Source organism: Ammospiza caudacuta, chromosome 1 (genome assembly GCF_027887145.1).
Source record: "Ammospiza caudacuta isolate bAmmCau1 chromosome 1, bAmmCau1.pri, whole genome shotgun sequence".
In the NCBI taxonomy this organism is placed as follows: Eukaryota; Metazoa; Chordata; class Aves; order Passeriformes; family Passerellidae; genus Ammospiza; species Ammospiza caudacuta.
This window is the reverse complement of record NC_080593.1, coordinates 73,587,409-73,731,587: the sequence shown is the minus strand read 5'-3', so window position 1 is coordinate 73,731,587 and position 144,179 is coordinate 73,587,409. Positions and strand designations below refer to the sequence as shown.

Sequence of the window (144,179 nt, the reverse complement as noted above, 5' to 3'; positions counted from 1 at the left end):
GGGTGGGCTGAGAGATATGTGAAAGCAGTTCAAGGTGCATGAGGTGCTTCTTATTCCCCCCACCTTGATAAAACCCTTTTGTGATGCCTCACTGAGAAGCAGATGTACATGCCAGGGATGTCAAGATTTCCCATCAGCTGGACCAGACTGGGCTCTAAGAATGCTCGCCTGCTGGGATGTCAAGCACTGTGCTCCCATCCCTGCTCTGGAGGGAGATGACTCAGCTTCCATAGTTACAGAACTAAGCCAGGGCTCAGGAAAACTCTTTTCATCTCTCAGCTCTGCTGCATGTGTTCTATGTGACTTTAGTCAGATCCCTGAGGTTGCATGTACATCACAAGTAAGTCAGGTGTGTCACATATGTGTCAGATGTGTGTCACATGTGTCACATGTATGTCACAGGATAACTAGGCTGGCACTGCCTGCAGCTGACACCCTCGGTGTGCACACAGTGAGTAGCCCAGCACCAGAAGCGATGCAGTCACATAGTGCTCAGTGAAATTACCAGCCTGGTTCTTAGCCAGCTTGGAAATCCCTGCATTCTGCTACGCTGATCCATAGAGATATGTCTGCCCTTCTCTAATGGGTGATTAAGCTGGTACCATTTATTATACTCATTAATATTGCCAAGCTGCGTACCCTCCTATGAGTCCCTCAATTCAGCTGCCTTCTAACTTTACCCAGTTTAACCTGTTTGGCAGAAATTTTACTTGCCCATTATCTGTGCAGTTATTTATATCTTTTTCTGCAAGATTTCAGGCAATGCTTTTCAGTCATTTCCAAGAAAAGAAGCTAAAGAGAAAATACATTATGCTCTTCATGACAATCCTTTCCTTGGAATTCTCTCCTGAAATTGAGCATTTGAATTGAAATTGGCAAAGACCAGAAATTTGTCTTGGGAGAAAAAGGAATAAATCAGGGTTGTGCCTATGTGAAAATTAATCCAAATGTGGCCAGGTTAAAAGCCTTTGAATAACTGGTGCTCGTGCATATCTACAATAGGCTTCTTTGATTTTAGCAGCTGAATTCCCCAAAGAATCCTCACAGGATGTGCTGGAGATTTTCACAACTTCTGTTTTCGAAGGAAGCATTGCCTGTACTACTAAGCAGAGAACAAGGGAGTGTGTTCAAGCCAAGGGTCACAGGTATGGTTTCCCTCTGTAATGACTGCTTTGATTCAGATGCACACGATTGTCTTTCCTGTGCTGTTGGTGCCCCTACTGCTGGCATCCAGGCAGCCTGGGGAATATAGCTGCCCTATCAGAAGACATGGGAAAAAGGAGAGAAAGGAGACAGATCCCACACAGAGTTGGTATAGAATGCCAGGGGATACAGAAGTGAAGAAAGAGACCAGGAAAAGATTAAATAGGGGAAGGACTTTATGGTGAGTGGTACAAAGGACACCTATTTGCATATGGTATTACCATGTTCATTTTATAAACACAGAACTGATATAAATGCTAATCCCACATAGAGAAAGTTTCAATCCTGACACTTCTTAAGGTTCAAAACCCATGGGTTTAATTAAAAAAAAAAGTACCATTTTGTGTATGCATTGTCCCAAATTTATCTAAAAAATAACTAAACAATAGAAAAGACAATAAAACATACACAGACATAACTTTCATTTTCTGAACCCTTCCTGAAACACATGCAGGTCATCAGCATAGTTGAAGGCTTTCCTGCCAGCACACAGATTTTGCACTGAGCTAATGGAGTGGCTGCTTGCATTAATAGATTGCTGTCCTCCTTGCGGGCACATGCTGAAGGGGGATACAACACCCCATTGTGGCAGATGGTTCCAGGCAGAGCAGTGACATTCCCTGATACAGGGGGCAATGACATTCCCAGATCTCTGATACAGGGAACAGGATATCTGCTCAGATCTGTTCATGAGCTACCTCGCTCAGAAAGGGAGCGTGCCGATGCAGCTCAGACACATCAACTACTATTCGTAACCTTGGGGTTTTTTCTCATTAAACCAGTCCACAGAAGCCTGATCTTGCCTCTTCCTTGTCCCTGGCTCCTAGGGCAGCCATGACTGGGCTCTCATGCCCCCTTCAACCTGCTTGCCCACCAAGTCTTCATGTCACTGGATGCACAGCCTCTAATTTCTAGACCCAGAGCCCTTGCTCCTCCTGTGCTATATCCAGCATCCCCATTCCCAGTCTATTCACTGTTCTTCATCACCCAGCACCACATGTGCTCTCCATGAGGCCTGCCATCTCTATCCCTTTTGTCTTATTCTGGTAAATCACCTGTTTCCCTCACTCTCTCAGTTAGATCTGTCTTCCTTTCTGTCTCACCTTATCTCAGCCCCACAGGATCTCTGTCCTCCCCTCCCAACCCATGTAGTTTTGTCTTCCTCCCACATGCTCAGGTCTTGTTCACTATCCCCAGTCATCACTCCTTTGTAGCAAGAATGGACTTTAATGTCCTGCCATAAAGATGGTGATGTCATGCCTGACAAAAAGGCTAAAATACCCTGAGGGAACTTCAAAACTCAGAAACTTTGAGCGTCCTAAAACTTCTTTAGCACAGTCTAAACAAAAGGTCTCTAACAAAAGTTCCTTTCTCCAAAAGAGTATCTTCAAAGCCATGTCGATGCTACAAAAATTTTGCCTCTTGTTAAAAGACAATAAACAGAAATCAATGCGATGTTCAGCCACTGTTGCTAAATGACAGACAGGGGATGGGGTTGGTCAACCCTAAAATCAACTAATGTCATCCGACACACATTCACTAAAAGCAACTGCAAATAGAGTTGAAGAACGTAAGATAAACTGTACTGAAGTCAATATGAAAAACAAGCTACTAGTCCCCCACTTTAAATGCCCTTTGAATTTCCTATGTCAAGGAGCTTGAAATCCAGACATTTATGTATGGCTGATCCATTCAGTGAACTGCAATAGTTATTAACTCGGTGTGATTCATGTAATTCATGTAATTTAGCTGACCAGTCATCATTTAGCACCATCATAAAACTGCAAATAGCAGTATATTAAAAACATCAACAACAAAACAAACAAACAAAAAAACCCAACAAAAAAGCCCTTCTATTCAAGGGCTGGATATAAAACTGCAGCTGGAAAATTATAATCTAGCCACAAAAAAATCTTTTCACAAAAGAAAAAAAAAATCACTAAATATGCAATTTCTTACAAATGAGTCACTCAGATCCATTATTAATTGGACTAACTTTGGCTACTTAGTGGTTTTGATTGCTTTTGATATTGTTTATTTTATGATGGTTTAATTATTGTTGTTTATTTATTACAGTAATTGCATTTTAATTGTCTTTGGAACAGCACCCTGACTGTCTTGGCAGGGAGTCACTAAATAAATAAAAGCATTATTATTATAAACATAATTGATGGTAATAGTTTTCCACTGTTATTGTTATAAATAAAGTAATGCATAAAGAAAATATATATATATATAGTCTGTAAGATAGAAACAGTAATCAGAACCTCAAGGTTATATATACAACTCTGCCACTGATTATATCTGTGACTTTGAAAAGTCACTTAGACTCTCTCTTATCTCAATTTATTCATCTGTGAAAGGATTATCATAACACTGTTGAATCTCCCAGGATTAGCGTAAGAATTAGCTAATGTCTTTAAAGCATTTTGATCTCCTCAAATGAAAACTGAAAAAAAGCCTTAATCTTTAGATTATTAATGGTAGAACAGAAAAACTGGTATAATCTACTAAACTGGAAAGTTACTCTAGTATTAATATTTTTAATCTATAATTGGTGCATTTGTACTGTCCATACACTTAAAAGTAAATCATTCTACTACTAGCTACTAGTAAGGCAAGAATTCATTCCAGAAAGAAAACAAAAATGGCTTCCAAAGTTTCCAAGCTAAGAAAAAGCTTGGAAAAAGAGGAAAGCAGTTAGTTCTTTGTGGTACATTGTTGTACGTAGTATGCTTCCTCCTCTCTATTTCCATATCCAGACTATTTTCTTAAAAAAAAGAAAAAAAAAGAATAAAAGAACACTACAAAAACCTAACAATCCAAAAACATGCAGCACTTTTTTTCTTAGGATACCCAAAGACAAAAGTTGTTCATGAGGATTCACAGAAGCAGAATGCAAAAATAATACCTAAAAAAAAAAGAGAGCAAAAAATGCTGCACACTGTAATTCAGAGAACAATTCAAGCTGTAAAATCAGAATCACCCCAAAAATTATAGGAAAAGAAAACTTAGACAAGTTGAGCAGGAGAAGGACATGTAAAGATTTTATCGAAATGTTTTTTATGTTTCAAATATTTGGATTTCATTTAAACTTAGTAACATTCTAGGCTTTGAATCATTACGCTGGACTTTCACTGAATTAACTGGCTTCTGGTTTTTTTTTGTCAAGTAGCTTGTCAGAAACTGCTGCAATTAGTGAAAGTAGCAGAAACAAACACTTGACTACCTACTTGCTGGGTCCCTAGCCTGAGGTGACCTATCTACTCCTCTTTCTCCATATTCCCACCCAAATTCTTACATGCCTTTTTACTGTTGTAATTAAAAGAGAGTTCTGCATAAAATGCAATAAAAGCTCAAACAAAATGTATTCACTTTTGCTATGAAAATGTTTGCTTGACCTCACTGAGATTCATTTACCTTCTCACTATAGAGGGCTATACCCTGAGATGTGATTGTCCATGAGGGCTTTTTTTTGGTCCAGAAAATGCTGACCTGTCTTTCACAGCTGCATGGTTTGAGTTATCCTCCCCCAACAATCTTTGCCTTGCCTTGCTTCACTCGCACACATCAATACTGATGCCTGTTGACAGTCAAATCCCTGTTCATACTCCTATTAATTAAAAATTTATACAGCTGATAATTTGTTAACATTGAGAATATTGCAGCTATTATTAATGATATTTGGCTTCCCATCCTTTTCTTCCTCCAGTGCTATTTGAAATGTTATTGATGACTGTAACAGGACATCATCAAAACACTTACCAAATGAAATTCTGGTTTTTAGTAGACTGTCTTACTTGTGGCAAAAATCTACCTAAAATCTATAAAGAATAAATTCACACTTAGACTGTGAACAAGAAATAAATACTTTACACATATAGCATTTCCAATGCAAGGATTTAATGTTATTTATGCTTCATATCGGGACACCTGTGTTTGGCAGATATCACAATCACAATCGATTTTGTGCAGCGAGCTTAGTCACTGTAAGATCATGACAACATTTTTAGAGAGGGCTCAGAACACCTCAGGTGAGCCAGATAAGCCTTATATGCCAGAAGTGCCAAGCCCTAGGTATCAGTCAGGGTCAATCAAAACTGCAGTACCAAAGCACCTGTGAAAGTCAGACCCCAGATTATTTAAGCTGGGCGTTCAAAAACCCAGGGACCCAAAATCAATGACAGTTTTCAGCAACTTGCCTGAGGTAATGGAGCAAAACCCTGGCAGAGCTAGGAGTGAATCCCTGTCCCTGCTGCTCGAATTGCTGCTGCAGCTACTGTGACATCTTCTCTCCTAAGAAAAGCCATGCTTAATGTGTCAAGCTTATCCACCAAACCCAGTGTCAGAGCACTCGGCACACACAGGCAGAGGGATCTCACCTCACCTGATCCCTGCATTTGACTCCTATTAATGCTCAATAAGAACTTAAGGGTGTTAGAATTCAGGGCCGGCCAAAGGATGTGCTGCATGCGGCTGCCCAGGGTCCCATGATCCCCTTGGTTTCTGTCTGTCAGCATCCTTTCTGGACAGCATCCATGGACCCCTGGTTCACCTGAATTGAAAAACTCAGTTCTCCAAGATCCTACAGTCACAGCATCCTCATCAGTTTTCTTAATGATTTCGTGGTGAGAGTACACTTATTTTCCAGTCAGTAGATAGTTTGTAACCACATTTCAATATGAGCTGCTGAAACCTCACACCCTCAAAAAATGGGCCTCCCTATCACATAATCAACCCCTTTTTCAAGCCCTCCTTCCATCTCAGCTGCATACCTAAGTCTGCCCAGGTCTCTTCTCAGTCTATAGACAACTAGAGAATTTTGCAGGGTAAGTTAAAGCATAAATTTGCAGTACATCGACCTCCTTTCTCCACATTCTTAAACTTATGATTAATGCATTGTGTTTTATACTTTCTCTTCTTTCACAGAAGGATGAAATACCTCAGGTTACTTTACAATTACCATGGCACAAGGGTATACATGCAAAAATGTTACCATGGAGCTGCTGAAACACTGCAAATTCACAGCTTCACTTCCTCTGTAGAAACTTATTTGGGTGCCTCTACCCACAGCTTATTTGCACAAGTTCTCAGAGAGACCTGAGTCTGGCACCAAGAGAATCAAACCTCCCTGCTTATTATGGGGAATGGGAGTTGCATATGTTGGAGTCTGTGGGGCTCCTCTTGTCTGTGAATAGCTGCCATTAACATTTATGGGGGGTATGCATATTGAGGAAAGAAGAGAATGGGCACCCACTGAGAAGAGAGCAGACTCCAGCAATTCTATTCTTATCACATTGTGTGCTTTAGTCTTCACTAATCTCAGCAAAGTATCCTCATGCAAGTCTTCTGAAATTTTTTTTTTCTTTTTATCTCTATGGAAATTGTATTTTTTTAAATAAGAAAGGTGACGAACGGTTAGCTTATGCTCCAGTAAATCCAGGGAGTGAAATTATCTCATTTAAATATCTATTCAAGTCTCAAAACAAATATCAAAGTTCAGACTTTGCAGATTCATTCTTTGCCAGAGTAAGTAGGAAACTCTCCTTTATACCTGTTCAGGCTACTTTGGGGTCTGCTTATTTTCTCATATATATACCTGTGTTGTCTTGTAAACATTTTAACCTGTCAAATGAAGGTCTCTTCCTTTGTCATGGGGCCAGGAGACTTTCACAATATGAGCTGTTTCTCAAAACCTCTGCAGCACTACAGCCAACAGCAGAGTTTCACCACAGGGAGGATAAGCGCAGGCCAGGCAGTGACAGGATTTTTACTCTTGCCTGCTCTGAGCAAGATTAAAATGCCAGCAGCTAGTCCCAGTTAGCCCCTCTAACTGTTGTTATCACCAAGAGAGGTGAATCAGTGCTGTGCAAACGCTGGGAAATCTAATGAAAAATGTTAGTGCCAGCAGAAGCACAGAGGCTTAACTGAAGTGCTGATAGAGAATACTTTGGACAGCAAGAAGTGATAGTTGCATACAGAGAGAAAAAGCCTTCAGAGCTTGCCTTTTCTTCTTCAAAAGCATGCATGAGAATTTTCATTTAGCTAAGATTTAAATTAAGGTTTTGATTTTTAAAAGTTTTACAGTTCTTTCTAGTCTGCAACCAAGGAAAGCTGGTGTGACTACATCAATATCAAAAGAAGAAGCAAATAGTTTCTTCTCTCTACTTCACATTCACAAATGATGAAAAAACCCTGCCTGAACCAGAACAGACTTTTCCCCCTTTAATTCAGAAATCCCATGTTCCTTTCCTATAATACCAACTATCAAACGAAAAAACATTTAGTGTCTCCTCAGATTTAGGTGACATTTGAATTCTTACAAACTTGGGAAACAGTAAATGTGCAAGATTACTGTTTGCTAGAAATCAGTCATCTTCCTATGAAGTTACACCAGAAAGTCTCAGCACCGCAGAACAAGTTGCACTCAATGCAGGACAAAGGATAAGTTTGGACTTCAGCCATTCTTCTTGTATAATCTTCTCCCAAAATAAATAACTAAAAATGAGGTCTGGGAGATTACTGAAAGTGACAGAGATCCAACATAGAAGGACAATATCAGGTTGTCATTTTTCTGGCCCCTTGGAAGAAGCCTTCAGGAGAAGATGCAGGAGAGCATTCCCTGCCAAAGAACAGCCTCAAAGAGATAATTTTGAGCAATGGATTACAACTCAAATACACAGAGTTTGCTTAGGTGGCTAATTTAATGAGAAGACATCCAAGCACACAGAAGTGTTTGTGGTGATGCAGGTACTGCAAGGTATTGTGGATTAAGTTAACTACACTTGTGTGTAGAGTCATTAAATCTTATTCATTCTTCAGAGATCCTTCCTGCCTACCAGACAGTGCTATGGAAATGAGAATGAAAAGCTCTTATGGCACAGCACTACCCTGCTTGGCAGAACAGGTGATGATGCCTAAAGCTATGACTGAGCAAAACAGAACTAAGGTTTGGAAGGAACATTTGGTAGAGTCTCCTCATTAGCAATATTTAGTCTCTTGACAGAGTTGAGTGATAAATATATTTTCCTTTACTTTAGAATGTTAATTGTATCATAAACCAGAGAATTTCAGTGGTATAGGTGAAAATTCATAACTGCTAGATCCCTGACCTGCTGTCCCCTCTAGATGAGGAAAAGCCCAAAATGGGTCTTTGTATCCAGTTAATAGGAATATTGCAACAAATTAGGGATATAAACAACTAGATTAAGCAACTTGCTCCAGCCTGTGATAAACAATGATTTTGTGTCACTAGAAGTGTTCTCTATTGTCCTGGTGTCTGGGTTCTGTTGCCTGTTCTCTTTTTATGAGTGCTGTCAATGGCTGCTGTAGTCTTGCAAACCAACCAGGTGCCTGTGCCAAATGACACCAACTTTCCTCCACATGTCTCATTTCAAAACACAGACTTTTTCCCCAACCTACTACGGTCCTGACAAATGCTTTTCTTTATGAAGTTCCCACAAGGATGGTAGGTTACTGCATCTTCTCATTTCTGTACTATGAAGTTTAGCACGCAGAGCAGCGCAAAACTGGCATGTCACTGGACAGCTCCAGGACCTTTTCTCAGCAGCCAGGGCCTTAACCAGTAAGCAGCAAACAGACGTTGCCATGCAGAAGGAACTGTAATTAGACCCAAAACAGACTGGCAACACTGACAGAGACAGATGACCTTGAGATGGATAGGTGATCAATAGATAGATAGACTGGTTCTTTTGTTTTTCAATCATTATTGATAGTACATCTTAAATTGATTCATCATTCTGTAAATCTTCAACTCTTTTAGAACAAAAGCATTATGGAAGTTTAATTTATCTTTTTTTCTTTTTTTTTTTTTAACTAACACATACACTAAGCAGCAACTGAAAGGCAGGAAAAATCAAATCCAGAGCAAACTATTTGTACTCAAATGTTTGTAATTAAGCATGATAACCACTTACAGAAATACCTGGAATAGCTCCTGATTCACTCTCATATCAGAGGTTCCCTAATCAAACTGAAACAACTAAACACTGCTACAGAAAATAAGCAAGATCACAGCATTTGCTAATGAGTCTCAAAAATGAATTTCACTGCATGAAAATCTTCATTGGAGGAAGAAAGCCTGTGTTCCCTGAATCTTTAGGGTCATTTCCATTTGCATTCAACTGGAGAGAAGTCCTTTGTTCTTTTCTTCCTTCTCACATCCTCTACAACTCAACACTTTTTTTTCCCCTCTCTCCCTCTGTGAGTTGGTGTTTTGTATCAATGTGCTACACTAACTTCTAAAAATACATCCGAATAAGGCCCTTTGTGCTGAAGTAGCTTAAATCTACTTCAATTATTATCTACTTTTTCTATGTTGCTCTGATTACCATGAATATAAATTTGGAGATGTATGATTTCTGGAAAATTATATGGCAGAAGATGCAACAGCATAATTCTGAAGCACACACCAGGGTAATGTGTTACGTTATGAATAATACCACTTAAACATTTGTAAAACGTAAAGCTTTTCCAAGCTCTTGTCCTTCCCCAGAGACTTGAACTTTTGTTGAACAAGCTGTTCAAAGCTCACAACACTGAGGAAATCCTACCCCAACAACAGAGTGACAGTGACTTTTTGTTGTTTTTGTTATCTTTATTAATAAATCACTGTTTCAGGTTGCCAGTTGCTTGGTCTTCCTGCAACAAAAAAAACCCAGCAGTATCCATTTGACCTACTTGTCCCTAACCCAGCAATGTTTGGAGCAAGATGAAATCTGATGATAATGAACTTTTCTTGAAAAAGGAATTGCAAACTATGTCCCAGACCCTGCAATCAATTATTCATGTGAGCAACTTTGAACTCAGCAGGAGCACCCACAGGCATAAACCTTCTTACAGGGGAACAGTTGGCAGGATCAAGACCTACCTCAGGAGGAAGACACACAACACAACATTTGAACCCTTTGTGACTCTTTATTTTATTATTTTTTCTCCTTTTTGTCCTTGTTATTGTTCAATTTCATTTGCTAGTGTATTTCCCACTTCCAGCTGGGAGTAGAAGTGAAGATGCCAAAATAAAAAGACAAAAGCTGTTGTTATGCTCAGCTGGAAGAGAAAGTCCTAGAAATCTCTCTCTCAAAAAAAAAAAATAAAATTAGGCATAGAGATTTTCAGACTAATTTTCAACTCCCCAAAGGCACCATGATGGTTCAAAGAAATTTTGTAAAATTTGTAATGGAAAGCAAAGGAAGAAAGGCAAGTTACTGGTGTGTTGTAATTGTCCTGCCCAACTTCCCTCACCATAATCTTTCTTCATCAAGACAATGTTAACAATCCCTACCCAGATGATGCTGCAGAGCCCTCTAGATGCAGAAAGACCCCAGGTCCACAAGCCATGTAACCCTCAGGCCTACAGCAAGAGAAAAGACATCTCTTATGATCCTCCTCCCAAAGAAAAGGGGCTCCCTGGGCAGAGAAGGTGTCACCCGTATAAAAACCCTCTTCTTTAAAACAAGCACTTATTTGAGCAAGTCTTTGAGCTCAACAAACTCAGAGAAGGAATGAGATGACTGGTGGTTGACGAAACAAAGCTTAAATGCATAAGAGCTATCTTTGTAGACCCGAATCTCTACCACACAAATGCAGAAACTTGGACTTAAGGAGTAAATTACTGAGTCAGAGGAATTAATGTCTCACTTCCAGGTAAAAGCTGGTAAGAGGAAAAAAAACTCTTTAAAAGAAGAAAAAAGAAATTAAGACTTTCTAGGACAAAGTTATAAAACAAATGAGGAACAGATAATGTTAGGATTGTTGGTGTTCCTGAGGAGTAGCAAGCATAAGACATCTCAAGCTTGAAGGCCCTGAAGTAGACATTGCAATTAATGTCACAGAGGGGGAAGCAGGAGAGCATCAGTGAGCTTCTGCAAGGTGATTAATCTAGGGTAGCTAACATACTGAAGTGCATGACAAGTGTATACCAATTTCTCAGAAGAGCTGGAATATATGGTAAACTAGAAAGGGAAGACATATTCCTGTACAGAGTTGTTCCAAGAGTGTGAAAAGCAAATACACACTATTCATGGCACTAGCCACATGTTTTTACAAGCCATGAAATGCCTCATGAAACAACTAAGTACTCTATTCAAGCTGTGTGATAGCCACTAACAGTTTCCAGTATTCAGCTCTGTCAGAATCCTCTGCTAAACAAAATCTGTTCTTCATGCTGCTGTTGGGTAAATAAGCAAGAGGATCCCAGCTGAGATTAAGGTATTTAGGTGTTTTGCATTGTGTGAGACTACAGCCAGAATACTGTCCTGTTCAAATGTCCACACCACAGGGGGATGACACTAAATTGACAAAGGCTATGAGAAGAGCTGCTTGGATGTTTATATTCACTGAATCACATGCCCTAGAGTGACATGCCTTAGCCTTATGACAAGGGGATACAGGTATGATTTGATCAGAAACGGGGGAGAAGCAGAAGAAAAGTCAAAGTCTGAAAGTCAGAGCTAGACAAAATTCAAGCCAGCCATAAGGCAGAATTTTTTAACAGTAAGGATAATTAACTACCAGAGTGTTAGAAATACTGGAGTGGAATTTCCATCACTGGAAATGCCTCGGAGTAAGGGTGGGATGTCTTTTTTTTTTCTGACAAGCTCAGATGATAAGTCAATTAGGAATTTCCTGTGGCCTGCATGATTACTGAGGTCAGAAGAAGTGGCTGACAGTGTTTCTTCTGGCCGTGCATTTTGCAAGCTGAACACAAGAAAATATTCTCCTGCAAAAGTCCTCAGTGTATAGCTGAATGCCATCTGGGTAACTCTGGGTTTGTTTTCCTTTCATCCATTGTTTTCCTTTCATCTGCTGAGCATGTCCTAAAGACTGCCAGTGGTTAGGCTTTATATGGTGCTTAACAGCAGCATTCCCATCATGTCCCAATTATCAGAGCTTTAGAAAATATGAAGGAGATCAGTTATTCCCACCAGCATACAGAAGCTTTGAAAAGAAGAATACTCAACTGTACATTATTCTCATTTTGGTTCTTATGCTGGATTGAAGTAAAAAGAAATGCTCCAAATCACCCTGCATCTTTGGTGCTGTGGTATCAACAGGTGTCTTTGGGATCACAAATTGTTGCTTTGCCAGGGAGAAATTAATTAAAAAATTAGTTCGAACATTTACGGGTCTATATGAGCCAAACAGAGCCATAGACAGTTCCTGACAAGCAAAGCCTTTGGACATGAGGAGGCTTACTCATTCCACTAGCAGCTGGAAAACCTCTCCATTCTGGGGGCTCAGTTCAACTTCTGAGAAGAGATGGAAGTCTCTTCAGAAAGAAGAGATTCTAACATATCACTCGTTAACTGAAATTGCAAATGATGCAGCAATGAAGATAATTTCTGAACCATACTTCAAGAACAGTATTGTGACTATCTCTTATTTGGGAGGTGAGTCTCCCAGGCAGTCACGGAAGCCAAGGTCCTGATGGTTGTGGCCTCTGTGACTTTAAGCACTGATGAATGAGGGACTATTGAAATAAATAATTTTTCCTCCTTGACAACAGTAGTATTCTAAGATATTGCAAATGCTTACATGACAGAAATATAGCATACTCTCCAGTAGCATGAGAAAAAATCTTCATAAAGGCTAATAAAATGTTGGCATCTGTATGTGAAACATTTAAATTTATACCAAGATCATGCCAAAACAGTATGAAGAGAAAACTGTGAATCAAATGACGTAATAGCTTAGAAAAAGTGCTAGAAAATTAATAAATTACATTTCATTTTGGCATAACCAAAAATTTTAGAAAGCATAAAAAAGCAGATAGATAAACTCATAGTATAAGGTAACTTAGTATATGTATACATAGTATAAGATAACTATAGATAGATAACTCACAGACTAAAACAAAAACCTATGTTCAGCTTTAAATCCTTCATGACTATCCATATAAAAAGCCTGGAAAGAATACCTGAGAGCATGACTGCATTTCACAGAAATAGACCTAGCTGTGAGAAAAATGGTAAGTCCCAAAGCAGCAATGGCTTTCCAGTGGAGTTTTATTCAAACTCTAACTAAATAACCCCCAGGCTCTCCAATGAGCTCAATGAGGCCAAAAGAGCAGTATCTCACCTCTGACTGAGCAAGAGGTAACATGATGTGTTACTCAGGCTAAGGAAGCAATCCTGCTGACTCTGCATGCTGGAAGCCCATTTCATTGATAAATTATGACGGGATCATTCTTGCCAGAGCCTTCGTCGTCAGTTGGAAGAAGTTACGACTCAAATTATTCACGTAAATCAGGTCAGATTCATTTCATGTCAGCTTTGGACACACCACCCCAGGCCATTCATTGAAACAAGTACCATTTCACAGCACTCACAAGAGCCTTTGGGAGCCTTTTTGCTAGATTCTTTCCTTAGATTTGGCTGGGATGTCCCCATAATTTCTTAATGGCCTACAGTTTGGTGACCAGTGTTGATTAGAGTGGATTAGGCTGCTTCACACCCACTCCTCCTGCCTGTGTGCCTCCTTGCCTCTTTATGAAGGCAGGACCACTCCATCCCAATGGCTGAGTCAGCACTGGTACCACTAAAATGAGCAGCTGTGGGGATTGGAGAGCACAATGTAGGGGTAAAACTGACCATATAAAATGACAGCAGCAACAGACTGCTTATTTGGACCCAGCACAGACTCAATTCTTGAGCTCAGAAAGCTCAGTGCCCAAACTGTTGAACAGTTTGGCTTCTCGCCTGGATATGGGATTAAAAACAAAAAGACATTGGTGGGATTTCCAATAGCTGTTTTGACTGCCAGGTGAATTTATATATCTAGGAATTACGATTTCTGGAAATTTAAAACAAATGCTTCAGTTATCATACCAATCACAAATAAATGAGCTCTATCTCCATAAAATTTCATAAAATCCTGCTTCAGTGAAATTGTTGCCCAGACAGATCACATGCAAACAACTCCATTACTATGCTCCACAAACCACACAAAGCAAAGCAGCTTTTTCTATTATAGTGTGATACTATTTTCAAATCTGTTTTCCAAGTGCTTCTGCTGTTTGTGTGGATATTCATCCCTCCAAGAGCTTGTTCTTAGCATGACTTTTGAACTCATTGGCCAGATTTAGACAAGCTGAACAAAAGGGCAGAGGCTGTAACAGTTAAATTCCTGTGAGTTTGATGAAAAGAGATGACAGGGTAAGAAGATCTTACTACTGAATGGATCACTGAAAGGCTGTGACCTATACATAAGATACAATTCTCCAACCTCAAATCACCCACTTCTAAGACAGAAGGCTTGCCTCCAAGGCTCATAGGCTACCTTCCTTCTAGAAGAGAGAAATGTTCATATATCTACTTTAAAGAGACTGTACCAGCTGAGAATCAGTAGCCAAGACTCCCGGATTTGAGGGAGCATTATGATGCCTTTGTAACTAGTTCAAAACGTAGCCTTCTGAACTACTCTTAATAAAACAAAAAAAGTCCTTGAAAGCAAAAGCTTTGGAATTTTGTAGATGCCAAACATTATGGTGAGTGTTGGGCCCTGACACTGCTCACTGCATGGCAAGCACTTGGTCCGCTGAAGTCCTTCCCATTGGCATTTGCAGATCTCCAGGTATGGCTTGACATTGCAGCTTCACCCATGGCTTCAGCACAGTGTGGAGACTTAATCAAGTTTCCACCCAATTAGTGTGACTATCAGGCACAATAAACACAGCAACACAGAGGTCAGGGTGGGTTATTCACCCACACTGAATTGACTCCAACCCACACTAGTCCTTGCATGATAACTTTTCAGATGTAGTCAGTGCAGCAGAAGCAGTAGACTAGAAGTCCTGAATAAAGTCTAAATATAAACCCACATGCTTTCATTCTCTCTCTCTCTCTCTCATCCATTATCTCTAATCCCAGAGTTTGGCAATACTGAGATGCACGACTGCAGCACACACACCTCCACATGGGCCAACCTGCATAATGAGCTAGCATAACCTCGAAAGGCTTCAGAAAAGCATGCTTCCCACCTGTCTGGGATTGGAATAGTTTGCCTCAGGTAGCAACACTCTGTATTAAACATATCTTAAAAAACTCAAAAACACCTGCAGCAGCACTTCAGAGACAGCAATGTGCACTCTAACCTCCAGTGTCACTGCCAGATTATCCACTGCATCCTTCTATCTCTGTCACCTGTTCTTTTTCCCTTTCGCTTTCAACTGCTAACTGCTTCTGCATTTGAAATCACTGGGAGCATTGAGAATCCACACACTGTGTGAATGCATTTCACTCTTTCTCCTTTCTAATGTATAATATTTTGGTACCCAAAATGTGCTTGTTTTGGAGTACTTGAACACATAATGTAGGGGGAAAAGCACAAAAACAGAAAGGAAAATGGTCCTTGGCTAAAAGTCCAGCAGTTTGTGAATGACTGCAAACTGACAGGCATGAAGTAGAACAGTTTGCTTGGAATAATTTCACAGAATCACACAATGGGTCAAGTTGGAAGCAACCACACTGGGTCACCTGGTCCAACCTCTCTGCTTAAGCAGGGTCATCCTAGAGCATATAGCACAGAATTGTGTCAGGGTGTTTCTTCAATATCTCCCATGAGGGAGACACCAAAACACCTCTGGGCAATCTGTTCAGTGCGCAGTCACCTGCTCAGGAAAGAAGTTCTGCCTCGTGTTCAGGTGGAACTTTCTGTACATCAGTTTCTGCCCATTGACCCTTCACCTGTTGCACAGCACTGCCGAGAAGAGCCTGGACACCCTCCCTTAGATACTGATAGACACTGATGAGATTTCTTCTCGCTTTTACCTTCTCAAGACTGAACAGGCTCAGTTCTCTCAGGCTTCCTTTGTAAGAGAGAGGGTCCAGTTCCTTAATCACCTTTTTTGCCCTCCTCTGGACCCACACCGGGAGCTCCCTGTCTCTCTTGTGCTGAGGAGGCCAGAACTGGACACACCAGGGCTGAGCAGAGGGGCAGCATCACCTCTCTTAATCTGCTGGCAACAATGCTCTTCCTAATGTACCGCAGGATGCCTTTGTCCTTCTTGGCCACAAGGACACACTGGTGGCTCATGGACAGCTCGTTGTCCACCAGGAGCCTCAGGTCACTCTCTGCAGAGCTGCTCCCCATCAGGTCAGATCATGCTGGTCCATGGGGTTATCCTCCTCCAGGGGCAGGACCCTGCCTCTGTTGAATTTCAGAAGGTTCCACTCTGCCCATCTCTCCAACCTGTCGAGGTCCCTCTGAGGGGCTGCACAGCCCTCTGGGATTGGCCTACTCCTCCCAGCCTTGTGCCATCAGTGAATTTGCTTATCTGGAAGCAGTTTCTCTCATTAGAGGAGGGCTTGTATCACACCTATGAAATGTCCTTCAATTTTCTTCTTTTCTTCTGTTTTCTTTCCCATACTACTGTAGTTCATGGAAGAGTTTGTTTTAAATACCTCTAGTGTGACAAAAGGGGAGAGAATCCATATGAGCAAGACATTTCAGGGTGCACTACCTACATCTTTAACTGAAGAACTCCCTCTAAAATCAAAATGCTCTGTAGACTTTAAACCTAATTTTGATTAGAACATAAACTAAGACAAAATAACATACAGGAAATCTTGTGTAAATTTTATCCTGTCAAGGGACAGTTACCAAAATAAATAGTTCCATGGCAGAAGTGCTGCATGTCTTCAGTGAGTCCCACCTCAGAGCACAATATGAACTTTTTCTGATGAAGTTACAGTGAACTGAGAAAACTCATAATACCTCTTAAGTGCTCAGATATTATGATATTACCCATGCAAATAATTAAATAGATAGATGAATTTTCTTTTTCGCAATTGAGATCCCTGTTTAGCTCACAATTCTTTTTTACTTCAGTCAATAACTTTTAAACCACTTCGCTTTTAGTATTCTCTTATCCTGAAAATTTCCAATTAAATTTATGGTTGGAAATTATAGAGCTTTATATAAAAAAAGATTGTATTGTTCAGCTCACTCTACAGTATAATTCAACTGGCAGCCTACAGCCTGATTCCTCGGAGATTCTTGGACAGGGGAACAGGGGAAGTGTTTCTCAATTTCCTGTGAATAGGCAAAAGCAGAAAGATAATGGCATCTGCTGGAGTACTCTGCACGGCACTTTTTGGGCAGATGCCACTCCTGCCACAGAGGCATTGCTCGTTCATTTTCCTACTGTGGAGCTGCACTGTCAGCTGGGAAGGGACCTGGGTAACCTTGCTGCCACTCCACCCTCTGCAGGAGTATGTAAAACTGCATATTCTCAACAATAAATATTGTTGTCTAAATGTGCAACTTCACCCTTTGTTCACACACCTTGACTACTGGTAATGGCCTAAACTGGAACTAATCCCCATGGAACTGGAGAAGTCTTGACATGTGTTTAAACTTTGTTGCAGAGTTGGAATGCTCTTGATTTGAATGCAGTGGCAGGGGAGGAGTGAAAACAGAGCCGTCCTGGCAAATTACAGAAACTTCTCTTAGGTGATTGTCTTTCAGGAGCAACATTTTGGAATAGGTTACTTTGCATAATTACAGATTGCTAATGCCTGGTTAAATCGGAGAATAACCAAATCAAAGAATTACAGAATGATAGAATGGTTGAGGCTGGAAAGGATCTCTGGAGGTCTAAGCCTCCTGCTTAGGCAGGATCACCTGGAGACAGCTGTACAGGGCCACATCCACAATACTCCTGTTGTGGTGTCACAAGCACTAAATAAAGAGGAAGGATCACATCCCTCTACACGCTGGCAATACTTTGCTGAACGTAGCCCAGGATAACCTTAGCCTTCTTAGCTACTAGGGCATGTTGCTGGATCAGGTTCAACTTGGCCTTCAACAGAACCTCCAGGTCTTTCTCTGCAAAGCTGCCTGCCAGCTGGGTGGCACACAGTGTACATTGGTGCATGGGTTTGTTTCTCCCCAGGTCCAGGATTTTAAACTTCCCCTTGTTGAACTTTCTGAGATTTCTGTCAGCCCGTTTCTCCAGCCTGTCACGGTCCCTCTGACTGGCAGCATGACCCTCTGACCTGTCAGCCACTCTTGCACTCATTCATACCAATACCAGAAAAACACATTGGTACACTTGAATTGTCTTTTAATTCACAGGTGGAGATGAAAAAAAGCAAAGTGAAACACTATACAGGTAGACTCTATTGAGCATATTATGGATAAGAGTCAAAAATGAGATTGGTAATGACTGATGCAAGTGATAATCTTTCAAACTATAATAAAAATTGCTAATAAAGGAAGGAGAGTGACTATTTAAAAAGCAGGATAGGGTTTGGGCTATGTTTTCTTGTTTGGTCTTTTTAATTTTTTTTTTTGTTTGTTTGTTTTGTTTTTTTTAGATTTAAAGACATCTATATAATATCAGTAGGAATTAATGGATACATAGAAGGGAGATGGATTTGCACCTTATTAGTGAGTCCATTCCAGAGAATGCACATATTTCTGCAAACAGAATATGGTAAGGTAATATGGAAAGACAGACAGAAAAGGATTTTGTTCTTCACTACAAAGTAATCATGATGAGCTTTTGTTTTCTGTGATTACAAAGCCAATAACACAAAAAAAGTGCCTTGTAGCTCAAGAACACCTTGGTGACAGCAATACATTATGCATGGATAGGTGGCAATGTATCTACCATGCATATAGTAGCAGAGGACAAAGCACTAATAATGAGAGATAAAGAAAGTTTGTCTACTTCCCAACTTTGTAGTCATCCAAGTAAACAATTACAAAACATCACATTTGTGTGTTTCAGCTTTTGTCTGCTCCACACCATATCTTTCATCCCACTTCTTGGACAACTTAGTGTTTGAAAATGAAGTCTAAAAACTCAATGAGTTTCTCATGATTAAAGGACCATAAGGATCCAACTTCAAAGCTTCATGCAGACAAAATAAACGGAGTTACTGTGTGAGGCAACTGCCACCATGCTGGGCTTATGATTCTGGCAGCTACTTGCAATATTAAGGAGCAGGAAACAGGATGACAGAGGCCTTTCTCTACATACCAGACAGATACTTCGAGCCTTTTGTTAACATTCAGAAGAGTTTCTCTGTGGTCTCAGAGGAGAGAACAAACAAGAATAGTATAATTTCTGTTGCAACTACATCAGTTGATGATGATGACAGGGAAACAGGAAAGGAAGAGTGACCTTACCTCCTCTGCCTTCTGCTCATGAGCAGTACAAAGGCCTGGAAAGGCAGAGGGAAGCATAACATGAGAAATTCACATAACTACAGTCAGATCTAAAGAAAAAAAGAGGTATCTTTTTAGCCTGTGTTCCATCAGGCAAACTTTTATTAAGTACTATTCATATGCTCTGTATCTGGATCATAGTATGCTAAACCACATCAGCAAATATGAATACATTTATTATTCCAATTAGTTTCTGTACTCCCCTGGAAGATATTAATTTGAGATCTAATGAAAAAAATGGGATAAACAATTCTTTTGTTGAAAGGATGATGAACAAGACTGGTACAAAGTTGATTAAAATAAGTAGAAATTGCTGCTTTCTAATCTGGGATTTTGGCTGATTCAGTGGGACATTGAACACCCATTTTACAGTCTTTTTAGCCCCAAGCAGGAGACATGAGAGAGAAAATCCCCAGCAGGGGGTAATGTAATGTGACCTCATGGGTTATCATATAGAGATGATAACAGAGGATTTTGATCATGACAGGGCACCCTGCAAATGTACTAGTTGGCTAGGATTTGGTAAAAATTTTATGTGTGTGGCTTTTTTGGTTACAGAAATGCCAATATTTTATGGAGTTGCTATTGCAATACTAGAGGGAGAATTGTATATTTACCTGATCCCTCTAATATAAGAACCATTCACAAAATAAAAGGGGAAAAAATACTGCCTGGAATCCTGTCAATATTTTAAAGGAAGAAAAAAGAGTTTACCACCCAAATGCCACTGAAAAGTACAAGCAGTTTAGCATCTGAGTCTTAATGTTGTCTAAATCTGATGAGGCTAAATGTTTATGTGCAGTTACATGCTCTTTTAATTGAAGAGAAACTGGAAGAGTCATAGATGAGCCTGAATCACAAATTAAATACCACAGGGCTAATTTGCTCCATCTAGAGCTTTTGTTTTAGTGTAAACAAACATCTTTTAGCCTGCTCTATTTTAAGATGAAGACTGTACACTGAGAAGTGGCTGTTCCTATGATACCTCTGGGAGTAGTGCTGCAAAATATACACCATATTCTTCAACTCTGACACGGAGGGATTGCCAGAGAGCTCAGAGTGGCTGGGTCAGTGCAGCTACCCGCTCTGCCTCTCACTTCTCACTGCAGCCTTGCTCTCCCTGATGAGCCACAGCAACTGTTTATCTGACTGCTCTGTAAACCAGATCACTCAAATGCTTGGGGTTAAAAGTTACCCTGAGAAGTTACAGCAAAATAACTTCAGTGACCGAGCTCACTGGTTCAGCTCTCATCGAGCTGTGTCAGCAGAGCTGGAGGAGTTGGGATGGTGATCTGCAATGCAGTCTTCAGCATTTCCCAAGCATCCTTCCCAAAAGTAATTACACCCTCCTCAGCCTCTGCAGCCCTAGGAGCTGGATGCCTCTTACCAAAAATCCCAAAAATAGCAAAGGCTGTGCTTTGGCAATATAGTACATTTGGCTTCAGAGTTCATCACAGATCGTGGATGTAATGTATTAACTCACTCTGCCAGTGGTGACAGGTGAATTTTTACCAGTTGGCTGTATCAGCAGTTGTCTGTTGCCCTATAGCCAGCATGCAGCCACGGTACCAAGACATCATCATTCATTACTGTGAATCTATGCTCTGTTCAACAACCAAAGAAAAAGCAACTGTGAACCGGTTCTTGATCCAGGCCAGATGTCTGTTTTGCAGCAACCCAGCCCCCAGATCCACTGCTCGGGAGTGTGGAATTACAGGCTGGGCAGGCTGGGGTGAAGGCGGCCTCACTCGTCCCCTGCGCCTCACGCCTGGCTTGCCCCAGCTCTGTGCCAGCAGGATGGGCCCACGCAAGGAGGCCCAGCAGCTTTCACCTGATATCACACCAGCTCGGCCACAGGAGCTCTCAGTGCTGCTACGGCAATGGATACATCGTCGTGCAAGCTTGGGAAATTATTTTCATCCAGCTCTAACAGTGTTTTCCTTTAAAAATTTGCCCGCTGTGTAAGAGAGTGAAAGCAGTGATGGATTGCTTTCTACCTGGCAGCTGACACAGTTGGCGAAGGCCAACTGGAAAGGCCTTCTTGAGGAGGGAGAGCTGATGTGCCATTCCAAAAGCCGTACTGGAGGGGGAACTTTTCCATAAAAGGTAATGCTGCAGCTCGGAAATTTTGCAGGGAGATGTTGCAGTGTGTCTAGGGCAGCTTCTGCGACAATCAGTTCCCAGTTCCAAACCAACCCTGGTAACAACACTGCTAAAGTTCTGATGACTGGCTCAGAAATAACAGGGACCCTCTCCAAGGCTCTTTGGTCATCTTGGGACACAAAATATACTTTGATGAGACTACTTTGCACTTTCAGAAGCAGTATTCACCTCCTTAACAGATATGGAGCTTTTGTATGTGTCACTTTTCATTTCAAGATTTTGGATCCCTGAATAAAGCTCACCTGTCTTTTCACTATAATATTTCAGATTTTTTTTTTTCCTGTTGATTATGCCCCTACTCCTTGCAGATTTCAGAGAGACAGGTTTTCTCTTGCAAACTACCCAAGAAAAGAAATGGAAATATCTTGTCAATCCCAAACCAAGCCAGCATAAGCTAGTAAGTGCAAAAAGGACAGAAAGAACCATAATATTCTGTAGATGAAATGCATGGGTAAGAAAGGATTCTGTGTGTCCTCTTGCCTCCTTACGTGCATTAGAGATTCATTGCAGCCTTTAATTGCTGGTGCGGGTGGATAAAATAGAAGGTTTGAAGAAGAGAACTAAGGAAAAAATAATGGAAACCTGACCAGTGACAGGAGCTGATTACTGTTGGCAGACTCTATAGGTTTCAAATTCATGCTGTGACTTAGGAAATAAGGCCTGGCTGGGATGCATTTTTCTGGAATATCCCTAAGGAATATCTATCAGTGATTCATCTAAGCAGCCACTGGATATCATTACCACTCTACCAAAAATGAGGATAAAATAACAATCTGGAAGAAATGAAAGAAACAAGTGCCCCAGATTTTCTCTCCAGCTGTAGTAAAGAGATCACAAGGGTGGGTAAAGAAAGGAGGGGGGAAAGAGGAAAGGGCTGAACTTTTCATCTGCATGTCCTCAGTTTGCCTTTAAGCTGTGCACATCTAGTTTACTCTTGTCAGAAGCTACCACCACCGTACTTTGTAGCTCTAAAAGAAAGAGATAATTGCCTTTTTTTCCAGTCACATGCTTACTAATACAGAACTTTATTTCTTTTTCCCCAGCCCTACACAGTAGGACCTCCATCATTCAAAATAGCATAAGCTTTGCTAGAGATGTTAATGCACCATCCAGAGCAAATACAATGCACAGGCTTTGACAGGTTCACATTTTGAAGTCCCTTTTGAACTCACAGTTTCTCTCTTTTTTGTCAGATGAACAGTGGCCAATTATAAATTATGGCTCTTTCCAAAGGCCCCATCCTAACAGCTCCTATGAGTTATGTTCCTACTGGGTGTCTGCTACATTAGGCTGATTTTATGTGTCCAGATAGTTGTTGGGCATTTTCCTTGCTGTGGTGGTTAGCTAATGTATAACTAATCTTATGGGAGAAAATAGAAGGGGAAATTAATTCTAGTAATAAAAAGCCTTATAAACATTTTTTTTTAAGGACATGCCAAGAAACCTATTTTTATCCATAGCATCAGATACTCAGCTGGACCTCGAACAACAGTTCACTAATTTACGTCAGATGCCCCATAGGGTCTCTTTGATTTGCAAGTTTAAATAGAAGACTGTTATTGAAATCAGTGTTCTTATATATAATATATAGCTGATCCAAAGAGAATGTAAATATCTACCACAAACCAAATTCACCCCAGATTCTCTGAACCTTTTAGGAATTAACTGCAAAAATTACACTTTGGAGCTTTTAAAACAAGAGATAATTGCTTCTTTTTTCTGTCATGGGTTTACTAACACAGAACTTTAGATTCTCCCAATCCTCCACAGTGGGACTTCCATAAGTCAAAGTAATGTAAACTGTGTGAAAGATGCTAATGTTAAGCACTACAAAAATATTCAAATAGGCTATACAGTATTTCAAGTGTGAAACAAAGCCTGTGGGTTCAGGAAATATTTCCTCACCCAATTCAAGGAGAACATATAAACAGGATTTTTTAACTCTTCAGAGTCTGTAGTGGAGCTTTACTGTAGTGCTAGTCCCTATAGTACCTTGAGCCCTGACTCAACAAAGATGTAAGTGAACACTCCAGATTTGGGTGGACTACTCTGGTGCCCTAAGTTTAGTCTGTTTCTATTAACTTGCAGAGCTGCAACCTAGGTCAATAAACTAGGATTTCCATTTCCAACAAGAATCCCAAAGCAGCTACTGTCTTCCCCTGCATTTTTATGGAGTCCTTGCTAGAATACTTATTTTCATTCAACTATGAGATGGTCTTTTCCTACAAGACTCCACAAGCATCACTCTAATTCCTGTTAAAATACTTCCTACCTTAAGAGAAGGCCATATGAATAAAAGGTTAGAAGGAGGATCTAATAGAGGATGTTTAGTTTTTTCCTTTTCAGTGTAGTACCTATTAATGGGATCTAGGTGTGTCCCACAGCATTGCAGTTCTGGAAATAGCTGCAGGAAAAGGAGACAGTGAAATGCAGAAGGCAGTGTGTTAATTCTCTTGTGAATTACTATCACAGTTTGCTACTAACTGAGAATGTAAATAAAATAGGTCCTGAAAATACATTATTTCCTAGTGAGGACTATTCTCATTAAATGCAAAATAAAAGGCTCCTCCTGCATCTCTTTCTGAGGCAAGAATACTTCTCTTCATTCAAGGAAAAATGGCCTAAAATCATATTAACACCAGGCTGGGTAGCCAGGTGCATTATGCAGTTTCAATATTTCCTTTGCATTTCATAGCAACCATTAGTGAGCTGCCTCATCCTTAGGGACTTTACTTCTAATGTCACACATAGTTGTGCAACTCCATTTGAAGGGAGCCATAAAATATTCTGCTAAGAGTTTGGCTCCTGGTTTCTACAAGTTCCTTCAAAGTGCCAGGGCTTGAGGATGCAGGATACAGGATGACTGGGCAACCATGTAACCCTGGAGGATTAGGATGAGGGGTTACAAGTTACCAGCATGGAAGCAGATGAGGTGGAATTATTTTAAATTTTGCAGCCTTCTAAGAAAAGTATATGTATTTATAAACACTGCATGGACATTTTTACACTTTCAGCTTCAATCACACTATTATTTGATATTCAGACATCCACTTAAATCCAAAATACCCCTGCCTTCTTATGATGCAAACTGAGATTAATGCCTGTCTCCTACAGTAACATGTGTTACAGTCACAAGAGATAGGGACAAAAAAGTTATGAAAATGTCCTGGTCACTGGACTTCATAAACTAGAATCACAAAGTTTGCCTGGTGACTTCAAAGAAAGGCAGAAGGAGCTGCAATTTCCACTCTTCAGATGAAGACTTTTGTGACAAACCAGATGAGAGGAATTCCAAAAAGAAAGAGTGGGAGAAAAAACGCCTATTGTAGGGAACAATAAAATAGCCCATGTGAAATGTCATAAAAAGAAATTTGCTAGGCCCTTGCCTTCAGTCAAACATCAGAAACAGCAAATTGTGTTCTTAGATAAAGAAAATAGCATACAAAGAACCCACAAAGATGTGGTGCCAAGGGTGTTTGTTTCTTGTGGGATGACAATATCAGTTGTTAAGTAGAAAGGCAGCAGTAGATCCAGTGATTAGCTCAAGTGAATGCTAATACAAAACTCTAGGTCCCTTCAAATTCTGTATATAGCTAGAGAACAATCTTTCACAAGTGTCCTGGGGATTTTTCATCATTTTTATTACTATGCAGCTACACAACTTCTCCTGAAAAGGGAATGTATCTCTTAATGTGTAATATAACACTACATTTTTTCCAGTGACACAGTCTTTAAGAAATTTCCCCCAACCACCACTCTCCTGCACATACACAAAGGTGCAGTAGTTCACAATCCACTCAAATTTACCACTTCAACAGGTGACCCAAATGGTCCAAAGTAAAAAATTAACTTTGTCAAGAATCATTTCTAACCATATTGATTTCTGTGCCCAGGTTACAGCACATCCCATTGATGGTTTTGATGACAAAACTGGAGAGAGGTGAGCAGGGGCAGAGGCAGGAATGATGAGCCCACAGGTAGAGAAAGGGGAAATGACTTAAACTGCTTTGTCAAGAAAAATGCAATGTGCATTTGCAGCCTTAGTGAAAGGAAGGTTTGTGGGTGAGTGGGTGTGTTGCAGAATTCAGTGCTAGTAAAACCCCACAGGTCACTGCAGCCACGCAAGGAACATCCTTGGGATTATATGAATCAAAAAGGGGAGGAGATGGAGGAAAGCAAAGCACCACTTTTTAGAAAACTACTCAAAAATTATCTGCTATTCATAATGTAAACCACCCAGCCGAATAGACAGAAAAGTCTCTATGTGTCAACACTGTTATCAGGCAAGATGAAGATTTGGGCTAAATCCTAATCCTGAGAAGGTGGAACTGATCAGCCTGGGGGAAAAGAGTGACCTGTGGTTCTCAGCAATACTTATCTGAGAAATGAGAAAGATACACCTGGATTGAAACCTTTGGTAGGGACCAGCCATGACAGGCACTCTGAATAAGAGGATAAAATACTGTTTTGAGCTAGAGCAGAGTAGTAGCCAGGTTTGAATTTTATCTCCAGATCTAAACTGACCTACGGGATGAATCTGAACTCACTTCATCTCTTCATTTTCCTTTTTAGCATTTGCCTTTAATGTCTATTTAGGTGACAAATCCTTTGGGCCAGGAAATCTGCAATGGATGTGTATATGTGTGCACTACCGAAAAATACACTGTGATTTTGACGTAATAATTATCTGCATGACATTTTAGTGCTTTTTCTCCCGTTATACTAGGTACTGTGCAAGCTGAGGTAGAAAAGACAGTTATTTCTCAAGAGGTTATTAAAATACAAAGTATGTTCATGTCAGACTCACAAGCAAGTTATTACTACATCAGCTGAGGCATAGTACCTGTTCGTAGAGGTACTCTTAGTCAGGAACACATGGAAGATAATTCTTTTTAGCCCAGTCCACAGTGAAAAGGGATTGACAAAATCAAATTACATGGTGTTTTCTACCATCTGACAGTACATACAGACAGTCACTGTGGCTCAGGCAGTGAGAAGTAACTGGTTAAACCATGGTAAATTACACAGAATCTCTGAGCCCTTAGAGAAGAGAGAATGATGGATACAAACAGACAGGGGACTGGTAAGAACGTTAGATTCACACAAATAAATAATAAGTTCCTTGGCCAAACTGCGGCTTTGTGACAACAAATGCAATAATGTAGAAGAGTTCTGCAGTCTGCACAATAAATTAAGGGATATTTTTTACAGAAAATTAAGTATTTCTTGAAAAATGTTTATATGTATCTTGTAAAATATTCCCAAAGCATCCAAAACTTTGACCGATGTGGAAAAATGCATTGCCTTCTAATTTTGCTTCAACAACATAGCATGTGGAAAAAGGCAGTATCTCCAGATTCTGACAGTGTCCATGACTAACAGCTCCTACAACAGCAGCACCAGATTATTGCTGATAACCTTTTGTATCAGTTCCAGGAAAGCTATCAAGAGTCTGACTGCAGCTCGATGATGTTCAGTGAAATTTGGTCATGAACTGATTCTATTGTATAATGGTTATTCAGCTAGAGGGACAGAATCTGATTTTTCATGTGCTGCCATCCCTTGCACGTAGATGTGTGCTGGCTTCTCATTTATCCTAACGATGTAAGCTTTCATTTTTAAAGACCATACCAGTTGAGGTTTAGTTGATCTCCATGGTGTTTTGCATGGAAGAAGTCTCTGTCCTTTCAGGCCTTTTCTAAGGCAAGTTGAAGGGCTGGTTGCTTGCAGGAATGCTGATTAGTGCAATTATAACTTCATGTACCTGTTGAGGCAATGGAACTCTCCAGGCATTAGCTGCTATTTACCCATCTTATTTGTTACACTGACATTTTTATGCTTCGGTCAGGAATGATCAATCCGACATACTGGGAATGCAAAAGGTGAAGGATGCTGTTGTATCACTTTTAAGAGCAGAGTTTCTTGGTTGCTTGCCATGAGTGAGGGGTGAACCCTGAAACATAAAGGTTTGGTTCAGCTGAAGCTATTTAAACTATCTGTATGTGAAACTTACCTGCCACCCTTCAGCTCGTTACTTTCACTACAAAATAGTGTAATTACTGATTCCACAAGCAACACAACAACAGCTGTTCTTGTGATATTTTAATACCACTGGAATTAGGAGAGCTAAGAAATCCAGAGGTATATGACAGTTTTGAAAATATCTGTTTCAGTATGAGTTTATTCCAAAATGAAATTGGTTTTGCCATCCCTAGGCAAAAAAAGGCATGGACTAAACACTGAAGAAAAAAATGGTGAGGGGCCATGATGGTCAGGTTTATGCAACTCAGAAGTAAAGCTATTCCTTAAAGAAAATCTGTGTTTATTTGAAACAGTACCCAGAGAATGATAGGAATAGCTACCATTCTGGAAAATCAAATTTCCAGATTGGTTTTGAAAATAAATTTTCATCTTCACCCTTGACAAAAAGACAGAAGTTCCAGTTAGCTCAGAGGAACTGCACAATTAACGAATAAATACAACTACTTCAAGGATAAACCAAAAATGCTATTACTACTTTCTAATTACTACCATTCCCATACTATCACCACTGAAATGGGGAAAGACAGGCACTCAAGAAACCATAAAACTGCAAGAATTTGCAGTATCAGGTTCCCTACTTGGGAAGCAGCTGAGAGGTTCAGACAGCAAGCTAAGAAAAAACAGGCAGATTTTATAATGTTTCCACAAAATCAGCAAGCTCTGATTCACATTTTGCTTCTTTGTTCTTTTGTATCTCTCAGTGGGAATCTTTTTCACCCTAAAATATCTATGGAGTAGGCAGAAATGGAGTAGTTCCTTCCTCATGTGGCTTATGAAGGAACCAATCAAACCATCTGCTGCTTTTCTTCATCACTTCTAGAAGGGGCTAAAACATGTAACTAACTCAAATTAGAACAAGGCATTCAGATTCATTGGAATAATCTCCTCCTACAATTTTGGGGGCCTCACTGGAAGAAGGACATTGACAAAGAACAAAATATTCCGAAATTGAGAACAAATGTGCTATGCAATGCTGCATGCAATCACTGGGATCCTTTGGGCAAACCATTACTCTGCCAGTGGCCAAGCAGATCAGGATGAATTGACATAAAATGGGAAAGTGGTTTGTGCTATCCTGTTTCTTAGGTATCTGGAACAAACTAGGACTAGGAAGACACCAGGGCTGCTTCAGTGCTGTGAGAAGCACATCTTGCTTGAAGAATGGCAAAATGTGACATTATCTCAACCCTTACAATTGCCTGGATAATCCTTGATCACTGCATATATATCTACAGGACTAGGCTTAAACACTTGAAAGATGTGTAATTCAAGCTTGAGAAAGCAAGGCTCCCCACCCCTAGGAAAAAAAAATAAAGCAGAAAAGAGGGAAGAAACATTTTCTTAGACTGAGGTTTCCCCTTTATAAATTCAGAATAAGGTCCCTCTTTATTTTTGGAAAAGTCGGGGCAAACTCTGAAGTGTGGAGTTAGACATTCAGATTGTTTTGTAGATACTACAGCTTGTAGTGAACCATAAGTGGCTGTTTACTCTTCAAATCCCAGACATCTTCTATTGTTTGGAACTAGCATTTCATCTAAATAGCTTAGAGAATATTGCCACATATTCCTAGTTCACACTGCTGCATCTCCTTTTTGCGCTGGTGATGGAGACCCGTGGACATTATGGTCACAGTCAGAAGGGTTTGGATATTCCACAGAGGCTGCAGAGGCAGAAGTTGCCACCTGAAGTCTTTGTTCTGGCTAATTCTTGCCAGTCCATGGGCAGGAAGGCTTGCTTAAGAGAACAGCCACAGCCTAGACAGGCATTGAGACAGTACGTTTTACCTTGAGTACTCATTCTGATTTCCACATACAAGATTGGTTCAAGAGCTGCAAACAATGTTTGTCTCCTTTCCAGTCTTGGAGTTCTTAGACTCATGAACACTCAGTTCTTCTTTGAACCGTCCTATATTCTCCACCTCACAACAGGGAAGTTGTTTTCAGCCAATCTTGATCAATTTTCACAATCCTAGCTGAGCCTTTCACTCAGCTAATGTATCAGGCATACAGGACTCTTCACTGGCTAATGATGTGATCTAATCTGCTAATTCTATTATCATTATAGCTGTCAATAGAAGAGGGCTAAGGAAGAAAAGCATCATCCTGAAAATATCTCTCAAAAATGAAAGAAGTTTTCTTCACACAGCTATGGACTTCAAATTGTGAACCACAAATTTATATAATTGATTCGAAGATAAATATCTTACGCACATGTTATGGAGAACACAACAGTTCCTGCACTAACTTTTCCTTTTTAACAAAAATACAGAAGACCTTCTTGGATATTATTAATTTCGCTCTGTCTGAGAAAATAAAAATTAAATTAAATTAAAATAAAATAATAAAAGCAGCCTTACCAAGGCTAATCAGAATATGACGCATCTAGGAATGAATAACGCCCAAGGAGACCTCAGGGTTAGAGTGGGCAGTGAATCGACAATGCAATATGGCAGGGAACAAGAAAGCCTGCAAATGTGGTCTGTCATAAAGAGAGATAGACTGTGTCCAGAAAGGTCCCGTGGGAATGCTCTGCAAATATTCACTCGGTTCCTGACCTGTCATTGCTGAAAAAAAAAAAAAGAAAATAATGAGGGAACCAGGGGAAGTTCAAAGAGCAACCAGAATGATCTCCAGGCTGGAAAAACTCAGCCATGGAAAGACTAAAATAGCCAGATGGTGACAGTGGTACCTAAGTGGGTTTTCAGGGTGATTTGCTTGAGTTCACAAATGTATGCAAAGCAGAATGCAGCTTCTTTACACTGCTTTGGCTTTTGCAGTATCATACAGAGTCCTTAAAATAATTAATTTTGCCAACACAGTGGCTGTGGGAAATAGCTTGAAGGCTTTCTTAAGGAGCCTGTTGTCCACAAAAATCAGACTTGTTACCTGGTGTGCAACAAGCCAATAATTATACACTCAAGAGAGACATTGATTATTTATTTCACAGTTGCACAAGCCTGGGTGCTTGGTGGTATTCCATAAACCAAGCACACCAGCTATCAAATTTTCACTATTTGTACATTTCAGCAAACAAAGGAGTTAGTGTTCATTGGTGACGAGTTACATAGTTCTCTATTAGTTACTATCCTATCTTCTATTAGTTAATGATTCTCTTGCTTCTCATGCTAATTAATCTTTATGCTCAATCTTTCTCTTGAGTTGTTGGGTTTCTTGGGTCGATGATCCATGAGTCGGCGGTCATGATCTCTCCCTGCCAGAATTACCTTTTACCCAGCTGGAGCTGATTTCAGCACAATTGTTGAGTTATCTTTATTAGTTTCTTCCTTACCTTGGGAGTTCTGCCAGTTGTCCTTGTGGCCGGCAAATTCTGCATTCTTTGTGTCCACTAATGGAACATCCTTCCTCCCAAGCTCTGGTAACCTTCCCTTGGTGCAAGATCGCTGAAGCATGTCAGGCCCTAACCCTTAACAAGGCAATTCTACCAACAAGTAATTTGTTTTTCTAACACTTGGACATCACTTAGAGCATGATTGTTAGCTGTGTTTCATGGATTAAATCTCCCTTCTTGTTGACTAGTCTTGAAAGTACACGAAGATCAAATATTAAAGAACATCTTTCCTTAAAAATTTTTACATATTCCACATTTTACAACAAGCCCAGCACCAGTTTCAGCTGTGCTGTGAAGATGGTGCTGCAGCACTGAGCACAAGCAGCAAGATTGCTACCTGAATTCTTGGTGCTCAGGGTATTTAAATTAAACTAAAAGCCTTGAAATAGTCCAAAAACAGGACATAAAGATGGCTTAGAGCCAGCACAGACCCATCCTTAAGATACACAGCATGAAAAAATTGTGAAAGGTGGATAGGAGCAAGGGAAGAAAAAAGGAAGAGAAAAATGAAGAAAAACAGGATGACTTTAGATTTACTGGCAGAGAAAAAAAATCATAAAGGTCAAACCTAAGACAGTGGAGATGCGAGAGGCAAATGGCAGAAAGCTTCAGTTCTTGCAACATTTCCCATGAATCTTAAGGGGACACCATGCAGCTGAATTGGAGTGGACTCTTGTCAGGTAAATAATAAACCGGCTGGCAATTTCCATCTTGTAATTTAAAATATAGATTAAGTAAATGCAAAGCCTTATTTCAGACTCTATTTAGGCGTTTGGGGGTTGTGGGGGGGAGAGACTGTACAAAAAGCATATGTGCAGAGGGCTCCACGAGTCCCGCAAGCAAAAGCTGAGATTTCAGTTTGTTCTGCATTAAGATTAGTCATAACCTCCTGAGTGGGGAGCCCTCAGGGGAGAGAGGGACCAAGCGAAGGCAGGCACCTGGAAAATCCCCCTCCGCTGCTTTCCATTCACATAGAAACCGGCACATGCGACCACGAAGTGTCATCTCCATCAATAATTCACCGAAATATCTTGGTTCATCAAGTCCAGGAACTTCCTGGGAAGTGTGGGAAAAGACCAGCGGGGCATCTCAGATGTCGAGAGAAGGACTTAAGACCAGCTCGGAGGATGAGAAGCCGCACAGCACAAACACACAGTTCACAACAGAGGAGCGTGCCTCTGCCTCCTCTTTATCCCCTCTCCCCCGATTTTATTCCGCTTTAGCTATCGCTACCAAACGATTGGGAAGAAGCTGGCTGCTCTCCACCTCAAGCACAGAGCGGCTCTCGGGGGGGAAGGGGGGCTCGCTGGCACAACCCTCCCCCTCTGCCCTCCCACCGCATTCAGTTGCAAATCCCTGCCCGCCCGGAGGAATCGGCTCCGCGCCCGCTCCGCGCCCCCCCGGCCCCAGTGCGGCAGCCCCGGCAGCCGCAGCGCCGGCGCCAGGGGTGCGGGTGCGCGTATGTGCGGGTGTGTGTGCGCGCCTGCCAGGGAGCCCAGCCGAGAGGGAGGAGTTTAGCTTTTCTCTTTTTTTTTTTTTTTTTTTCTTCCCTCCCCCTCCTCCTTTCCTTTTTTTTTTTTTTTTTTTTTTTTTTTTTTTTTTTTTTTATTAATCAGGAGCAGTGAATGGAAACCAATCAGATAGAGAGCCCCCTCGGCTCGGGCTGCCTGCATGCCGGAGTTAAAAAGTGCTGCTGGCCGAGCGGGAGCCCTAGTGCGAGGCGGGGAAGCTGAGCGGCGGGAGAAGGGGCCGGGGAGCTGCGCCGACCCGGGCGAGGCTCGGCCGCGTCGTCCCTGCGTGCCGGTAAGGAGATGCGGCTCTGCACCTCTGGAGGGGCAAGTTCTGGCTCTCACCAACGAGCCGCCTTCTGCTCTTTTTTTTTTTTTTTTTTTTCCCTTTCTTTCTTATTATTTCTGCGGTGCTTATTGGGAATGCTAATTAGGGGGGGTGACGAGGAGGGGGACAGCACTTATTTTGCAAAGTTGGCAGCTGTCTTGCTCTTGCGGAGGGCTCTGGCCCCGCCGCCGCGCCGGGGTCACCCCCCCGGGGCTCCGCGCCCTGCCCGATGCTCAGGGGCGTGCGGGGACCGCGTTTGCTGGCGCTGCCAGTGAAGCGAAGGGATGCGGCGTTTTCCTGGGGATTGTCATCGCCGGCAAGACACTTCGGGCGAGGAGAGGTGGTGAGAGCGGGAGAAGGGGTCGTGTGTGCTTGGAAGAGAATAACAGTAATAATTAGTAATAACAACAGCAAAAGGATGAGTAACTAGAACATAATAATATTTAAAGTCTGTCTCTGTTTCTTGATACTGCCTAGTTGCTTTGAAATGAATACAGGGCAAAGCCCTTCGAATCATGAGCGAAATCCGAGGCAAAGTGCAGAACTGAATGTAGAGCACAGTTGAATTGAGGCGCTCCCTCAGTGAAAAGAAGGGGGCAGAGCGAGCAGATCGGGGGACGTTACAGGAATTGACAAATGTGAAGTCTTTTATTTGATAAAAGAACGGGTTGAGGAGTGCTGGAGGAGGTGGAAGTAAGAGGGTAGGCGTATAGGCATTTTTACAGGAAAGAAGTTGGGAAATTGCGGAAAGCGAGCGCTGAATTGGTGGTGTAGTAAATGTTTCTAAGGAGCTGGTAACATACTTTCTGTGTCAGCTAGGTTGAACTATTTATGTATTCATATGTAAGTAACACCTACTTACATGCACGCACAGGGAATACAGTTTGCATACTACATCTGTGTATTCTTATGCAGAAGGTCGAGTCAAGAGATAAGCAATAGCAGTAGAGGTCAGTGGCTGTGGAAAAGAATCCTGTCACTGCTGCAATAAAATCCATATTTTACGGAGAGTTAAATGCAGCACTTTTTAAGTGCAAGTGGATGGTCACCTAAGTAACTCCTGATGACATTCAAGGTTCGAGAAGTTTAACGACCAAAATTACTCCTAGCACGATGGCACAGCTACTACTTTTATACAAATTGAGAAGATAGGGCACCTTTTCCCTTTTACTTGTGTGTGTTTTGGGATTTTAAAGTTCTGTTAGCTGTGCATGAGAGATTGAGTAGCACAGATTACTTACAGAGTGTAAGGTCAGTCCTTTCTCCACATTTACTGTTCTTCTAGCACAGCTGGAATAAAAGTACAGTTCTTGTCTGTTCAGGAATCTCTGAGGATGGACCGTACATCCTACATGTGTACCTCATGAGCTACATGGATGAACATTTATGCAAGGAGAACATTTCAATCAAGAGCAAGGTTATTTCCACTCCCTTTTGTCATAGGACCGTGTGTAGTAGCATTCTGGAAATGACATAATTCCAAGGGAATAAAATTGCTTGATCGTGCAGACCTCTTTGGTTTTAATCAAAATAGACATAACTCTCCCAGTCAAGATAAAGGCTTATCTCCTGTATTTGCTGGGCTGAAATCTCTATTATGCAGACAGTTCTTTACAAAAGTACTTGCATGTTACTTAAAACATTCCATAAAATTGATTAACATCTGTTCCTGAGCAATATAATGCTATGGGTAATGGTGCATCCCTGTTCATTTCTTTTTTTTCTAATTCCTGTTTAAAGGCAATAAGTTTGCATGTCACAGGAGAGTCGGGTAGAGCTCGGAGGCTTGTGATCAAGATTAAGTAGATTCCTTTATCATGGATATATACAGTTTTAAAGGCCTGGCAGCAATGACACAATTGGATAGCTCCTTTAAAGAGCCCAAACATGCTAATAAAGCCTGCAAAGCTGAATCTCTTTTTCCTCTTCTCTCAGATGTTATCTGACACAGCACCAGTAAATATATAATCCCATGCTTCTGGCTTTCAGCTGCACCATAATCTTTCTGGACATATTTCTGGTGGTTTGCAGTTGACTTTTGAGCTGAGGGAGGGAAGAGGAAAGCAGCCAGTCTTTTCAGAATAACGTAATCAGAGCAGTAATATTTTTTTTTTTTTTCCCCTGGAAAATGGCATTGATTCAGTCCTGTTGTAGCTCTCTGCAATTATCCTTTGCAGCCATTTAAGTAACTGGGGTCCCCGAAGGGACTTATTAGTCTCTCTAGATATTTTAATTTTCACACCAGTTCACAGCTCTTGCGTATCTCCATGCCAGCACTCTAAAGATTATATTTATAGACACAGTGATCATTTTCTAACCAAGTTGTTCAGCTAGAAATGTGCATCTTAACTTCTGACTCTTCTCTCCCTTCATTCCTCCCTTCTTCCCTTGCGCAGCTCTTCCATGCAAGCAGTAACCTGCCACTCAAGGCAGCCTTCCCTTTCATAAAGTTTGCATTTTGCCATCTGCTGTTTCAATAATATTTAGTTGAGAGACTTCCTTCAAAGCAAAACATACACATGTTAAGAAGTGTGGGGTTTTTTCCCACGGCTTTCTGCAGAAGATCTCTAAACTAAAGTGAACTTGATAGAAGTTATGAATGTGCCTGTGTTCTCACCAGCTGAGATCCTTCTCTAAATGAGCCACCCTCTTCTCAAGGGCATACTGGATTCCTCTGGGCAGGAGCCTCCCTCCAGTCCACTGTCACCTCGAGTGTGCTGCATCATTTTTGCTTTGACTGAAGAAGTTTTCAGCAAGCTGATATGCTGCTCATTAATGGACTACTGCCGTATTTTGGGGTTTGGAAGGAACCACTGTTGGGTTTTCTGGTGGTTGCCTATGTGCTGTGTAGGGGTCAAGCAACATTTATCTCTTGTTAAATGAAATGATGGTCACTGTCGTATGCTTAACTGAACTTTTCAGTGTGTCGCCTTCCCTTTGTTGACTACTTTTAAATTCTGTTACCTTTCTAGTGCAATCTTGCAGCATTATGGCTCAAGATGTGCAGGAAATTACTTATGGATCTTGGAAATGGTGGCTAATTACTAAAATAAAAGGTAGCTGAAATCTATAAAAAAGAGTGGGTAGAATGCATTTGAAGCAGCAGGCCCCACTGTGATGGTGCCTCATCTTACATAATGGTTACAATTCCTCTAGTGGCTCTGCTGCAATTATACCAGAATGAAGTAGAATTGGTTTTCAGTATCTTTTGATTATCATAAGCATGTGGGAAAGGCTTTGCCTTGGAAGCTGGGTGTTAAGGAGACTTTCTCATTAACCCCTTGAAGACCTAGTTAGCTGCAGTAACTGTTCCTGTGTCTTCAAAGGCTTTGCATCATTTGGGGTTTACTTCGTTTTTCCTTTTTCTTTTCCTTATATAATTTCTTGGGTTTATAGCTCTTAGAAACAGGGCTGATAAACTCAGTTGTGGTTATCCTGACTGCCATGGTGGGGCCAAATTCAGGATCTTTTCAATGTGAGTCTTTAAAGTGAGTCTCCCATCATGTGCGCAGAATGAAGAGTTCTGTGGCACACAGATCAAATCTCTTCTGCTGACTCTATGCAGAATTCAGTTTGCAGTATAAACACCGTTCTCAAGTTTAAATGTGTTCTGGTTGAGATAAAAATCCAGTAGCAGCTGGTTTGCTCATGCTGCATGCTTAGTCATGGCAGACCTTTCCAAGGGGTCTGAAAAAACTATGCTGTGTGAGGAGAAAGGTATGGCATCTTGCCTTGTTTCATTTGGGATGGGGAGAGATGAACGTTTAGTTTTAAATGCAGCTTTTAGTTGTCTTTATTGCTTAACAAAAGGTAGAGGGTAGATTATTAGTCCCCGTTTTAAAAACACCCTTGAAGAATGCATAATTAATACAAAACATCAGCAGAAAAATCATCCTCTCTGGGTTGTGCTGTGAGTGTTGCTGCAGTGGAATTAGGTGGGGAAAGTGGTGGATAAAAGCATTTTTAAAGTTTGACTGTGAGTACTTCATATCCAGTTGTGCTTTCTATGCCATAAATCTCAGCCTAAGAATCTCTTTTTGGTTCTTCCCCAATGACTAGCTGGTATGTGTTGGGAGTCCATCCAGGTTCAGTCCTAAGCTTCTCTAGGGCACTGCTGTGTGTCCTGATCCTGATCACCCATCATCAACTTCCCCATCCCATTTCAGGCAGGTTTATCCCTCTTTGTATCCCTGACCATCTCCCTATTCCAGATGGGGCTGGCTGCTACCATTGTATTCCACTTTATTTTCCTGTTGTGCATTTGGCACTGAAAGGCCCAAACAAAGACTGTAAATATTTGAGTTTTGTTTGTTTGTTAGCAAGAGCATTCCCAGAAGAAAATAGGATAACTGAATTTCAGGAGTGTTTATAGAGTGGTGTGAATTAATGTTATTGGTCGGTACATCCAGTCTTGTGGAGCTGCCTGCTCCTTGAGTATTTTTCTCTCTCAAAACAAAACAGAGAGGATAGTTTCTTCTGGAGCTGCAACCCTCTGAGCACATGGAGGATCAGTGCTGATGGGGAAGGGTGAGGGAAGCCTGTGAGCCCTGTCAGGATGAAAAACACTCAACTGGCATGGTGTCCTTTCTGAGTCTGGATGTTGGATCTCCAGAAAAAATCTTTAAGCAAAGAAGTGATTGCTTAACTGTGATGGTGCCAGAGCACTTGATAACACCATGCCGAAACATCCAAGATAGAGTGATACTGCATTATCTTTCTTCACACCCAGCCACAAGACACCTCTCCATACCCTCCTCTGCACCAGGCACGTAGACAAAAAGTGCATATACATTTCCATCTGGTCTCATTCGAGAACACTGCCAGCCTTGCTATGCTTTAAGTAACCTGTTCAATAATGGCTTTATTCTGGCATTGTGGGCAAATAATTTATGGGTTAATTAGCCTGTCTTGTCAGGATATGCATATATATTTATATATAGTCAGAAAATTCTAGCCAGAATATGACTGTTGGATTTCATTTGCAACATAAATACCCATCATAGCCCCTCAGCTCTTCCCCAGTGACACACCACAATGCACAGAAGAGAGCACTTTATGAATGAGATCCGTCCTGTACTAACTGGGTACCGTAATTCCTCTCAGCTAAACTAATTTCATTATCATGCTGTAATGTTTACAGCTGCCTCTGAGATAATAGGTGGTGTATCTTTCCAGCATTCCTGCTTCTGCATCTAATCAGAGTCAGAGCAGGAGGACCTAGGAGAAGGGTCAGCAGGAATTGAAAATTAGCACAAAAATTAAACACCAGTCAAGTTTCCCCAGGTACTGCAGGTTCATGCCTGTCTGGTGGAAAGCAGAGCTGCCTGTTCCCTCATTACAATTGTCAACTAATTGCTTCTATAAGCACAAAGGCTGCTTAATCAACACGATCATTACCATGTAGCTCTGCTTTGTTGTGAAGGTAACACCAAACTCAAAGAGAATACTTGCCTCTGATGGTAACTCCACTTAGCATTGAAGGTCATGGTGATCCAGACTTGCGTGAGAGGCCCTGGAGTGGTGGGAGAAGCACTTGTTCCCGAGGGCCCCAGCTGGGGTGCTGGCACTGCAGCACTGGGGCCATCCTTGGTACTGACAGGCTCACTCCAGGGAAAACTCTCTCTCAGAAAGATGTCTCCTCCTCCCTCATCCTCTTAGATCCAATACCGCAGCAAAAATAATTAAAAACATGGTTCCTTTTAGTTTTGCCCTGAGGACTCAGGTGAAATCTGTTTCCTCACTGAATTGATTCACTTTGAGTGCCTGATGATTTGTAACTTTAGGGTGTCATTAGTCTGGCAATCATTGTTTGACATAAGTATCTTTGTGGACAAAAAGAACATTATATAGCTTATTGTAGTCTGCCAAACTCCCCCCAAGAACCCACAGATACTCTGTGCATATTTGGGAGTCTCACTTCAAGTAAGGGACAAGGTGTAGTTCATTGACGTGAGGCCTTCACTCAAAAGCTGTTCAAGTATTCCAGAATTCCACATTTTCACCACATGGCCCCACTGTGAGGCTGGCCTGTATAATTGGCTGTGTTTTACAGTGGGGGAAGCGAATCACCACGAAGGTGAGTGACTTGCCCAAGGTCACAGGAGGAGATCATAACACAGCAGGGATGCTGAACCAGGCTCTTCTAGCAAGTACAGCTTGCAGTCAACCCGCCTGCCTCTCTCCTGCTCTCTTCAGCTGCTGTAGCTGATCAAAGAATGGATGGGGGGAAAAAGTCAGATTTGGCTCTCTTTTTTTCATCCAAAAGAAAGCCAATTATTTTTCTCAAGGACTCCTTGCATCTGCTTTGACACTCTCTCCCCAAAGGATTTTCTGGTTATTTTTCGCTTGTTTGTTCAGCCATGTTTTCTGTGGTGGGGAAGGGGGGGAAGCTGAGTAGCTCCAGAGCTGTCTGAGACAAGGCTGGGTATCTTATTCCCAGGAGAAAGTAATCTGAGCTGTCCCCAAGCAAGGTGGCAATGACCTTACTCTCTGCATTGGCTGAGTTGGACTGGCCACAGAGTTTCTTTACCATTCCCTGCCTCATACATTCCCACCTACTTATGCCTGTGGGAGAGAAGGGGATAAAAAAGAAATCTCATAAAAGGCTGCCTATTCTGCATGCTGCTCCCTGTGGTTTGGGGCAGCCAGAGGTCATACCACACTATCTCTTGTTCATGTCCATGCCTGCATGAATTCATTTCAAAGCACCCCTGCTTTGTAAATATCTAAGGAGTAGTATTCCTAGCACATAGATATGAAGGTGAGTCAAAGGGAAGCTACTTGAATGAGGACATGGTGTACACCAATACCCCTGACACGGGTATTGATCTTAGTGTAAATAAAATAGAGGGAGAAGTAGAAAAAGACACATAAAAAAGACACATTAAATTTAAAAGTTATGTGGCCAGTTTAGATCGAAGCAGTACCAGGTCCTGAGCTCTGTGCCACCTACTATGACCTAATGCTTTTGGAGCTGGCCTGACAAACTGATCAAGCTCTACAAGAATTCAAGAGAGCCTATTTCCTCACTTTCATAGTGTGAAGAGTGCCCTGGCAGATCACAGAGCAGGAATATATAGAGGTAGAATCTCTTTCAGGGAGCAAATTTCTTTTGTGAAATTGGTGCTCAATTTAGCTGTCAGGGCTGAAAGGGAAAAAGATGCAGAAGCAACTCTTAAGTCCACCAGCCACATCCCTTTAAGCAATTCATGCTGTGCCAACCAGTTTTATAAAACCCTGTATTTCATCTAAACTCCATTTAAGTCTAAATAGTATGAATGCTCTGCTATGGTATTTCCCTTCTCACTGCCGATAATTACCGAGTTATTTCTGCCATAAACAAAGCATGCTCTTCTCTCTGACTTATCATACCTGGTCCCAGAGCAGCTTGCTTTTAAAAGTACCAATAAACTGCACTGAAGTCTACAAGGTTGTTTGAATATTTGAGTATTCTTCTGGATCAAGACGTCAGGGTTTGTAATTAGGTGTTTACAACTTTGCAATTACTTTCATAGTGACCACAACACAACTGCCAAATGTTTGTATAATTTGTATCCCTAAATAATAGACTATACTAAATGGGGATGGAAAGAAAACCTGTGTAAGGAATAACCACCATTGGCATCCCATTGATGCCAACAAATGATCCCTGGATCATCTGTGCAGCATGGAGAAGGATTCTCTGCAGTCTCTGTCAGCTCCCATCAGCAGTTGCAGGGGGCATAGAGAGGACTGGACTGAGATTTTCACTTCCTGGCTGTTTCTGCTGGCATGTAATGGGAACATCCTTCCTTTGTGCAAGTGTCACTGCGTATTGCATCTCTAAAACCAATTCTTAGCTCAGAATCTTCCTCCTGGTGCCTGTGTCTTCAGGTCATCTGCACTTAAGAGGAAGCAGAGCATAAGCATCTGAAAAAAAAAAGCTGGCCCAGTGTATCATATTTATTAATATTTACAGCCATCAGCACAATTCTGCAGAAAATCTAATCTCAAGCAGCTTTGAAATTCAGTGCTTTTCAGAGCAGTGTTTCCCATCAGAAACAGAAGTGTGCACTCTGATTTATAGGAAGGATTTCTGTTCCTCTTGGAAAAAAAAACAAACACAACAAAACAACACAAGAGGCTCCCACTTTTCTCAGCACATAATTTATATTGCTATTAAATGAAATGCATTACCATATTGTAACATTGTAAGGGTCTCTTTTGCAGGATTTCTGAAGCAGCTTCTCATTAATCCACCGTAGTTCATTTGTCAGATATCTCAAAGCTACTTGATAGTGGAGTTACTTTAATGTGTGACAGAGTTTTCCTTGGCAGCAGGTTGTAATTTCAACCAGGCTGGTAAATGTGAGGTCAGAGGCTTGTTGCTGCAAATCTAGAAGGTTAAAATATGCTGCACATCTTTCTTCCCTGTTGCAATAACATCCTGAGTCCTGGATGAGTAAAAGTAAATACTAGAATTATTCAGAACAAGTTTCATCCTCTTGGAATGGTCACTTAATATTGTGTGTTTTGTGTCTATTGCAGAAGTATTTGTATTCATCAAGCTGGCATTAAAGCAAGCCTCTGTGTGATGCAGACACCTGGGGCTCAGATTTAGTTTCGAGCCCTGACCCAAGCAGGAGCAGGTATCTGTTACGTCTCGGAGGCTGTGGGTCTCTGTGGAGGGAGCTGCTGGAGCTGGGGTGGTGCCTGGGGGGTCGCAGTGTTAACAACAAACATCCTGGCATGGGCAAGCAGGAATCCCAGCACTAGGAGCAGCCAGGAAACTTACTTCTGAAGGTTGAGCTGAGCAAGGCAAATGGAAAGACTGGCACGTATGAGCAGCTGCAGCTTCAGTCAGTGTTTGACTGGGGCCAGATTGGTGCAATCCGAAACACCAGAGGTCTTTTGCTAAATTCCACAGTTAGTGTGCTTTGCTGCTGGTGCCGTAAATTACCAGATTATGGCAGCAGCAGCAGTTTCCAACTCTAGGAATGGTGGGGTCAACATAAGCAGGAGATATTCAACCAGGTGGTGTTCAAGTCCTGTTTTTCACATCCTTCCACCTTTGGGAGTCTCCAAAGGTGACATGGTGCAATGTTTGATACTTTTTTATATACACTACTGCTGGTAGTGCAGGACTCAAGCTCACTGAAGCTTTATTTCCAGGATATGTTGCCTAAAGGTTAATGAGGACATTCATTTCAGATACCACTCAGCTTCCTGTGTTCTCCTTCCTTTACAGATTTCTCTTCTTCCATGGGAATGTTATATACTTTTCTGTTGTTTTATAAGATACTAATTCTTTGCTCAGTCCTGTGCATGTTCTAATCACAGAACGTTTTAGGTTAGAAAAAACCACTAAGATCACTAAGTCCAAGAGTTAACCCAGCACCATCAAGTCTATCACTAAACCTGTCTCTAAGTGCCATGTTTCCTCAGGAAGGACAAGGCACACCAGGAAGCCAAAAGTTCAAAAGACTTCAGTGTGTTGGAAGTACGTGTTTGTTGTCGCATTGTGGGTTCATCATGAGACTGGATGAGCTCGCTCTTGCGATTGCTGTTTTACCATTGACTCCAAGATGCCCAAAACAAAGCAGAGACCAATCAGAATTCATCTGCAAACTGGGATAGGATGAATTATCACAGAATATTCTGAGCTGGAAGGGATCCATAAGGATCTTGAAGTCCAGCTCTTAAGTGGATGGCCTATACAGGGATTGAACTCACAACCATGGCATTATTAACACCATGCTCAAACCAAATAATTGAACCAAGCCATTAGAAATAAGTTGCTAATGCAAGCAAGATTAACTTGATATGCTGCCTGAAATGAGATGTTAGAGATGATAGGGAGGAGAGAAAACTTTTAATTTAGATGGAAACAGGACTGATTAATTAAGCAGTAACGAACAGGGAACCTTGCCTTGAATTGATATGAGGCTTGCAGTGCTAATTTAACACAGAATACAGCTTCCAATTTGTTATTAAATTAAAATGGCTTTTAAAATTGTTTACTTTTTTTTTCCCTTTTCTTTTTCTGTGTGGCAAAATGATTATTCTGGCTAGTTAGAGAAACCAATCAGAGCAGCAGAAAGTGTAAGTTGAAAGAGGAAAGATTGTTCTGTTGTGTAATTAAGAAATATACACTAATATCCATGACATCATGAATAAGCACTTCAAAGTAGTAAGTATGCTCTGTATTGCATATTAAATGAAACAATCAGTATGCTAACAAGCTGCTCTGGACATACACTAAAAAAGACATCACAGTTCAGGAAATGATTGTTTCTTATTTTTTACTCTAAGGATCTGCTCACCTGACTGACAAATAGCATTAAGAAATAATGAGAAAGAAGCATTCTTCCTTTTCGTCCTTTCCTCTTTTCTTGGAATTTTCAAAGCAGTTTTAATTTTGAAGACTTTGTGGTTACTCCACACAAAGGAGCTTTTTCTACCCCAATCAAATTATATGGTGGAAGTGTGAGAGATTGTATGTGATAGACAAATCCTATGGAACAAGAGGGAAAACAACCTTGTAGCGACATTGCTTTTTTTAGTCTCAAACAAAATACACTCTTGACAGGAATGATTCCTTGTAATTTATTGTAGGATAGCTCAACAGTAGCAATTTGTCATGCGTAGTTATGTAATTTGATGGGTTCATTTCTTAAATGAATTATGGATTATGGATTACCTCTGTATATCAACAACAGAGCTGTATCTTTTATGTAAATATTCCCTCAACTTTTTCTTCTTCTTCCAATCCATTTTCCGTCATACAGAGATGACTTTTTTCCATCTAATCTTTCAACTAATAAGGTGTTTAATAATTTAGCAACCTAAAAAATGAGCATATTTCAAAGGAGTTGGTATCAATGGTAGTGTAAGAGCCTCAGGCTACAAAAAAGTGGATGAGGTTACCAAAGTTTTAGAGTCAGGATCCCAACTGTCTTTCTGCTTCAGGCAGCTATTTTATTAAAGTTGGTATTAAACAACACTGCCTAAGGTCTGATTAACAATTTATGACTTCCTAAGAAGGATTAACAGAGGCCTATCATTTTTATATTTAAATCTTGATTTGTATCTAAGAGAAATCATACCCAGGTTTATATTTTCATTATTTATTATTTTTAATATCATTATTATTATTTCTGCCTCTGAAATGTTACTTTTGTGAACATTCCAGGCACCAGTTTGTTGTGCTGATCTGTTGGTACCTCATCCCCACACATGTCAGAGGGATAACTTGCTTCTTGCATCCTGGGATGGGCTTGATCCTGCAAAGCGATGGCTTTTGTCTCATGCTGGGCTCAGTTGCTCTTCACTGTCCCTGAAGTCCATTGGGACAGGGTGATCTGCAGTTGGCAGTCAGGCTGAGATCTGCAAGACCAGGAGCTGAATGTTGTCCAGCTAACATTACTTTGGCTCGCCTGACATACCTTCCCGGAGGGGAATTTTCCTGTTTGACATTCACTTTGTGCAACCAGTAGCAACTCCATCCCAGTGTCTCAGTTTTTTATAAGACTCACAGTCCTGCTTATGAGGCTGCTTCTGGGCCACCTCTGCTAGGAGAGGAGCAGAGGGTTATTCTGCTGCTATGTTCTGGGATGCAACAGAGCAGGAGCTCTCTTGTTGCTCTCTGCTCTTACAGAGGCAGCCCAGAAAGAAGCATGCTACCAGGTGGGAAAGGGGTGAGGAGCAGATACCTAAATCTGCTGGCCAAACTTTGCTCACTTTCCTGTACAGGTAATCAGGCCAAAGACATGCAGCTTAGTGGAGCAGAGTGGAATTTATTCTACTTCTGGCCAAGATGCTTTTTTATTATTTTTATTTTAATGTTCAAATAGAAAGCAGTAACAATGGCCTGTTCTGTTACCTCTTTTCAAACTGTCTTAATTCCCTCATTGACTGTCTTTTCCAAGTTCAGCTGCTTTAGAAAATTATGTGGCCTTTTTTTTTCCCTTGTGTATTTCCATTTCTGATACTCTTCAGTGAATTTAACACTCATTTCGCCAAGGGCTGGATGTGGTGGTCATAGCATGTAGAGCTAAGGGAAAAGATTATCAGCTAGGGGCTATGAGCTCCACTGGCTCACAGCAAGGGAGATGGTATTTTGGTTTTCCTGAGCTTCTCTAGTCATAAGACACTAAAAGGTTCTGAAGAAATGTTGATATTTAAGGATCTTCTTTACTTTATTAGAACTCTCAGCATATCCGTGGTTTTCCTTATGACCAATAGCATGGTTTTTGTCTCAGTCTTAAGGGCTCTTAAGTTTTAAAATACTAGAGCCATAATCTGAAAACTGCTGGTTCTTCAGAGCAAAAACAAGCATTACTACATTCAGAGAAAGATTTCTCATTTTCCTGGCTTCTCAGGATGTGCTAAACTGAATTTAAGTTTTAGGGCTGCATTCACATTTCAATAATCTGCTGTTAGAAAGACTCCAAGAACTGCAGTCAGAATATTTTCTTGTGACACTTGCCTTCGGCCTGTGCTTGTGGGTCATTACTGACAGAGGGATTTAAACAAATACTCAAAAGATTGTGCTGAATCAGGGAGCAGTACCTGAGAGGAATAAGCCCCTTAGATGCTGGATTAACAACACTCAAGGTTTCTAGCTTATTCTTCAGTTCTGGCTAAAATTTTATCCAGTCATATTCTCAGTCAAAAGAGGACAAACGAATATTATTCCATTGACTTCCAAGGAGCTGTAATGATAAATATGAGCTGAGAAACCAGACCAAGGAAGCAGAAGAAAATGCATGAATAAATTATCAACAGTGGACATGCCCAGGAACTTAGAGCAGTCAGCTCCCCCCACTTTCTCTTCTCTCTCTCCTATTAAAAAATCCTCAGCCACATATCCGGAGAGCAGGAGCAATATCATGGGACTTCTGTGGCCAGAGACACAGAAATCAACTGTGCAAGTGGATAGTTTATACTTAATCTGTGTGGTGAATTAGTTATCAAATATATTCTACAGCAACACATATTTATTTGTATGACATTAATGTCCATGGGTCCTAATTGTGGGAAACAGTGCTTTAACCTAATAGAGTCCCAGCTGGAAAATATGTTCAGAGAAATCAGTCTTAGCTGCAGGATTATTTGACCAAAATATGGCTAACTTCACAGGAAATCATATTAGAAGAGAGTGGTTAAATGAGTTCTACCTTATAATAGATGTGTAAGTTAAACATGTCAGCTACACTTTTGTCCAATTAAAGCATATTTATTAAAAAAGATGGCTGAACACCTGCAGTATTGTGATTCATTCTGTAGCCACTGAAATGGTTTTAAAGTCTTCTGTGCACAGAATTTGCAGGTGAGGTCTGTGATTTTTCACTCACAAAAATGGCTCCCTGGTTCCCTTGAATGAATCAGAAATAGAAAAAAAAACCAACACAAAAACAGACTGTAAGACAGACACAAGAATGTCTTATGTGTAGGAACAGCATGGTATCAGGCATAACACAGAATGTCACAGTTCTTTAAAGAAAATAACAGAAAGAAGTAAGAAATAAAAAGTGAGGTACAGAATGTTTGCTGGGAGTCACAGGAGACCATACTATGTGACTTCCATTGTCTTCAGGATAAATTTTGCTCTGAGAACGACATATCTTTCCTCTGTATTTGTGGGTAGGATTGTTGCCAGGAAAATGACCTCTTCTCTGAGCTTTAATTTTCATTTTATTCCTATTCTGTGACTACACTCTTGGAACTACATAAGCGGTTCAACCTTGGTCAATAGCTACTTTGTTGTTATCCCAGGTTGCTTTCTGCAGCAAGGTTAACAGAGTTTGGAGGGAAAGGTTGTCTGTGTCATCACAGTTTGCAGATACGGGTATGGTATATCCGTCAAAAGAACTACTAGATGAAAACAGTCTGTCAGCACCTGGTTTGTAAACATCTCTCAACATCTGCTTTTGGATGCTCCTTATGAGTTGATTTCCACCACACAACAGTGCTCTAAAATGTTCTCATGTGGACATCAGCTTGCAGCGGTGTGTCAGCTAGCCGGAATCCAAACATAAAGCCAAGTACCTTCCCATTTTGAAAGTTTTGCAAATGGTCTCATCTTGACACGACTGAATAAGGGAAATATATAAAGTTGTGATCTCCTAACATCTGCTCCTGTCTTATTTTCTGAATCTCTTCAGAATGAGCAGACACCCAACCCTGCATTCACACTGCCAGCTTTAAATGGGTTACTGGTATTCTGCACTTTGCTGCTTGAGTCTTTCTGCAGCTTCAACCCAGCTCTGAAATGTGTCCCTCCAGGTTAGCTTGCATAAACATAAAGCCCCAAATTAGCATTGCAAGCAACCATTGCCCTCAAAAACCAGAAGTTTTTCTGTGCTCAATGCATATTTGCCATCTGCTAATGCATTAAAAAAAGAAAAAAAATATCTCGGCCAAGTCCTTAATTTGGAGTAAATCCATGTCTAACTCTAGTAACTTTAAGGAACTGTCATTGCCTTTACCAGCTAGAGAACAGGCCTCTGTGACTGCAAAGTAGATTATGCTTTGGAGCATTTGTGCTATGTATTGTTTCTGCCTGCCTGAAAGAATGCCAAAAAGACAGAATACGTTTTCACAGAGGCAGTTTTTTGGTTGTTGTCCTCTCTGCAGAATGAGGTGTGTGCCTATACAGTGCAAGTCTTCTGTACTGCTTGGCTCTAGGCACAGCTCACATACCTATGTGATATAAATACTCAGCTTTGCTTTCTCAGCTCTAACCCTTCCCATGCAAAGTCAGAAGCGTGGACACTGTGCCAAAAATAGGATGCTGAATCCTAGTTCTTTGCAGAAATGATCTCTTTAAAAGCCACAAGCAAAGAGGGAAAATGATCTGCAACCATCTCACACCGTAAAGGATATTTTGGTTTTTCTTCTATCAGGGGAAAAAGCCACAAATAAAATAAAAGATTGTAATTATAACAGTTCTTGTAGACACAGGAATGAACATTTTACCCAGAGTCCTGCTCAGGACAAGTACTGTGTGACTGTCTGGCTTGTCCTATACCATTACTGTTCAGGCCACTGGCACTGGAAAAAAAATACAAAATGTCAACACAAGAAATGTAGAAGGGTAAGAATTCTTAGAGGAAATGATTGTATTTTACATCTAAAATTCTGTCTATCTTTAAAAAGAAAAAGAGGGACTCCTAGAATTCCCCCCCCCCCCCCACAGTATGAAGGATTGATAAATCACTCTGGGAGAGTGATATTTTTGGACAGAATAAAATACTCTCCAAAAGTTTTTAAATAGTGCTACCTGGACAAGGTAGTTCAGTAAGAGTGTTTTAAAGGGCCTCACAAGAAATTGTGCATCTTATTTCACAGCTTGCCCTCGCTTGCCTGTCTCTTTCAATAAAGTGTTACTCTGCCATTGAGGTACCTGGCTTGCTGGCTGGTGTCACACATCTTTCAGTACATTGATACCAGTGTAGTTGTTATTCCTCAGGGGATTGGCAAGCAAAAGGATGTTTGAAAGCCCTCTACCTTCAAGGCCGCTACTCCAACCCTATCTAGAGCAGATGCCAGCAGTCAGAAGCACCATTAGTACCACCTAATGGCTCTTCACAGGACTGTGTAAGCAAAACAAGTATTTTATTCCCTTTCATACAGAAAAAAAAAGATAAATAGTAGTGGGTTGTACTAATAGCATCATCTGTTGAGAACTTCAGTAGCGCTGGCCCATGAACCAGAAGCAGAAGTGGCGTGGAGGATGGCACTGCCAAGTGATATTTAGGCTCCTGGGTGAGGTGGGCTGAATAAACTCTCGTTGCTGCTGTTCATCCATTATCTGTTCTGTGGACAAATAAACCTTCAAGCTCTGACAGTGTCTATACTGCAGAAGCATTGCACCAATAAAAAAATTTTAAAGGGAAAAAGAAAAAGGACATTCTGAGATAGCTGATTTATCATGGGAAAATGTCCTGTACTTTTGGGCCCCTGAGTTGCTCAAAGAGCCTGTGGCCTGTGTTTTCTCATATCTGCAGAGAACTACAGGGAAGTCTCTAATCTCAGGGTGGAATTCACTTGTCTCACATTCTAGTCATACAGTGAAAGACCTGCAGTATATAAATATGTACCTGATGTATTTAGGCTACATTCTTAAATCTGAGTGTAGAACTTTGAGTCGTGATATCTCCTCTGATGGAGGAGGAACAGGAAAGGAGCACAAAAAATACAGTTTTGCAACCACCCATTAGAGACCACTTTTTAAAGAAGGAATTGGATAACTTGAGGCTTGAGTGTCAGTGCCCTTCCTTTCATGAGTGAGCTCATGCTGAGTTCAATTTTTTTTCCCTAAAGTGCATTTTATCACTGCCTTTTAAGGTCTTTATACCCCAGAGCAGATCACTTGCAAGTTTACAATGGAAAATTATTTCATGAAGCTGGTGATGACTCACTGGAATAGGTATTTGCAGACCTGGACACTGGGGTTTGAAGATTGTCTGAGTGCACAAGCTTTTTAGATATGCACCCCAACAGAAGCACAGGCATATACAAAAAAAGACTATGGCATGTAATTGTAAGTAGAACTGATTTTTGCCCTCACACAAATAGATGTATATGCATCTAGAATGCATGTATCTGTTCTTCCTACACAGACATCTTTTTCTTCCACTTAAATCCAAGTCAGATCTATAACTCAGCCTTAAGTTTCAGTTAATCAGACAAGCACATCAGTATTCTTCCAAGGAAAAAGAAAAGCCAAACCCAATGAAATTTATAAAAGGACATGATCCTGTTTTCTGTCATTTAGATTGTCTGGCCAAATGACAGAACCTACAATCACTCTTAGTTAAATTGAATTATTGGTCCCCCACTCTCCACCAGGAGATCCTGGTGACATTTTCAGTGGACTTCTATGAGTTTGCAAGGCTGAGATTTTAACTCATAGATTTTAAGGAAATTGTCAGCTTATGTGACTAGAATTAATGAATATTTAATATTTTAGGGTTTGGGTGGTGTTTGTTTCTTCTGAAAATTTGTTGTGTATATCACTCCTTGTCTACTCTTAGAATTTATTTCCTTAAAGCTCTGACCTGTTAAGGTAAGAATGTTATTAAACATGGATTTTACTAAAAAAGTTAAATCCTTAGCTCATGCATGTGAAGGCCTTGAAAACATGAAGCCTACCAAAGGAAAAAAATATAAAAGAACAGTCTCAAGATATTTTTAAGTCAGCTCAGCTTACGATTAATTTGGAGACTTGGGGTTCGCAATATAGTAAATTTAATCAAAAACTTTTATAATTTCTTGCTAACTAGTTGCTTATTACCAGCGAACTGAACTTATAGCTTTCTGGAGCTAAGCATATTTCAGGACTCCACTTTTCCATTCCTGTGGTCTCACTGGTTCACCCATGTGCAGCCTGGCCAAAGACACGTGGATGCCTTGGTCACAAGTAGCTAAATAAAACAGAAATGTATTAAGTAAAGGTGAATGATAATGACTGTAACACTTAACACTTGCACGTTCCTCTGTGTCCAAGTGCTTCATAAGCAGGAACTAATTACCATACATTCAGTAATAATGGTATGTTCAAAGAGTTGTTAAACTGTGCTCTTCTTGAAATAAACTGCTGTGCTGGGAAAGGAAATCACTAAATTACAAGATAGAAGGCAGCATCTTTAGGATAATCCCTCTGTAACCTCATGCACCCAGGTCCCTCCCATGAGATGGCACACATCCACATTTTCCCACTAACACCTGCTTGGGAGAGGTTTGTACCTTGCCTTTGTTGCCTTTGCTTCAGCTTTGTTGGTGCAAGGGGGCTGCAGGGCTACAGGAACTTCTGCCTTTGTCTGTTTGTGATAGGACACAGAAACAGCACTGAGAAAACATTTTTTAATGGCCATGGCTTTAAAGAAAGCTGACAAACCCCTAAAGCATTTTCAGTTACATACTGCAGAGCAAGACAAAAAAAAAAATCTCTTGCTGCTCTGCTGTACTGCTGTAGCAGAGTCATCCTGTGTTTTCTCCTTGAAGTATGTGATGTCACCAAAAATTGATTACTTGGGTAAAAAGAAATAGGATTGCAGGGAAAAAACAGATTTGTTATATTAACCTGATTATAGCTTCAGGTAATAGATAACCTCGTGCTTTATTTTGTGGGGAAAAAAGATAGCTTTTCTAAACACCTAAAAAATTACACATTTTTAATGAAGTATTTAGAAACAAAGTAAAAAGCATCCTCCTTTTTGCTTTGTTTTGGGTTTTTTGTTGTTTTTGTTTGTTTGTTTTGCATTTGCTTACTTGTAAGAAACCTTCAAGGGACAATTCACATTTTAATATAATATTTTTTTAACTTTAGCCAGTAAGCCTTTCCAGAAAGGCTCTGCATGAGAGAGGTGGTGGCAGATGCTTTCTAAGAGGTAACTAAATGGTGCATGTTGGCTTTCTCAGTACTGAACTCCAGGCTGTGAAGCTGCCCTGGAGCTGCTCCTTGGGGGTGCCAGGACACGGTGATGCAATTGCTGTGGCCCCTCAGGGAACTAAGGCATTTTGGATAAGAGGGATCCTAGAAAGTGTTAGGCATTAAACGAACTTTGGAAATGAACAGGAGTTTCTGTTGTCTTGGCCATGCCCCCAGACAACATGTTCATGGCATCCCTGAGCTTGCCCAGCACATGTCACTGCAGGCAATTTTGCCTTTCCTTGTAAGGGATGGTGTGGAGATGAGCTTCTTATCCATAGATGTTTCAGGCATGAATGTTCTTAAAAAAATATACAGCCACTAAAGAGCAGTGGTGGATATCTTAGTTACAGGAAATGTTCATGGTTATGGAAGACCACCCACCCTCAACTTTAGTTTCTTGGCATTAAAAATTGATCTTGAAATACCAGCCCTGTAAAATCCATTGATCAGTCCTTCTAATGCAAGAGATAAGGCATTCCTGAACCTCTTCAGTGTTTATAATATAGATTTAGTGAAGGTGGATGTTGCAAGTTTCATGGGTGGTAACAGCTTGGGTTGTTTTCTTTCTGCTTCTTGTTCTTAAAGCAGCATTTGATGGCAGTTTCCCTGGGCTAAGATGCTGAATGTCTTTTTCTCTTCTCAGCTTTCTAAAAATTAAGTGTAATTCAACTCCTGTGAACGATAGCCTGCAGATAACGACCTAGCCAAAATTCCAACTGGAGCTCATTTAAAGAGGTCATTATTCCTTTTAATTAAATAAAAAAATAGAAGTTGGTCCTTTCTGATTGTCAAGGAGTATGAATTCTTTACTCATTGATCTGTGTTCAGTAAATTCCATAACTACGTGAATTCTAAAAGTCATTTTTGAAGGTATTACAGCACAATTTTTTCACAAATAATGTAAAACCTTATCCTTCTTTTTCTTTTTTATTTTTTTTTCAAAACCTTCCTAAACCAGTATCTATTTGACCTAAGCTTTCACAGTTATCAAAGCACTAAAAACATGGAAGTTCTTAGATTATTGGCAGGGTTAGCATAGCTCATGATCTATTTAACTAGAATAAGTTAATTTTCTAAAATGCTGATTTACAAAAACAATAGCAAACAGAAGGTGTTTACATTCAGATGAGGGTAATACATTAAAAAGAAAAAAACCAACAAAGCAGGGTCAAAAGCAAACAAACAAAAAATATCCCTAGCTACCCAAATAGACTGTGGAAAATGGAAATGATTAAAAAAAAGTCTCTGATCAAAAAAAACATCTGCATGCTAATCCTGGTGTTTTCAAGTGGAACAACAGAGTAAGAGGAAAAAACCCACACATTTAGAAAGAAATGTGAGGAGCAAACAAAAATATAATGATGAATGGAAAAATAAGACCAAGTCAGAAAAATTCAGAGAAAGAAACAGATTGAATCTGCGTGTTCTTTCACAATAGAGCTTCTGCTGGTGTGACTGCATATTCAGCAGTGTGAATATTATAATTAAAGAATGTCAGCTCAAGCAAAATGTTTTAAAACCTTCCTATTAATAAGCAGATAAACTGCTTAAAAATACTGATTACATTAGGAAAAAAGGGAAGTGTTTGGGTTTTATGTTTCCATTCCTTTCATCTGCTGGAATACATTTAAATAGCAGATGTCTTTCCCAGGCAGTGTTTGACGGCGGCAGTGTTGATTTTGATGCCGAGGTGATAAGACCATCTCTGCGGAGGGGCTCAGTGCTGTGCTGCAGGTCCCGGCGCTGGCTGGTACCTGTGCGAGCGCCAGGCCCGGCGCCAGGCAGAGATCCCTCAGCAGCAGCCCGTCAGCAGGATGGATGAGGGGCTGCTCCGGCGGGGCTGGGGCTCTGCTCGGCGCCCTTGGCTGCGCTGCCCTGCGGAGCTGCGGACAAAGAACACGGCTCCTGGGGATGGCAGGCAGCGAGTGCTGCGCAGCGCCTGGTGCCGGGCTGGGAGCGGAGCAGGAATGCCTGACCTCCCTGGAGCTGGGAGGTGTGGATGCCAGGTCAATGCAAATCTCTCTCCTCCCAGGAGTCTGGAATTTCTCCCCAACTGCGTTGCAGTTCAAGTCGCTGCTTCTTTTTGTACTGGCAAGACAAAGCTATGAAGGTACCGGATGAGTGCAAAAAAAAAAAAAAAATTATTTTAAGCTAGAGTGAGAATTAATTCTAGTTCCCTCAAGTTAGCCTGGACAAGCCCAATCTTGCAAATAGTTACACACATAGATAATTTTAGAGAGACAGTCTGAAGCCCTTACATGTATAGCCAGTTGCTTATCCTTCAGAGATTTAGGGAAGATCTAATCATTACATGCAATGATCTCAAGGAAGATCATGACAGTGTAGCTTAAACCCACACCTTCTTATGACTCTTTAAGATATTTTTCCAACACAAATAATTCAAAGCTGTCTGAACTGTGAAAAAATAGCAGTTGAAAAATAGCTGCTGATGTATATATTCATCCTAGGCTCGAAGGAAAACATTTGTCATTTGGAAAGCCACTCTGAGCTTGCTTTTTTAGCACCCAGAAGTATCAGAGTATCTTAAGGTTTTGTCAAGTTCTGTGTGTGAGGCTGCAATGCACTTTTTTCCCCATTGTGGCCAAGCTCTGTGTTGTGAGCCATACAGTTTACCTGAGGTGTCATTACAAAGCGTGAGAAAATTGTCATCATAAATCATCAATGTGAAAATAGAGACAGCCTCGGGAGTTGCAGGATTTCTTCCAAATTTTACTTCTAGCTATGAGGAGAACAGTAAGCTAGCACTAGGTTTCAGTCTTTTTTAGTTGCTAAAGTGCTGTTCTGCATTTCCAGGTTTCCAGAGAGTCACCATGGCAGTCACACTGTTAACCCAACCTTGAAGAGCAAACAACAGCACCAGCAACAGCCTGGTTATGACTCTGTAAACATTACCTCATCCATTTCAGAGAAATTTTAACTCTCTTCCCCACTCCGGACAGTGACTTACAAACTGCCCACTCCAGTGTCAATGTTTAGAGAACAACAACTTTAAACATTACAAAAACCAACTGTAAAAATTCCAGAGTAATAAAAATGCACGTAACCACAGTCTGGTGACACTCTGATTAGGCACTTTTTGAGTCAAAGACAAAACTAAATAAATGTTTCTTACTGTATATTGTATTTAGCTTTCTTTTGTATAGAAATCTCAACAAAAATGACAGAAGTTTCGAGTTTGGCAGATGAGTAGAAAATAATGCATTCCACTACACATTAGTGTAGCAGAGCTATGTGATGCAATATGATGAACATCGAGATGAACAAAAGCTTCACATTTAATGGGTAGGGTTTGGAGAGAACAGCATTTAGTAATGTCAGTTCTGAGCGTAATTCTCCCTTCTAATTCGTTCATCCAGTTGTTGACTTTCCATGCTGTAGTAGTTTTATGGTTTTGTATTGGAAATTTATTTACCTCATGTTCACGGCCGGTCTCCCTTCCACAGTTTGGTCATCACAGTTTGGCCATCACTGTTTGGGCACTACTTCTTGCTGTGTGCTATCTGTTTTAGGCTGCTTAATTAGAAATGGTTAATTGTCCTCAGTTCTTATGTCAGGGAAAATAACAATATTTTAACTGTATTAAGCTCCCACAAATATTTCACCTCATGCTAAATTCCTTGCTTCCAGCTGAGGTGTTTAAAACGCTAAAAAAAACCCCACCCTTTTTTCTCTCAGTTAAATAATTTCCTAGGAAATTGAGTAAGGATTAGCTGTTTGTAGTTTAAAATGTGTATCAGTGAAGGAGATAGGGGGCTTGTTTGTTTGTTTTGGGTCTGGGGTTTTTTTAACACTGGCCATCCTTGTCCTTTCGCTCTTAAATTGTTTGCCGATATCCCATCAGAGCACCGATTTAATTATTTTTTCCCCAAGTGTCGGCGGGCCGGGCCTGAGGCCGGGTGAGTCCCGGGCCGCTGCCAGGCCTGGAGCTCCCCCGCGTGGCGGCCGCGGCCGGAGCGGGGCCGGAGGGGGGCCGGGTCCCGCACCTCCCGCCCGGGAATAATGCTGCACGAGCCCGCCGGAATTTCATCCCTGCGAACATCGGTAGTTAAACGTGCACCGAAGCACCGTTTTCAATTTTTTTTTTTTTTTTTTTAATTGGAAGAAACTTCTCTTTTCATCTATTCTGCCGTGCGTGGTTTTGCAAGGTTTCCCCCCAGAGCAGTGAGGAAGGGGAGCTAGTCCAGAGCGTAGTGCAGTCACATTGGGGAGGCCTGAGCTCCCCCTTGGGCTGTGCCTCGGCTCCAGCCCCGGAGGGCCCGGGTGCCACAGCCTGTGGGTGTGATCCAGGGGATGCCAATGCCATGGTAATTGTAAGGTAACATCCCCTCACAGGAGAGGAGCCTCCATGCAGGGAGAGCTGACAGAGCAAACACAGCACAGGCAGGTAGTGGGGGGCTGAAAATACCCCCTCGTTCTATTGAGCATGAACAGGGGAGGCATTCAGCCATGGGACAGGAGAGCACCGTGGAAGTGGCTTGAAAGGTTTTTGACACCAGCTGAATGTCATCATGCTGCTACCAGCAATTGCAATTGATAGAGCACAGTATTAAGTTTGGTGCCTGGACAAACTCAAACTATTCTCTACTGACAAGTAAATGAAGTGTGCTTTGTGGATCAGCAGCACCTGTGCAGACCTCGCTGTGTTCGAGTGTGGGGACAAAGACTTTTCCATCTGAAGTCCTGTAACTGACCTGGTCTGAGCCCTGCAAAGGTGCCTCCACCATCTGACTACAGCCCTTGCCTGAGCTAGCTCCCGAGCACAAGTAGTCACAAGAGCTGACACCATCAAACCCTTCATCAAGTTTTTCAGTGTTATTCTTTCAATACACATAACAAGGATGCACTGCTGCTTCTCACAGCTTCAATTTACAGCTGCCTAGTGTCATTTCAAAATCCTGGCTGTTGAATCACACATAAAGCTCAGAGCTTAGAGATTTTCCCTCAAACATCCCAACCTTTCTTTACTTTTTACTACCCATAGTGAGAGTATTGAAGGAGCAGTATATCATGCTCAGTACATTATGCCCATGTTTAGAGTAAAAGTGCAGTAATATGGACACAATTTTGCCTATCCTTTTCTATATGATGGTTTCTTTAACAGCTTGTTAAAGCACTGATCCAATTGAGTTGCATTAACAGGGACTGAAAATGGGTTAACAGTTTAATGAATAAAAAATCAAATACCAAAAAAAAAAAAAAAAGCCCAGCTTCCAGCCAACCAGGTCTGAAATATCAATCCTTGGCTTTAAATGGTTCTTCTATTGTTACTCCCTTTCCACATTTAGACTCTGTTTGCATTATTGTAGATTTGTGCTATTCATCTAGTATAAATCTGCCCTCACTCAGCCCTGGAAAGCTTATTCCAAAATAGGTGAATTCACAGACTGAGCAGAGCATTCCTAGCAATTTTTGTATTACCTCCCTGCAGAGAGTGTAAGTCAGGACTTCATCTAAAATGTCCTTTATCACCCTGTTGAATCCCTGCTGTGTTTGGCAGCTGGCACAACTTAAAATAGCCTTCAGACTACACTAAATATTGCTGAATTTCTGGTGTACTTTCTAGTGCTATGTTCCCATAGCACTAGAGGAAATCATTTGGGACACTGAGTCCAGCTCTTCCGTAAGAATAAGTCTCCCTGTATTACACATCTAGTTTGTGGGAGAGCACAGTTCACCCTTCACCTTATCCTGTAACCCACCTGAGACCTGAAGTATAAGATGCAGAAGCAGTTTAAAAATGGCAGAAACATGGCAGTAAAGGAAAGGAAGTGATCAAGGCTATGACCTGGCAGAAACTGACAGAGAACTAGTAATATATAAGGATGTCATAAAGCCACCTTTAACCTTACCTTTGCTCCCCATGCTGCTCTTAAGCCACAATTTAGCATGAGTCAGGCTCCCCTATGCTGCTTTTGTGCAGTGTCAACTCTGTAATCCTTTCTAGAAGTCCGAGGCACTGACAAAAAGATCTGTGGAACTCATTTTAAAGTTGGAGTGCTTTACAGCCATGTAGGAGTTTGTGCCGTGTGGTTTCTGCTGAATCATGTAACATTATACTGGTGAGCTGAAAAATGCATAATAAAATAGGTTGGTTTGATACTGGCCAAAAGCAAGATCTTCCTCACCATGGTGATGCATGTCCAAGTCTTACATTTCCCTTCTGAAATACAGGAAATACATTGTTCTAAAATCTTTGACATGACAATAATGACTTAGGAGTGCATTCCCTCAAACTGTACCTATACTTTTCCTACTTCCTCGCTACATTTCCACTAAAAAACCACCACCATAGGCATAGTTAATATCTGATTAATTTTTAGAGCCCACTGAGAAGGATTGTGATCCTTTCAGTCATTCTGGTTTCTTTTAATGAATAATTAAATATATGAATGTGAAATGGATTCAGAAATTATTTTCAGGAGCTTGAATTTTACTTGCCAGCTTTTCTGCTGCTTATTAGTTCGATTGACAATGACATGTTATTGCTCACCCAATAAACTTGTATGCAATACTGACACAGTGGCAGTGTTTTTTTCATTTTTCATTTTCCCCAAGAAAGGAGCAGTGCAAAAGCAATAACAATTTATCTTCTTCAGAAGGTTTGGTGTTTGCAAAAGTCTGGAAAAGTTTATGTCCTCATTTAGCAGTATGCCTACAGCTTTGTGTTGCAGTGGAGCCAAAAGAGGCATATAGAAAGACATGTTTAAGAGCACTAATAGGAATATGCCTAAAAAAATAGTCTCATCAGGGCACACATAGCTGTTAGAATCAGTGATAACAAGGGAAGGATCCTGAAATTTTCTTCTATATGAAATACAGCAACCAGAAGGTCTTGAGGAAGGACTAAAAAAAAAAAAAAACCAACCTGTTAGCAGTATCTGTAACATGCAGGAATCCTGCCCCCGCTTCCATTCCCTTCTCTCCCTCATGTGCTTGCAATATGTTGTAAGGGTGCAAGTGTGAAAATGAACACATACAGAGCTACTTGTAGGCAGTGCAGAGACACTTGTAGCTTTTCTTGGTGTGTGTATTTATTTTTGATAGCCAAACATCATATTTGGCCATTTTCATTGAGTTAGTTGGGCAATGGAGTTTGCATCTGACACTTTTTCTTCCCTGAAATCTTACAAAGGTATTAGAAGTTATGGTCTCATCTGAGATGGATCACTGGGACCTAATTTTCCCTGTAATCTGAATATACTTTACACCGAAAGTCCTCCTTATACACATACTAATATACTCATGTACTGTCACCATTGACTCAAATAAAACCTTGTAAAAATCAGTTTTATATAAGTATATGGATAATTTCCATATTGATATGGATTTTTTGACTTTTATAATAAAGCAAAAGGTCTTATACTGCTTTGTTTGGTGGACAGGGAGTGGGTAGTTTGGTAGGGTTTTGTTCGACAGGTGCATATTGTTCCACATGTTGTCTGGGCTCGGCTTGTCTTGCATGTTTGTGCAACTCTGTGGGATCAGCAGAGACAAGCATTGTCAGGTATCTGTGTTTCATTGGTTCTCATTCCCATTGCTGTTGTAATTTTTGCTGTGCTCTACTCTTACAGCTGCTTTGCAGAACCTTCCACTGCTCTAAGCTTTATGGCCCCATCCCTAAATGTATAAATTCAGGGTATAGGAAATGTGGGGTTTCTCATCTAACAGGATTATGTACTGCAGGAACTGCTGCTACACAGAATCCTGCTAAACCAAATTTTACTAGTGTCTGAAGAGGGGTGTGTGTGTGGACAAACAGTAAACTGGGAATGAGAATTCCTCAGGATCCCCATAACTACTTTTGGAAAGTCCATAATACCTCAGATTTTTCAAGCTGAAAGAAGTCTATAACTCTAGCAGATGAGGCTCCCCATGTGGAAAGCAGATTATCCCCATAATAGCCTATTGCTGAGATCTTTGACCATTCCTCTAAATGCAGGTCATCCACCAGATGCTGGCCACCTTCAGAGAAGAGGCATCAGACTCCATCTGCCATGTGCTCACTCTCACACTGCTCAACAGCTCTAGTCCTATGTTCCTTTTTTATTTCTTTCCCCAACGCTTCAAGAGTTCAAATTCTAGCTCCTGTTGAACTCTGCTATAATAAAATAGCCATTGCCTGGAAGTGTTATGATAATCAATCTTTTAACAAACCAGGTAGAAGAGACAGAAGAGCAGAGACATAGCAAATGCCACTGCACAGTGTGCTCTCCTGTTACCTGGAGGCGTTAGGCTGTACAGAAACAAAATGTCAGCAAGCACTTGGCTAATTCAGCTCCTCCTCATACTCAGTACTACCTTGGTAAGAGGTATAATAGGGCTCTTATTTCTGTTCTTTACAGATTTTGTTGCTATGTGTTTTTGTAAAGTCAAACAAATAGGAAAACTAATGACAGCATGTGAGTATACCACAGAATAATATTACTTAGGGACCACTGTGCCCTTGTTTCCAATTAACCTTAGTGTTCATCATAGGTTGCAGCCAGCTGCATCTATCACAGTTACTTGGGTTGGGGGAAAACATACATCATTATTACAGCCACACAGAGATATATACATTATTTTCCTAAAGCATCATAATTCTCCACTTAACCAAAGAGGGCCTGGGGTAACTGGGAGGAAATGAAACTCAATTTTCGCTCACATCTGCTTCAGACTTCAGTATAATCAGCACCACATGCACTAGGCAAGGTCACAAACTTTGGCAATGCTCATCGCAACATGCAATTTCTCCATTCTAGTGCCATTAACTGCTCAGCAACCTTTCTTTCTCCATCCCACTGTTTTTAATCTGCTAGAGCACTTCAGAGCAGGAATAGAAGAGCTTGTCTTGCAGACCAGTTTCCAAGATCACTGCCACACACCACGCTTTGAGAAAGAGTCAGCAGCGAACCAGTACCCCATTTGTTTCAGTGGAATAAGGAAAAGAGCAGCGCAGTGGGATGCAATTTCAAGTTTGCTGGCCAGCACCTGAATCTGGAAAGTGATTCTGATGGCACCAGCATTACAGGCATTGTAGCGTCTCCTCTGAGTAACACCCTGATAGTTTGTAGGGACCTGTAGCTGACGTGTAGAGACAATGGGACCAAAATCAATTTTTTTTCTTTTATTTTTAAAAGGGTAGAGAGTAATTGTTTTTATTTCCCTCTGTTTCAAAGCTGGTTATTTGCAGGATGGTGTGGTCAATGATGCGCTATTTCTGAAAGCCTCTTGGCTTAACCTGCATTCTTTTAGCTGAATCTTTGTTCAAAGCCTGTAGTTTGTTTGAAGCAGAAATGAAATCAAAGCATGCATCACTTGAGACAAGGGGAGGAGGTTCTTGTGAATCTTGCCTTACACTATTTCATATGGTGCTTTTTGTGCTGCAGTTGCTTCCTTCATAAAAGCAAACCTTCCCAAGCTACCTCCCTGTAAAAACAAAGGGTTAAATGCACTCCCATAGGTTTTGCTGACTACCTCTCTCCCAGACATTGACTGAACGCTCCTTCCATGGAGGGCCTTTCCTCCCCATTGCATGAGGCAGCACCTCCACACACCACTGCCTCACTGCCCCTGGGTAAAGGTTTGCCCTGTCCAAGGGTCAGAGCACCCAAACATCAGCCACTTGTTTTGAATCTGCCCTTAGCTCAAACAAGGGGATGTAAAAGTGAGTAGAAGCATTATGAAATAGGCAAGACAGGCCACAGGTGCACAGAAGTAAAAAGATAACCAAGTCCCTGTCTTCCAAGCAGCAACATCAGCTCTAAATAGCTGTCTCTGTATGTATCCAGCTGATGAGCTGACAGATACTTCACAGCCCTCTGGCTGAGGATTTGGTTCTTATGCAAACCTGTGACTTCAGATTGCATTCATGCAAGAGGATCTGGGATTTTTATAGTACCAGATGCATCTTTTGGCAGGAGGTGTATAAGCATGTGTGTGGAGGGGGGCACATTCAAATTCAAATTCTCCTCTCCCTTCTTTTTCTCTGTAAGGGAAATTGTTAACCAGGGAAGACATTTATGTTCCCAGAACATTGTTTGCTTTTCCTAGTTTCATAAATACTGCTGTACTTAGCAAATGGTGTGCTGGTCTCCAGCACCGAGGATAAACAGACATCCTACTCCTGGTTTGCAAACATGTAGAACAAAATGTGTTACTGGAGAAAAACTAAGGCTGCTCTGAACTTGCAGGACAATCAGACTACCTGACTCAAAAACAAAATGCCTGTTTGGAAAGAATAAGTTAAATAAACTTACTGGAAACATAAAACCATTTGTTTCAATGAGTGAGAGATAAGATGCAGAAATCCATTCCTCACCTGTAATCCCTACTGTTTTTATGTGCACTGAAAAAGTACTTCTATCAGCATGATGCCAGCCCATCATTTCTTAGATAATGATCAACATTTTCTCTGTTTTGCTCTCCTTCTTAGGCCCCGATCCAGCAAAGCGTTCAGGTACATCTTTATCTGTAGGTCCTCTAGCAGCCTTCGGTAAAAGCATACAGTTTGAAAGTAAAGTGCTCTGCTAAATTGGGTCTTTCACGGAACTAAAGAGAAAGCTCACACAAGAGCAAAGCAGCTTTGCTTTCCTTCCAGTCACACTTGGTTTATTCACTTGCTCTTGCTGTGTACAGCTGTGGATTGCTGGCAGTGTGCTTGGATAGAATTTGCAGGATTCACAGCTTCAAAAATGAGATGTGCCAGCCTTTAGAACCAGCTTGTGTAAACACAGGCAACCAAAGCCTCCATGTAAACAAAGGGAGGTAATACATATATTCACACCTGAGCAAACAGACACACTCGTACATGCAGCAGCAATGCTCCAGCAGGTTCTACAGTATTCACTGTATCAGCAGACACAGCTCTCATTTCTGCTATTGCTTTTCTCTTGGCTTTGTGATCAGAGAAGCAGTGGAGCCAAGTCTGCTAGTTTTGCAGCACACTGTAAAATGTATGAAGAGGTCTCAAAAGCTCTGACAGGGTCTCATCTATACTGAGCTAGCTTTATAGTTGTGCTCAGGGAGTGCAGTATGCTACATTGAATTCCTACCTTATTTTTTGTTGTCCGTGTACTTTTTGTGTTTTCTGTAATTTTTGCCTGTGGGTGTGGATTTGCCAGCTGTCTTGCTGAGATCTTGGAGGAAAGGAGATGTTGCTTGATTTTTGAGGTGACGAGGAAATTTTAAAATATATCCTGTAATTTGAAAGACATGGTTTAGAGACTAAACCACTAAGTGATGTATAATCATAGAGACCAGAAGAAGAAAGAAACTTAGCATCACAAAGATTGAACATTTCTGAAGTCAGGCACAAAAAATCTCCCAGGTATCTCAAGACCAGAGGAAGCAGGTTGCTTTATTGTAGTCTTCGCTGTCTCAGTGCCTTCCCTGCCCTGCCACAACCTACCCCAAGAAGCCACACTACCTTCTTTACTGGTGTAAGATGAGCTAGATTGTACTTCCTGCTCCATTACAGAGTGGCATGTGCAAGTCACCCCAGAGGTGATTTAGTCTTTTGTGGGCTACCCAGGACCACCTTCAGTGCCAAGTAAATGTTGATCCTGAACACACAGTCAGAACCTGTGGAGCCTTTCATGTCTGAGCACACTTGGCCAGCTAGTGTGGCAGGCTTCTGGATTACCCAGGCTCACTGTCATCTCCTTAGAACTGGATAGGCTGACCTCTTGTATAGCCACAAGTCCCACTTACTGCAGTGAGAGGTAGAAACATTCACCCATAATCATAGTTGGCTCAGACTTGACATACTCTTCTGTATGCGCTTTGCAAAGATTTAATGTTACTTCAAGAGACTTGCAAAAGTCCCTGAGGGAGTTCATCCACAGGAGTTAGATTCCTTCATGGGATGCATTGAAGTCAGATGGGTGCCTAATTCCCATTAAGTTGCACGAGTATTTTTATAAGTCCCTCTCGGCACTATTCCCTCTTGGCTTCCCTTCCCTCTTCTCCTTCCCCCTTCAATCTTTTAAATAAAGATAGCACTTAGCATAAAGATGTGTTGCAAGGCTCGTCTCAGTGCCTATAAAGTGCTTTTAAACTCTGGCAGAAGTGCCTAAGTGTACAGTGTTCAGTGAAACTGGAAACAGTGGGGATTTTTATGGAGATGATGTGCAAGCTCTGTTCTATCCGATACATTCATCTCAAATTTCCCAGGTGTCAGCGTCAGAAGGCTGAAAGATGGTGCTGATTCCCCAGGGCTCTCCCTGCCTTTTGGCACTGCAATTAAATCCCCTAAGTCTGATTCCCATTTCATCCATTTCTGCATGACTGAAGCGGGAGATGTGGTTTTAGCAACAACATAACAGGAGATATTTTAGCTAAAGCTGTGTAGCTAAGGCTTAGTTATACTTTGTCATCTTCAAAGAAAAAACGGATAATATACAGCCACCTGCATTACAAACAAAAGACACAGGAAGAATGTAGGGAAGGGTGGAAGCAGACAACTGACAAACCAGTAATTTGTTAACAGGGAGATGAAATGCAACCACAGATTTATTTATCAGACCATTCTGTTAACCTCTAATGCAACATTTCATCATTTATAATTAAGTTTTCCATTTTGTTATTAGACCTTAATAGCTAAATTGGCATCTTGCAGACTAGGCCAGGAAATACAAGCAAGCACAGGAGTTCAGGCACAATTCAGTCCCTTCATCAGTTCTCCTCAGAAGCTGCATTAGCCCCCATTTTCCCATGTTGCTGAAGTCTTGTTCCTATATCCTCTTCTGCCTATGCTGTGGTGGTGAAGGAGACCTCCTCACTCTCCACCTGCAGGTCACCTTCCCAGAACTGTTCACACGGACCCCTGGGACCCCTCCCCACCTCCTTTGTGTCGAATGTTTGCTTTGAGATCTGCAAGCTAAAATGAGCTTATTTCAACTGAGATTGGTTAAGGCATTGTGCAGCTTAACAACCTCCCTTCCTGGCAGGGTGTACAGATGAGCATTTGGTGACAAAAACTAAGCCAACACAGCTGCAGCTGAGAGAGAACATGTGGACAAGACTTTGCTCCTCCATCTGAGCCCATTCAGTTGTGTAAGGTAGAGCTGCAGCACTCTTTATGCTCCATCCACTTAGGCAGGAGCAGGGAAAAGGAAAATAAACAGGAGACAGAACTTGAGCCAAAGCTTTCCCTTTGCTACCACGCCAAAGAAAGGCAGGAGAAGAGTCTCAGATGTGGTGGTTGTGCAGTCAGATGGGCAGCTTGGGTGCTATAAATATTAGAGTGTGGTACTCAGCTTTAGCACAATCTGGTTGGAAAGGATTTTCCTCCGAGAGCCCCACCAGATCACAGTGGCTGGAGGTGGGAAATGGACTTGCATGCCATTCCAATTTGGTAGACACAGCTTGATGTCCCAGCTGAGGCTCCTGAGGGGGAATAGGAAAATGAGGGTCTAGCTTGTGAATCATGCCAAGTGTTAGCTGCCTGCCGCATTGCCTGCCTGCATCAGATTTGCATAATTTTGCCCTTTCTCAATAGCAGAAGTGCGCGCACCTGGAGGGCTTTGATGACAGAAGTACAAGTGCCTGGGGAATTCTGGCACCACCAGGGTCAGCTGGCAGCTGAGAAGAGGTTCAAAGGCTCTAAATACTGAGCCTCAGGGTCCAAATTCTCTGTCCAGGAACACTGATCATATGGGCTGTTTCATTTCAATGATTAGACAAGTATTACTTCTATTATATGAAAGTTGCTTTTGCACTTTGAGGAACCCTCTTTTTTCCTTGAATGTCACCAATCCATTAAAAATCCCACATAATAGCCACTCTTATTCCATTCCTTTATCCCATTCTTCCTGATGGGCTCATCCTTTTAAAAGTGGACAAATTATTAAAGCTTGTTCTTAAAACTCTGCCAATTATATAAGTGGCAACTGTTATCAGCCATATTTGGGAGAAAAAAGGCATCAAATTGCCTAATGCCTGGGCAGATAGTATGCAAAATCGGGGTGTTCCAACCAATGATTCTATCCAACAAACTAGGTCACTTCATGACTGTCTCCCTTGGGATTGTGACAGGTTTCATGAGGTAGGGAAGGAAGAAGGTACAATTTGCTAGTTGGAAATGGATTCTGTCCTACTCCTCTTGAAGTCAATGTAAGAAATCCTATGAATTTGAGTAGGCATAAAAAAAAGACAAAATACAATGAGTAATAAAAATTATTTTCTGGCCAGTAAGAGGTTTTTATTAAAACATTACTGAGTAGTAAAAAACAAACATGAAAGCCACAGAACTGCTCTTGACATGAATGTCTTTTTAAAAATAAACAGACATGTTTGATTATTTGTAATCCAGTATAATCCACTGTATAATATTAAATATTTTAAGAGAATTTTTCTTCCATTTGTTCTCAGCATGGTTGGCCTGAAGCCACAATCTTGTTATTTTTAAAGGCAACACTCAACTAAGGGTTTTGAATTTCTTTCATGTTGGCTCTTTTTATGGCATTTTGAAATTGATTGTGCATAGCAAATTTATAAGAGGGGAAAAAAACCTGAAACCCACAAACAAACTATGGCAGCATATTTCTCTCATGTACATGAACTCCTGGTTTCCCAGGTTTCTGCAGCAGGAGAGACTCTACAAAATAGTTGCTAGGAAAAATAAACCTGTAAGTATGGAAGAATGGTAAAAATCCTGCTTCCACAAGGCAGAAATATAACCAGTTCCTCCCTGTACCACTACCAGAGAAGGGGAAGCAGGTGGATTTCTCAGAACCCTTCAGAGCTGAGAGTGCCAGCGGTGAAAGAACTTGCCTGAGCCTCAGCCAGATATAGAGGGCTGGGGAGAATACAGCTTGGCTATGGACTGAAACCAGGGCCTAGTTCATTTTATACAGTTTTGAATGCACTGTTTAATGGCATTTTGGTGCCAAAAGATCAAGTAAATCAGTCTCTGCGAGAAACTGGATTCTTCAGTAGAAGGCAACAAAGCAATTTTTTTCTGATAGTGTTTCACTCCCTGGCAGAAAGCATGCTTTTTGCTCTGTGTCCTGGATGTACACCTAGCAGATTGAGTTTGCTACGACTGCTGTGTTGCTCCTGGTCACAACAGGTATTTTGCACCCCTGCCACATCCTCCTTCCCATTACAGCCTCTTCCGTCTGCCGTTCTCAATCTCAGCAGGATTCAGGTCTTGAATTTGAACATCCAGAATTAACTCTACCAGATTTGAAAGTCTGGGGCACAGCCCCAATGTGTATTAGTTTGGCTTTCCACTCGAGGTGTTTTGTCTCAAACAATGAAAACATATTGTACATTCAGATTAGCCTTCATTGCATTTGAGCCCAGATAACCGGCTAGGACATAGGTTATATTTCCAAATATTGTTTGGCAAACATCAGACTAGAAACATGCTTTCCTAAAAGAAAATGGAATTTCTCCAACATTAACCCATCTCCAAGAGTTGGGACTTTAATTAAAATAACAATTACTGCAAGACTTGTAATGAAATTGGGAGTCTGATCATCTTGCATTCCTGCCCTACTCAAGCTTCTAAGGTGACATCCTTTCTTCCTAAAACTTTCTGCAATGTAAAAAATGACCGAATGAGCAGCCCAATTCTCTTGTAATTTGTATAGGCCTATAACCTCTTTTGGGGATTTCTTCTTAATTTGTATTCATTCGCAACCAGCAGGGAGAATGAAAAGTGTGGCAGGGAGAAACTCATTCCAGCAGTTCTGCAGCACCCTGCAGCTTAGCAAAGGTAATTTGTGTAGTTACAGCTCTGCTTTTATTGAACACATCTGCAGCAGTCATTGGATTGGGATGTTTCCTTTATGCCTCCTTGAGAGCTAGTACATGTCCTGGGTGGAAGGCTGAATTTGAGAAATGTTCATATAGCCTGTGACCAGCTATGAGAATACAAAAGTCAGATTACTTTGATCCTATTAAACCACAGAGATACTATAACACACACACATACACACACACACAAAAAAAAGAAACAATAGAAAGGACTCATGGGTAAACAGCTATTTATTTGTTATGATCTCACCCTAAAGATTTTCACGTTAAGGCTTAATGTGATTTGGAACAGAGGTGAGCTGGGGCATGGGGTTGGAGATCAAGCCTATAAATAACAGTAAGTACAAAAAACAGTTTAAAATTTTGTTCAGATCTTTTTTTCTTGTCTAAAATAGAATTTATGGATTTTTCTCTTCTACTATTAGGATGAAAATAAAGTAGGATAAAGCAGCTTTAAAGTGCAATTAGAAGCAATTCAGGATAAAAAGCTCATCATGACTAAACAAGTGCAGCTGCAGGCAAAAGGCAGAGAAGGACTAACCCACAGCCACAAGGTTGATTTTACCCAGCCAAGCGGATTAGGAGTAGGGTTAGATACCTGGAGTGTTTGTGGCATACTGTCCCCCAGAGTGGGTGAAAGAGATGCAGTGGAAGTACACACTCCCTTTTAAACCCAGAAGGAAGTTCTGTTTGACCAAACCAAAGTTGTCTACCATTTCTTTCCCATCCCTCACAGGCTCTGAAATGTTCAGAAGCAAAATAGTGACCCGTTCTGCTTCTGATTTTCTTACTGCAGTTTTGCATTTTAATATAATTCTCGCTACACCTAGCACTACACGTATTATGTTCACATATATATGGGGAAAGAAAAAGACATTTAAAAAGTATAGATCCTACACTACACTACATAGAAGTCTGTCAAAATTTTGCACAATAGACCAGCCGACAATTAATCTTCCTTTCACCCCCAGCCACAAGCTGTGCTTACATCCCTCCACGTCAGAAAAAGCACATTCATCCATTATCTGTCTCTTTCTCGTCTCACTCACCAAACAGCTGTAATAAAAAAATCCCACCTTATAAATTACTTCAGAACACAAAGGGAAATCTCTCCATTTTGTAACAGATTGGCTAATTTAAAATGGAATGAGGATTCTATTTCCCTCATGTTTTATGCTAGCATATACTTTCTAGGACATCATATCTTGTTATCAATTTACAGCAAGTATTCATCCAGATTACTACAGGGTCCTCCAGCAAATGCAGAAACAAATTGACATTAAGAAGCCACACATTTTCTGTAGGGAGTCACCTTCTGCAAACCTTGCCTGCCCATAAGTATGCATAAAAATGCAGCTTCTGGGAAAAAAAAAAAAAAGATTGAATTCTTATCTTGGGGGAATGGAGGAGGGAAGTTGGACTATTAATAAATCCAAATGTTAGGCTTAAAAAATTATGCAGAGTTTAAGAAGAAATGATATATTGTACTCTCCCATTTGAGAAGGAATGGCAAGGCAAGACAGACATGGCCATTTTTTCCTTGAAGACAACTCATTCTCTTTCATATGCTTATTCAGGACTCAAGACTTGAGTGCCTTTTAAGTGGGAGTCCCCACAGGAACTGCATCTTGGCCTTTCCCCACCATGTCAGTTCAATGGGTATGCAACTCCACTGAAGTGAAAGGCTCTCTTTCCCTGTTTAGCTTTCAAGAGCAGTGAGGCATGTTATTTTTTTTTTCTTTTTTTATGAGGAAATCAACTTGTCTGTCACACCTTTTGCTGCAATTGGATATGAATAGGGACCCAGCCATCACTCCCAGATTCCCTGTATTCACCAGAGGGTCTATTTAAGGAGCTGATAAAGGAAGCCCCAGACACCATAAGGAAGGACACATTCTCTCAGACTTCATTGCACAGGAGCTGAATTTCAGCAGCTCTGCTCACATATTTTGTCAGCCATGGGTGCATGTCCAAAGATGTTCTTAGATTTGGAGAGATGGAGGTTAAATTGCAAAACCCAGGCTGGTGTGTTGATTACAGAGCTACTCAGGACAGCCTAGGCTTTGTCAGAGGCCACTTCAGGCCTCAGAGTATGGCAGAAAGCAAGGCTGCCTAAAGTCACCCTCATCCACATTTCCCTCAGGCATCCATACGGGCTGCACCTCTGAGATGTGGCTCCGAATTTCAATCTGCCTTGACTAATGAATTGACGCTGTGCAAAACTGCTGAGAATAGGGGCTGCTTCCAGAGCAAAAATTGTCTCGTGACCCAGAGAGCAATCGCAGCCCTGGTGACGCACACAGTGCCCTTCCTTCAGTGCTGCTCCGAGAGGACGGCACAGGGGACGGGCACCCACTCAGATCATTGCTGGGCTGGAACCTAGCCCCTGCACTGATGGTCGGCGTGTCAGAGTGCTGCTGGCATGAGATTAATATAAATGCATGAAAAGGTACATCTGAGGGGTGTGCCCTGAGTCTTCCTTGTCTGGCTGCATCCCAGGATCACAGCTGGATAACCAGCTGTGTTCCCAGCTCTGAAGCGCTGCCAAGCTAGAAGCCTCTTTGCTGCCACTCCTCTCTCTCCTTGCTGATACTTATTATTTTCCCTTTTCCCACACTTCTGCTGCGTAAAAATTGCCCATCTGACAAAGAGTATTACAGTCAAAATCTTATTATGGGCACAGGAGGACACACCTTTTATGCAGAGCCGACAATTAGAGTTTATTGTTAGTCTAATTATTATTTCAACAGTAAAATCAAAATTAATCAAACAGTTACTCCAAGTCCAGCTACAATGAGGCTAATATTTACAGTTCGTATTATCTAATTATTGCTAATTCCCATTAACAGTACAACCCAATTTGTTACTCATCAACTTCCTGGTATTTACCTCCTTTGTTATATCATACTCACCTTTCTTACGAGTAGAAACAGCAAATAATTAGCACCTTAAAATCTTCACTGGGAGGAATATCTTGAGTCACACGGCCGCTTGAGATTTTTATGCAGTTTGTTAATACCACTTTTTTAATTGGTGTGCAACTTTAGTAACCAGTTACTCACTTAAGAGGTGTTGGAAAAACATGCATGCTGTAATTTCATTAGGGTAAAACTATGACATTTTACAGAGTGAAGATAACACCAAAAATAAGTTGGATATTAGTTATCTGTTGGGCAATTGCTGATTCAGGCAAAACAAGCTAATGTAAGCTCAGGACCAGGCAAAGACTGAAGTGGCCTATGTTCAGGTAAAACAAAATCTGCAATTTTTCAGTAGCAATGGTAAGATCTTATTTCCTAAGGTGCAGAGCTATAAAAGCTGTGCTCACGCTGGTACTGCTGATGCAGCCTTGTACGTGCCAATTACATCAGTGCTGGTGTCAGTAAAACTCTTCTTGTCTGTTCTTTTTCCAGCTACAGCCAAATAAACTTCAGTCCAAGTGTTCCATGTCACTCCCCCAAACACCTGAGGTTTTCATTCAAGCTGTTCACATCTGATAGAGTCACACTTCCATTCTGAGGAACAGTGGCTTGTGATTTGAAGCCTCCATCCTATTCTGGATGCTAACATCCACTGAATCCACTGAATCCAACGAATCACTTGAGCTATTCAGCACTGAAATTAAAGTTCATTTCCTAGTGACAATAGAAAGATTGCAATAGCCATTATTTGTTTAGTTACTAGTGTATAGCACACAGGTACAGGCATAAGAGAGAGTGTGTGTGTGTGTGTGTGTGTGTGTGTGTGTGTGTGTGTGTATATGTATATATATATTTAAATACATGCACATGTAAACTCAACACTTAGAATATGGTACTAAGTGACCATGTATCACATTTCTGAAAAACTTCAGGCACAGATAAATGGAAAGGAATGACCATCTAAAACCATAGATCTTAGACTGGAGTAGATTGGATCTTGTTTTTCCATAGATAGACTGAATCTTGGGTAATCCCTACTGCTTTACAAGTACCCATACTTGGAAAACAGTCATATTACCACCTACAAGCTAAAACAAATTGCAGTAAATCAGAAAATAGGGGTATTGGTTAGTGATTATGAGAAGGCAGAAGAGGCACATAATACTGGGGAAGAATTCCCCTCACATTACCTGTGTGTACCCAACATGTGTGTGGTGGCTAAGTTGGAAGGGTTTTGAATAGGAAAGAATCTCATTTCTGCTTTAAAACAGAAAAATAATGGATTTTTTATGTAACCGAAGAAACAACATTTCGTCGCAATACAATTCAATAGATAATGCGTAGATAGAGCTAATAAACTGCTGGTGTAACCTCAATTTGTTTTTAAACTTGTCTTCAATCCAGCAGGCAAGAAACATTATAAAACTGTAAATGTCTTACAGCTTCTTTAAGAAGAAATCATTAAAAGGAAAGTTGACAAGCCTTATGTAGAAAAAGTTTAAATCTTACAGAGTAATGAAAAAGAAACATGTATGTGTTTATGAGTATATCCATGTTCAATTTATAATAATTTCTCAGATTTTTTTGGTGTCCATATTGTCTTCTGTTTCTGCATTAGGTCTAAAATGTCACAGTATAAGAGGCTTAAATGTCATTGATTTGATTGCAGTAAGAGTTAGGTTTTTAAATGCCTTTGAAGTTCTGGTCTTTACATTCACTTTGTATGTTCAGAAATTGTTCTTTACAATTCTCACAGAACTACACTGAGAATAAATACAGTGAAGATTATTAAGTGATCAAATTCCTTGGTAATAGAGGCTATGTGGGTACCTTAGATGAATAAACACTCACAGTTTGCAGGACAGTGTGACAATTTTTGGCTTACATCGGTTTGCCCATAACTAGAGGTGAGAAGGAAACAGGAAAGCAGAAACTGGGAGGACCTTGGGATCAAAGCTAAGTGACCTTGACAGGAAGAAGGCTTTTATCTGTCCAGAAGGAAGCAGCCCAAGCTGATGACAGTCAAAATGCACTAGAAGTGCATGCAATATTTAAGATACCGAAGTGGAACGTTATGAGTGCAAATAAGTCCAATTTTTAGAAATGTATGAGATTTAATTAATTGCATTCTTTGTTGCAAAAGCATGGATTTCTCTGGATATAGTAAAGAAACATTTGATCACTTCAAATTGTATTTAAGTTCAGGTCATTTAATCTCCTGTCATAAAAACCAGGCTAACAGAAATTTTGCCAGTAAGAGTAACAAAAATTGAAAGAAGCTACAGTAGAGCTAAGAAAAGAGCTTGTCTCAAGAAAATACTTAAGACACATGGAGTCTTTCCATTAATGGAAAAATAGATGATTTAGCCCTCTCTGATGTGAAGGGAAACATCAGAGATTATACTGGCACCTCAGGTGGTCGCGTTTCGTTTCTTACTGGAAATAATTTTCTTATTTCAGAGGAATGCCTGATGAAAAGGATTTTCTGAAACAAAAGTCTCTCTTGTCCAGATTGGTATCTCCTCGGGTTTTTTTTTTTAAACAGGGACATCTGTTTATAGGCAAAAAGCTAAAATTATACAGAAATTATTTCTTTTAATTCTGCTCCTCCGAGACTACTTCTCCAGTGTTTTTGATCTTGGCTATCAATCCCGGCAACTCCATAGAATTTATTCAGAATCAAAACCAAAAACTCCAGTGAGCAAAGGCCAATTTTGCTGTCTTCATTGGCTTGCACAGAGCAATGTTCTACTGAATCCTGGACTGAGAACAACCACTTGAATCATATATTCTGTATTTTTAGGATTAGCTCCTTCAGTTGTCTAAAACGTAAAAGCAGAGCTGTCCCAGAAGCTTCTAATCCCCAATTTGCTGCATATGATGATCACATAGTTATTTAGCGTTAACAATATAGTTAAGAGTTGCAGGATGGCTCCAGTTCCCTTACATGGAAAACAATAGAAAAGAGTCTGTCTGGAACAGATTTTAAAAATAAAGCACCATATTCAAGTCTCCATTACACAAGGGGAAGATTTCAGTAATTCCATTATAAACTCCACTTCCAAAAAAACCAAACTCTGTATACACCAAAGAGATTCCACAAATAATTGCAAAGAATTTAGCGATACCAGAAACTCCAAATGCTCTAAGTCAGATTGTAGTCTTTCCTGACTTTTGTTGATGTTCTTTTACTTTTTTTTCTCCCATGCCTAAGAAGAAAACATTTTCACAGGGATTTGATCACATACATTTTATTGGTTTCAATGCCCAGAGAAAGCTCCTCACCAGAGAAGTATGCTTTAACAAAACAAGCAAAGGGGTTAGCCACCTGTATAGTATTTGATTTTCACAATGTATTTATATAGAGCTGTATGAACCAGGAGAAAAAAAAATAAAATTGTGCAATTCAAATTTCTTCAGTATTTCTAATTAAGCAACTCATTAAGATTTTTCAAAGAAATATTGATGTAAGTGGTATTATTAAATGCTTCAGAAGCTATTCAGTCACAAGTAACATTATTCTTTTATACATTTTCATATTCTGAGAAACATAAAATTACTAGCAAAAATATATTAAAAAGCCCTTCTCAAAGAAGAAATCCACCTCTCAGATTAGTGATTTGAAAAGCAAGTATGCATGTTTCCTATTCAAGAAACTTCAAGAGTTTCAGAAACATCACTCACTGTTCACAAAACCTCAGTTAAATAATGAGTCATCATGGCTGGAAATACACACTGAAGTGGTAAAGTTTATTGCCTCACCTGTAGTCACAGGTTGAATGTAGCTGCTTCTGCCATGCACTTGAACAATGAATAAATATCATCCTTCTGGAAATAGAATGTGCTACTTGTCAAATTGCTAGAACATCCCTGCCAGCATAGCATGGTATTTATTCACCCTGAGTGAACCATAAGCATGCCTTCTTCCTATTTTAATACCCATCATTCAGTCCTAATAACTCTGAAGTCGCTCAGAAATGGTCAGTCCCTCTCACTGCTGCAGCTGCTTCCTCATGCTAGTCCTCCTGGGCTATCCTGGCTATCTCCACCCTCTGCCATCCAGTCTAGCCCTGCTTGAGAGTTCCTAGATCCTTAACAAGATCACAAGTAGGATCAAAAGATCTAAGAAGGGAGACCAGCCCATCTTCATTAGCTCTCCTCTCTTGCTACAGCTTCTTAAGCTGTGTAATTAATAAGGGTAACATTAGGAAGCTTTTATAGATTCTATAGTGTTTTAGTGTAGCCAGTTACTATCATGATCAAAGAAATAACAGACCTTTCATCAAAAAAGAGGCATGACCTCCTAATCTGCAGTTCTTTTAATAGCACATTCATAATGAAATTAGTCTTAATGGGCATCTCTGCATTTTCTAGTTGACTTCTCCCATTGGAGTATGTCTGCACAGATGGAGTTTGCTTGCCCACAATGAGCTGAGCATTGCAGGCATTTCTGATTTGGTAGCACTCTGCACCCATTTCATATTGGTAAATGGCCATGAAAGTCTATGAGAGAGAGAAGAAAGCTCCTTACAATCAAATGCAAAGTCAAAGTTTAGCTGTTTCTATCATGCCCAGGTTCCAGTACCTTATGTCCCACCTCGTTTGTTTTCCCCTAACTTCAGAGTGGGAAATTAGCATATGTTTCTGTCAAGAAGCCAGGAAAAATGAACTGAGCACTGAGCCTCTAGCAGAGAGGAAGATGCAAGCAGCAGCTGGTGAATGGGAAACTGCTTGAGAAAGACAACTGCTTTGCTGTGCCACAGATGAAATGGGGCTCACTGGGAGCAGGGGTAGCGAGGAGAGTCCCTGTAGCAGCGAGCTGTGAAACATAGGCAGGAAAGATTACAGTCACTAAAAGAAAATAATAAAAAAAAAGAGATACAGCAGCCATCGTATTTGGCATTGTGGCTATCCTAGAAATGTGAGTTTACGGACAGCTGTAAATAAAATATACAAAAGAATAGTATAAAAGAATAATATAAAAGAATAATCTCCTTTGTACACAGGAAAAGTGCATAAGTTCTAAAATGCCTAAATTAGAATTGTGGGAGTTCTGCTTACCTGTTTGCCCTCACTTGCTAAAATGATTCTCTTGTTAGAGTATCAGGGTTTCTTTGGAAGGGAATAAATCAGGATTTTAGCAATTAATATCATATTTCACGCTCTGCCCAAAACACCCCTGTCAAAGAATTTTCTTTTACTTGTGTCTGTTATTGAACTGCCTAATTGCTACTGTGAAAAATAGTCAGTCTTTGATGAGAAGATATGCCTGTGCCTATTGAAAAAGACGCCTTGCCTCCCCCTTTATTTTATTCCTGGCTGTGCATGTGGCAGTGTAGCCTGTGCCTTCATTATCACTCTACAATACTTCAGGGAGAACTGCAATGCCACTAAAGCATCTGCAAGCCCAGATTTTTCTCCTGTGTTTGGAGAGTATCGCTGACACTTTGGCTTTGAGTAATTGCTGATCAGCACAGAAAGGATCTGTTGCCTGTGGTGCTGTCTTACTTATGGGAGTTTGTGGATAATTTTCCTCAGATGGCATGAGGGTAGATACCTAATAAATGGTAGGCTGAGTGTGCGTGGAATGAAGCTAAACAGGGTATCTCCCCTAGAGCGAGAGAAACAGTTTTAAGGGAAAAGCTGACCATTTTTCTTATTTTTTCTTTAATGTGTCCAAAAATTTTTAATAGTTTCCTTACCAGATATTTTTGAGTGGTGGCATCCCATACCATTCTCAGAATGGAGTCTTGTGTAAAATAGCTCTATTTTTTTTTTTTTTAACAATGAAGAGCCTAAAATGTCACTGATCACTTCTGAGAGCATGTCTAGGAGACTTCCAAATTCCAGTGTCCAAACAGAAATACAACAGCAGATATTCAGACCATGCAGCTTTTTCAGTGGGAGACAAAGAACTTTATGTTAGACACTTGATGGTCACATAAGAGTCTTTCTATTATCTGGATAGGAAGGCCAGGCTCCTTTTCAGACATCAAATTTTGATGCATAGCATAGACTGAATTTCTTTTTGATGACACACCTGTTTTGAAGAACCTGCAAAGGGTTAGGGAAAACCACAGCTTTATAATTTGATAGCAGCTTAGTGCCTGTCTGAGAAAAACAGTAACTTACACAACGAGATGATAATGCTGCAGACTTACATCAAGAACTGCAACAGGAAATAAGATTTTCCTACATTTTCATGGCTTCAGGGTTACTTGGAGTGCTGCTGGAAACTCTGGCTGTAGTTCCATGCACATCTGCTACCTCTCTGCCATTAAGGTACTCATCAGGAATAAAAAATATGCATATCAAATATGCATAGCAGTAGGAGCTCTACTGATTTGTTCTTCTACTAAACGTAGTTGATTGCTTGGCTGTTTTAGTCTTCTATCAAGGAACAACTTAATGTAATTTACAGTATTAGTCTGTACTATCTGCTAGTCACATACCTGTCCCTGGTTTAGATTAGAACGCAGCATTAGCAGGTGCGTCCTGCTGCAAGGGGACATGGAAATGCTGCGGAGGCCTGTCCCCACATCACCTGCAAAGGCAGAAGAAGCTGGAAGCCCTTTGCAAGACCAGCTCCTGCTCGGTGTTAATGCCACCCAGAGGCAGCTCACAAAGAGGACAGGATCAGCTAGGGCTGTGTCTGTCCTTCCTCTCCCATATCACCTTGCAGAGGTGACCAGCCTGTGATACCTACCTAAGGTTGCTGCTTCTGCTTTCACACCCAGGGAATGCCAGATCCTTTTCCAGGTGCTCCAGCTACAGTGTTCATACACCCCCCAGCTCATTACCAATGTCCAGCACTGTGCAAAAGGTGCAAAGCTGCTTGTGCTGCTTAAAGCACAGATAGGATGACTTGGAGTTCCATCAGAAAGGAAGAATAATATCCTCAGGTTACAATACTGCTGTAAACCTCAAGAATCCACATCCAGATTCCAGCCCTTCCACAGAATATCTTCCACAGGTATTCTTGAATGACCACAGAAATGTCACTTAATGCAGCCATACAATGAAAACAAGATTTCCTTTTCTGTGCCATTCTTCTGTCTTGCGTGTTGAGACTGTTTTTGCACAGTGGGTAAAAGATACACTCCCAGTGTGGCTAACTACAGAGACTGAGAGTGGGCATCTCTGGAACAAGATGACACTAAGGATCTTTCCAAATGCCAGGTGGAAAAAAAAATCAAAATCTCTGAGAACAGACAAATACCATCATCATTTCACACAACACCTATTGAATAAATTCTCACAGTCATCTTTTGGCATGGCCATTCATGACCTTAAGAAGGAGATACACTTCTCACTTCCCCTCTTTTGTCAGTGTGTGCTTCTGTGAGGCCTGGTACTCTCACTAGGTCCACTAGGATTAAATCAGTTGTATTGTACAAAACCACCATGTTAATAGTTCCCAGTGCAGGATGGAGGTAGTAGTTATCTTAGTATTTCTACTGCATTTAGTTATTTTTATAGTGCTGCACCTTTTTTCCTGCTGAGAGAACTGAATAAAAAAATTACTTTGAAAGACATTATAATCAACGGCTGCTGGCTGCAATTACATTGTGTACTTGATGTCTTCATAAAGTACCTCTAGTTTAAACCCACAAATCTTTCAGTTTGAATTCTCTCTTGGCTCTGTTCTGTTTTGTTATTTCAGTGGTGTATTTACAGGAATGATCGCTAGAGTACATGGGTTTATATAACAAAGATATAAAAAAAGTTATCAGAAGATTAAAATTTCATCAGCTATCTTTACACTGGAAAAGTGGCATTTTGTTCCATTTATGACTGATATTTACAAAGGCAAGCCTTGTGGACAATAAAGAAAAAAAAGCATTTGGGTTTCAGTGCTGTAAAAGCTTATTCACACTTAAGACTATTAGATGAAGACTTTCAGATCTCAATGTTCATAAGAGAGAAATAATTGTAAAGTAATCTCAAACTTAACAATGGCGTTTTAAGTCCAAGTCAATTATGGACAAGTCTGCAGTGTTACAGCTTCTGAGCACATGAAACTTAGCTATTACTGAAAATATCCAGCAAGAAATTCTTTGCTATATGTGAAAATGTATTAATATGATTTATTAAAATGTATTAATATGATACTGAGAATAAGTGAATATGATAAATTTGGAAGCTTCTATTTTTTGAAGTTAGCTGGAATACTTTTTTTTTTTTCTCTGAGCAACTAATGTCACTTTAACCTTTCCCCTTCCATGGTAAGAAAGTAATTTTTTTTCAGATTTTCCTCAGAGACTTAATAATTTCCTTGCAGTCTGCCTCCAGGCTAGCAGAATCACATTCTTCACATTAGATAGGATGGCCCCAAGGACACCCTAGGGTCCTGGCTTCTCTGACTAATTCAAATTCTCCTAGGGACTTGGACATTGCTCCTTTGGCTTTGCAGTAAGGTAAAATCCAAGCAACAGATCACCAGATCATTACCTAGAATGCCTCATTCCATACCCCAGACTCTCACATCTGATGCAGTAAATGCAGAAATCACTATTTAGCCATTTTTCTCCTCCCCCATTAATGCTTTCCTCACCTTTGGTTCCTCAGGCTTTGACAATGAGTTGTTGATGTCTTGCCCTGTCACAGACCTGACAGATTTAACACTTGCACATGATGTTTGAGCCAGGGGAGAGTCCTTCCAGCAAGACTACGTGAGTACAGAGGGTTCCTCTCACTGCAGGGTCTCGTTGGGGGACTGGGAAGTGACTCTCCTGCGTAGGGAAGCTGTGAATCCAGAGCCTGCAGTCCAGGTACTGCCACTGCCAGTTGGCTCTGTAGAATTGTTTGGGCTTTAAGCAGACTCAGCCTGACAGACTTAATTGGTGCTGATTGGGTAAGCATCTAGATAATGATGTCAGAATATTTTTAATGTGTTCTCACGTAATCTACAAAATTAAATATAAATTAGAGCTTTCAGAGTAGAATCCTTCTTTTCTTCCGAAGATACTGCTGGTAAACACTTCATATGATGATGAAGCCAGGGAGTAGTTTGTATCTTTCTATCAACAACTCTAAATTAGACCTGATTTGGGGGCAGTAAAGGTACATACACTTGTGCATTCGTAGTGTAATCTGCTAGATTGAGAGAGTAGGGTCTATTCTTCATCTTTGTGCATCTTTCTCTAAGAACTTAAGCAAACTCCATAAGGATAGGGGCAATTTGTTGTGTCACATAAATAAATATGTAAATAAATAAACATGCCTCAAGCCCTAAAACATCTCCCATGCTCAGTTTCCTATATGCAATGACAAAGCGAATATTAACTTTCACCTGCTCATTCAGTTTCTGTGAGAGAATAGCGAGACATTATCAGTGCTTCAAAACACAGCTGATGTTCATTCAGTGTGCTAATGGACCTTAATCCAAACCTGTGAAGCTTTGTATGCAGAGCTCAAACAATGAAACTGTACCTCAATGGCCAGGGAATAAAGGATCTATTAAACTGCCAGTTCTGTTTGATTAAAGGTTGTATCAAAAACTTTAGAGACGCCGATGGTTGCTAGCCTATTTAGAAGCTATTTAAAATCTAATTATCAGCAGCCCATAACATCCAGGATGTATAAATTCATACAGTAGCATATTTGAATGCTTGGGTTGAGAAAAGAAATTTTCCTAAAGTCCTGACTCTAGTATGCTTTATAAAGAATATTTCTTTGAGAATCTGCTGATAGAGTGACCACTATGGGGTTGAACATAGTGAAGGAATGAGGAAAAGCTGTTTTCCCTCTCCTTGCTGATGCCCCTCATGGGAAGGGTCTTTGCTAGTCTGGTTTATTTAACAACCAGCTGGGAAGACCATTACAATGCACAGAGCTGAGCAGGAGCAGAGGTGGAACCTCTTTGGGGCTCCTCATGTCAGGAATCTGTTCCTGATGCCTGTCACTATGCCAGAAAGGCATCTCCAGGGCAGGGCTCCCTGATTCATAGAAGTAACTCCAATGGACGCATTTCCTTTTTGATTTATATTTTAAATATTTGGATATTGCTCTGAAAGGATGTAAATTTGCACTGAGTTCTCACATTAAGACATTACATTAATGAAGTGTTGGAGAGGGTGAATAGAGAGGCTGACTATGACTACTATCACCTGGGGGAAATAATTTTGAAATTGATACTTATAGTGATTAAGCAATTGTCTGAGGTTTAAATCTTTCAAAGAGGCATGAACATAAACTTCAGATCTGCAACTTGTCACACACTGAAGAAAGTTCTGTAGCTGCAAGTGACATTGCTTTTATCCTAACTATGACCATAGCTAAAGTTAGGCTGGGATTTTTTTTTTTTAAGCTTGTATGTGCACATTCCTTCTTTTCTTGTAAAAAAGCCCATATTTGCTATACATTTGAGCTGGCAGAGCTAAGCCAGTTGTCTGAGGCTGTTGTACACTAAAATTGTTTTTCACTCTTGACAGTTGATTACACAGCAAGTTCCCCAGCCACCTAACCAGCTGATGGTTGAGAGAAATGCCATGTTTAAAGTGCCTGTTTTTACCGGACTTTGTGCAATGCGAAGAAAAAATTTCAGCCCCCATCCCTGGGTCCCATCAGTTATATTTGCACATCTACACTTAAAGAAAAGAAAATCTCCCTGGTGAATGACTTGTTTTCAAACTAAAGAGAGATTGCACAAGAAAAACTATTCCATTGCAGAGACCTCCTCTCTGGAGCATGAGACACTGGGACTGGAGCACAGAATGGCATTTAAGAGCCACAAGAGCTCACCCTACTAAAGGCTCAGCTCAGAGTGTAGTGCTCTGTCTTTTTTATTCACTCTACTAAATTTGTCACTATGACCCATAAAAGAGTAATCAGCACCCATAGGGCAGAGACACCCTGGATTCAGCTGGTACTTACCCCAGTTGCACGCTTTAGCCAGGGTCTGTACAGGTGTGTCTCCTCTCCTGCCTCTCCCAGGGAAGCTGCTGGGGCTTAGCTGCTCTGCTGCATCATGAGGGCTGTGCAGTCAAGAAGGACATTACAGATCATGCCCTTATTTCAGCATTTTGGACACATCTCTGCAGGGGAGAGTAAAGGGCTGTATTTCACAGCTATGATATCATTCCTGTAAGCTATAATTCAGCATGAGCCACTATAAAACCTTTCCCATGACATCAGAGCTGTGAAATATAGCTGACTTCAAGTGCAGAAAATTCCCCCACAGGAATAATTGTTTCCTGGCAATTGGTATTTGAAGGACTGATCCTTTAAAAGGCTGGCACAAATCCCATCTAGGTAATGCTGGTCCAGGCAGCACTTCTCTGGAAATGTTATGTGCGGGAGCAGAGGTTTGGAGCCCCACCACAGGATCTGGCCATAGAGGAGCCTGTCAGGTGATGATTTTCACTTCCTTATGCCTCAAAAATACAGGCAGACCTCCCTAATAGCAAAGTAGTAGGTTTGCTCATGTGCTGTACTCCCTACATCTTTCCACATCTGCCCTCCAAACACAGATGATCCTGATATGTCCATCCTGGTACCTGGCAGCTCACCAGGTCTGCCCCTGCTTGGGGCAGTACTTAACTCACCTGGGCAGGTCCCAACAACCCCCCACAGCAACCTGGCAAGAAAATGGAAGTCAGAAATGCTGTGTGAGACACAATTTCCTCTTCCATACCACATGAAGGAGGATGTCCACTTGAATAGAGTCCAGTGGGAGCCAGGGTAATAATCGATGTTGGCAGAGCCATAAAGGACAGGACCTTACACCGGTCAGAAGGGTACAGGAGGAGAAAAGAGACTATAGACATGGAGAGGGTTAAAGCCACCTCAGCTCTCCCTATCCTGGTGTCTGAATCTGCTGAACCAGCTGCTTGTGTCCTGCTCTAGCAACCTGCACTCTGGTTTGCTGCTGCTCCATCAGTTGAACTGAAAGCAATTGTTGAACACATTGTAAAGCTTAGTTATGCCAGCTTTCCCTGTTCCTCCTCTGGGAAGGTCTTGTTGTGAATGCAGCTCTGTTCTTGCTGTTCTCTCTCTGTGTCTATGGTTACGTGCATGTGTGAATACACCCAGGGGTCTGTGTCTCTCTCACAAACTCTCAAAGCTGTGTGTGGACACAACTCCCATGACCTGCAGGACAAAGTTGTCTTTCCCTGGCTAATAAGAAAGCTAGCTACAACCCTTCCCTCTTCTCCAGAAGAAATTACACTGTGTCAGAATTAATTGTATTATTTACATTCTTCCTCTGAATGCTAAAAATCTTACTCCTTCTCACACAGAAGTTACCTCTTAACTTATTTTACCTTTTGAAACAGTAAAATGATATTGTTGGAACAGTCCCGTTCTATTACTTATTATTAATATAAAAGCTAAGTGCTATTTCTTTATAGAAAATTATTTACTAACAGGAACTCTAAGAGACTTAAGGTTATTTCATACAATTTATTACCAAGAACAACGACAGAGAGAGAAGAATAGTTAATCCGAGGCATTGCAGGTGCTGTAACTCCTTCAGCATAGCTCAAAGGCTAAATTCTGTCTAATGTACACCTTTAAATAGACAAAAACATACTATAGGTGAAAAAAATCGTCTTTGATGTAGAATATGATCGATGTAGTGTTTTATGAAGCACAATGAAACAGACGAAAAATTTATTTTCAATTTCGTATAGTCAGATTGTCATTCCACAGTCCAAATACTGCGAGATGCTGTATTGAATCTTGAGTTGGTTCAGAATGATTTGTTGGGTTTTGATCGGAATGGTGAAAAAAAAAAAACCCTAACTTTTTTTCAAAGAGCATCAGTGAGAAAGAAAATAAAAATTAATCAAATTATCTTTCTCTGAGGTTATAGATCTGTTTGAACTAAAAATTCAATGAAGTGTTTACAACAAAAATATATGTTGTGGAATGTTTCTGTCAACTAATTCAGATTTCTTCACATTCTAAAATGTTCCAAAGCTGTTCATTAGGCACTGCTTACCTGAGACACATGGTATATTTTCTTCCTTTTGAATAGAAGCTTTCAGCTTTTTCAAAAACAGAAGAGCTGTTCACAGTACTCTGGGGCACTGTATCTGTAGTACAAGCTTTTTGCATGTTGAAAATTATGCAGTATTCAGAGACAGAGATAATTTTTGTAATTATTTTGTAGGTGCACTGATATTTAGTATTGTAACAGTAGGAAGCAGTAGATAGTAAAAACCCACACATAGCAATGAACTAGCTGCAGTTTGTTTTCTATTTTTAGAAGTTATTCATAAAAGCATTTACATTCATAACTATGTATTTAAAGATTCAAAACTCTGGCCATAGATGATGAGAAAACTAAAATGTCCACTTCATGTCCTATGCAATAACAAGCAGGTGTTATTATGTGTGAGATATTGATAAATACACACATTTATTTCACTAACCTGTTAAGCCAGGTTGATTCCTTTCTAAATGGAGTCAAAGGCAAAACTCCTTAAATGTGACGGAAAAATCTTGGAGTTAAGTCCAGTCTTTTCAGTCCATAACTATAGCAACAGAATGCTCCTGGGAAGACAGTGTGCAGTTTTGCTAGCACTTCTTTAATGTAATATGGTAACTCCATCAAGATCCCCAGTAAGAAAGTAATTAGTTGCATCCCAAAGTTCAGACAGTAAAAAGAGAAATACTTGGCTTGCCGTTATAAATGAAGGGAAGCAAATGGGATTAAAGGGGACCCACACATACCCTGAATCCCAGCATCATGATTCCTGCCCCATACTTGATATGGATCCACTCAGATCATTTATAGGACCATTTGCAACATTTTTGAATCAGAAACAGCCCAGGTTTTCAGCAATCATTATTACTCATTCACCTTGTGGACTTATTGCTTCAGTGATGACAGTTAAGTACCTTTGGAAATGCTAAAAGAGTTGCTATTTTTCTTTTCAGAGATCCTTTGAGACTGCAAAGACTATTTAAAGAAGGAAGACGGCATGAGATTGGATTTAGTGCAGTAAAGTAGGTTAATTTGAGGACAACACAAAAAAATCATTATTTAGAACTACTGGTGTTGCCGTGATGAGAACTTACCATTGCTTCTGGCTGCTGTTTTGGGCTGGTCAGCCCCACCAAAGTTTCTTAACTCCATTATCCAAAAGGACTAGCGGCTTTCCAGAAAAGGAAAAGGTTTTGGTGTTGTCTGGAAACAGCAGGCAAGACCTCCATCGTTCCAAAAGGAGCTGGATGTGGAATCAGTTCTTTTTATTGGAGGAATACACAGGAACTGACTACCAGTATGTTGGCAAGGTAAGTAACTTTCATATGCATCTATGTTTTGATTTTAGAAGCACTGGAAAGCCAGCATTACCAAGTAGGGAAGAACAATGCCTGCTACAACTTTTAGTTTGTGTTCTGTGTGCCCAGCCTCTGCTGAGGAGTAATTCAGTGGAAAGGTCTGTGCACTTCAGTTTCAGAATGCAATCAACAAGTCTTCATTTAACCAGGAAGTCCCATGGCAAATCACTGGCAATTCTATTAAAGATTTTGTATTTTGTTTTGTGTCTGGAAATAATGCAGCTTAATTATAGGCTAGATTTTTAGCTTTAAACTGGGATATGTGTTTTCCCGTGTGCTTACTAATTTTGCTGTAGTCAAACTATTTAAACCAGGAGAGGTTTAGAGCTAAGTTGGGATTCACAGTACTTACATTTTTGGTGAGGATTCTCTCTACCCAGCTAAAGGTAATTGTTTTCCTTTTTATTACCCACTGCACACAGCAATGCTACAGCCATTTTCTGATGAGGTTTTGTGGTGCCACTGATCTGTGTGAAATGACCTTCACACCACCAGCCATGCTACTACAAAGCATGGTTGAAGCACACTGTGCATGTACACTAAGAAGCAACAGGCAGCTGAAAATTTCTGATCTCAAAGCATACTGTTCGCTGGGAAAGGGTAAAAAAAAAATTTTAAAAGAAAAGTGACAGCTTTACTCTGAGAACATCCACCTCCCTGAGCAGCAGATTCACATGCAGGTGACAGACTTTATGTAATCTGCAGAGCAATGCACCTGTGTCAAGAGCCTAAAGAGAGTCTATACTGCCCAAGGTGCCACAGTCTATAGGAATATGTCTTGCAGAATGCAGAAATTATGCTACTGATGATGACATTCAAAGCAGAAACAATACAGCCTGGTTTTCCAAACAAAAATGGGGTTGTATCTGATCTAATTTGATCTCTCAAGCCTCTTAGCAAAGGCTGCAGATCACAGTGATTTGACATTTTATCTCCCTCTGCAAGCTTCTGAGCATTCCCACGAGAGATGGTGGCTGCTTTTCTTGCCTGCCAGTCAGCTGTCAGTCAAAGTTGGATGCAGCATTCCTTTCCTGCTAAATGGCTGCAAGGCATGATTCAAATGAAGAGCTACTCATCTGGTGTAATACTCATAGAACTCCAGCCAGGATAATCAGCATTCATGAAAGGTACCATTGAGCCCAATCTACAGGAAAAGGCCAAAGGCAGAGAGTCCTCAGAGAGGAGAAATAGAGAAGGAAGATAAGAGGGTCAGAAAAGATATCAAAACAGAAGAGAGTAACAGGAAAGAACTAGAAAGACAGAGATGGAAGGAACGGAAGCTTTATAAAGAGGAATCAAGATGGAATGGAGAGGGAAATGGCATTAAATGGGGGCAGACGATAAGAGTTGGGAGAAAATTTACCTAAAGAGAGCAAAAACAAAACCAGAAGATGAATGAGACAGTGAAAAAAAAAAAAAACCAAACAGGTATGAAACACGGAGTCAAGGATGAAAAAAAAGACAACAAATTGAATGACAGCAGTCCTCCACACACTCTCCTGTTTCACAGTCTGCTGAGGGTAGTCAGGGTAATGGGGATCTTTTTGTTCAAAGATAAAGCATATGGTCCTGAGGTGATCCTACAGTCTGTCATTGTCACTGTGAATTTTGACATTAAATTTCATCAGCCCCCCATTTTTTCTACTGCAGAATTAGAGTACTATCTATTGACTTCATAGAGACTGATGGGGAAATGAATATTCCTGCAGAACAAATTTGCTGAGACTGTTTAAAAATGGTCTAGTTGGACCAGAAAACCAAGACAGTTTCAAAAGGAGTCAGAAAGATTAAAAAAAGTATGTTATTTTTAAAAGTTGTTCTTCCACCTATTTGTACTTTATTACACTTTCTGTTGTAAAGCATAGAAACAACACATAATGTATAAATGTCATTGATTTTGTGTTCCTAAGCCATTCACAAGTGGCCTTTCACACATCTTTCAAATGCCAGAACCACTCACACTCTTTTAACTGAACAATTAGCCAAGAGGCATGAAAGAGCAGCCTTTTATTATTAAAGTTGAGGATTGGTGTGAGGGGAAATGATAAAAACATCTAAATGTCTCTAAATTGAGGTAACTAGGCAATTTAACTGAGCAATTACACTTGATTGATGTGGGCAAATGAGGATTATGAACATTTTTATGAAGCATATTTTTTTTTTCTCAGAGGATTAAATGTTAACCTTAAATATAGATTTAAAAATGGTAGGAATATAAAGATGAAATTTGAACAGCAAAATCTTTTAAAACAATAGTAATACATGTATGTAAAAGGGAATTGTGCTTATGCCTTACTGTATAAACAGATAGACATTAATCTTCTGGGGTTTTTGTGTTTGTGGTTAAAGCTAGGTGGGCATTAACGTCATAACCATAAAAAGAAAAGATTCTATATGAGCTACAAAAAAAAAATCTTTTACTCATGCTGGTTTCACTTTTTCCTCTTCATTTTTTTAACATCTGTTTAATCCAAACATCTACATCAAAATTTGAGATGTAAGAAGTCTGTTGTGAAAGATTCTAAAAAACAGCTCTATTTGTATGAGATGCCCAAATTACAGTTGTGAAATCCTGTAACTGTTTCAAAAAACAAAAAACAGATTTGCTTCGTAGTAGTTTTAGAGCATAGGAAAAGAACAGTGAAAGGGGATGCATTCAGTTTGGGATAATAAAAGAGAAAAGTAGTATCTCTGAAGAAAGAGCTCAAGGCAGTATTGCAGAAAATGCTGTAGCATCATCTGAGTCACAGACCAGAGCACTGTTGTTGTCTATACCCTGCATACTCTTCTATTCATTGAACCCAGAGCATTCCATGTTTTAGGAATTAATTGTCCAAGTACATTTGAAACCTTTTTTTTTGATAGCGGTGGGTACTGCCAACTGTTAAAAAGTGCTCCCCGTTTTGGTATGCCTCACACTTGTCAGCCCAAACATGCAGCTGTATCTCACTGGACAAGGAGGTGCAGCTGCCAACGAGATGCTCACAGTGTTACAAACACAAGTTGATTTTGCTGGGGTGCTGACACCAGATCGATCGCTTTATTGCCCATCCTTCTATTCCTGAATTTCATTCCTGTGTATTTGTGAAATAAAGTCTTTTTAAAAAGAGATGAAATTCACGCCCCCAGTCACTGTAGTCACAGACCTGAAGGAACTTGAGGAAAAGTTCTAGACTAGATTTATTCAATGCACTGCTGAATAACTTGTGAACTATGGTTATGCATTGAAGTGTGACTGATGGGCACAGTCACATTTTAACCTGAAGATATCTTTTCTTCTGGTTCAGAAATTGTAGCACTTGGCAGGGACTCAATCCAAAAATGAAATAAAAGAATTACATGAGCATCAAAGTAGAGACGTGTCTAGAAGTACTACCTAACCAAAATTTGCAACACCTGAGTTGGGTTTTAAAAGAGATCTAGTTGTACACATGGCTGCTTAGTACAATTTGAAAGGGCTGTGGTGAATGCAGCTTTAAATCACAGGTAAACAATGAAGTGATAGTACAACTATATCTAAAAATATATGCTGTGTTTCCTAGAGATCTTCGGATACTCCAGGGGTAAAAAAAAAAAAAAAAAAGAAAAGAAAAAAAATCTGCCCTGTTCCAAGATCATACTCATAGGTACAATTACTCTTTGTATGCATTTGACAGCTTTGACATGGCAGTCCCACTGGCTACATAAAATCCATGTACTGGCATCCATCACAGAGTTTAGAGCACAAACCTAGAATTATCCTTACATAAAGGGATGAGATTCCACTTTCTTTAAGACTAAAGATAGATCTGAACAAGTCTTAAATCTTGCTCGTTAACCCAAGAACATCTTTTGGCAGTCTGCAGTGGGAAGGACCAACCTGCTTTCCTGGTAACAAGAGGCACAACTGTGGAATGGTTTTGTAATTGCTCTGGATGGCTGGCACTAAAAGGAAACTTCCAGACATCCTTTTCATTTTTGCTGTGTCTTATTGATGTTCATATAGTTCAAGCAGTATGCTCGCCTGGAAGCTATCTGATGTTACTACCTGTACAACCCATCATAAACAATCAACCTCTGCTGACAACTCCATTTTCCCGGGAAGATAAAGTCAAACTCCTGCTGGTATGTGGCTTGGCAAAGCAAAAGGGATTCTGTGTTACTGTAGGCAAACCCAGAATCTTTTTGTTTGGTGTTGAAAGAACCTCTTGGAAAGATGAATTCCCCTCTGTCAAGAAATGATTTAAGGTACTGTTGACCCTGCTTTTGAGGAGGGGATGAATTAAATTTTATCACAGTGTCGTTTCAGCAGTGTTTTTCTTTTTTTGTTGTATGATTTTACTTCTGGCTACAACCATTCTGAAGGCAAGCACAGCAGTGTATTTCAGCAGAAGCAAATGAAACAAAAGGCAGAATCTCTTCCAAGCCATTGCAAGTAGAGGGACTAAACAACATACTGAGGGAAAATTATCTGGCTGTGAGCACACACAAGGGGCTATTTAAACAACAAAAATTACTGTCATGTAATACAGTCCATGCCTTTCCAGCATTTTAGGTAGTAATGGGTAACATTACTCCAATGGTTAAAAGGTATCATATCTTAATTGGATGGCATGATAACTAGCAAGAGAAATCTTCAATTTCTCTCAGATTTTACTGCACTAGTGTTCTGTACTTACCTTTAAAATTTTTGTACCCCGAAAAAGCAAGATGGGAAAAGTCAAACTAAAATGACTCCCCCACCTGCACTTCTGACATTCTTTATGCAGCTTCATTGGCACTTGTTCAGTATTTTTTTTACCTAGCCTTGTAACTTGCACTGATGTATACTTGATGCCTTCAATTTCCTGTTCCAAGCACAGACTATTTGTTATTTTTACAATGCCTAAAGTTAAAAGTTACCTTTGTAACTTCTGTTTATTCCGAAAGTATCACAAAGGGATTTTCTATTCATTTCTGATTATTAAAATAGGCTCTCTTGGGGTCAAGATTTTGCTTCTGCATCCAGAGGCAATGCAGACCAGCCTTTTGCGTGTGACAAAACAGATGTACAGGGAGGTTAAGTGGCCTTCCACACAGCTAAAAGTCAGAAATTTCACAGCAGAGGTTGGAAAACAAAAGAAAATCAGAGTTCTTAGCCCCTTCCCTACCCCCCCCCCTCCCCCCCCCCTCAGTTTGTATGATTAGGTCACCTGCCTCCCTCTTCAGTAGGCTAGTACTTGTCATTCTCCTAAGAAGCAGAACAAATGCTGTGGCACATCTGCGCTTCCATTATTCCTCATCCATCAGTCATATTTTAAGTTCCAGCACTTGACTTTCCCAAGTGCCCTTCATTTCTGTATTGCATTGCACACACATACACACACTGGTCTTGTATTCCTCTGTGAAAGATTTACGGGCGCTGGTGGAAGTTCTGTGTGCTGTCGGTCCCTGCGGAATAGAGATAAATCCGTAATGAGGGACAGCTGAGAGGTTAGGGGCCCACGACGACAATCCAGAAACAGCTTGCAGGTTTTAAACCATCACACGGAGGCTAAGAAAGGAGATAATGAGCAATGGGTGGGATGGGCAAGGATATTATTCAGAAAATGAAAAGGCAGGAAATACAGCATGGTTAATGTTTACGATCATCATAATTGTGAATCTACTTGGCATCATCCTTGTATCCAAATATATTGCACAATATAAGAGCCTTACAACCATCTGTTTCAAACAAACCACATTTCCTACATGATGGCACATGATGGTACTTACAGTGTAACTATACAGAACCTCCTCCCCTTCTTCCCATTATGCCTGCAGAAAAAACAAATCCTGGGACCCTCAAGGCAATATTTCTGTTAATTCTTGTTTTTCATTTTTGTGTCCCAAACAAAACAATTTTGTTTTCCACATGCTAATTACCTACTCATACCGGTGCTTATATTTTGGATCACGTCTTTTCCCAGATCATCCTGTTCTACTCTTGTTAGCAGTCTGCACAAAGTCCTGAACTGTGTGTCCCTAGTCTTCCAGCTATAGAAAAACAGCTGAACATCTTAATCTTCCTCTCTAGGGAGAGACTACATGTGAAGTTCACGCTTGATTATGGATTATTTAGATTGCTGTTATGTGGAGCTGCATTATTATTTTTTTGTTTGTTTGTATAGTACAACAGTGTTCCTGCTATGAAGCTGCAACATCATGAATATAAATTATGAAGGCTAGGGATAGCTGAAAAATAAAATCCCTCCTTCAGGCCTAAGACAACCGTTGTTACTCCACCATTTGTTATTTACAGTTGACTTACCAAATGTAGTAAACCATAAAGCTTAGAGAAATCTCTTTATTAAATTAAATATATTGTCTGTGCCTCCCTTTTCTTTTGCTGCCATTTCTCTCTCTGGTGAACATCAGTTCACAGTGGGGCAGCAGCAGGTTGAGAGCTGTGGCCAGTCAGTGTAACATTTCAAAACACAAACTGAAAATGTGTTGTGATGTGAATGTCTGCTGTTGATCCGTATGCACTAATGCAGACTGTGGCTTGCTTTCACCATTAATGGGGTGAAAGAAACCTCAGCATGCGCTTGCAAGTACTTCAGGATGCAGTGAAGCTTGTAGTTGTCATGAAAGTCTGAGGTGGCAGATGAAGGAAAGGAAAGAATTGTCCTCTGAAATTTCAGAGGAGGGAAAGAGAAGGAAAAAAATCAGTCCTTTCTCTTCTGTCTTCTAATTTCATAAAAAATCCACCTCAAAACAGAAAAACACAGTTTGTAAAGAAATAAATTGCTGAGGGAGCTTGAAGTTTAAAAATTTACATTAAAGGACAAGGGGGAGACATTAGCAAATGTTTATGTTAGAATTCTAATTCCCACTGTTTTCTCACCAGAGTTGTTTATTTTGGAGTCATATCTGATGATGATTGCAGTTCTTCTATCCCCAGCTTGCTTATGCCATGTGGTACAGGGCAGGGCTCCTGGAGAGCTCAGCTGAAATGGTCTCTCTTTATAGGAATATCATACCTCTGGCTTTATTTCATAGTTTGTCTCTATGAAACATTAAGTGATGTTTCACATTAGATGTCTGATGGAACAAAGGAGGTTTTAATGCATTGCAGAGGCTCACATAATGATCATTTAGTCATCTTTAGCATATTGGTCATCTCTACCCATTCTATATATTCATGTTGGAAGGCAACAAAGTCATTTGTATGACTTTTGTGTTTAGCATCATGTTGTCATTAGTGGAAAGTTCTCCCCAAGAGACAGAACCAAACAACATATGTGTACCTTTGGCTCTTTGACATATTTCCTTGTGCCTAACAGCCCTTGCAATCAAGCTGATCAGGGCGCTGGCAGAGGATATAAAGGACATGCAAACTGAGGTGTCAGAGCATTCATTCATAGTTCCTTTCCACTTCAGGTAGTTTTGCACTTTTCAGGTCAGTTGCTTAAAACCTAGTTAATGCTGCTTACAACGTCTAAAATTGCTCCAAGAATGGGAATAACATAATTCCCACATCTTGGGAATAACAACTGCCAAGGGGGTTGCAGGCAAAGAGTCAATGCCTGTGGAAGAAAACCCTTGCATGTATATTTGTGGTATTTGTAAACTCAGGTGAGCTTGACCCTCAGCTACTTGCAGGTAGATCTTGTCAGGATTTACACCATTCACCTTATAAATATCTGTTATTTTACCTACAGAAATATTTTATGAACAATTTCCTTTAGAATTTTTAGACTGATAGTATCACAGCAATTATATGTGCTTCAGAGAGAATTCTTTCCTTTCATGAATACTAGATATTATATAATTAGGAGAGCATAGATACAAGTATTTTCACCAAAGGAATTCCAGGTTCTCCAGTCAAAATTAAAATTCATTCCTAGATAGGCCATCCTGGATCTTGAATCTGAATTGGTGTTACTTTCCCTATTTTCAGAATTTAAGAACCATCCCCAAAGACCATGGCTTTCCAGACATTATAGAAAGAAATATTTCATCCCTGTCACTGTCCTTAGATGCATCAATTTTTTTTTTTTTTTTATGGAACTGTGTCCAATTTACTTAAAAGGCTCCTGATTTATTGGGTTTTCTCTGCTGTGGATAATGCTTCACTCTACCAGAATTTTCTGCCTGACTCAAGGCTCTTTGGGGTCTGTGGGCAAAGTGCAGTTCCATATCCCTGAGCACTTCTCCTTTATTCATGATGAATTGGCCCAGGATAACACACCCTCTGGTCAGCTCATTAATCACCTGGGTGAAGAAGTTGTCTTAGGACATTGTGCAGAAACCTGGGTTGTCTGCACACAGACATATTGCCCTTCCAGCAAACATAAGAATAATTAAGTCCCCCAAGAGCACAGGGGTTTCCTCCATCTGTCTAAAGAAGGCTGCATCTGCTTCATCTCTTTGAGCAGACAGTCTGTGGCAGAAACCTAATGTGATGTCTTGTGTTGGCTTATCCTCTTATCTTCAAGATCTCGACTGATTTGTCACCTGTTTCACAGCAAAGCTCCACCTACATGTGGCTGATTATTTGCTAATCCACCTCCTTGCCTTCCTGACCTGGCCTCTGTAAGGATCTACATTCTGCTGCAGCATTCAGGTCACTTGAGCTGTCCCTTCACAGCCTCACTAATGGCACTTTGAGGAATACTTATTTGAAAGAAGAATCTACTCAATGCCAGACTTGCCTAACATTTCCCAAAAACGTTTTTCCATGTTGAGGAGTCTTCATCAAAAGGGTCGTGTTGAGAGATAAATATATGGCCTTTTGTGTTGTATCTACTGCCTCACAAACCTTTTATTATCTGGTTATATAACACATATTTATGTTTAGAAACAAAGTTGGAGAACATAACAGAATGGAAATATATCTCATTTTCCCAGCTTCTGACCTATAGAACTAAATGACAGTAGCATGAAAACAGGTTAAAGACTCAATTAAACTTGTAGATATGAATTAGTATCCTTTTTGTTAATTCTTCATTTAAATCAGAATGTGGGTTTTCATTTATTTTAGTGTTTGTATCCTCCCTTCTCCATCCTGCTTCTTCCTCCCTGATACACACACTTTTATACAGCATGTAAAATTCATACACACATTTCAGGGTTTGATTGTCAGCATCAAGCACTCAGAATATCAAAGGTTCACCTTTGTCAGTAAGCAAAGGATGAGCATTTGCTTTCAAGCGCATCCATCAGGGAGTAGTCAGAAGCTGTTACTTGCTGAAGAAGCCTGATGTTTTATTCAACTGTATCCCAGTAAAAACATTTCTGGATATTAGGCCAAGGTTTTGGGGTTTTTTTTAATTTTGTTTTGCTGTTCATCTTTCAGACAGATTCTCCTGTACTACCACAGGAGAATAGAGGTTTTCATGGAATGAGAAATGTATGTGCTCATATAGCTTAATTAAGGTGCTGTATTTGCTTACAGTTTAATTATGAAGCATTTTTGAAAGTTCATGATTCTCAAGAAAATATTTTGTCAGTGATTAAGCAGATAATTCTGACCACTGATAAAGAGTGATCAACCATCTCTGGGTAAATTCCCAGAGAAATCAAAGGTAAATAAATCTGGACATATAATACAGACCTATTTCACTAACTATACACATCACATAATTTAAAGACTAAAGCACATACACTAAAATTATTATTGAAGTGCATGTTTGCTGAATGTACTCTTTTTAAAAAAATATTTTCTCCTAATCACAACAGAATACCTGCTGCCATCTTCTACTATCTGAATTCCCTTTTCTAATTGACTAATGCAGTATAGGACAGAAGTCCCATTATATTCAGTGGAAGGATATCAGGATATTTGAATTAATTTCCTCTGACTTAGGAAAAAGCTGAAAAGAAATTTGGTGCTCTTGAATTGTAGGCACAGTTCTAATTGAATAATGGGGTTTAAGCATGCATCCTTTATAAACTCTTTGTATTCCCATCGAATGTCATTACAAGTCAGGCCCCTAATTTTCTTTAACTTCTCATATGAGAGCACACATACTCCTTTTCGAGGAATTTTTAAGATACCTCAAAATGCTACTTTAACTAATATAGCCAACCTGGAAATTCAGAAACTTCTCCACCTACCCATGCAAACCTTTAGTGATGGTAACCTTCAGCTGTGGGATAATGACAAAAACCTGAAAACAATTCAGTTTTCTACCATTGCAGCTGCATTAAGGAGAGGCCATCTGCCCCACCTTCTAAATACAGCAAGCTATGGCAAAACCACAATGTTGCTATTCTTGATTCCAGTTAAATCATACCCAGTCTTTACATAAACACGGAACAAATTATACCCAAGGTTCTCAAATCATGTTGTAATCGTTACATACAGAGCTGGACATTGTTAACATTTTGCTGCAGGGAGAATGTAGAAGCATCAAATAGTGATCTGTCTAAGATCAGACAGGAAGACTGTGACAAAAGCCATATTAAAACTTGAAGCCAATGACTGACTATTCAGTTAATGTGGCAGATTTGCAATGCTAGCAATGTCTGTCTCTTAAAATGACTTGTACAGCTTTTTCAAGAATTCAGAGGCTTGATTTATCATTCCTGATAACTGATTTGTATACACTAGATAAAATATTTTTTTTTAATCTATCCTACTATTTTGCTCAGCTATTCAAGAGAGTTTTCTTAGTACCTGAGCTAGGTTGTGAGAAGTCTGGAGTGGGCTCATCCATTTATACTTTTTAGTAAGTTAATGCCGATGTCTCAACTAAAGCTAATCCTCATATCTACCAGGTTCTTTTGCTACCCCACATTTTGAAAACACTGGCAAGAAGAAATAATTCTTGCTTTGACAAAGAAATCCAGATGTCTAAATAGATGTACCAAAAGCATAAAACAGGGATTTTATACTGCCTTGGCCTGCCTGGAGAGAAGAACAAGATCTTCACGCTTTTGTGAAGGTAATTGCAGAAGTCTGTATAATGCTCTATTGTTACCATCACTACTGTTTAGCTGAAGAGAGCTCTTTGATCTTTCAAAGGCATAATGAAACCCAACTGCTCTAAGTAAAACTGGGAAAATTCAGTATGCAACCATGATTTTTTTTTTTTTTAAGTAAGAGGTCAGTTATTACTCAGAGTCAGAATTGTTTTGAGTTCCTTAGTGTCTGAAAGGAAGACTGCTTCTTTCTAGTGTTATACAGTAGTTCAAAGAAAAGCAAGAAGTTTGATAAAAGGACATGAAATTCAAGAGCCCATATGTCTAGAGATAAGACTTGACACCATGGTCTCTTGGTCCTTACAAATTAAAGATCTATTTGTCTTTGTAAGGGCAAACTTTGTAAATTCCCGCTATAATTTGACTTAGAGATAATAGGAAGAGGAGCAAATAAAGTGCATTACCACAGAAGTGCTTAACAGCACTCAGCTCAAGAGAACATGAAAATACCTTTACCTAGTTTGCAGCTTTGCCAGATATTCATTAAGATCTGATAATCAGTTGCCCCTGGAGACAAGGGCTGTCAGCAGAAGGTACCTTGCTAGTTTGGTGTACTGCAGTGCAGGAAAAAAGCTCTTGTGCCACTGGCTCTGTTTAATCACAGCGAAGAGCAGAGGCAGCTGGGGAATCCAAGAGGGAGAAGCCTCGAGAGGTCCCAGGCAATGTTGAAAGGATTGACATACCAGTTGATTTTCTGCAAAGCTGATTAGCTGTGGCTGCATGTTTGCACTTCAAGTTAGAAAACCCATTTGTGGTTTTGAAGGGTGTGTAATAAAGGTGTGAGTCACCAGAGTATGGATGCTTATTCTTAGCTCCATACATTTAAAACAGAACACCAGGTTCCCAATTACACTTTGGGCAGCCTGTTCCTTAAACCAAGGATCCCAACATCAGCCAAACTGTGGTCCCTGTCTGTCTCAGGCCATGTGGCCTCCCATATGGCCCTCACAGAAAGAGACTTCCAGCCTGCCTGAAGGGTGTGAGCCTGTGGTTCCAAAGTGAGAGAACACCTTACATCTTGTCTCTGATCTAATGACAAATTCTTATTCCACTGCCTTTTATATTTCTTATTATTTTTATTTTTTTTTTCACTCAAGCACCCTCTGTTCTTATTACATTGACCTTTCTGTGTTGTATTTGTTTTGAAATCAAATGCCACCATCTTTTATACTCAGTTTGCCTTTTGAGTACCTGGTTGCTTCTGAATCTTGAAATATGCTTAGTGCTTTTTGATCTGTTCATTTACTGAATTTTTTCATCTCTATGAAACTGGTTTTAGCCTCTTTTGGTGTCATTCATTTACAGGGAACAAATTGTCACTGCTACTTTTGCGAATGAATGAGAAAGTTCACTGACATTTTGGTACTCTCAAGAAGCAGAAAGACAGCATCCTCATGATTTTTTTTTTTTTAATTCTCCCGCAATTCTTAATATCAGGACAATATGTTTTGCAGATTATAGTGCTATTGCGGAATGCATGTAGCTTTTTTTGCTGTTTGCAGTGGGTGCAATTTTACCTTTTTTGTTGTTCTTGAATCTCATGGCTGCCTTTTTTTTTTGTTTTCTTTTAAAAAGCCAGTACCTAAGTTGAAGGTTACCCTTAGAGGATATTTTTGTTTTACCCTTTGCACGTTCTGCACCAAGATTGTTATCTTAATAAAACATTTGACTTTTGTTTAATACTTCAAGTATTGAATTCCTATATCCTTTACATTTTTCTTATTATTATTTCAATATCAATTTTTCTGCTAATTTGCCTGTTTGAATGCAACCAGGGTTGCTATGCTTTTTATAAACAAGGTATCTTGCAGATATGTTCTTTTTACAAAAACACAGCCTGCTATGTATTATTATATTAATAGGATTCCACAGCTGAATGAGATGGGTTTTGAGGTATTCTTGGGTTTGCTATACTAACTCTTATGGATCAAAAATGTAAGCACGATCAAATAGACATAGTATATTTTTAAATAACTCCAAAAAAACCAAGACACTAAAATGCAGGAACCTCCTATAACCTCAGTAATTCTTCAGTGCTCTATTTCATCAATTTTTATAGATTTAATGTTTTCAATCAAGATTTGGATTACTCGATGATCCTGTTCAATCCCTTCCAACTCAGTGTTTCAATGATTCTTGATTTCATTTTACCCTTTATTAGGAGAACATACTACAGTAGAAAAAGAGAGCTATTAAAAATTGAAGGAATAGAAACAGGAAAAAATGCAATGTTCATGAAATAGGAGTCATTAAGAAAGAAAATCTAATAGACAATGTATGGTCATAAAATGGAAGGAGAAGGAACAGAAGAAGGAGAAAAAAACTGAGTGTTTCAGTCTAGAAGAACTATTTTGATATAGCAATGAAAATGGCAAACCTTTGTACTCATTTCTAATGCAGGTAGGAAAACATTAACATTCCAAAGTCTATGTCCATTTGTACAGAAGAAAGGCCAATTGAAATGCAGCAATTACAGAAAACCAGCTAGGAACATCAGCCCTCCATATATGGCCTTTTCTTCACTGGCTCTTTTTGGAATCCACTTGACTTGAAAACAAGATACTGAGGTTGTAAACAGGTTTTCAGTTGAGGACTCAGAAGTGCCTATTTTGTAAGCAAAAGCCGTATATAGGCTGGAAGTCTATAAAAAAAACTAAATAAAAAAACAATAACAAAAACAAAGCAAAACAAACAAACCAAAAGCATATGTAATTATTATCTGTAAATGCAGGATGAGGAAGAATGTATGTATATGGGAGGAGGCTCTTAAAAACAGAAACACAATGCTGGCACAAGAACAACACATCTAGTTTGGGAAACAAGATCTTTTCTACCCTCGAGAGCAGCTATTTCTTTGAACAGGAGCTGTGAACCTGTTACAGCTTTTTCTTTGCTAGATATGGTAAGAGCCAAGCAAGATAAAACTATATTAATAAATTCAAACACTCAGGAATCAGTCACTCTGAACCATATTTGGGTTTACTGTATTAACTATGGTATAGGAGCTGTACTTACCTTACTAAACCAATCACTTGCTATAGTTAACCCATTCAGTTACTTCATAAACTGTGACATCTGTAAGGGCAAGAAAGTGATTAAAAATCAAGACTGCTGGTGGCTTTGGACAGCAAATCTCAGGTTAGTAAGGAGATACAAAAGAGTGTGAATCTGCTTTAAGCACATATGGTAACAGTTTAAACACAGCCCCTGTGTGAAAGCACTGTTCCTGACAGCTGTGCATGAGGCATCATGGTGCTGTGATCTGCTAGCACAGGTCTATTTGCCTTTCTTTTTAATCTTGTCCTTTTTTTTATATTGTTTTATTTTCTTTGAAAATGGCAGTGTTTGAATCATACTTCAAAGTCTGCCTCTTGATTTTTGATGCTATAGAATATAATTCTTATTATAATCTTCAAATTGCTTTATATAAGAATGGAAAGGAACCATCCCTTCTAGTTTCTGTAAGCACCAAGAAGATTTAGAATCACTGTAGCATCTTTCTCCCATTGTCTTCAAAATTATTTTTAATCATCTAGCTATCTAATAATCAGGTTCAGTAGTCTAGCTCTATCTCTGCCCATTGGCCTCCTCTAAATAGCTCTCTAGTCCATTAACTCATTGGAGTTTAATTTTGTAGAACAATAAAGGTGTCAAAATCATTAATCTCACATACAGTTTGAAGAACAGTTGCTACATCAAGCAAACAAACCTACTTTTAGCCTTGACTGGCTGTTCAGCTGGCTTTTCCATAGATGCGCAAATAAACTAACATCCACTGTGGCCCGTGGTGGTTCTTCTCCAGAAAGTATGTAAGGAACATGAGAAGCAGCACCATTTTGCAGTTTCTAGAGGATTTAAGGACAAGGGCCAGAGCAGGAAGTATCCAGAACCATGCAGTGACGTGAGTGATATGAGAGAGACAAGAGATTTTGGCTTAGGGCTGAGTTATGTAGCTTATGTGGTGTATGGAAGGATCCAGAGCTTAGCATGGTTGAGACCCAAAAAACATGGCACACTCATCCATTGGAAATCTGAAATTTCTGGTGATGCTGGAACTCTTCTGGAATATCCTCTGGAAGAAAGCATCTTTTATGTCTTGAAATAAATTATTTGTGTGGATGTTTGCATTTTGTTGGTGATGTAGGGGTAAAGAGCACCAGGAGAGCCAAGGAGGAGTGCAGGGTTGTTCCTGCTTTTATTATTACGGCATTAGCAGTTTTTTGCATGCCTTGTTTTCTCTAAATGCTTCAGTATTGCACTCTGTAACCTCAAGCAATACATTTGATTGAATTTGTTTGTTTCTAGATTGTACTTTGGTGTTTGGATATAGTAAATTTGGAGCGAAATCGTGTGCTATGAATATTCCCAGGAGTAAAACCATTATTCCCTTCACTAGCTACCTACCAACTGCTTGCTTACTATTTTAATAGTTGGTCTCTATTTCATTAATGTGTTAGGAGACAAAAATGGGACCACACCAACCCCAGAATATCAAGTCACTCTTAAAACAACAAATGAATAATAAGACACAACAGGCAGCTTATTTGTGTATAATTGCAGGTTGATGGTTCAGTGTATACATCCCAAGGTCAATTGACTTTGATCTTTGCAGAGATTCAGTAACTGCTCTGAAATTCAGCAGCAGCATGTAATATTCACAGAAGGGAAAGGAGCTTGGTCTGTAGGGTGAATAGAAAACCATTTTACCCACTGAATTGCCAGGTATCCTAACCAGCAATATGACATTAGTGGGAGCTAAACTGCAATTTACAGCTGTCTTTCATAACCTAAAGCCACTTCACAAATGAGATTAACTATGCTGTTTAAATTAGTGTTACAGAATGAGGTAAAGGAGGGGTGTTATTTAAGTCTGGAGAATAGTCATGGCCTGCAATTTCAATTTTTTGGAATTTAATTACCACAGCTGTAAAAGTACATTTTCAGTACAACCTTGTTACAAATATCCGTGCTAGAAAGCCACTTCTCTCTGGTGTATTCCATTTAAACACACAAAATAAGTTAGTGGTTGGTCTTAACCTTTTAAAACAAAGGGGATTTCACTTCAATTATTTGGTTTTGGTCCTGATATTTCATAAAGTTTCACATCAAGGTGAATATAGCATGTTGAGAAAAGTGTCCCGAGTTCACTGCCCAGGCCTGACTGTCCCTGTCCCCCTGCCCAGAGCCCAGGACTCCAGGTCAGCCACATGGCCCTGCCCCAGAAACACCACAGCGGGGCCAGTCTCCAGCTCCTGACAGCCCTGCCCAGCCGTCTCCACTCCCAGTCCCCAGCACCAGGGCTGTCCTGGTCACCTGTGGGTGCCCTGCTCCTGCCTGGGGTGGTGGGACAGACCATGGCTGCCAGGCCCTGCCACTGTCCTCCTGGGAGATGCTATTCCCTGCACCACAGCAGTTTAGAGTCTAGCTGCAAAAGCACTTGGAAATGCCCTTAAATTCTTCCCATATCTTTGTTGAAGGAATTCCTGAGTGTGTAGAATGGATCCAACTTAATTCTTAAAATCCCGGTCAAATTTTCCTGTAGTATTACTTTTTAAATGAAGCAGTGCTGTCTGTTGATATGATGTGAGATGAACACAAATGCTGTCAATATATTCAGTCCAGAAATAATTTTTTAAAAACAAGCTTGTGTAAAAATACTTTGAGCAGAGATTTCACTTCCCTTTTCTTTGATGTTGTGCCAAAGACAGTCCATTGCTACTACCCTTGGAGATTTTGGACGGCTCTGCCAGAGATACTGTGGAGAACAAGGCTACTTAGATTGTGGCTAATTTTAAGGGGAAAAAAAACAGAAAACAAACAGCTCTCACTTTAAAATAATTATGTATATGACAACAAGCAGAATGTCCAATCCAGGGAGCTATTGCTCCAGTCCTGAGTGCACTTTAAACTCTTCCTTCAGGGGGAATGCAGCCTTCCCCATGCCCAGGCAAATGTGTTTGAATGGTTTGGCCCAGGACATTTGGGAGGAGCAGAAGAAAGTTAGAGGCTGGAGAGTACTTTTCTGACTGTAAGTCATTAAAAGCAAACCAGATGGCTCACTTTACAGTGGTATTAAAGTAAAATGAGTAAAACTATGCCTAGGGCATAGTAAAATCTTTAATTTGTCATTCATCCTCAACTTTAGCCAGTGATTGATGGACAATGTCAGAAGAGTGTCCAGATTAGATTCTGAGGGAATCAATTTATTATAATATTAGTACAGTGCAATTGCTGATACATTTACTTTTTATTGCACAGACTTAGCTCTTCACCATTTTGCTTACCTTTGGGGTATTGCTCAGTTCAGCCACCAACTGAAATGAAGACCAGTGAGTAACGCTGAGTTCCAGCAGAAGTAAAAAATCTGTCCTAAAGTGGAGTACTTAAAAAATTGGCTGCACTAACTTTTTCTTGAGGAATGGTTATATGGTGCAGCCCAGATTACATGAGGGTTGTGTCCCAAACATTTTGTTCTATTCCATGGCTATCTGCTACGGCCCTTTTTTTGGTCTAACTTTATGCAGAGGATAATGGACACCTTTTTGCAATACAAATGAGTAAAGAGAGTGAAGCTATAATGTCATGTATTGGCTAGTGACAGTCCTGCTAAAAGCATCTGCAGTATAATTTATGCACATACTTCATTACAGCAAGCTTTCTTCACAATGAGATGTCGGGGTAGTGAAAAATAACTTCAACTTTAAAAGAAAATAGAGTTGTTATTACCATTTATTTCATCCTCATAACCTCACAATGGTGTTAAGTTTTATATGCAAAAACCATCAACTGTATTTTTAAGTACATCTCACCGCCAGGCCTTTCTTCCAGACTCAATTTGCACCATTTTTTTGTTGTTTGATGTTATTTGCAAATTTATTTTTTTAACTTGGTAGTAGTAGCAATTTCCCTCTTCATATAGGTCACGCAAACAAAATATTTCTTCCAAGATAAACTGACACTTAAAAAATGAAAAAACAATATTGTCTTTGCCTGGGTAGGTCTTTTCTACCAAATAAACAGTCAAGGATAGATAAACTAATCTAAAATAATAAATCTTTTTTTATATATATGTATATACTTTCCTCACTAGGGGATGTTGCAAATTTTTCATCTGTGAGAAACTCTTCTTGAGATCTGCTTGGCTTTTAATTTGTTTAATATGTATATATATTTTTTTTCTGAATAGAAGGGAACAAAATCCAAACTATTTTGATAATAAAGTTATTGTTCCAGCAACTAAGCAGGCGGTGTGATACAGGTCTATCCCACAAAAACCTTATGGCGAGACTTATCCTCCCTTACTGAAATCAAATAGATTTCAGTCATACTTTTGGAGGCCCTTTGTGAACCAGGTTGATGAGGCCACACATGATGATATGCTGCACATTCGTTGCTGGTTTGAAGAGCCAGCATTGAGCCAGCCTGAGCTCTCTGTAACACACACGCAGGACATGACCTCCCGCAGGTCAGACTCTCACAGTAAATAACCCACATACAGCCTGGCTAGCTGAGCATGTAGTTTGCTCTGTCATGTCTTAGGAAAGTTGTCAGACTAAAGATATTGGAAAATATTTTATCCAACGGAGAATCTTTTTTTAAAGATAGTGATTTAGATGGAGGTCTAAAGATTGAACCATGGATGAGGATCACCTCATCCTCACTGTTGATGACACCGAGATGTATTTTGTCTTACTATCTGGAGTCACAGTGGGTCTTACACAAGTGGGTTAATTTTGGAGAAGAAGTGAACATTTAATAAACAATTGATACGAAAAAACCATAAATGTTTCCATTTTTAGTTCTTTAAGTAGTCTGGGCTAGTTAAAGAATATTATGGAAAACTATTCCCAATGGTTCCAACACCTTTTCTATCTTGACCTTTTTTGCTACTTTGTTCATTGAAACCAAGTTTAATTAAAATTATGATAAAAATGAGCTTGAGAGTTCAGCCTTTATCAAGTCTCAAAACAGCACATTCCATGACTCATACGAATTAATGATAGTCTGTTACTGAGGGCTGTTTTTGTCCTGTTCTGAAACAGACAAAGTTAAACAGGCTTTCAAGGCGAACAGAAGTTGAATTTTTGATGTGAAACAATCATAAAAATAGACAATTTTAAAATTATTTTCATGCCTTTTCTGTTACAGGTTGCCTTTGAGGAGAGTTCTATTCAAATAACTAATTGAAATTACTTCCTGCAGTAGACTTCTAGTCTGACTTCTTAATAAGCTGGTCTGATGGATGCTTTTTAGAGTCTGAACTTATGTCTAGTAAATAATATAATTCCTCTAGGCCCCCTGGCCAAGGAAATTTGCCAACTGAATGAGACTCAAGAGACTTCAATTCTATTCCAAATTTCAAGACTACCCTTCTGGGAAACTTTGTTATCCAGAAAACAGAGCAAATGGTATTGACTGGTTTTGTGAAGGGATGTGAAAACTGTTTAGGAAAAATTCTGCACAGAACCTAATTATTGCTATTCCTACTATCAAGAGAAAGGGCTCCGTGCAAAATTACACAGAATGCCCATTTTCTCCCTGAAGGAGAAAATTAAGAAGAGTGCTTCAGCATGTGTACTAATGATTAGCCATGCCACAGTTATGATATTTTGTATTATTGGACAGTCTTGGAATGTGTGGTGATGGAGAGTTTTGCCCTTAAAGGCAGACTTTTTGCTCGGAACATGCTTTCTCTGGGGATCATTGGCATATGCACACACAGTGGAGCACTGTGCCACCAAGTGTGGTGTCTGTGGATTTCTGATTTGAGCAGAAACTTGGAGGAAGCTGAAAACATTGACCATATGGTCATGCTGTAGGCTGCCCTTTCAGCATAGGGCATAGCCAGGCACAGCTGGCATCTATGCCAAGATTCTTTAAATCTACAAATTTTTCTGTCTTCTGCATGCTATCCAGCAATGCTAAGTGCTTTGCAAAACACTCAACCAGGGATTTTTTTCTTAGCTCTTATTCAGGAAAAGATAAGCAAAGAGATGGTTGAGAAAATCCAGCTCTCCTGACTCTTAAACAGGTTTTGTCTATGAAAGAAACAATTTCCAGGAATCTGCTACCTAACAGATTTTTTCCCCATTGTCTTCATGACCTATGCTCTCACATTGGAAGCCATTGTAATGTTTCATTCTTACAATTTTTAGTTTTGCTAATGTAACAATAAAATAAGTTGCAGTTGAGTAGCCTGGATTTTAAGGCTAGGGGAGTAAATAAGGCTTTTTTAAGGAATACTCATAAGGATATGATTTAATCAGTTACCCCTTTTGAGTCACTCAACAGAATTCCAAGAGATGTGGAAATCATCTGGGGAAATAAAAGATGATGGTTCAGGCAGTGCATGCCTTGTATGCTAATTGCCATCATTCTTTTCTTTCCCTTTCCCCCACCATGTTTCACCTTCATCTATGCCCCTTTGGATAAGGCAACTGATGTCTTCACTTCCAGTGCTGTAATGGTCTGTTACACCTGCCTGGCTCTGGCCTTAGTTTGCCAGAACTGTGAATGCATGTATTTATCTGCTGTTTGTGTATGTATTTGGTAGGTTATTTTATTGTGTATTATATGATATATTACATAATGCCCATGGGACATAAGAGCCAAGCACTCAGAATTTAAACTTAAGAAATGTCTTGACTGGCCACTTTTTAATTCTGTGCTTACTGCAATTCCCAAACACACTGTTTTTTCACTGTAGGATATCATTGCCCTATATATTCCTAGGATTCCACCTAAGTTACTAGAATTTGGATTTGATTGATGTATGTGTAGCTTGGGAAAGTGGTCTGCAGCTTTAGTTTATGGCTATCCTCAGGCAACTTCTTATAATATTGCTGACCATTTCAATTCTGACATCAACACACAACTCAATCTATTCACTGCTTCTACTGTAGTATCAGCTCATTTCCTAAAAGCAGTGTGCAGCCTTCTGGCTGAGTGTTACTGATAGGAAAGCATATATCATGATATCGGTTAAAGTATCTAGAATTGTGTCCCAATTATTTATTTTCCTTTCTTTTTTTTTTTTTTTTTTTTATTCCCATTTCACCACCAGCTGCATTCAGACCAGGATAAAGGAGATGGATCACTTAAATACATCCTTTCTGGAGATGGAGCAGGAGACCTCTTCATTATCAATGAAAACACTGGTGACATCCAGGCCACAAAGAGACTAGACAGGGAAGAAAAGCCTGTATACATACTCCGTGCCCAGGCTATAAACAGAAGGACTGGAAGACCAGTGGAACCAGAATCTGAGTTCATCATTAAGATCCATGATATCAATGACAATGAGCCAATGTTCACAAAGGACGTTTACAATGCCAGCATTCCCGAAATGTCAGATGTTGGTAGGTGCTAACTAATAACTGGTTTCAGTGGCTGGTCTGGCTTCTTTCCGTGGAGTTATTGAAGGACCCAGACTTTACAGGTGTTGAATAGAGACATCTGCTGTTTGAGTCTGGACTAAAGGCACCTGAGACATTAAAAAACAATTAAAATCCAGGAAAATGGTGGCAACAGTTTGCTGGAATCAGAGGTGTCTGCTGGGTGAAACATGCTCCCTCTGTTTGCCACAAAAAAAATGCAAGTTAATACCATCTGGTTTAATGTCAATTAAATTGAGTCGAGCTCTGTTATGTGATACCTGGGTTTAATACATATTAGTAATATGGTATTTCAAGATCAATTGTGTCAATACCACTCCTAGATCTGTTCAGCAACCCTTATTTAGTTCAGGAAGGTAAACAAAATGGAAAAGGGGGTACAGAAGGGGTTGTACACATTTCTGTCACCCATTCGTTCTGAGATATGCCGTTAACTTCCTATGACCTCTGTTGTTCTTTCCATGCAAAAGAAAAGAGCTTCCAAGTCACTTGAAGTCCGCTGAAATTTTTCTATTGATTTAAAATATATTGAGCTGTAGAAATCAATCAAGACAAGAAAAAAAACCAACTTCTTTGGAAAATTATTTTAAGATGAGATCTTTTCCTGAGAAGTTGACAGGTTTTGATTCTTAGGAGGGGTCATTTTGATTTCTTTGTCAGAGAGCAATGGATGGTTAAATTCCAAGAAGCACATTTCTAATTTGAGGTAATGTCCAGGGAGAGAAGCATTAATTAATCATGATCAAGAGTGAAATTAAAATAAAGCTCAAGCAATATGAAAATAAAGACTTTGGGGCATACGCTCTCCCCTCATTCATGGGACTTGTCACATGGATGAAAACTCATCTGATGAAGTGAGAACCTAATATTCACATTTTAATATTTGAACACTTTATTCACAAATTATTTTAAATGCTAAAACTCTAAGCTATTTTTTATGTTTCTTAGCACCTTGCCTATGATTCAATACCATTTCTTTCTCTAGAAAACGCCTGAAGAACCATAGTTACATTCTCACGTCAAATACTTTACAAGTATGAGTAGATTTGCAAAAGTATATTCTTGGCCTAGATTCAAGTTCTGAATGCTTACAGTATCTGCAGAGGGGTGCATTTCTGCTTCCTTCGTGAAGGAGGGATCCACATACCCAATCAATAACTGTTTTTTAATGAGTTGAGAATAAGACAGGTATTATTTTGAGTTTATGTCCTTCATGAGCAGAGAAAATTCTACAAAATACAAATATTTCTGCCACTAACTTCCTGACACAAGTCTGACCTGAACATGAATTTTTTTCTCTACATCATAAACTGTCTTGACCGTGAATAAAACCTAATAATTTTTGTTTTCTTTGATTTTTCATTGCAGGTACCTTTGTTGTGCAAGTCACTGCAACTGATGCTGATGATCCTACATATGGGAACAGTGCTAAAGTTGTCTACAGCATTCTCCAGGGACAACCATATTTCTCCGTCGAATCTGAGACAGGTCAGGGGACCTTATCTGTCATTCTGTGACAATGTCTGTAATTCAAAATGACATGCTAAGCCAAGCTAGGATATATTGCTAAACAAACTTTGAAGAGATTACATCTTACTCAGTGCAAAATCTGACAAATTTAATAGAGCGATACATCTGTAAACATGACACCTACATTATTTTAATCTTACCAGCAAAGTCTAATAAATACTATTAGTACAGTTGTGAACCAGTTTTTAATCATTTTTAACAAGCAGTGGGTACAGAAACTGCAGTGGATGCTTAAATTAAACCAAATAGGTTGGCTTTTAGATGAAAGAAACAGGTGGGTGTGGAAAAAAGTGCTTAATCCTCATAGATCTTCATAATAGCTAAATTAAGACTGAGGGTTTGTTCAGGTGAGTTTTCTTTCTCCGTCTGCTTCTTCAAAACTTGTTTAAAGTAATTATAATTTCTTGCATCTGCAACATATCACTTTAATGCTAATTTTATGAAAGAAATCTTAATTAAGAGTAATGATAGAAGAGGTAAAATTGACTGTTGCGCTAAAGTAGAAGACCACAAATAGAATCCCAAAGTTCTGAGTTCTGTTTTTGGAAGATGGTTAAATTATACACAGTGACTGGAATTTTTAATGGTCTGACTAACAGACAGCTTTGGAACCTGTGCATATATATCCTGTCTGACTGAATCTGATGTACCATTGACTACCTGACTACATAGATATTCTCTTCCCGAGCTTTTTGACTAAGTTTTTCAAGAACAATCAAACTATCTCAATAAACTCCTTCAGTGGAACATCCACTGTGTTGTATTGCTAGAAGCTAGGGAAATCGGTTCTCCACAGCATCCTTACAGGAAAGAAATAGATTATCCCAGACAATTCATCAGGCTTAGGATTGTTTCTTAGATAAATCGTAGAGACTCGGGCAGGGAAAAAGAAGGAGAGACTATATGTCTCAAAGTGAAACCTGAGTTGAAAGGGTGTACACAGTTCTGAGAAGAGGGAGAGCCAAGATCAAAGGGAGCTTCCCTTCAAGCATAAGGTATTAGATAACAGAAGCCAGGCTTTTTGCACTGATGCACTCTTTCTGACATGGACAGTGCAGTGTGTACTCCTCTAGAGTTATAACAAGGATAGAGTTGCTGGGAGTTCACCAGTAAGAAACTTCTATCATGAGGTTTGTGTGGGGGATGGGAAGTTAAGTAAACCACATTCTTGATCTTCCTGCCATGGAAATCAATTGCAGAACTCTTAGAGTGAAACATGTCTCTTTCAAAGCCGCTGTGAATTTTTTCATGGATTTCAGTACTTGAATTTCACCCCTTTTGCCTACAAAGGAGCCAGTTCTTACCTTGAGAGACCCAGTGAGAATGCAAACACTTTGCTTCATGGTAAATCGGAAGGATTGAATTTCAGTAGTAGTTGGCCTTATAACTGTTCTTTGTGCCTTTGAAGAAGGATGTAACTGGCAAATCATTTCAATCAATGTATAAATAGAAGTATATATACTCAGGCATGTTTGAATGCTCATAATTTTCTTAATTAATTTCTATTCTTCCATTTACTGTTGCTGCACTCTTTATTGGTGCTTTGCTGAAGTTAGCTTTACTTTCATTTTTTTTACCACATCTGTCAAAATAATGAACAAACAGCCTTTTTCCAGTTCAGTGAGAGATTTTAGCATGGAACTGGAAGAGGGTAAATAGTTATGTAAAATAACATAGCTCACAAATAAGTGGAACATTTTTCTGTGGGTGACAGACCACTTATACTGTGTCTGTCACATAGGCAGGAGCCTGAGATGTGACGGGACAAATCTGTAATTTAATGAGCCATCTCATAACAGTAAATATTTGTACTGGGCAAATTTTACTTACTACGCAGAGATTCTTTTTTGTTCTTTTAATAAGAATTTCCATCAAAGTCACTACCTGTGAACTCCCCACTCTTTAATTTTCATGTTTACAGGCATTATTAAGACTGCTTTACTGAACATGGACCGTGAAAACAGGGAGCAGTACCAAGTGGTCATCCAAGCTAAAGACATGGGAGGCCAGATGGGAGGATTATCAGGGACCACCACCGTGAACATCACCCTGACTGACGTCAACGACAATCCACCTCGCTTCCCCCAGAGTATGTAATATTTACATTCTGTGTTCTAACACTAAAATGGACAAAAATGGTTCTTATTTTGTTTTTTGTTCACCTTAGATATTGTTTCTTCTATTGTGACTTTACTGAGTATCAAACTTCCTTTAGGAAAGCAAAAGAGAGCACATAACTAAGCAATAGCATCATGCCAAGATTAATTGCAATAACTGGGAAATGAATATTTAATATTTTTTACTCCAGTTGCAATTGACAGTCTGAGAGGTGAATTATTGTTCAGAAGCAACTTCTGCTTTTCCTACTTTTTAGATAACTGATCAACATAATCTCTATTTCTTGTTCACTACTATTTCTTTCAGACTTTGTGATTAATTGCATTTTAAGGTATCTGTTGTAATCTAATATATTGAAGCTTTGAAACAAATTTATTAAAGTATGCAAAAATATCCGAAGAACAATTCTATAGAAAGGAGTATTTAAAACAAGAAAGCATTTGCTACAATGAACCTTGCTATATTCTTTGCATACAGAACCAAAACCACATACTTAAATACACCAGGTGTTTCTGCCTATTTACTTCCCCTCTCTCAAATAATTCAGTAGACATCTGTGTGATGCTTATAGGAATCAATTGCACAAGCTCTCTTAGAGAGTAACTTCTATTAATGACCGTTCATTGCTGTAAGGGATTCAAAGTGATTCAGCTTTCATCCTCTTCTCTTTCCCTCTCTCTCTACTTCCTTCTTTCTCTCTCTATTTTTTTTTCATTTTTTACTTTGTCTAACCACTGCACTCTGTATGATGTGTGTGTATTGCAGTGTCAGTGTGTGTCAAATTCAAGAGCAGCTGTTACAGAAAATAATTGCAGATACTATCAGACAAATCAGTGAGCTTTGGCAGTTAAGTCACTGGGAAAGTTATTGGAAGCAACTTGTCATTTAGGTTCAAAGTCTGTTCTTAGCTGTGGGCAAAGAGTTTCCATTTAAATTAGAGCAACTTAAGAAGAAATATAACACTCTGCACCCCATGAGTTAATTATACATCTCTGGACATGAGTGTCTTCAATGTAAAAAGCAAAGATACAGCTTCACAATGTCAACACTCCAAAAGCAGAGGTTTTTCCTGACAAAAATTCAATGTGGTACATTTTTAATGGGTATTTGAGCTGGATTCAGTTTTAGTGATACTAAGCTGCACTAGCTTCTGACAATTCTTAATATTTGCCCTTTGGCCTCAAGACATTTTTCATACACATTTCTGATACAGCCAACAGAGACCATGGGAGCACCCAGAAAGGGTCATCTGTTGCTAAAGTTACATGTTTATAGCAAAGCAAATTGCCCATCCTCTGCATGAGCAAACAGGTAGTAAAACAAGTAACTTTTACCCCCATGAAAAGGGCCCAGGAAGACCCAGTGACTTCCTAACTCACCTGCACATGCCCAGCATGGACAGTGGGCTGAGAGATGGTGTCCAAAGCACCTGGAAACTGCCTAACCAGATATCCCTGTCTGTCTGCTGTAGGCACATACCAGTTCAGAGCTCCTGAGTCAACGCCGCTCGACTCCCCGGTCGGCAGGATAAAAGCTAATGATGCTGACGTGGATGAAAATGCAGAGATTGAGTACAGCATCACTGAGGGGGACGGATACGACATGTTTGGAATTACCACAGACAAGGACACACAGGAAGGAATTATAACCGTGAAAAAGGTACAAATCTTGACACACTTTATCCCAGCCTCTACATATGTAAAGTTTCTTTTATGCAAGCAATTGGTATCCTTCCTCTTACACCTTCTTTACTGAAGCAATACACAAACTTTGGAGGATGTGAGAGAGTAAATTACCTAAGGAGTGGGGTACAACTGAGAAAAAATTCTGCAACCTGAATATACTCACAGAAAAACTCAAGGAAGCTCCACCATCCAACTGTGATTTTCTCCCTATGATGCTTACAGGTTTTGCTCACTTAGTAGAAGATACTGTGTTAAGACCACAGAAATAATAAGTATCACATTGCCTATTCTTCCTTATAAGAGGATGTTGATTCAGCAGCTATAATATATTAAAGTACTTAGACAAATTTCTTTTGACTCACATTTTGTAAAATTTAATATATCTATCAGTGTGCTTTTGCTTTAGAAAAAAAAATCAGTGCCTTGCGAGATCACAGTGGACATCATCTACTGGGTTGCACATTGGTTGTCAAAAAAGGTTTGAGAAATATTGTTTACAGTGGTTTATCAGGCAAATTTGATAAGGTTACAAATATCATCCTTCATCAATTCAAGTTCAGTCACCACTAGATAGACATTGTGTAGATTTTCCAAACATGCACTTGCTTGTTGATATCAGTACGACACCTGTCATTACTTGTTTTTTAGGAGATGCCTTCCAGGGCCTGATTATGATATCAGTCAAACTCTGTTTGTATTTCTGTCTGTTGCTGACAGAAGCTGTGAATTTTCTACAATGTAATGAAAAAACGGGGTGACTACTCTCTCCCCACATTTCTCCAAGTAGTAACAAAGAGTCTCTAAACGCTGTTTCTTTGTAGTTTTAAGGTTGTGTGCTATAGTCATAGCCTGTCATAAAATCATGTTTGGCTTTGTGAGTGGTCCTGCATATCCAGACACTAGATGCCACAGTGTTTCATTTCTGTGATGGAATGCCAGTATGTAAACAAGCAACACCTAGAAAATCTTCCCTCCTTTAGTGTGTGGTGTCTATGGGCAGGAAATAGATAATAAATAATCAAAATGCCAAAAATGACAGAATAACCGGCATGAAGAGTTAAAGCTGCATAAGAAAACTGCTTGATGTTTAGGAGTTCAAGGCATAGAATTCCTTGAAAAAATGGTTTTCTTCCTCATGTATTATCTGGGAATATAGCCCTTTCTCTGGCATTTTAACTCCAGTTCAGACTCCTGTTATCTAGCACAGGCCTCTCCATGACTTGCCACCATTCACCCTGCTCATCTGGCTGAGAATCACAGCAATTTGTACAGACTTCCTAAACTTCTTTTTTCCTTCCCAGGCACTGGATTTCGAAAGCAAAAACTTGTATATTCTTAAAGTGGAAGCTACCAACACTCATGTGGACCCTCGATTCCTGTACCTGGGGCCATTCAAGGACTCAGCTACAGTCAGAATTCAAGTGGAGGATGTAGATGAACCCCCCATGTTCAGCAGACCAGCATACATAATGGAAGTGAAAGAAGATGTTCCATTAAACAGTGTAATAGGAACAGTAACTGCTCAGGATCCAGATGCTGCCAAGAATCCTGTCAAGTAAGCATACACTACTTCAACTTGCCTGTAAATTTTTGACAGCCTTGATTTTGCTTTTGTCATGTCAGCACACACAAAAAAAGCGTCACTTGTAACAATGTGAATTGTAGGGTATGCTTGAATATGGGGTATTGTACATGGTAAATGATCTCTCCTGCTTGAACATATTTAGATATGTGTGAATGTGTTTGCATGGCCTTTGCACCTTGAATTATATCCTAATCTCTTTACTAACTAATTTATGTGGTTATTTCTACCATGAAAAAATTTACTGCAGAGAGACCACTGAGAAAATCTTAGTGTTTTCCTTCCACCTTTAACATTTTCCAGTGCAATGCAGTGCATCCTCTTGGCCATATGACAGGAGGCTGATCCACCATCCTTTTCTTCTTCTGTCTTCTGTCCAGACAGCTTAACAGAGGCCACAGTCATCTTTTCTAAATTACAAATAGAAATGCCTCAAAATCAGCTCATGTGCACACCCAGGCTCTGATCTCACCTGTATCAGTGCAAGGCTTGTAAGAGGAGAGTCAGTCTCATGAGCTTCATAAATTAAACTTGCCATGAATCAATAAACTGTTCTTAGAGGAAGTGGAGGAAATGTTAAGGTTGGAGTAGCTATACCTAAGTCTTCTTTTTTTGTGAATTGTGTGTTGTTTCAGTGCATACTGGAGTACTTAAGTCATGCTGGATAGAGTATTAAAGAACTTTTAAATATTTGTGTTCTTTAATTAAAGTTCAATTCTACTGACAAGTTAGCAAGAGGAGGAATCAAAAAGTGCAGCAGTATTAAATCCAGGTCAATTTTCAGCAGGTTTCTGAGTTGGACACCTTGGAAATTCAATAGTAGCCTTTGATCAAAATAGAACAGTGGAGGTTTAATAAAAATCTAGTCCATCAATACTTTACAGTTGTGCAAACAATTATCTTTCATCAAGATTTTTTACAGTAATGAGTAAGTTTTAAGCTCTTAGCTCATCTTGTGAGAGCAGTAAATATTTTAATGTTAATTTCCTAGATGAACAAGCTAAATCTAAAATGTTTCTGGCAGAAACTATCTTCAGTTTGCATAGCATGACCTATACATGAATTTTTCTTCAAGATTACGCCTTCTAACTTTAATTAAAGTTTTCTTAAATTTCTATCATGACATGCAGCAATTCTCTGGCATTCTGGGCCAGCAGAGCATAGTCACTTAAAGAGCAGCATAATGTTTTGCTGACTTTGGTGAAGCCCCAGGACAGAATGAGCATCTTCTGTAGCACATTTTCATGGGCATGGGCATGCTAGCATGAAGATCAAAAATTGATTGGGGTGACACCCAGGCCCCTTGCAGTCTTCACAGGAACCTGCTTTTTTATATCGAATGGCACAAGAGAGAAAGGGGAGTGCTTCCCTCCTTCCCTGTGGTGATAACTACGACCATTTGCATTTCACACCAGCACCAACTCCTAATTATAAGTGATTTACAGTGGTTAGGGACTATGCTGTTCATTGTTGAGTACTGCCTACCGGCTCTTTGCTATTAATTGAATGTGTGTGCTAAAACTTACCTAACTTTCAAAGGGCACTTCTTTAATACCGTGTAAGTACTTTGCATATTTTAGTAGCCGATAGTTATTGAGCAAAATTTAGCAGAAGTGTCAAAACTGATGCAGTGTAGCAGAAAGCTTGTCTTCTTTTTACCTTAATAGCATGCAACAGCCAAATGCAAGTAAAAGAAAAATAAAAATCAGAAAGAGGTTACAGTAATAGAAATAAACATAGCAAGAAAAAACATTAAAATCAGTAAGAGAGAAAGGAAATCAGTGGAGAGCAGTAGCCTGAGAGATGTTAATTTGCAATAAATGTAATTTTATGGTGCTAATATCTTGGGTATCTGCTAGAATTTAGGGGCATGGGTTGAGTCTGCATCTTTTTGACAGGGTAATTTTTTTTTTTCTATCATGCAATAGAGATGCGAAATCCGATTTTCACTCTGAGCTTTGGGGAAGATGCAATTAGACTGTATATATATGACTTGTCACTTGCTTGTCAATTTTTCTTGACAGTTAAAAATAAAATCTTTAGACACTTGATATTACAATGAAAACCTTCTATTTTCTCCTCTACTCGAGTGAAGATTTCTCTTCTTAAACAAACTGAGCCCTAACTCCGTTAGATGAAAGCCCCTTTGATCTTCCATTAAAGGGAACCTTCACAATATCATTATGAAAATGCATTATGAAAAATTCACACACACATTCTTTCCTGACCCACAAATCTTCCTGACTTGTGGTTGTATTAGGCAGCAAGCTGCTGAGCATCAGAAGACAATGAAGCGATAGCAAAATATGAAGTGGATGTCTGCCCTGGTTGTAAGGCTGCAGAACTATTTGTGACCTGTGTATTGGCAGAGCTAAATTGCATCAAGCTAAGTCTTCTAAGTTTTGCTCTGATATGACATTGAGAAAATACAAAAATACACCAGTACATGTCTGCTATATTTGAATATGTGTCCAAGTATAGTAACAGTAAGATGCTCCTGAGTAGCACTCTACAGTCCAGTGTAAAAAAAAAGTTTTGCATTCTACGTGTGTTTGATCTACACATAAATAATATGAACCTCTGCATACTGATTAAAAAAAAAAAAAAAACAATGCTGAAACTGGCACTACTGTATTGTACATCAGATCTTTTTAAATTGCTAGCTGAGTTTTTTTGCTGTAGTAACTCCTCAGAGGCATAATGAAGTTCATCAGTCACTGGAACTGTCTTCCCGCTGTGATTTGATTTACTAAAGTACCCCAGATGAGAATGATCTGCAAACAAATGTAAGGCTAAATTTTGTTTGTGTATTTTACTGACAACATATTTGCATGTGTTAGATTCTCTCTTTTACCCTTCCCTTCTTCCTGTTGCGTACAAGGAGAGACTGGAGTCTTCACAGACACTTTTTAACTTCCTAGCTTGTCAATTCCTCAGAGCTTGAAAGAGATGAAGTCCTGAAGTCTGGCAAATACACACCCCTAATTTCATTAAATAAATGTAAAAATTAGTTTGATGTTGTCTACTTAATTCTTACTAGGTTGTGATCCAGAAGTCAGAATCAGCACCAATTCAAGATAATTAAAAATCCTTGATCAAAAGAGACTGGATTATGCAAACTGAGAAACAGAAGTGACAGTCTAGCTTATTAAAATCATCCTTCTAGAGCAGATTTAATGGTATAATTGGAATATACTTTAAATGCACTGACCTTGTATGTATTTTCTTTGGGATATGAAGAAATAAAATTAACATTCCATTAAGAAACTGTCTCTGCTGGGTTTTTTTTTTGTGAGTTTGAGCTTCCACTTTACAAATGACTGAATATACATATGGCTTTATAAATACTTGTAGTTTAAAATCCTTAATATCTTGAAGAAGAAGAATCCCTCTTCAGAAGAAGAAGAATGTTACAACTCTGATAATCTTAGAAAAAGTCCAGAACCGTTTTTTTTTCTTCCAGATACTGTACCACAGACTGAATTTGGGAAATCTTTCAAAGATAGTGAATGCAATATACCAAGGCATTAAAATGTGCTGCTAAGACAGTAAGATATTTTAAGTGCATTCAAAATATGAAGCTGGAGTGAAAGTAAAATTGAAGCAAAAACCCCCATTGAACAGACAGCTCATGCCTAAAGCTAGTTGCTTATTTAAATGTCTTGCTGAATAAGAGTTTGAAACATAGTATTACAGTTAGCTGGAACAGCTAAACTGTGGAAAATCCTGATATTTCATTTCAAAGAAGAATACAGAATCTAGATTTAACTGCAAAATGGAAATACCAAAGTATTTCAGCTGAAAGGTGTGGAAATGAGCTACAGAATATCTGAAAATAATTGAATTCACAAGATACCAACATAATATTATATAAAATCCGGAATGAATGAAAGTTAAAATGAAATGTTTACCATATCAAATACTTAGTCAAAATATAAAAGAGTCAGACCAGTTTGTATAAACTCATTCCCGTTACACATTTCAGCCAAGTCAACAATTTCACACGTGCTGTTTAGATTTAGACAAAGCAGCACTTTTCAAGCTGATGGTAGCGTCACACTGCTACATAAAGGAACTAAGTTAGTGACACCACAGCTGACTTCCTGCAGCCAGAATTGCAGTTAGCTGTCAGTGAAGTGACAGCAATGAATGAAAACTAAATCTGAACTCCTGAAGAATTAGCAAAGTGTGCCCATGCAAGTCCTGCCAAAATATGTTAGCTTTTTGTGCTAGTACCTTTGAATGTCATTTGAGTGATTCCCTAGGAATTATCATGGAAAAAGAAAAACAGGTTAGTGCAAATAAGTAATACTTGCCATTGTTTTGTTTAGAAAGGTAGGCTTCACTTAAATTCTTATTTCGGAATAAGATGTAATAACTCTAATTTACTGTAGGCATTATATCCCACATTTTATTTGCAAATAATAAAGTTACAAGATAATGAACAAGTTAGTTAATTTTAAAATTTTGGCAGAACCACATTTCAACTAGCTTCTTCTATTCCTTCCTTCTTTCATGCAAGGTGTTTCTCAGAATTTAAGAGACACTGCACAGGCACTAGGAAATCTGTGCAGAATGGAGGACATGTCTTGCATCTGCTTCTAGGGCAGAACAGAGGAGAGAAATTCTTCTTCAGCCTCTGCATTCCCCTGAATTCTGTGGTGGCAATGAACTCTGCCAGCCGTTCCCTGGCCCAGTTTTCATCTGACTGCTCACAGCTCAGCTGTTGTCCTTACCCTTGTGTGGACACAAGGGACAGCAGTAGCTGCCTCGTCTCCATCGATGTGGCGTGCAAGGAGACCCTGGGAGCGCACTGGGCTTCCAGAGGATCTGTCCTGCATTGTACATGAGCACACAGTTGGGCTGGAAACAAGAGCAGAATAATGCAATTGCGTTCTTGCTTTGGCAACATCACAGGCATATTTCTGTCAAAACCCTCCATAATTTATGCAAGAATTTTCCCTTCAGGAGAGATGAAACCAAGTCACAGCATTTGGATCAAGGTAGTAGTGCTCTCTCCTGGGAATTGGAGAGTTCTACTTTTAAACTTGGATTTAGTTCAGCTGAAAAAGCAAAAGATCAGATCGAAAGTTTGAATCTGTATTTGGACTCTGAGCTCATCCAGAGCTTGTTAGCATTCCTTTTCACATATAGATACCATCAAGCAGGGCTGAGAATGTTAGTTTTAATGAGTTACAACAAACCTTTTTGTGATATGTGGAATAATGAATCTCTGTTCTCTGCTGACTTGGTTTGGGAGGGCAATCTTTTTAAATGCTGAGAAGTGAAAAGTACAAACGCACCCCAGCTGTCACATTTGGTATCAGAAATTATTTGGAACAGTTGAGATATCAATCCATGAAAAGAGGGTTTTATAAAGGAAAAGCCAACTCAGCCTTAAAATAAACTTCACATCTTTCAGGGCACAGACTTCACATTTTTCAGTAAAAACAAAGCTTTGATGATTCTCAGAGGTATGTAAATTCCACAGCAATTCATTTATTCAGTGACAATACTCCACCTTCTAAATCAAACCTCCAATGTGTCATTATCCAGTAGTTCAGAACTAGCTCTTTGTGTGAATACATAAAGACTCTGAAGCCTGTGCTGAAAACAAAAGGAAACCCCATTTACTAGCTTTTGATGTCTAGTCTTAGAAAATGGTTTTAGAACATAGAAATTAAAAGGAAAGCATTCCTCTAACCCCAGTCTCTGTATTTGCAGGTACTCTGTAGATCGTCACACTGATATGGACAGAGTATTCAACATCAATTCAGGAAATGGTTCGATATTCACTTCCAAACCCCTTGACCGGGAAACACTGCTGTGGCACAACATTACAGTAATAGCAGCAGAGATCAGTAAGTTAAACCTAAATATGACTCCTGTCCCTGATGTAATGAATTTAGCCTTCTAGCTGAGTGTGTGGAAAGCGCAGCTGGGCACATGTCAGGTTTATGGATAGCCCACTCAATGCTAATGAAGAAGCAGTAACTCTGCAAGAGGTCGTCTGCAGTTTTGTGTTTATTAGGGACACAGTTCATGCAGAGGTAACGGAGCAGGGAGAAAAGGTGGCAGTTCTGTGTTCTCTGATCATTATATCCACTTTACATTTTGAACGTGGTCGTTGAATTCTGAAACTGGTATGCAGCAAAACAGGTGATTTAAAGCTAAACTGCATTCCTTGGCTGAATTCAGTCTCATTCAGGCTGGATGTTTTCAGATAAGGCTAAAGTAGCTGGGCTAAGCTGGGTGCCCAGATCTAAGCCCTTTATGAATCTCCATTTTTTACTTTGTGCACATCTTTTGAAATTACAAGCTGCAGCTACAAATCAGTCTGTCACTTAGTTTAGGATTGTTCCAAAGTATCAATCTTGTGATAACACTAGACATGCTGATTTTAGAAGTCGAAATGCCAGGGGTCTAAGATAAGGACATATGTTTGAGATAGCCTTAATAGATAATCTGCTTTGTTTTAATTCATTATCTATAAGTACATCACATGCTCGAATATCAGAGAATGCAATTCTATTTGCTTTTGCAGAGTCACAGTGCCTATGTTTATGGTGGAATGGTAGATAAGTTTAATGCAAACACCAGTTCTGTGACTGTTACAATGCCTTTCTGCAACCCAAAAGCTAAAAAGCTTTTGATTTTTCTGAGACAATATAAGCTCTACTTTCTTTTTTGTATGTGTGTATGGCTTACCTGCTTAACGGTGAGATGAGTATAAAAAGCTTGAAATTACTTGATTCAACATTCTTTATTGTGTAAGTCTTTTTTAAAACTGAAAACCAATATAAAAGGATGTTATTGAGGCAAGCAAATGGGGTTATATGAAGAAGTAGTGGGTATGAGCTTATAGGAATGACAGGACATTAATAATTTTCTTCCTGTCCTGAAAGTTTGCACCTTCTAATGCTAGGTATGGGATTTCAGCACACCAAACACTGAATGTTAGTAATGTGGCTGTGTTTCTGTTAACTTCTTGAAGGTGGGTTCTAAGGTCAAAATTTATACACTATAGGCAGCTCCTGGGTAGGGCAGAAGGGAAAAAGAAATGCCTAAAAAGGAAAGAATAGCAAGAACATTTAGCATTTACAATAGCAAGAGCACTTGCATTGACCCAGCTGGGCTGAAATAACATGCAGTATAGAAAACTGTCCAAAAACCAGCTTAGCATCGATAGGAAGTACTCATTTGGTTTCTTGCTTCCGCCCCTAAGCACAGACCTTCTACTGCACCAAACCTTCCCAACTTAACCTCTTGTGTCTAAGACACAGGCTCCTGTCTTAATTACCATTCCTTTTTAGCCTGAATCCTTTCAGGTTGCAACAAACCTGCTTCCCAGGGTGTGCTTTACTAAGCCTAGACAAAATTTGGAATAACTAGGGTATATGTCTTCCATAGGCTTTTTTTTGTTGTTGTTGTTGTTGAAATGTACTTTTCTGATCCAGGAACACTTCACTAATTTTAGTCTCAAGAGACTAGACTGGAAAGTACCACTGCTTATTGTTCCTGGCAAACCCAAACATTTCTAGCAGGGCTACCTAAAGTCCTATTTCACTAAATTCCATAGAATCACATATTACTCTCAGTGACATTATCTCATCAAGCTCCAAGTATATTTCACTGAAGTAATCGAAAAAAATATCCAGTCAGCTTACAGGCAGGATATGCCTTCAAATGAGTGGGTGCTCCCTTTCATATAGGAAAAAAATAATTATAAAGTCATAAAGAGAAACACCTTTCAGTGATGACTGCTCTTGATTTGATTTTACAGTTAAAAAAAAAACCCACAGAAGTTGTTTTGCCTTTGTCTAGAACTGTCAGTAAGTGTAGATTGCTCCAGTTCTAAATGTTCTCCTTTTTCACCAGCATGAGCTGCAATTGCTCAGCAGCCCAGAGAATCAATCATGCTGTGACTGCTGCACATAAATAGTTGGTGAAATCCCAGGTCAGTACGTCTGCCACAGCCAGACAGCAAACTGGCATTAAAACAGGGGACACAGGGCTAGTGAGCCACAGCTGCAAAATTACAGCTGATTTACCAAAGACAATTCCCAGAGTGTTTTTAAATATTTGCTACTTAACACTTATGGGTAAGTCAAACATTGGCAGGACTATGAGGCTGTATTCTGAAAAAAACAAACACCTCTGTAACAGTTTTGTTGCTGGCACAGCAGAAAACATATCCCTATGCAAAGAAATAGATTTAAGCAGTTTGTAGAGTCTGTGGAGATAGAGCCCAGCAGTAATTAAGGCATAATGCTAACAAATGAACCTACATTAATTAATTTGCACAAATAATTTGAAAGATGATGACACAAAATATCAAAAAAAAAAAAAGACTTGAAGATGTATATAGATTTTCCATTAAATTAGAGGAGTATGTTAATAGAGCCTAGAGTTAATATCAAGCTTCTGTTTATTACAATATGATTTTTAATTGTGAGAACCTTAAGCACCTAGAAGTAAAATGAAAATACGTATGTTTAGATTTAAAAAGCAGGAAAGAAAACAATTCTCCTTCTTTAGAGGAAAAGAAACATGTTTATCAATATATTTGAATGTATTTGTTTGCAAAGTGTGCCCTACAAAATAGTCTTGCCAATAGTCCTGTGACTTCAAATGAATGCCTTTGATTTTTGCCTGTTATAAAAATTCAACTCTTTTATTGATGTATTTTAGCAAAGAATTCAGCTCACTCCATATTATACATAAACTGTTATTTTATACATCGAATGAATTTAGCCCAATGGCTGATATTAGAAAGAGGTTTATGCCTAATGGAATCATATTAACTTCAATGGGACTGTGGAACCTTAAAGCACAATATTTTGTCCAAATGACTGAGCTCTGTAATACAAATAAGCAATGCCAATTTTGGAGAAGGCATTTTCACATTTGTGAAAGGATGATAAACACATTAATAGGACTTTTATTAAAGTCAACAAGCTACTATAATGAATAAATAGAAGCTGCTATAATGAATAAATATAATAATAAAACCAGCAAGCTACTATAATGAATGCTTGTAGAAGAATATAGAGTCTTAGACCTGCTATATTTTATTGCACTATTTTTTCATTTGAATGATAGGTTAAAATGCATTGATAAACCATATTAATGTGGGTAGAAGATCAACATTGGAAATTCAGTATGAACCCTCATGTAGGAGAGGGGAAGATATTTATTTTAAAATAAATTATCTCAATCACACTCTTTGCCTCATATTTCTCTCTCTCACATTCCCATACCCACATAATCCTAGGTGGATGTTGTGTGATATGCAGCACAATGCAGATCAATGGCAGTGTCTCTTGGATTTCTTTCAATTAGGGATGACAAATTTCTTTGGGACCAGATCTTGTACATTTTAGGAGTCAGTGGTTGTTATGGTGTGACTTTTTGCCTTAGAATCCTGCCTATTTCACCATGCATGGCCCTAGGCAAGGTTACTGCCGCTGCTTTTCTTCCTTATTCTGTGTATCGTTTTGACTTAAGCTTGTCTCCTCCCAGCAGGAAAAGGAATGGTCTAAATAGTATGGTTTGCTTTATTTGGTGTTTTTATTTTTATCTAGAAAGATGAAAGTATTTTCACTAATATTCTGTGCTCAGGAATATCTTTGTCAATTTCAATCTCTTGGCACTATGCAGTCCTTATAGGTTAAAAACAGATTGTTTACATAGGGGGGTCTGCAGGTTCTGTATAGAGCTTATGTTTTTCAGCTGTTCCACTTCAGTATTTACTCTAGAACATCAGACAAAACAATTCACAACAGGTTAGAAAGCATCTGTGATCACAGCCGCAGTTATTATATTATTTCTATAAAATAATGATTATCATGGTAGCTTGAGGAACTGTGCCACAAGATTTGTAGGGCACAGAGTATCATATTTAACAAGTGGAGGAGAAAAAACCCGCTTAATCTCATCCTCATGACTTTTCCTGTTAGAGAGCTAAGGAAGGGAATATGTTCTAGATACTTCACTGCCACCAAACAGTATCAATCAGGCTAATAAATAGATTTAATTTAGTTCCAGTATTATATTTACATATATCACACATACATTCATAATCACACTTGGAACGATCAAAGGAATTTATAAATCCTGGACTCCTACTCCATCATAACTCTACACGCAGAATTAGAGTAATGATACTACATTCATCCCATAACACTCACCAGAAATCAAGAGAATGTAAGCGAAGTGCTCTGAGTGAGAAGAATTGAACCACCAAGTCTGTCCTTTTCTTCCACTGCACTGAGTCAGTAACTGGGCTAAATAAAATCTCCATTCTGGTTTTGCCATTTCAGACAACCCCAAACAAAGCAGCCGTGTCCCCGTGTTCATTAAGGTCTTGGATGTAAATGACAACGCTCCGGAGTTTGCCATGTTTTACGAGACCTTCGTCTGCGAAAACGCAAAGGCAGAACAGGTGTGTTGCCTGCTCCTACTCAGAAAATATTCCAATTTAAATGAGTTTTGCTGCTACTCTTGCATTACCTCATCAAGCGGTGTACTTTGCATTGCATCAAACTTAATTGAAAAATTAAACAGTGACTGCACATTATCTGATTTCACTCAGTATTCTTCCAGCTGACATGATGGTATGTTTTTGAATGTTATTTTCTGTACTGCACCTTGTTGCCCCTGGTTTATTTTCATTCTTTCATCCTTTGCTTTATCCAGGCACCTCCCCTGTCTCCTTCCAAAACAATTTCATGTCTGCAAATGTTACAGGTTCTGTCTGTGATACAACAGTATCCTGCTAGATAGCTCTCGCCTACCACTCCTATTGTGAAGTAGCTCAAAGTTGCAGATGATTTGGAAGATTCAGCCAAACTATTTCTGTGACATGAGATTTGGGTAGATAAACATAAATTTAGCTTCGACTGTCTCACCTTTCATCTCTATTTCTTGTCTCATGCAAAGGTTTCCTACCCATCTGCAGTGGCATTAACCCAAGCCTTCTGGTGAAATCAACATGATTTTCCTGCCAGCTTTCAAAGTCATTATGTCACTCCCTGATGGTATAGGATATAATAGTATGGTGACCCCAAACAGCATCAGCAGCATGTGGATATCTTTTCTTGAGCTCACCATAGCAACATCATCTGCCTTGAAGCAGAATAAAAAAATTAATACAAAAGATTGCTTTTACAGTTTTTTTTAGAGTATGTAAATGAATATAAAGTTCACTGACTTAGGAGATAATTTTTGTTCTTATTGTTTCAGCTGATACAAACATTAAGTGCTGTTGATAAAGATGACTCTTACAATGGACATCAGTTTTCATTCTCCTTAGCTCCTGAGGCAGCCAGCAGCTCAAACTTTACACTACAGGACAACAGAGGTGAATTTCTAGGAAGACTTTTCTTTATTATCTTATCCTTGCTTTCAGTCTTCAGACGAAGATTTAATGCATGCTTTGTGTTTCCAGACAACACAGCAGGGATTTTCACTCGGAAAACCAGATATAACCGGCATGAAACAAGTACCTACTTCCTGCCAGTGGTAATATCAGACAATGATTACCCCATCCAGAGCAGCACTGAAACGGTGACCATTCGAGTGTGTGCTTGTGACCATCGAGGGAAGATGCTGTCCTGTAATGCAGAAGCCTTGATTCATCCTACTGGTCTTAGCACTGGGGCTCTCATTGCCATTCTTCTCTGCATCATTATATTACTTGGTAAGAAACTCAGGGACATTTTGTTCCTTTCATGGTCATTATTCCAAGACTAGGAAAAAGGAAAAGTAAAGACATCATTGTATTATCCTGTACATATGTTACTGTATTTCTTCTTTTGAAGGCTGCTACAGATGGGGTGCATAGGGCACAACCAATCTAACCTTAGTTATCTGAAAGTTGGCGATATATGAGGGAGAGGAGATAGCTGGGCTCCACACTGTGTTCAATGGAGAGAGACACCTGTAGAGAGACATCCATCCCATCCCATCCCATCCCATCCCATCCCATCCCATCCCATCCCATCCCATCCCATCCCATCCCATCCCATCCTTTATTGGTATCTGAGGAGAACCAGACACATTACTCATAACCCTCTGCAGGTGTCCATCCCTTTCTGTTGCCCATAGAAAGAGGGCAGATAACTTAGTTTTGAAGAATTAACTTTCCATTTCTTAACTGAGGAGAAAAAAGTCTCAGTGGTTTTTTTTCTGTTGGAAAAGGATGCTGAGTGATATGGACTGAGGGACTCTCTCAAGGGCTGCAGGGTCCTCCATTTCAGCCACCATTAGAAAGAGGTTGGACCCTGAGTGTTGAGGATGTGCAGAGGGCTCTGGCTATGACACTTACAGGTGGTCAACTTTAAATATAAAGATAAAAATTTAAATAAAAATAAATATAGATGTATAGATACATAGATGGATATAGATATATAGATATATAGATAGATATAGATATAGATATATAGATATAGATATAGATATAGATATAGATATAGATATAGATATAGATATAGATATAGATATAGATAGATATAGATGATATAGATATAGATATAGATATAGATATAGATATAGATATAGATATAGATATATAGATATATAAAGACAGTTTGCAACATCTCTCTGCCAGGTTCCACCCCTCTTGTACTGCAAACAGAGGTAGTTGGTCACTCAGCCATTATCTGTACCTGTTCGTCTGGGGACAACTGTACAATACAACATAGGCTGTTCTCTGGGAGATTTCATTAGGATCTTAGGAGAAAAGGAGGCAGTCAGACCAATTTTACAGCAGTAGGGTCATGCAGGGGACAGAATGTTTCCTTTATGATTCTACTTCTTTTTACCATATCCCTATCTTCCTTGGACATGCTTCTCACCACTGCAGAGTCATCCTGGTCTTTTAACAAAATTTCCTTCTCCAGTAATGAGTCTAAGATGAGGTTGTGGTTCTCAGACTCTAACAATGTAGTCATGGCTTGCTCAAATAAGCTCTATCCCATTTTCAGAAAAGATTCCCACAATAACAATCTGATCTTTAATTCACCATTAAATTCATTTTTCAAAACATGGTATCATTGCCCCTAAGGGCTGAGCTCACTTTGTATTAAGTTCCTTACCAGAAAAAGTAATGTAATGCTGTAGGTAGTCTTGCACTCGTTAGTACAACTGTGCTCATTAATATCAATCTGACATTAAACGATTTCCTGTTTTATGTCAATCGAAAATAATTGATTCTGTGTGCTAAGCAGCACTTTATGTCAATTACTGCTCATGCCACCATGCACCATAAGCAGATTTTCAATTAACTCACCTATATAATTTTCTATTTTCAGGTTGGTTGCAGGGTTTGAATGTGCAACCACTACTGAGCGAAAAACAATACTCTGGGCAGACCTGAACCACAACTCAAAGTTTAGCAGCAACAAAAAGGGCCTGTAAATTGCTAGGTTTATATGCAATTTGAGTAAGTTTATCATCTTATCAGGAGGTTTCAGATACTGCTGAACACAGACATGCAAATAAAGGTGATGCACTTCAACATGTAGCTTATGATGGGGTCTTTTCCCTGCAAGTTCAGCACAAAGCAGTAAAATCCACATATAAGACATGTGATGTATTTATCAAAGTCTCATCCTTGCACGTTCTGTGTAACACTGCTTTTGTAATGTGGTACTTCAGCTACTCTTTGATGTAAAATCTATCATTCCTGTGCTTTCTCAGACCATTCTACCAGTCACTGTTCCAGAAGCCCATTCCAAACTGATGTTGTATTTTTCACTTTCCCAAAATGTTCTCCAGATATCTCTCTTCTTTCATACACACCTCTCACCAGTCCTCCCACACAGTGCCATGGCTTTTTGCTCTTGAGGAAGACAATTATCTCTCACTGCATTTTTGCAGAGCAGCACGAAGAAGCATCACTCAAACTAGGACCCTTCTCTGACACCATAAGTAAATTCTCATCATTAGGCTGAGGTCCTAATGCAATCTAAACCACCTCTCCTAATCCTTCAACTTCGCCATCCATTTCCTTTCAACTCATACTTGCAGATGTTCTTCCTTATTCACAGTATTCCTGTGGTAAAACACAGCATTTTCCTACTTTATCCTGTATTTATGGTGACCTTCTACAGTCAATCTACAAGGTGCTTGGGCACACTTAGAGACAGCATTTTGCTATAAGCAGTCCTGCAGGGGAACTCATTATTAAAAAAACCAAGCAATCACATAAAACAAAGTAAAAAAATCCAGACCAAAAAAACCCCACCAAAAATCCAACCAAAACAAACAAACAAAAAGAAACAAAAAACAACCACTTTCCCTGACCAAAAGAAAAAACTCTCCAGAATTTGTCTGTCAAAGGAAACTAAGAATTATAAGGTTCAATGGAATAAAGTTTTGGGCTGGGGACACCCTTAGTCTTCGATGTTGGCCTTAAAAGGTTACAACTGAGGAAAGGACTGAAAAAAAAAAATGTTTAACAGTTACTGTGCTTGACTCACACGCCATTTTAGAAGCAAAGCTGACATGAAGGATCATTGTGATCCACCTTATCATCTCACATCAATGAGTTTAGGCATTTTTGCTTTGCTTTGCTATGAAAAAACTGTAAAGACAGCAAGATGTGTCCTTCCTTGGAGTTTGCAAAGCAGAGCTGAAGTGCTTGGCACTGCAGACCTCAGACTACCAAAGCAACACTGACAGCAGAAATACATCCCTGCTCCTTGCTACTGTTCATTTGTCAATATTCAGCCATTTACATCTTAATGTAGAATCCAGCTAAGAAATGGGAAACTAGCTTCTACAGGAAAGTGTTGGCCATATCCCTTTCCACGCCCTGTGTCCACTTCTCTGTCACTACTGAAAATCATTATTGAATAAAAACATTAAAATTTGCATCAAGATCATGGAATTCTATCATGGAAAGAATTCCTTCCCTCCAAATAAATGAAAAATATGTGTACGCAAACTCACCCTTTAAAGTGAAAGGCATAAAATATCTTCTAGAAATCTGCCTTTGTCAGATTGAAAAATACTTTTATCACATCCCATCAGTCCCTTATTTAATTTGTATACTTTTCAAGGTGATGTACACTGTAAAAACATTCCAGGGAAGTTAATAAAACTCAGACTTTGTGCTGGCTGAAAATCTGTTCCATATTCCAAGCTTTTTTCCCAGAGGAGCATGGATTTACTTATCTTGAAATTCTGCTTTGCTAACATCAGTAGATGCCATCCTTGTCCATAGCAGAAGTTGTATATTGTCCAAGGGGTTCATCATAAATAACATCTGATTCTACTTATTCTGGAGAAAGTGTTTCCTCTTTCCCAGCTGTCATGAAACTAGTTCTGTTCTCAAGGTGACAAAATTAGGATATGGCTCTGGGTAACAAAGTGCCTACCAGCAAAAAGACACTCTGCTTGGCTTCCTACAATCTTGAGATCTCCTTTCTTCTGTGCATCCATGCCATTTCATCTCCCAAGGAACTCAAGGCAGAGCAAGCACAGCTTGAAAATCTGATGTGCAAATTTTCAGTTTTTCAAAACATCTTCTCAAACTTCAAGCTCAAGCAGAGGCGCAGCATTTCTTCTGGGCTTTAATGGAGTTGGGGATTAACCTTTTTTCCCTTTCTCTTTCGCTGTTGTTTTTGTTTGCAGTTACTGTGGTGCTGTTTGCAGCACTGAGACGGCAGCGGAAAAAAGAGCCTTTGATAATTTCCAAAGAAGACATCAGAGACAACATTGTCAGTTATAATGATGAAGGTGGCGGAGAGGAAGACACCCAGGCGTTTGATATTGGCACGCTGAGGAATCCCGAAGCCATAGATGATAATAAATTACGCAGAGACATTGTGCCAGAAACGCTTTTTCTGCCGCGGCGGACTGCAGCAGCACGAGATAACACGGATGTCAGAGATTTCATTAACCAAAGGTTAAAGGAAAATGATACAGATCCAACAGCACCCCCGTATGACTCATTAGCAACCTACGCGTACGAAGGTAATGGTTCTGTGGCCGAGTCCCTCAGCTCCTTGGAGTCGGTGACTACAGACGGAGATCAGGACTACGATTACCTCAGTGACTGGGGACCTCGGTTTAAAAAGCTGGCAGATATGTATGGCTCAATGGACAGTGACAAAGACTCTTAATATGTTGTCTTTTTTTTTTTTTCTCTTCTTTTTCTGTTCCTCATTCCCAGAAACAGCGTTGGGATATGTGAAGTGGCTATTTCTTTCTGTTTCTCCACAGCTGTTTGAAAGGGTTCTCTATTCTACCCATTTGAATTGTCTAATGACTGCAGTCTGTGTGGGTTAGCCATCAGTAAACATTCTCTAGTATCCTTTTATGAGCTTCCAAGAGGCAAAATTCTTATTTTTTGAGTGCATCCAGTTTACCAAGCCAATCTTACAGGCACAGCAGTAGTGAAGGGAAAAAAAGGATCAGATGGGGAGCAATATTTTTACTTGTTCTGCTTATATTGTAAATTGGAGTATATTACTGTTTAAGCTCACTTGCTTTTTACTTGTATTCAGACTATTCAGCTCAGACGACTGCTCTGTCAATTGTGTATTGCACATCCCAATGTAATGAGGTACCCTAGTTTACCCTATGTATTATAGTCAAAAGTAGTGGTGATGGAATGAAGGTTTATTATACAAGTAGAGTAAGCTGAGAAAAGAACATCAAGCACGCATTTTACTCATGAGGAGGGTAGAGAGGCTTAATGGTCATTTAAACCTGAGTGTTTCTCTAGAACTCACCATTTCCCCATTGCACTGAATCATACTAACACACACATATATATATAGTTCATTGACTGCTCTGTATATACTCTTTGGACCTAGCATTGCTGGAGAGATGTGTGTGTGTGCACGTGTGTGTGGTCAGTAGCCCCAGTATATAATTCTTAGATGGTTTCCTCATTCTAAGCCAGGCTTGCTTTGTGATACAGGGAAGTCATCCAATCCAGCTCCAGATTAGGTCATGACTTGGAGGAAGGAACAGATCATAACTGGGCTTTTGCTTGCACTTCCTCAGTCAGCCTCCACCTGCACATCAGTTCAGTGATGGCCATTGTCCTGGGGACGTTTTCGTCAGGGTGTTCATACCCAGCTACTCCTGCCTGTTCTCATGTGCAGGTGGGGAGGAGTGACCTCAAGGTGACTGCAACCCTCTGGGGCAAAAGGAGCAACTGCAGAGGGGGAAAGTGCTTTTTTTTTGTCCTCACCTTCTCTGCCTGGACGTCCGGGGTGGATTCCTGACTGACTCTCTGCCCAGTTTTGCTATCTGTCAAATGGGGAAATAATGCCTACCTCATCAGGATGTTGCAAGAACTATGTGAGACATTTGGAAAATGCTTTAGAAATTGGAAACACTGGCATTCTGCCAGAGGAAGTAACTTTTCATGCTTTTGGGTAGTTGTTTCTTTTTATTTTTTTCCAGACTCAAGCCCTGAAGAAACAAATAATGGTCATTCCAGTGGCCTGAAAGGGAGGTTTATAATTATAACTAATTTTTTTAAAATAAACTACTCAGTAAGGGTTGATAAAGACTTCGATGGAAGGTAAAATTTTAACCACAGTTTTCTCTGTGTGTGTTTATCTGGTTTGCCAAGCTAAGTAATTTTTGTCCAGGTGTGGAGTGGGGGAAGTTGCCATAATCTTGGGCCAAAACAGTTTTCTTTATAGCTTGCATACCACTCAGTATTTCAGTTGGTTTTTCAAACATTTAGTGGCTGCTCTTCAAACCCAGACATCTAGGAGAGGCTCTCTGGAGAAAACCCTAAGGGTCTGCCATGGGCATATCCCATTCCAGGAGTTAAACGCTGCCCTGTGTCCCAAAGTAGGGAACCAGCCCATAGCACTGTGCCAAGGAAAGAAGGAATTACTATTTTTAAAATACCTCACCTGTAACTGTTCTAATTCATTTCATGAAACAATATTTAATACCAGAATTACAGGAATGGATCTATTTTCCTCCTCCCCCAAATTTTAAGTGAATAAATTTGAAAATTAAACAGTTACAATTTATCCCAGAAATAAAGAGAGATGAGAAAAAAGTTAATAAACAGAAAACTAAGGGCAAATAAAAATTAATCCCTGGAATTCATTATTCCTTGTGAGTTAAAGAGAGCAGTAAGAGCCCCAAGTATAAGACTTTTACAACCACAATACCAGAATTTTAGATTTTGTGGACCAGCTCAGAGTGAAGAGGATGAGTCAGAGGATGATGCTGTCCCTGGCTGGGCAGGAAAGGACTCATTGAGCACTGCACATCTGTAGGTGTAGGGCACAGCAGATCGTGGCTGGCAGATGCCCAGCACTATAGATTGGATGCTTTCAGAGCAGAGGGGCCCAGAGTTTCCAAGGGTCCAGAGCCCTAGACCTCCCTGGTGGAAGCCTCTCAGAGTGTTTAAGTGCAACAGAGTATGGTTCCCTACTCCATCACTTGGTGGGATGCTGAGCTGCTGCGCCCATCATGATGGCAATGGCATGGCTAGAGCCTTATTATGTCCTCTTCAGGGCCCCTAAGTGATTTAAGATGCTACAAGCCTAGCTCTTCATGACTTTCTTGAAATTGGAACTTCTAGGAAGCAATCTGTCCAAAAGCTGGCTCTGGCAGACAGGAGAGACCTTATGGATTTCAGACACGTGGAGCAGCAGATGCTCAGCACCACCTGCCCCAGGTCCCTCACCTTGGGCTGCTCCCCTCGCACAGTGTCAGTGGGGCCAGCACATCCCTCCAGGGATCTCTCTCCCTAGTGGCTTCCTAACACATCCCTCTCTCTCCCTTCACTCTGGGGTTGCCTCCAGCAAATATCCCCAAGCACAGAATCCAGCTGGATGCCCAAAGTTACCCAGTGAACTGTCCCTTCCCTTCCTTAAGCCTCAAGGAAACAGATTGGTGTGTGGAGGGGATGGCAGAGCTGGCTGTGATGTGTTCAGCCCTGCCAGCCACCTCCAGCTCTCTGGGAAGAGGGAGTTGGTGGCACTTGGCTGAAGTGCCCTGAAGGAGCTGGGCCCCTCTGCAAGTTAGCAGCCTGCATTAGTCACTTCTTGGGTGGGATAATGAGACAGCAGGACCAGCGAACTCCTTGTAACTATTTTCCTATGTTTGTACAGTGATTTAGTCGTTGTTAGTAGCAGTCCAAGCGCAAGTTTTAGATTGGTTTGGGTTTTTTTTTTTTCCTTTTAATTCAAAGCTGGTTTTATCTTGTCCATTGAGTGACAGTAAATAATAGAGAGTGGCTACTCGTGCCTGTTATGTAAATATATTATATATATAAAAATTATGTTATGTCACCACAAATATGGTGCCTGAATAGCAAATGCATTCTTCTAAGAAAATTTGAGGCAAACTTGCATCCAAATTATTTATGCATCTAGGTTTTAAGGTCTATTTTTTTTCCTGCAAATTAAACAGATTTAGCATCTCTCACACAGCAAGGAGAGTTCAGTTCTTTCTTTTCTTCTTGCTTGGCAGTACCACAAAGTGCAATTTATAAAATCAGTACTGCATTCTAAATATTGAAAGTGCCATATTGCAGTGAATACAAACCTTTGCAGTAGTATTTCTTTGCACTTTGTTGCATGGTGGCGTGCTAGATGATAGAAATGACTATTTATCAATGCTTTCACACAGTGCTACAATTGTCATTTGTAGATAACCAGTTGTTGGACTACAGGCTTTGAAGTGGCTTTCAAGGCTGTTTTAAGCCTGCTCTTCTTACAACCACACCTACTTCAGAAGAAGAAATATTATTAGGCAGCTTAGCTAAGCCAGGTAGAGAGATAAAAATGCAGTTGGCTTTTAATTTGGGAAAGCATCTGACCTAACAACAGGAAACATATTAAAAGATGCCAAGGAATTCAGTGGAGTCAACATGAAACAGGGACCTGGTAGGCTATGCCAGCCGTGCTACTCCAGAACAATAACATCTCTACACTTGAAATAGAATAAGGTTTCTCCAGCAACTATTTCATCTCAGCTCCCAAGAGAGTCATTTTACCCCAGAAAACTGGTGGTGAGTTGTTTTTGTTTTGTGTTCGCTGGGGTGCTTTTTACCCCAGGAGAACTACTTCAGGTTAAACCCAATTCTATCCCACAGCAGCACCAGTGTAGGGAGACACAGCAGCCTGTGCCTCCAGTGCAGCTGTTTCAGGACATCTCTCTGTGCTTGGAAAGGAGCTGAGGCAAAGACTTGCAGAGAGCTCTGCACAAGACACTACCAGCAGTACCACAGGTCTGAGATGTGTTCCCAAACCTGACAGAGATGGAATTGTGTCTAACCATGAGAAAACCAAATTGTCTGTATTTTTCAATTATATCTGTTAAAAATCTGCTAGAAAAGATAGGTTGTAGAAGAATATGTCACCTGTACCAACAGAAATGTTTTCTAAATTTTTCCTAAGAAAGATATTTGTCTGGTCTTGCTTCAGGTGTTTCTTTACTGTTAAATGTGAATGGAAGAGGCAACCTTCAAATAATCTGCTTTAGGAAGCAGTAGTCTACATTACAAGTTACAGCTTTTCCATTTCTCTGTTATGAAAACAACAACAAAAAAATTCTACAAAACCAAGAGAATGAATATCTGCAGTACCATAAAACCCAGAACAGTCATAGAGAAGTATAGCAGAGAGAAATGGCTTTAAAAATGTATGTCTACACAGGTACAGTTTGAAAACCAGAATTATGCATTTTGAGCAGGACCAGCAGTGGACTTCCAACACTTTCAGGTTTCCTGACACACCAGAGAGAGATCTGCATGGATAGGGAGAAAGACATCTCTTTTACACCAAACAATGTGAATCCAGGCTGTTTCCATCCAGGCTGTAGATCTCTTGGAAAGAAAGGCACATGTTAAATTTCTGCAGCAGAACTATCTTCATGGTCTTCTGCAGGGTGGTTCCTGACAGTGATTTTGAGCAGGTAACTCTCTGCAAGCACCACTGTGTTAGTTCTACCTGCCACCATCTGTTAGAAAGATGTCTCCACGTTTCCTTTGGCTATGAGAAGCATTGAAGTGTTTCAGAAGACCACTGTCCCAAATGGATGCTGCCATCCCTGCCCATTTGCATTTCAATTAACTCTGCAGTCTGAGCTGCCTCATCAAATGAGAGCTGACAAAGTAACAATTATGCTGCTTCCAGTGAGTATGAAGTGTCATAAGCTGTGAAAGGCAGGATTTTTCCAACCCATCTACACCTCTGAAACAGCAGCCTCATCCAATAAATGTCAAATCCACAATATTTTTTGCTTTCAGTTCAGTCTTTAGAAAGAGCTCTTTTCTCAGAGATTGTTTCTGTACTTAAAGAGGAACAAAAGCATATTTAATGTCCACAGACTCATGTGTTGCTCCAGAAGGAGAGAAAAATACAGAACTGCAACACAATGCTTTAATACCAGTCTCAGCCCTCAGCAGTTTTATTTAAGCCAGCTGAAACAATCTTGGTCCTGCCCATCATTTTGCAATATTACACTTTTGAGCCCAGACTTGTGTTTGTCATACACTAAAACAGTTTCCTGAAGAGTTCATAAAATTCAGCGGTAGGTATCCAAGAGTTGTGGCTGGGGTTGTAGGAAGTACAAGTGTCAGAGAACTGAACATTTCAGGAAGAAGAGCAGGAGGTGGATTGCATGGGGGGTGAGGGGAGGCAGTCAGTCATATGCATGGCAGGCCCATGGCACTCAAAAGCCACAAAGAAATCGTCTTGTGTGTAAAGTTACTGGATCTCAAAGGAGTTTTTACAGAACCTGCCCTTATCCTTTTTTCTTCATGTATCTTTGGCTTTCTTCAAAAATAAATTTTAAAAGAAAAAAAAAAGAAAAAATTAAAAGGAGCTGCTATGTTTAAATTTCTCCTACCACAAAGTCGATTTGACAAATAAGGCATTAGTCCAGCATATAGAGAAATCCTTTCCATTCCCATGGGCTTTTGACTTTTCCTATGAGACTGCACTATTTATGTAAATATACTTGGAGACACTTTCTATAAGCTTTTAGTTTTCTATGATCTATTACTTTAGTGTTTATTAAAGATGAAAACTTATAGAACTATTAAGCATTCAGGTGAACACAACAAAGAAAAAACATTGCAAACACAAAATCGTTCTGGATTTTGACACATAAAAAACTTCAGAATCACTGTACTGTTTTAATTCTGTGATTACTTTCATTGCTTTGAAAAAATTAAACTTTAAAGAAAGGCCTTATAATAAATGCTATGTGCATCTTAACTGTGTTACTGAGCGAAATCAATCTGGCAAACTCCTATTGCGATTTGTGGGTTTTTTTAAACCCTTTAAAATAAATGCTTTTTGGTATTGATTTCTTTTAATTAAAAATACTTCCAAGCATAAATTGAAAATGATGCCTGCACCTGGGAAGCTTTACTTGCCGGCACACTCCAGCCACACAGTCTCTCATGATGTCATCCCCTGGTTCTGCCAAGGGAGCCTCAGCATTGGATGGATCTGTCATTGCTCAGCAGAGGGCAATGAGACATTTGTGGGTGACAATCTTGTCACCCAAGAGGTTTGCACCTAGAACTTCCCTGTGTTGCAGAGGGACCCATGCTGGAATGATTATCTCTTCTGCAGCGTGGATGGGTAATTTGTTTTTGTCAGATGGAAAGTGTGCACTCTCTCCCTTATATTTCCTGTTCACTGTACTGGCTTCTTTTTTTGGGGTTGGGGAGGGCAGGGGGAGATGAAATTTAAGGATTTGATGAGAAACCAATTTGAACAACAATTTCTCACAGACAGAGTGAATTTGCCTTTTTGCAAATTGATTTTTGTAACAAGTTATTTATATGATATTACTTAATAAATTGTTTTTTCTAACTTGTTTTTTTTTTTTTTTTTTAATTCTCTCAATCTATGTTATGTATTTACAACACTATCATAAAGATGAACCTTTGAAAAGATTCTCCAATCACTTTAAGACAAAGGGCGAAATTGACTCAGTCTTTGAAATTCCATTCTTAGTGTCTGGTGTGCACCATTCTATAAAAGCAGTAGGATCACTATTCTGTGATCATTGAGGCCTCCCAAGAGTGGTGTAATTCCAGAAGGAATCATCCACAAGGAGGATATTAACCTGTGATCACAATCCTAATTTTGACTAGTTAAGGTTCCCCAGGAGAGCAGCAGAAGCTTTGTCAAGGTAAAGCGTGTAAAATGCCTTTATTTAAGCATATAAAGATCACATAATTTATAATAGCACTGCTCAGTTATTTGTCTTTCATCATGTGAGATTAAAAAAATTTAGTCTCATTGCAGTTATGGAGAGTCCAAATGTCATTTGCAGTATCTTTTTACACAAGAAGAACAACCTCCAGAGAAAATTCTTCATTTTAATACTCCCTTAATAAAAGAGCTGTCTATATCTCCAGAAATTCCATCATATTTAAAGGACAAGGACAAAGAAAGAGTGGGAAAGGTCACAGAAAAGTAATATTTCATTAAAAGCATTAGAGTGAACCACAAAATCAAACAGTTTAGCACTGAAACCCATATAGGGTTTATGGAAGGACTAAGTTCTGTAACTGATGAGAAATTACCCAGATATCCAACTGCAATCTTTGGTGATGCTCCAGAAGAAAGCCTCTGTATGAATGGCCAAAAAACCCTCAGCTTTTAAAAAAAATAGGAGATCACAAGGATATAAACACAAAAGTCTACACAGTTTTTATTACCTCATAGTCTGAACACCAAAGCAGGGAAGCCAAGCATGGCACTGTACGGGAGGATGCATCTACTGCCCACCCACTCCCTTCAACAGGGGCACACGCACACACACATCTGCAGGTGCAAGCACAGAGAGGCTGCAGTGACTCCACCTGTGTTACTTTGTGCATCAGAGCAGCCCTGCAGGATTCACAAAACCTCAGATTGAGCTTTTCATCTTCTAAATAATGGCAGTAACAGCAAAAGACATCCTGGCTGTCCACCTGCTGAAAGGTGGTCCAGACTCTCACATGTGCTGAGAGCAGAACTGTTTTATCTACATGATAGAGAAATCTGTGATATTTCTTGTCTTCTTTGATTTACTCTATCAAAGACCACTTCAGTCATAAAGAAAATTCTACTAAAGGGTAGCATTTCAGCCAGAAAAAAATGTATTTGGTTTTCTAACATTAATTTACCAGGTTTATCTATGTAAAATTACTCCCCCCACAACAAGCAACACACCAACCACAACCCTCTGCAAATACTCATCATTCAATAATACTACCAAAGTCATCACAGAGATAAGTCAGCTAGCCAAACCATTAAAGCCAACAGCCTTTTTACTTTTTTAAAGTTCTTGTTGAATTTGTCTCCTCCTCCTCCTGCTCTCTGCTCCAGTCTTGTGAGACCCCATCTGGAGCACTGCATCCAGCTCTGGGATCCCCAGGACAGGAAGGACATTGACCTCTTGGAGTGAGTTCAGAGAAGGGACATCAAGATGACCAGAGGGATGGACTTTCTCTCCTGGGAGGGAAGGCTGACAGAATTGGGATTGTTCAGCCTGGAACAGAGAAGACATCCCCTAATTGCCACCTTCCAGTACCTGAAGGGAGCTGGAGGGCAAGAAAGATGGAAAATTATTTTTTTTACAAGAGCAGCTGGTGACAGCACAAGGGGGAATGGCTTCAAACTGAAAGAAAGCAGGTTTAGGTTCAATGTTGGGAAGAAATTCTTTACTGTGAGGGTGGTGGGGAACTGGCACTGGTGTCCCAGAGAAGTTGTGATGCCCCTTCCCTGGAAGTGTTCAAGGCCAGGCTGGATAGAGCTCTGAGAACCTGGTCTCGTGGAAGGTGTCCCCCCTGCCCATGGCAAGGGGATTGGAACTAAAGATCATTAAAGATGATCTTTGAGGTCCCTTCCAATCCACGCTATTCTGTGATTCTATAAGTTTCAAGGACAGCTCGAACAAGAGAACCCAAGAAAAGAGCAAACATTTAGGATGCTTTAAATCTTGCATAAAAATTGCAGGAATGATTACTTAAATAAGCAGCCAAGTGAATTCAGAGTTGATTCTTCCAATCTTACTCTCATATAGCATTCTTTTTGATGCTGTGAAGGAAATTTGAGTTTGTTGGATAAGGCACAATTTAAAAAAAAAACAACAACAACATATTCTTATCCAAAATCTTAGAAGCTTTTCCTCTTTCTTGCCAACACTAGTACATCTTTCCCTGATTGTGGTACAGTTACCAGCAAATACCCTTTCCAGACTGTTTCAGTTTTTCTCCAAACTGCTACAACAACAGTTTTTCAGCAGCTGTCTATCTCCACAAGAAAGGCTGATTCCACTTCCTTTATTCCCCACACAGAAGCAAACATAAGCATCATCAGAATCCTCAGTCACTCTCTATTTCTAATTGCTCCAATATTCATGACACATTTTTTGACCTTGGCAAACCACAGAGTGCACAAAACCATTTATATTTTTACTAGTTGTGGAGACAGTTATGGCCTGATAGGGCCTTATAATCATATCCTACTTTATTTAAGCAAAAGAGAAACAAACTTATCATGATCAAGAGAACAGAGTCAGGAAGACTGTATGCAAGGGCACGTGCCAGTCTGAAAATTCCAAAAACCTTTGGGGCTGCTCCTCCTCTACAGAAGGTAAGAACAAACAAACACCCAAAACGCAAAAAACACAAGCCAACATCCTCCCCACACCTAATCAATTAAAAATTCCTAAAAATCCAGGAATCTTCTAAATACGGCTTTCCCTGCACCCTTGTTGGAATTTTGCCTTTCTTAACTCAGAACTTCGTCTGGCTGGCTGCTCATGCATGCATCTTAATTAATAACCAAATGTATAAATCCCCTACTGATTGCTTTTACATGTTTTTCTAAACATCTGCTTCTACCTTCATTGTTAGCAAAGCTGCTCTCTTCTACAGCTCAGCTGGGGAACTTATTTCTCTCTCTCTCAGAGTGCAATTGGGTATTTCATGTCAATTATCTTAATTGGAAGCAAGATTAACCCATTTCCCAATTACAGCTCCAGCTTATTAGAACAAACAAACTCTCAAACCTCCTCTAATAAAATAAACCCAAAAAATGCCCCCGAAGAACAAACCTAAACTTTGGTAACAAAACATTGAAGACAGGACTGAATAAAAGAGCTCTGGTAAGCAAGAAGTGAGTAAGCTGGAATGTAAGGAGATGGTGTGGGTCTCACTGGCTTGGTCTGCAACACAGCATTCCCCTAATTCTGTTCTCTGCAAGCTCTCAGAGGGAGCGCTCCTCAGCCTGGCACTGCTTCACAGACTTTTATACCCACTTTTATCTCCACATACCAAGGTGGAGCTGTCAGAACAAAAAAATAGAGGCAGGTGCATCTCTATTTTCCCACTTGTTTGAACTGTTTGAGTACAGAGCCAGGCTCTCTCTGCCTCCTCCTCCTCACACTGCTCCCAGACTTTATCACTCGTGTTCAAACAGACATCGATTCAATGGCTGTTGCCAAAGACCAACAGCCTAAAGAGAAAAGTCATCCAGAGACAAGAGGGCCAAGCCACCTGCTCCTGCTATGAGTTATGGCTTGGTTAGCCATGGCTCTTCACACAGCCTTCATTCTATTGCTTGCCCATTTTTATGTTCCAGTGTCAAATGCACACCAGACATATCCTTTATTACACATCTGTGAGGACAACAGATTAAAACCGTACTATTTGGCTTCCCTGGGATGTCATCACCTTTTTGAGTGGCATCTACCTTTTATGCACACACTGGATACTAGTTTAAGAACCTATGTGTAGAAATCATTCCACATGTTATACTATTTATTAGCACAGGATAAATGGGCCAAACATTTAGGCCATGAAGTTGTAATATTCTTGCCCACCTACAGCATCTGCCAGGTACTCATTCAGTGATGAGTGTTTCCCCCCTGCCAAGATTGCCTGTTCAGAGATATTGATTATGATGCTATTTTGATTTTGTTGTTTTCTGGTATTGTCAACATTTCTCTAAATAATTTCTAAAGTTGTTTTTGAGAAACAAGGAAAAATCAAAAACATACTTTTGAGATTCACTGCTCTAATATCTTGGTATTTAATCAACCTGTAATATAATATTGATTACAAACACTGTGGAGACAAGATATTGGTGTTCGTCTTTAGAGCAAGTACTTTGTGTAGCTCTTTATTGCAAAAAGAGCCTTTCAAATGTTTTGCTACCAAATATCCATCTGGCCCATGGGCTCTCTCACTTTCACAGTCAAAATTTTATCATTGATCCTGGCAGAAGGGAGATGGGACTCCTGAAAGGCAATGCAGATTAACTGTTTGATGACCAGCACGAAGTGCAGCAGAGGACAAAAGGGGACTCAGATGATACATGTTGTTCCTGAGGAGTGTGAAATAAAAGAAATATGTGTGAACAAAGATCTGTGGCAGGAAGGTCATGACATATATAACATTGTGCCAAACATTCAGAATTCCATTATTACTGCCCATTAACCACTACCTTGCAAAACCAAAACAAAGCTCTCCTTGTTTGTCAGCTAAAACATCATCAAACCCTGTCAGCTGTCTGCTTTCCTCTCTCAATTCTTCTCCACTGCAAGGTCATGTCTTTCCTGGAGGCAGGGCTTGCTTTGTGCCAGCTCTGGTCACCCCTCCTGCATACCCAGCCTCCAGACCAACTGGACCAAAGCTGAACTTCAAACTTTTATTTCACTGAGCTCTTGGTCTTGCATCTCCTTTCTTTTATCCTCTGGGTAACCTACATACTTCCATAAACATTTACACCATAAATATTATATATATAGATGTATATCTGTTATGCTAATGGTTGCACTGTCTTATCTTACTTTCCTCTGTCTTTTGAAATCCTGACAGCTTCTTTGCCCATGCTCTGATTTACCCCTGCAAGTGTGAATAAACTATTCACATTTCATTGATGCAGACAGTTCTGGGCACTCACTAAGTAGTTTTTAATAACTGGTAAACTCCAAAAGCCCTTTTCTGTATGTCCAGTACTGTCAGCGTGATTTGCTCCTGTCATTGCTGGTGCTAATATTGTGATGAAGTGAGAAAATGCTAACTCCAGATGATGTTTTGATTACTCAAGGGAAAAAAACCACTTCCCCATTTAGGCTGCCTTCCCATTGCCCAATCTCTTTGGGACAGCAGTGAGTTAGGGGCCACCAGAACACTTTCTATGCTCCTTGGCAAATAGGGCACATTTTTTTTTTTGGTGTAAGGGGTGTTGAATTTAGGAAATAAAGACACAAATATGATTCCTCCAACACTGAAAGGAAGACCCAAAAAGTAGCTTTATGAAAACCTTTTCCTATGCACACAGCAGCCGGCTAGTGTTCTCTTCCTACCCCTCCATTCCCTTACTATCTGCCATGGAAGAGGGACACAAAAGTCTTTGTTCGTCTCACTTAAGTACAAAGAGGGCTGCCCCTGAAGGAAATTTAAAGGAGTGTTGAGGGGCAGCTAGAGAAACACTGTTCCTGACAGAAATAGAACTTGGATTGTCATAAAGTGTTAGTGGCCATATTTACATCTCTCCCGTAAACCCAAACCATTAGTATCAGGGGAAGGGAGGATCAAGGGGAGCTCAGAGATTTAAAGACTGCTCCAAAAAACATGATGTTGGCTTCTATAACCTGGAGGCTCAGAAACTGACTTCAAATTTCTTTGCATATGGTGATTATTTAGTCTGTCTGTTCAGGGAAACTAAGGGCACTAGTCCTGGTGCATAAAGTGAGAAAGGTACATCAGTCTGGGCAAGATTCATGCACTGCTTTCTTCCAGTCTGGAACATGGATTCAAACTCTAATCAGTCTGTCACTTTAAAAAGCACTTCCACACTGGCGAAGATATGCTGATACGCTTCAGGTATGAGAGTTGTACTTGTGACTAAATGCACACTTGTAATAAATGTACTGTTAGACACTGCTGGTTTCAGGCCTCAGAAACCCTGCTGCTTTACTGCATCAGACTTCTCATCTCTTTGCTGTAGCAACTTCAAGTCATTTACTATAAAGTCAGAATAAGAATACCTAGAGCAAAAAGATTTGGAGAGAACTCACAAATATGAATATGCTCTAGGACATAATAGGAAATTAAGAAGAACATAATTTTGTAATTTATGCAGAGTGGTACACCAGTACTTTGTATTAAGCCAGTTTCAATGAAATGAGCCCTGTAGCTGTCCCCTCCAATGGAGCAAGTTTGTAAATATGGCATTAATTGCCATTATTGTCCTGGATTAATGCAGTGCCATCCTTTGCTGCCAATGATTCTGCACTTGTAGGAGGATGCTTGTCTAATCAGATGTTACTTGCCGTGTCATGTCTTTATGAAGTTAGCTTTGTTCTGATGTACAGTAATTATATTTAAGTTGCACTAGGCTGCACAGTTTAAATGAATAAATGACACTTTGGCACATCTGAACTGTAAAAGTTCTTGGAGTTAGTTTATTTAGAAGAAAAGAGAAGAAGGAAATTAAGTCCTCGGTCTCCTATTACAGTATGTGCACAGATCGCTACATCTGTGCCGAACAACAGAACAAGCCAAGGAATAATTTAATATGCTCTCAAAGAGAAAAAAAGAGAAGTTGATTTTACCAAATATTTAGTGTTAATGAAACATTTATAGCCCTTTCATGCAATCTATTCTGTACCTGAACAGCCTAAAACTCACATACCTGTAGGTGTTCAGGTTCTTTCTGTGTTACAGACAATTCAAACTCAAGAGTGACTTCCTTAAAAAAATGGTTTTGTCAAGTTAAAAAAAGGTCAAACTTCTTATATTTTCTCATATTCACTTGTATATATATATTAGAAGAAATGAGTCTGCCAGGCATAAAGACACACTTTATGTCTGAGACATATTGATAATGCTGTTGAGACTTAATGTGAATTTGTATTTTGAGCTTATTTAGCTCTGGCTGAGTTGAAAGACTTGGTCCTTATTTAAAGTGGTTATTTATTTTCAAAATCATTTTAGTCACTCTAAAGAAAACTTCCATAAGGGAAGCGCTATCAGTCTTTTTAACTAAAGTGGCACAAATAGTATCTTTTTAATGTGGTGCCTATTGTACTTAAGGCTTGAGCTACAATAAGCACAATGCTCTTTCCAATTCCCCATCTAAAAGAAAGGTGATTTTTTTTATTCAAACCTCTTGATCCAAGAAAGAAAGGGAGAGGAGATAAATACAGCTCTTTGTAGTATTGCTTAGAAGTAAAGGTTAATCATGAAATGCAGAGCTGTTTTTAGATGTTTCAAAATGTAAAACAGATGAATTCACACCTTCCTCATAAATGGGCTGCTCTAGTTAAAACTTTGAGAAATGAATTCCTGGCTCTGCTTCTTTTTACAGAGAAAAATAACATAGTGGCCTTCTGGGGCAAGATCTTTAAAGATTTTCGATGAGATTTATGTGGCAGAAAGAGCTCTCAGAGACAAATCGATATAACTAAGTACAGCACTCTCATACAATCATGCTGATCAGGAAAACTGGCTGCATCATCACAGGACTGTCATTTTCTCACTTGCACTGTGTGAGATTGCCTAAGGTTTCTTACAACATTGAAATCAAACCCTCCAGTTGACAGCAGCCAGTGACAGCAGGGGCTTCAGGGCAAAGGTATACAGGGTTCACTGTATCTTCTTGAGCTTGTGCCTTGTTAAACACACTTCTTTTTCTGACAGACTCGAGATTCCCGTTCCTTGGCACCATATTACCTGCACAGACACATTCTCAGGTTGCATCTCTCTGTCTATTAGATATTTTTTATACACAAATGTGAGGCCAAAGATTTCAAGGAAAAATACATTCCAACATTTTTTATGCATCCAACCCCTTTCTTTGTTTGAAGTATTTTTAATGTTTGTTTGCAAAGAACAGAAAGACAGCACCTCATCTTAGAGTGCTAAGATATTTCTGATCCTCATTTCTTCACTCTCTCATCATCGGATGAACCTGTTCTGTGGTGTGTTTTTACCTGGCTCCTTCTAGTTCATGCTAATTCCCCCTGCACGTACCCTGGGCCCTGCTTTGGTTTTGCTTTGCTGCTGTTCGGTACAGTCATGTTGGTGCTGCTGAGGAACTGCTCGCAACAGGGCTCTGCTGTTCCCAGTACTGCATGGAGAAAATGGCAGTTCCCACCCCTAAGCAAACTATAGGTAGCAAACATATGAAAGAATTCAGGTGTAAACTAGTAAAATCAGGAAATGAGGAGCTCAACCTCCCTAGTCACTTCTGAAAACCCTGTTAGACGTGTACATGCTGGTCTTATATACACTTACATACTGAAAGTATGCAAACCTGTAAAGCTGGACTGGCATCCCAGAAGCATCTGAAGGAGGACAGTCCCACTGAATGCCATTCCAGTCTTTCCTAGCTGAGCACAGACTCTGCTTGTTCAAATGCACGCACCGGTCTCACATTTGTACGTGAGTTATGCAGAACTCATGCAGGTCTGGGCAGCTTGAATATAAGATATGCACCAGTGACTGTTAAAGAAATGGGAACAGAAAGTCCTACTTGCAAAAAATGAAGGCTAAAGATATTTATTTGTGTATGTGTGTGTAACTGTGGCTTAACAATTCAAGCTTGCCGCTGATGGACATTGAAAGAAGCAGCGTGAAGAAGAGACACTATCCAGTATATTTTATGGAAATGTCCCTCACAGATTTTTAAGGTCAGTTCTGCTACTTAGCTATTAATCTTAAATACATGAGGAAAAAAAAATCACATGAAAAATTAGTCAAAATGTTAGCTGTACTGGTAATAAGAGGTGGAGAGCATACAAATTAGG

General features: G+C 39.8%; 1 protein-coding gene across 1 annotated transcript; it reads left to right on the top strand.

The window, feature by feature from the left end:
• The first annotated feature begins 32,683 nt into the window (after positions 1 to 32,683).
• LOC131568431 (cadherin-6) lies at positions 32,684 to 128,545 on the top strand. The gene is made up of 12 exons (XM_058820501.1): positions 32,684 to 32,754; positions 83,776 to 84,132; positions 105,170 to 105,464; positions 106,869 to 106,988; positions 108,952 to 109,119; positions 110,620 to 110,807; positions 112,135 to 112,388; positions 118,140 to 118,276; positions 122,738 to 122,859; positions 123,660 to 123,777; positions 123,865 to 124,116; positions 128,055 to 128,545. Exons 2-12 carry the CDS (start codon positions 83,905 to 83,907, stop codon positions 128,543 to 128,545), a joined length of 2,373 nt encoding a protein of 790 aa, XP_058676484.1. The 5' UTR covers positions 32,684 to 32,754; positions 83,776 to 83,904.
• The last annotated feature ends 15,634 nt before the right edge of the window (positions 128,546 to 144,179 follow it).

Bases quoted from the DNA above. Each gene is read 5' to 3' on its own strand.
- LOC131568431 (XM_058820501.1), top strand. From the start codon at position 83,905: ATGAGAACTTACCATTGCTTCTGGCTGCTGTTTTGGGCTGGTCAGCCC. The intron at 105,465-106,868 runs GTAGGTGCTAAC...TTTTCATTGCAG, and splicing joins TCCCGAAATGTCAGATGTTG to GTACCTTTGTTGTGCAAGTC. The intron at 106,989-108,951 runs GTCAGGGGACCT...TCATGTTTACAG, and splicing joins CTCCGTCGAATCTGAGACAG to GCATTATTAAGACTGCTTTA.